The 142,925-nt window shown below is 41.5% G+C and overlaps 6 protein-coding genes and 1 non-coding gene across 15 annotated transcripts in view; 4 read left to right on the top strand and 3 right to left on the bottom strand.

Moving 5' to 3' along the window:
* The window catches only part of LOC134393777 (prolactin-releasing peptide receptor-like), a 1,259-nt gene extending 174 nt beyond the window's left edge, over positions 1 to 1,085 (bottom strand). Inside the window, exon 1 of the mRNA XM_063118872.1 lies at positions 1 to 1,085. This exon is cut by the window's left edge and continues 174 nt beyond it. Coding sequence (XP_062974942.1) covers positions 1 to 1,085 — 1,085 coding nt within the window.
* Positions 1,086 to 34,657: 33,572 nt separating this feature from the next.
* On the bottom strand, positions 34,658 to 41,651 carry CCDC32 (coiled-coil domain containing 32). 2 transcript variants are annotated; one of them, XM_063117717.1, is made up of 4 exons: positions 41,468 to 41,651; positions 39,408 to 39,663; positions 38,248 to 38,404; positions 34,658 to 36,013 (listed from the first exon to the last, which is right to left on the bottom strand). In XM_063117717.1, exons 2-4 carry the CDS (start codon positions 39,649 to 39,651, stop codon positions 35,875 to 35,877), a joined length of 540 nt encoding a protein of 179 aa, XP_062973787.1. In that variant the 5' UTR covers positions 39,652 to 39,663; positions 41,468 to 41,651; the 3' UTR covers positions 34,658 to 35,874. The 2 variants fall into 2 exon arrangements, with proteins under 2 accessions (XP_062973787.1, XP_062973788.1); XM_063117718.1 differs by lacking the exon at positions 34,658 to 36,013 and having other exon boundaries at positions 38,244 to 38,404.
* Positions 41,652 to 42,235: 584 nt separating this feature from the next.
* LOC134392960 (protein-L-isoaspartate(D-aspartate) O-methyltransferase-like) lies at positions 42,236 to 53,730 on the top strand. Of its 5 annotated transcripts, none has more exons than XM_063117736.1 (11): positions 42,250 to 42,306; positions 43,646 to 43,731; positions 44,167 to 44,308; positions 45,472 to 45,576; positions 45,857 to 45,888; positions 46,539 to 46,643; positions 47,349 to 47,469; positions 50,166 to 50,251; positions 51,078 to 51,247; positions 52,608 to 52,727; positions 53,240 to 53,730. In XM_063117736.1, exons 3-10 carry the CDS (start codon positions 44,197 to 44,199, stop codon positions 52,711 to 52,713), a joined length of 837 nt encoding a protein of 278 aa, XP_062973806.1. In that variant the 5' UTR covers positions 42,250 to 42,306; positions 43,646 to 43,731; positions 44,167 to 44,196; the 3' UTR covers positions 52,714 to 52,727; positions 53,240 to 53,730. The 5 variants fall into 5 exon arrangements, with proteins under 5 accessions (XP_062973809.1, XP_062973806.1, XP_062973807.1 ...); XM_063117737.1 differs by having other exon boundaries at positions 43,646 to 43,751; XM_063117739.1 differs by lacking the exon at positions 43,646 to 43,731 and having other exon boundaries at positions 42,236 to 42,306.
* A 1,092-nt stretch (positions 53,731 to 54,822) lies between these two features.
* RPUSD2 (RNA pseudouridine synthase domain containing 2) lies at positions 54,823 to 59,809 on the top strand. Of its 3 annotated transcripts, none has more exons than XM_063118871.1 (3): positions 54,823 to 55,138; positions 56,511 to 56,807; positions 58,580 to 59,809. In XM_063118871.1, the coding sequence occupies exons 1-3, from the start codon at positions 54,905 to 54,907 to the stop codon at positions 59,339 to 59,341; spliced, it is 1,293 nt and encodes a 430-aa protein (XP_062974941.1). In that variant the 5' UTR covers positions 54,823 to 54,904; the 3' UTR covers positions 59,342 to 59,809. The 3 variants fall into 3 exon arrangements, with proteins under 3 accessions (XP_062974941.1, XP_062974940.1, XP_062974938.1); XM_063118870.1 differs by having other exon boundaries at positions 54,823 to 55,294; XM_063118868.1 differs by having other exon boundaries at positions 54,823 to 55,321.
* A 14,785-nt stretch (positions 59,810 to 74,594) lies between these two features.
* Positions 74,595 to 74,676, bottom strand: TRNAS-GCU (transfer RNA serine (anticodon GCU)). The gene has a single exon. It is a non-coding gene; the product is annotated as a tRNA-Ser (tRNA).
* A 1,805-nt stretch (positions 74,677 to 76,481) lies between these two features.
* KNL1 (kinetochore scaffold 1) lies at positions 76,482 to 111,938 on the top strand. Its single transcript, XM_063118462.1, has 25 exons — positions 76,482 to 76,516; positions 76,991 to 77,030; positions 78,492 to 78,551; positions 79,107 to 79,168; positions 83,019 to 83,065; positions 83,206 to 83,236; positions 83,828 to 83,865; positions 86,017 to 86,069; positions 87,392 to 92,053; positions 92,881 to 93,028; positions 94,896 to 94,963; positions 95,339 to 95,437; positions 96,001 to 96,116; positions 97,812 to 97,902; positions 98,472 to 98,588; positions 99,711 to 99,798; positions 100,256 to 100,339; positions 100,949 to 100,988; positions 101,098 to 101,199; positions 101,690 to 101,790; positions 104,076 to 104,144; positions 107,272 to 107,378; positions 108,138 to 108,256; positions 111,425 to 111,547; positions 111,680 to 111,938. Exons 1-25 carry the CDS (start codon positions 76,482 to 76,484, stop codon positions 111,816 to 111,818), a joined length of 6,639 nt encoding a protein of 2,212 aa, XP_062974532.1. The 3' UTR covers positions 111,819 to 111,938.
* Positions 111,939 to 117,022: 5,084 nt separating this feature from the next.
* On the top strand, positions 117,023 to 133,845 carry RAD51 (RAD51 recombinase). 2 transcript variants are annotated; one of them, XM_063118867.1, is made up of 10 exons: positions 117,023 to 117,056; positions 119,495 to 119,602; positions 120,350 to 120,487; positions 120,717 to 120,834; positions 121,977 to 122,068; positions 123,141 to 123,235; positions 125,706 to 125,819; positions 126,693 to 126,822; positions 126,978 to 127,099; positions 133,073 to 133,845. In XM_063118867.1, exons 2-10 carry the CDS (start codon positions 119,516 to 119,518, stop codon positions 133,194 to 133,196), a joined length of 1,020 nt encoding a protein of 339 aa, XP_062974937.1. In that variant the 5' UTR covers positions 117,023 to 117,056; positions 119,495 to 119,515; the 3' UTR covers positions 133,197 to 133,845. The 2 variants fall into 2 exon arrangements, with proteins under 2 accessions (XP_062974937.1, XP_062974936.1); XM_063118866.1 differs by lacking the exon at positions 117,023 to 117,056 and having other exon boundaries at positions 119,480 to 119,602.
* Positions 133,846 to 142,925: the final 9,080 nt, after the last annotated feature.

The raw sequence follows: 142,925 nt of genomic DNA, 5'->3' as shown, positions 1-142,925 counted from the left end.
GGCCCTGCTTGCATTGCTATTTTTTCTGGAAGGCCCACAGGGTTATCTGCCAAGGTGGAGCAGGTATTAAACCGGGAGGCCTTGCAGGACATAATGCTCGACCTCTTCCTGTGATAAAAATAGTGCCTAATGTGGAGTCGAAACTTGTCATGGAGGGAGGCATAGATGAACGGATTGAAGCATGCAGAACTCATGGCAATCACATGGCAGGTCACTTGAATAACATTCACATATCTCTTGTCTAGGATAGCAAACTCCTCATCGATATCTCTGATCAGATTAACCACCTGCAGAGGCAGCCAGCAAAGGGCAAAACACATGACTGAGATCACGAGGATCCGGAAGGTCTTTTGCTTTTTCTTAGTCCATCTCTCTTGGTTGTGGCATGCCGCTCCTGGGACATTCCTCTTCCGGAGGTGATAAGAAATGGCACAGTAGGCGACAGACACGGCAGAAAGCGGGAGCATATAGGACAAGAGGAGCATCAAACAAGAGTACAGCCGCCTCTCTGTCTCACGGTGTTTCCAGAATTCTTCACAGATGATCATGTTGTGGCCAATGCTGTTGAGATCCAGGTAATGGGTGTGGATGGATGTGGGTACCGAGACCACAATGGACAGCAACCAAATGAAGGCCACGATATAGATGCAGGACTTGCACCGTATCCTTTTGCGAATGGGGTAAGCGACTACAATGTACCGGTCCACCGCAATAGCGGTCAGGGACAGGACGGAGACAAATACAGTGGCCACTTGCATGAGAGTGACAAAGTAGCACATGAACATCCCAAAGAGCCACCCACGAATTTCAAACGCATACGAGGCTGTCAGCGGGACACAGAAAATGCACATGATCAGATCAGCTGCTGCCAGGTTTCCAATGAGGAAATTCGTGGTGCTATGCAACTTTTTGGTGAAACCGATAAGGAGGAGGAGAAGGAAATTCCCTGTGCAGGCCACAGTCACCAGGATGGCATAGAGAGGAATGAAGAGGGGCTTCAATTCAAAGAGGAGGTCCAGGCCTGTGAAAACGGCAGCTGAGCTATTTGAGCAGGAGTCATTTGGTAGCTGGTGGTATGCCGCCATCTTGGCTTTAGGCCGTGCTGATGCTTATGTAACCTTGTCGGGGGTTTTAAGCATACAAAAGAAAAAGGAACGTTAGTTAGACAGGAAAACACAAATTGCTGTGCAGCCAATTCAGAGCCAATCTACCTGGGAAGTCCTTATTCTCCTGGTTGAACCAGTTAACATCACCAGAAGATTGGGAGAAGTGACCTAAATACAGAGAGGAGAGTTTGGTGTGGAAATGCCAACTCTGTGTCTTGCTGTGCTGAGTATAACAAAATATTTTGTTCTTACATATGAAGCTCCTGCAACCTTCAACCTCATTTTCTATCACCCTAACAATCTCCTGCTCTTTACAAAGAGCCTTCCCTAACATGGTCCCCTTCAAATGATTTGTATTTCAGCAACCATCAGCCCCAGCCAGCAGGAGTTGTAGTCCAAAACATCTCAAGGGCACCAGATTGAAGAAAGCTGCTTTATAATGTGTCCCGTGGAGCGCCATTATCAGGTCACATGTCATTCAACTTCTTCTAATTCCATTCACCCCTCCCCCATTTCTAATTCTATTTTTTCCATAAGACCTTTTTCTCCTGTCTAGCCCTTCAGGAGTTTATGAGCTCCTTCAAACGAGAGTTTTATTGTACGCTCACAATTGACAACTCACAGTTATTCACAGGACATTTTGATGATGCAGTGATCCTCCAGAGCTTCTCCTGCTCTTTTTCCTGTCACAAAATAAGGCCCAGAAAATCCGGGGTTTGGGGCTATAACGAAACTTGCTGCCATTTCCTGCTATGTGTAGGAGAAGCAGCACAATAAAAACACCCACTGAATGGGCCACGTTGTCATTGCTTGCTTCCTCTTTCTTCCCCGTGTGAAGAAAGAGGAAGCTGTTCATCCCTATTGTGGGACAGCAGCAGGAGGCAAAGCAAAGATAGGGAAATGCAATTTCCCCCCTCCCTCCTATCTGATGATCTTCCATATCTGCAACTCTATATATGTTCTTAATTTCTGTTTCTCGCTGTGCTTCCTTTCTGCTTGGCTAATTCTAGATTGGAAATCAGTTTTAGGTTGAGAATGGTTTTATACTTTATGTTTGAACAATGTTGGGTGCCACAACAGCATATATGGATTATTCTCTTGATTGCAAATCTTAATACAAGATCATTCCCCATTTTATTCTTAAGATCATATGTCATTTTATCCTCACAAATACCTGGAGAAATGTAGTGCTTTAATGGTAGTAATATCCATTTCTTCCTTCATTAAACATTCTCAGCACAGATCTTTATATCATCCCAAGTCTACTCACATGATTTTAATTTCTCTTTTGCCATTCAGGCCATGAAGCTGGTTTTCTATTTGCTGTGAACTTAGTATGGATGTTTAACAGTCTTGCATCTTTTGTAATTAGGAGCAGGAAAAATTAGTACAAGCTAACTCAGTACCAATTACATTTGTCAGTGTCTTAAATCTATTGACGATGCAGACCAGAGGTGATGAACATGTGGCATTCCAGGGGGTCATTTATACAACAACACTTTGGTAGTTGATTCCTTAAACCCCCGCAGCCTCATTGCTGCGAGGCGGAATCAATAAAGTTACACGGCAGGAGGGAACATGGGCTATCCGGCTAGGAAAAACCACAGTGCCAGCGGCCATTCGGCTTGCCAAGTCTGCTCTATTTTCTTGCGCTTACCCTGCACTTGAATCTGCCCCTAGCAACTCCCGCTTGCTTAACCCAGAGGCCACCCCTGACAGACGAAGAAACGACATGATGACCTCGGAGCAACTGAAAAAGTCGCAGTAAAACGACACCGTGAATAAGCGCAATTTCAGGGGGAGAAGCCCAATGTGGCTGCGAGTTGGTGGCTGCATCATATAAACAACGCAACACCACTGCGCAGCCACAACAGGGCATACAGGGCATGTAGACAAGCCCCCATTGTTATAGGGCTACAATTCCCTTCATACCTGACCACTGACCATGCTAGCTAGTTGTAATGCTACAGGAGCTGGAGGCCACATGTTCCCCACCCCTGATGTTGATGATCAACAGAGGGCCTCCTCAAGATGCCCCAAGACTTCTGAGGTATGGCAGGTTGTTTTGACTGGAGAGAACTTTTCAGTGGTGGCCCCCTGCCTTTGGAATGTTCTCGCCAGGGAAACTCCCCTGACACCTACACTGATGTAATTTAGGCACCAGTCAAATATGTTTTTCTTTTCCTAGACTTTTAAATGAATGTCATTTCCTCCTGTTTTTTCCCCCTTAACGTTTATAAACAGTTGAGTAGAGCTGTCATTACTTTGTGCTGTTTTATTTTTGTACATTTCTGTATTATTGTATGGTTTATATTTCTATTACTGCATCTGTGGCTCTTTGACACCCTGAGAACTCAGGAGTTGATAGCACAGGATACAAATGTATTAAATAAAGAAAACAAAACAAACAAACAAACAAACACAGGATTCAGGATGTTGGTGAAGCACTAGCTGACCTGTACTTCCAGCTTGTGATATTTTTTGTGTCATGTTCAGATGATCCATGATCGCCTCTCAAATTCCTGCAACTAAACCTCCTCATTGACTTTACTTTCTTCTATTCCATCTCTCTCTTGTTCCATGTCCTGAATGTCTCCTGCTCTCTAAAACTACTCTACCTGTTTCCACTTGCTACTTTTTCCGTATGCCTTCTCAGCAAAACACCTACATGGTGCCACCTCCCTCTCTCAAGTCAAACCCTTCCTTAAAACTCACCTGTACAATGAAGCCTTTGGCTTCAGCCCTTAGTTGTCATATAAGTTTGTGTTTGTCCATGCTGACCTGTGTAGACACAAACAAATGCAGTAGACATCAATCATTCCGAGAGCATTATTTGAAGGGATTTAATGAGAATTAGATTGAATTTACAAAGGCTGCTTCTCCCAAAATACTATCTTCCAATTCCAGTTAATGTTCTATTGTTTTGCGTCCCTCCACTATAAAATGAATCTTACAATATCTAAAATAAGCGCATGGACATTATCTTCATGCCATTTAAACTTTTCATTGAGCATTTATCATCTGTCCCACTTACACATGCAGTGGCCAATTTTATAATTTTACAGCTGGAAAAGGAACTTTGAAGTTATCTGGTCCAGTGTGGTGTAGTGGCTAAAGTGTTGGACTGGGAGTCGGGAGATCCGGGTTCTAGTTCCCACTCAGCCATGGAAACCCACTGGGTGACTTTGGGCCAGTCACAGACTCTCAACCCAACCTACCTCACAGGGTGGTTGATGTGAGGATAAAATGGAGAGGAGGATTATGTACGCCACCTTGGGTTCCTTGAAGGAAAAAAGGTGGGATATAAATGCAATAAATAAATAAATAAATAAATAAATAAATAAATAAATAAAATAAAATAGTTCCCAGACAGAGTTCTGAAATTTCAGTACCATGATGGAAAAGGTCCCAACAAAAAACACCCCAGTAAGTCCAACTCATTTTTAAAGACAGAAGTTGCCACTATTTCCTGCTGTGTGCAGGAGAAGCAGTATGATCAAAATGGCCCACTGAATGGGCCACATGCACATTGTTTGCTTCCTCTTTCAAAAGAGGAAGTAATGAGGGACAAACGCGCAGGCGGAGAAGCAACAGTAAGCAAATGTGATTTCCCCGTGTGATGATGCCCAAGGTGCATGTGGCTGTTTTTATCGCACTGCTTCTCCTGCACACAGCATGGGATAGCGAGCTCCATCACACCAATGATTTATCACACTATCACCATTCCTTGTATGTGGTTTTGCAGCTTGGTACTCACATGACGGCATCCCTGTCCTGCACTCATCTTGCCCCTTCCCCCCCTTGTTGCGTTATATTTTGGTGTGGGGAAAGTCTGGATTATTTCCCCCTCTTTTTCCTTTGTTGGGGCGTGTGCTAATGGAGTCTTGATGATGAAAGGGGAGGGCAGTCGGTGCTCCTCTTCCAGCATGTAGTGGTAGGAACTACATGATAGGTGTGATAGAGGCCAGCGGCAAGTTCAGTCTCAAAAAATACGTTGGATTTACTGGGATGTGGATTTTTTTGTCGTGCAAAAAAGGCCAAAAGGGGCAGGGGGCGTCATGATAGAGACCCGCAAAAATCCATGAATGCCCAGTAATGAGCGTGCAATAAATCGCTCGTCTGATAGAACTCAAAGACGCAGATCTTTCAGCAAGCAGATAATCTAGGGTATTCCCTCTCTTACCACAAGGGGGAGCAAAATGTCTGCTAAAAGGAAAGCAATGGAGTAGACAAACCTTTTTGCAAGGAATAGTGAGGGGCATTCACTCCAAACTTCGCAAGATGTTTTGGACTGCAATTGCCATCGACCCCAGCCAGCATGGGCAATGGTCAGGAGTGCTGGGAGTTGTCATCCAAAAACATCTTGGAAGTCCCAGGTTGGGGAACGCTCATGGTGAGGACGAAGATTATGCATTACATGTGAGGATTTACTTATGAGGTTTTTCTACTTTGGAAAGGTGTGTGTGTGTAGTGGGAGAGGGTGACATATGCATTTTAAAAAATGAATGGACACCTCAACACAGTGGCTTTCATTAGAGAGGTAGAAATAGCATGAATCCCATGATGGACGTACTTGCCGGCATCTGTTACATAAGCCGAATTCCCAGTTCGGCTGCCACCACACTTCTCCATATATTGTGGCTGCCACACCAGAAGTGGGATAAACCAGTCTGCATGGTGCTGCTGGCTGAGAGAATGTAAAGAGGCTATACACAGTGGAGGCTGGTGGCTCTGATGTCAGTGGGGCAGTGAATCCTCACACCTAAGTTAGCTCCTTTAGAGTTCTGACTGGTCCTGACTGAAACCTGGAGTGGATTTACCTTCCCGCTGACATTGGAGCCACCAGCCTCCACTGAGTTACAAATGGAAGCAGTTCCAGAAAGGGGATTGATTGAGGAGGATCCGGGGGTGGGGGTGGGTGGGGGAACTCGTGGCAAAGTCTAGTGAAAGGCAGAGATTTCATCCACCTGAGCAAGCCACTTGAACCACCTGCTTTCTTCACAGCCATGCATTTTCTTCCACTTGTGGCTTTCTTTCCTGTTCCCTACATCCAGACTGGTCCAGTTCAATAGCAGATCTGGAGCAGTCAGCTTGAATACATAAATTAGGACTATAAGAGTGCAATCCGACTGTGGAATGATCTCCCCGATGAGGCTCGCCTGGCGCCAACATTGTTATCTTTTCGGCGCCAGGTCAAGACTTTTCTCTTCTCCCAGGCATTTTTAACAGCATTTTAACAGCATTTAACAACGTTAAGTTTGTTTTTAATGGACCCCACAATTGTTGTTTTTAAATGGATACTGTTGTTTTTATACTGTTTTTATGTGTGTGTGTGTGTGTGTGTTTTAAATTGTATACTTTTAATGTTTACTATTTTTAAATGTTGTAAACCGCCCAGAGAGCTTCGGCTGTGGGGCGGTATATAAATGTAATTAAATAAAATAAATAAATAAATAAATCCAAAAGCATGTTTACATGGGCGGAACTCCTGTGGAACTTAATAGGGCTTATTCACTACTAAGTCTGCTTAGGCTTGAAGCCTTAGGGTATTTCCTCTCATGTGAGACTTAAATTTGCTTTTCTTTAAAACAGTCTGTACCACAATTTTTATTTTATTTTATTTATTTATTTAATTACATTTATATACCGCCCCATAGCCGAAGCTCTCTGGGCGGTTTACAACAATTAAAAATAGTAAACATTAGTAAACATTTTAACAAAAGGTTAAAAATCAATGCAGGCTACAATGTGTGTTCAATTTCTCTCCTATCCTACATCAGCAACTTTCTTTCCCATATCAGCACCAAGAAGTAGAATATATATATATATATATATATATATATATATATATATATATATCTTGTGCGAAAATGCTAAAAAGCGCATGACTAGTCCTCTGACAGTGAGCTGCTACGCATGCCTTGGAAGGGAATCATCCTCACATCTGCACCCCTGGGATGAATATAATGTGTGCTCTTGCTACTTCTCGTTGTCTTGTCTTGTTTGCTCCAAAATGTTCAAAGGATCATAGAAGCACCAGATCTCCACATATTCCTCAAAGCTCACGTGACTTCACCCATTACTGCATTTTGCCCAATGCTGCTTGAGAATGATGGGAGTTGCAGTCCAATACATCTGGAGCGCAGCAGGTTGGAGAAGGCTGAGTTACTGTATATACTGTAGATACCTGCTAGGACTGGCTGTGGCTTCCAGCATGTTGGCATTTAGCACACACAGCCATGTGTAGAACCACCACATATTACCAGGTTTATTTCCTTTTGATTTTGATCCCTATGTGGGATGTTTCGCATATATGAGCTTTCAGTAATTTGTGGTGGCATCTATGATCCTTTGCACATTTTGGGGAACAAAACAAAGCATATATTATATTCACCCCAGGCAGTGGAGGCTTGTAGCTCTGATTTCAGTGGGGCTGTGAATCTGCTCTGGGAGTCAGTCAGAACTCTAAAGAAGCTATCCAAGGTACCAAACCCATTTGTGGGTTGGATTCAGCACTTCATATAGCTCTGTTAGAGATCTAGCTGAAACCCAGAGTGGATTCACAGCCCCATTGACATCGGAGCCACCAGCCTCCACTAGCAGGGATGCAGATAAGAGAACTTTTCCCTGCAAAACCGTATCTACAGCCTTCCCCAACCTGGTGCCTTCCAGATGTTTTGAACTACAACTCCCAGAATTCCTGACTATTGGCCATGCAGGCTGTGGCTGATGGGAGTTACATTTCAATGAATCTGAAGGCACCAGGTTGGGGAAAGCCTATATAACCCAATTTAAGAGTGACACATGTTAAGTTCTACACCTACATTTCATAATCGATGGAATTGCTTTTTTTTTTTTTGGTGGTGGTGGTGGTAACTTGGCCCTGAGTTGAAATTGGTCACATTGATATAAATGTAGAAATCATCTACAGAAATACCTACCTACTGAAAATCTACCCTAGCCTATGCACACACTTAAGGCAGGAATGGGCAGAAGGTCGTTCAGAACCTACTGATATCTCTCTGGGTGATTTGCAGTAGAATCTGCAAGGATTTCTGCCTCTCAATATTTTAACAGCAACAACAACAATTGTTGTTGTCATCGTCATCATTATTTCACTTCTGTACCATCCTGTAGTTGAAACTCTCTGTGTGGTTTACAACAATTCATAAAAATACAACAGCATTACAAAATATAATGTAACAAAAACAATCGAAACTAAAAAGCAATTTAAGTAAACAATGTATTCCCAAATAGACCTGTTCAAAGACAGCAGACATAGAAGCCCCAGTAGGGGGTGGTTTTCTCACCTGTTGCTAAAAAGATGCCTTAAACAAACCACCTAAATTAGAGCGCTGACATGAAGAATGCTTGGGGTGCTCAAGAGTGGCATTAGGTGTGGAAGGATGATATGGTCAGTTCCGTTCAGGTACTGAGAACTAATCGCTCAGCTCTGTGCATGCTCAGGGGGACCCTGTTCTTCCACTCTAGGTGTATGCCTTTTGCACCTGGTTGGGGGATCTTGAGGTTTTTATAAAAAAAATTAAACTAGATCCAACAAGCCTGAAGTCTTCCTCCCCCTGTCTTAAGGCACTGAAGGCTGCAGTCTTTGAAGCAATGTTTTATCATGATCTTAACCCCACTCGAATTGTATGTCAGTGTCATTGCAGGATTAATTGGTTTTTTTTGCATCATGTTTTGACAACAAAAAGTTTCTACAATTTATTTATTTATTTGTTACATTTATATCCCACCTTTCCTCCAAAGAGCCATACACGATTCTATTCCTCTCCATTTTATCTTCACAATACTCCTGCGAGGTAGGTTAGACTGAAAATCAGTGAATGGTCCAAAGTCACCCTGTGAGCTTCATAGCCAAGTGGGAACTAGAACCCGGATCACCCAAGTCTCAGTCCAACACTCTAACCACTGCACCACACTGTCTCTCTACCTGAAATGGTTCACTGGGAATCTTGGTCAGGTAGGCAGCAACCTACGGATGTTTTACCACCACCACCCTTTTAAACACAATGACCGAGAGTGAGTTCACTCAGCCCTCCATTAGTAAAAGCAAATCTTTTATTCTTCCCATATTGTTGCTGGACATTCAAATGTGCTCAAAGACATTTGCAAGAGAGACTGTGCTGCTGTCCCTGTTCCTGGGGAAGCCAAAGGGCTGCCTCTTGCCAACCACCCTCCTTGTGACCAGGCTACAGAAGCCTGCTCAACACTTGCCATTCCCATATCCAAAGGCAACCTGCGGCTAACAGCATGACAAAGGAGGGCACCAAACTTATTCGGCTCAGCTGAATATTACCTAAACACACCCAGTACTTCAGTTATAGCAGGAAACTGACATATAGATTGGTCAGTTTCAACTTGCTAGCATGTGTAATGCTACCAGGATGCTTTGGTGCAGTCCCTGCACAAGAGGACAAGATTTGCAAGTTTTCCCCTACTCAGAAGTGCTGTGGAGGGAAAAGGAAAGGCAGCCCCTCCCCAACTTGGTGTTCTCCAGATGGCTTGCACTGAAAGTGTGGGGTAGCAGCTAAAGTGTCAGACTGGGAGTCCAGAGATCCGGGTTCTAGTCCCCACTCAGCCATGGAAACCCACTGGGTGACTTTGGGCCAGACACAGTTTCTCAGCCCAACCAAATAACAAGATTAAAAACATAAATTAATCAAATAACAAAACAGAAACAGGGCTAATAATAGCACATACAGACCTGCAGCAGAAGAAAACAAACCTCAAAATAACTGCTCAGAGGATCCCAAATGCCCTATGAAATAATTATTTTTTTAAAAAATCATTACTTCCTGCCAGAAGATTAGCAGCGAGGGAACCAGTGTGGTGTAGTGGCTAAAGTTTTGGATTGGGAGCCAGAAGATCTTGGGTTCTAGTCCCCACTTGGCCATGGAAATCCACTGGGTGACTTTGGGCCAGTCACAGACTCTCAGCCCAACCTACCTTACAGGGTTGCTGTTGTGAGGATAAAATGGAGAGGAGGAAGATTATGTATGCTGCCTTGGGTTCCTTGGAGGAAAAAAAGCAAGATATAAATGTAATAAATAAATAAATAAATCACATCATCCCCAGCCATCATGGGCCATGCAGGCTGGGAATGATGGGTTTTGTGGTCTAACACACCTACTGTGTGCCACGTTGGAGAAGGTTGGTGTAAGGTGTGATGCTGCTCAAAAGTCTGGGAGATTCCCCACTAGTGTATGTTGTGTGTAGCTGCATAGTGGCTTGTACAGGAGGTGGTTTGGCATAGTAGGAATACTGGCCAAGCTAGGAATTAGGAAGTCCCCCGTTCGAATCCAGCTTCTGCCATGAACTCACTAGGCGCAATAATCAGACTCAGTCTCACTCCCGCCCCCGCCCCTTATGCAATATCAGTGATAATAATCCTAGCTCACCTTACAGGGTTGTTGTAACAATTAGGATGCAAGTAAAGTGTTCTGAATACTTGAAAAACCATGCAAGTGTCAAGTGTTGTTATTTTTGCTAGGAGGCCTCGGGAGATTGACTGTATGATCTTCCAGGTATCCACCCCGTCCCTCCCAAAAATACACGAGGAAGCTGAAAGCCACAGCAAGAGGAGCTGCTAAATCCTTCGGAGAGCCCCGGGAGAATCCACAGCACTCAATTTTGCGCTCGCTCGCTCTCGCTCTCCTTGAGCGATCCACAGCCACCTCCCTCCTAGCGCTGCTCAGCCTTTACTTACCACACGCGTGAATCTCCCGCGCTCGAGCTGGGATTTCTCCCGGCGGGTGAACAGGGTTTCCTGCAGCCCGAGCCTCCGAGAGGATCGGAGAAAAGAAAGAAGAACTCTGCCACGCGCCTTTTCTCCTGCCCCAGGCTGTGGCTCTTGCTTCCCGCGAGCGGCCGTGGTTCGTTTCTCTGCAGGGGGAAAAAAATCCTAGCAAAATTCACTCGCTGCTCCGGGAAAAGCTTGAGGCGGGATGAAAGCCACGAGCTGCTTTGGGCAGGGGAAGCTGTCTTCTGCCTCTGGATCGGTTTTGTTCGGTGGAGTGACCCCACTCTGGCGCTTCTAGGAAGGCGCCTGCCTTGACAGGGTCACGTTTCTGGTCCCCTTCGCCGGCTGCCTTCTGGCTATTTCAGAGAAAGAAGAGCTGTCCTCTCTTTGTGGTGCTGAAGAGACGCGCCTTGGCTCTACCCTGTGAAGTGAGCCACAGGAACGAACCAGTCTCCTCCCCCGGCCATCTCCTTGGCTTGAATCCAAATTACCTCCCGGCTGATCTCTTCATTCTCCGCCCACTTCATCCCTTTGCCTCAACATTCATTCTGCCCGTCTTGAAGAAGATGTGTGTGTGTGTGTGTTTGCATGTGTGTCAGAATGATGTTTCAAAGAGGGAGGGAGAGAGAGTTTAGTACTGATGAACATACTGTGGTGTGACCTTTTCCTCCTGTTGTTTTCCCAAGCAGCCAGCTGCACATATACCCAGAGGTGGTCTCAAGGGGACGCATGGGGGACTTGAAGAGAGCCCCTACCCCAGCAGGAATGCACAAGAGCCCTTAGGCATGCTCCTTCTCTTTACCACTGCAACCTGCTTGTTCGCCTGCCTCTTGCTATGGCCCAGACAAGGGTGGTGGAGAAGAAGGAGGAGGAGGAGGAGGAGGAGGAGGAGGAGGTGGTGGTGGTGAAGGAGGAGGAGGAGGAGGAGGAGGAGGAGAAGAAGAAGAAGAAGAAGAAGAAGAAGAAGAAGAAGAAGAAGAAGAAGAAGAAGAAGAAGAAGAAGAAGAAGAAGAAGAAGAACCCATAGTCTACTTACTCACTGGCTGTCAAGCAAGCAAGTGGTAGCAATGATGAGAAAGAGGAGGAGGATCAAAAACTGCTGGTGACCATGGCAGTGAGAAGGTAGACCCACTGTCATGGTCCATGAGGGTAAAGGCCCATTGGGGGTGTCTTGCCCAAGGGTCCTCAAACCCCTGGCACTGGCACTGCATACAATGCCAATGTCCAATAGGTGTCCGTTTCATTCACGTTAAACAACCTCAGTGGATGTCCACCTTTGCTGCAATCCAAAACAAACCTCTAGAAATAGTATTCATGTCTAAAACCACCAGATTTTTTCATCCCAACTGATTTCTGGTCAAGTTAAAATCCCACTGTCTACCTTCCAACATCATATTGTCAAAGTAATCTATCAGGGTCTTGCTATTTACTGTTTTACTCTGTACAGCACCATGTACTTTGATGGTGCTATATAAATAAATATAATAATAATAATAATAATAATAATAATAATAATAATAATAATAATAATAATAATAATAATAATAGTAAGGAGAAGACACCTACAGCCCTTTCGCAATGAAGGAGAGATGATTGCGAGGGTTCCCAGGTTCCATGATCTGCGCTCACGGGGCACATGCCATCAATGTTTCCACAAGTAAAGGAGAGCCATTGCGGGAGCACGTGTGCCCCATTACAGGAGTTCTGAATGTGTATCGGCAGAAGTGGGCAGGACTAGGCAGTGGCTATGGGGCATGGAACTTTTTTTTAATAACTCCTGAGAGATGTGCACCAGCACAGACATGCAGCAACACAAGGGGGGGGGGATAGGTACTGTGTTGAAAATGCACTCCTGCACAAAGATATGTTTGTTTGTTTTAAAAAAAACCACTTGGTGGTGAAACACACCGTCGCCCATGCACATGCCCCTGACAGCGGGTCGGCTGTTCGCTGAGCCAGGAGGTCATGCTGAACAGCAACAGCTTCGCGAAGGGGCGACACACAAGTCGCGGACTTCAGGATTGTAGTGAGAGAGCCAAAAAAAAGTGACAAAAGCAGTCAGCAATATTCCTGAATAACTGAGAGGTCAACACAAGATCAGCTGTGCATCTTGCGGCCCAGTAGGGACGATTTTGATATTATCCTGGAATAAACGGCTGGTGAAGACATGGCCAAAGAATGCCTTTCTGTGTAGCCACATTGTCTAGATATGATGGACAGACAGAATAAATTCCTCAATGTTTGCTGAATGACAACCTCCAGCGTCCCCAGCCAGACTAGGGATGAAGGAGTTTGTAGTACACACATCTGGTTGGAGCTAGGGTGGGGAAGGGTGGAATGGGATAGACAGGTGGGTCTTAGAGATCCACATTAGCGGACCACAGAGGTCATGATGAGGCATACAAAGCTAGACTGTCTTTGGAGTGGGTCCCCTCCAAGCATTTAGCACTCTGTAGGCTCTCTGAAAGATTTCCTTCACCTGAATGATCCTCCCCATACCTTAAATATGGGTGGACAAATTGGTAAGTTTGGCTTTCTGCAGCACTTAAATTTTTAATTCTGAAGTTCTTTCCATTGTGCGAATTTTCATACATTCTTATCAAAAACTGGTTAGGTCGGCCAACCCGGTCATCTGAATGTGCAAAGAGAAGCCAATTGCCAGGTTTCTTGGGCTAAAGAATGCCACAATCTTGGCACTGCTACTGAGAAGGCCCCATCTTACATCCCTATTTTCCACACTTCACAGGGCAGAGGATGACTTTACAGGGCCTCTCCTGAAGACCTGAGCATGCAAGAGGATATGTGGGGGTTTTCAGATACCCTGGTCACAAACAGCTTTAAAGATGAACCGCAACTTAAACTGGGCCTGGAAGCATATGGCCAATGTAAGTGCCACAGATTTCATGTCAAAAGAGTGGGCTCCCATCAGCAACCGTGCTGTTTGCATTTTGCTCCAAATCAGCCTTCTAGCCTCCTTTCAAGGACAGCCCCACATCAAGTGCATTAGAACAATCCAATCTAGAAGTAACCAGGACATGTGTTTATATGGCATGGGTTTATTGGGGGGAAGTTGGATAGGATGAAGCAAAAATGAACCGCCCAGATTGCTTCGGCTATTGGGCGGTATAAAAATGTAATAAATAAATAAATAAAAATAGTTGCACACTAAAATGAAATAGAAATAGGTCTAGTCTACACTTTTTTCCTACAGATACAAACTTTTCCCCCCCTGGTGTACCAGCCAGTAGGTAAAGGGAGGTCCCTCTTTCCCTGGGCCTATGTAGCCCCTTCACTGGAGAGCCCCTGAGCATTCCGTTTAATCCATCCCTTTAATCCCAGGCTCCTAGTTCTGCTCATCCAAGTGATCCTTTTATCTCTTACCTGGAAATTTCCATGGCCCAAACCAATTCAGGAAACCCTTTTTATCGCCTTCACATCCCAGACCACTGCTAGATGTAGGCTGCTATCCTATATGTATCTACCTGGGAGTAAGCCCTATTAAACACAGTGGGGCATACTTCAGAGTAGACCTGTCTAGGATTGTACTGGTAGTTACCCTTTTGATAAGCAAAATCTCTCTGGCATAGATTGAGACACAATGGTAGATTCACCTAGCCACAGGAAACATGGCTGATTGCTTCAACTTGGCTTTGCATTTCTGAAGGATTCCCTGTTTTCTCTGGTCAGAATAAATACTAGCTCAACTTTTTGTCATTTTTTAAAAAATTCAGAAATGGTGTCAGTGCCTGAGAAATACCTGGTGTTTTATGGTACTTGTTTCCATTTTCCCCACAGATGACTTATTCCCTGAGAAGCACTTCACAGAGGAGCACAAAGCTAAGCCTACCTTTTGATCATTCCTGAATATGAATGCAGGAAGATGCAACTGCCCAGTTCTTTAGATTGGGGGATTTTATTATGATTTTATTAGAATGTAAGCCTATGTGGCAGGGTGTTGCTGTTTTATTCTTTTACTATGTACAGCACATTGATGGTGCAACAACAACAACAACAACAACAACAACAACAATAATAATAATAATAATAATAATAATAATAATATTCTTTTTAAGCCAAGGCAGCCTGAAGCTGTCACGGAAACAAATCCTTCCCAGGAAAATCAATATGCTTTCAATGTACTGTGTTGATATGTTTCTGTTCTTTCCTGAGGCTAGGCTCTGGATTGACTTTGTACACCAGTTGTACAGGAGCAACAATGCCAAAAACTGAGCACGAGAGCCCATGCTTCCTGGTTCAGCCACTAGATTTACAGCTGTGAATTTATTGGGAAGTCCTCCACTCTGTGTATCACACATGAGGATGGTTAATGGATAACACTGCATCTGTGAATAGCTGTCATCCAAGAACAAGTACTCTGGGATTACAGCAAGCAAGCTAAAATGAAAACAGCCTGATGCATGTAGAGTTACAAGAAGAAGAAAATGTCCTCAATGGTTGGCATATCATCTTCTTATCTTTTGGAAAGGGAAGCTGAAAGGAGGAGGGGTTCTCAGCTGACTTTGATCCAAATGCACACACAATGTTTTGAATCCAGAGCTTGGCACTAAGAGGAATGATCTTATTTTAAGCACACACAAAAAATGTTTGCTGATAATCTGAGCCTAACTCTGCCAAGCTCTGAGCCTTCTCTGAAAATCTCTGAGGGCACAGGGGTGAAGAACCTCTGTCAGCCCAAAGAGCAAATTCCATTTTGCAGGAGCTCTTGGGTGCCACATTCCAGTGGTGGGCAGGGCCAAACGGGGAGGAGCCAAAATCCTCACAAGGCAGCGTATTTTAGTTTATAGCTCTTCCTGCCAATCACTAAGCCTTAGGAGAGAGGAGAGCCTTAGGAGAGACCTTTTAGAATGGGGGGAAACTGCCCCGAAGCCAGAAAATCACTAAGCAATTGGTGGCTGAAGGAACAGGAGTGGGGCCAGGGTAAAGGGGGTGCATGGTGATCTGGGAAACCTCAGAGGGCCAGACTGGGACCCCAGGCATGAGGTTGTGCACTGCTGCTATAGGGTAACTGCTGGCAAGTAACAACAACCTCAATATTGCCATTCTGCCAGGACTAGATCTGGAAGGCATACTACTGTTCTAGCTGCATAACAGCCCCACCGATTTTTTATTACATTTATATCCTGCCTTTTTTCCTCCAAGGAACCCAAGGCAGCTGGGGCTGAATTTGGTGGGAGTCCCCAACCCTATCTAAATGCTCCATAATTTGCAGCAGGTCAACAGATTATGAATGGATCTCTCAGAATCTCTCGCACAATCCAAAGGTAGGCTTTCTCTGTTGTGGCACCCTGCTTGTGGAATACTGTCCCCTTGGAGGCCCAACACTGGCTTCTTTTCAACACCAAGTTAAGACATGGCTTTTAATCAAAGCCTTCGAGGGCTAAATTCTCCATGGTTACACATAGTCTTCATTGTTTTTAATTGTTTTATCACTTTTTTAAAAATTCTACCAGTTTAATTTGTTAATCATTTAATACATTTTTAGCTGTATAAATTATTTATGTTTATATTGTTCTGATTTCATCTGTATGCCTGTCGTAAATCACCATCATTAAATTCGATAAGCAGGAGGGAAATGTCAACAAACAGGCCATAGTCAAAAGCCGAAGTATCTGTACGAAGCTGGGTGAAACAAAGCTGGATTCAGGAAAGCATCAAAGAGTAGTCAGGGTCCAGGCCAAGGTCAGGATAAGTCCAGGCAAGTGACAAAGACAAGGCATCAAGAACTATAGTTGCTTCCAGTGTTGCTTCTGAGTTCTGGCAAGTCTTTTATGGGGATTTATTTATTTATTTATTTATTTAAAACATTTATATCACGCCCTATATCATTAAGATCTCAGAGCGGCGTACAGATAAAAATATACAGTATAAAACAATAAATATGCAGTTAAAAACAAATTAAACCATGATCCAAGTTAAAACAATATATAATTTAAAAGCAGTAAAAGCAGTTAAAACAGTTAAAACAATGTGCCAGTGAGTTTAACCATCAAAGGCTTTGTTAAAAAGCCATATTTTTACTTGGCGTCGAAATGCAATCAATGTTGTCGTCAATCAGGCTTCCAAGTGGAGGGCATTCCACAGTCGGGGTGCCACCACAGATTGTGGTGATTGGGAAATGTTGTCAGCTGCATGGGCCTTCAGCTAGCTTCTGCCTGTTCCCGTGAAGGGCCACTTCCCAAACAGTCCCAGGCTCAACTATTATTATTATTATTATTATTTATTTATATAGCACCATCAATGTACATGGTGCTGTACAGAGTAAAACAGTAAATAGCAAGACCCTGCCGCATAGGCTTACAATCTAATAAAATCATAGTAAAACAATAAGGAGGGGAAGAGAATGCAAACAGGTACAGGGTAGGGTAAGCAGGCACAGGGTAGGGAAAAACTAACAGTAGAAAGTAACAGTAGAAGTCTGCACAACATCAAGTTTTAAAAGCTTTAGGAAAAAGAAAAGTTTTTAGTTGAGCTTTAAAAGCTGTGGTTGAACTTGTAGTTCTCAAATGTTCTGGAAGAGCGTTCCAGGCGTAAGGGGCAGCAGACGAAAATGGACGAAGCCGAGCAAGGGAAGTAGAGGCCCTTGGGCAGGCGAGAAACATGGCATCAGAGGAGCGAAGAGCACGAGCGGGGCAATAGTGTGAGATGAGAGAGGAGAGATAGGAAGGAGCTAGACCGTGAAAAGCTTTGAAGGTTAACAGGAGAAGTTTATATTGGATTCTGAAGTGAATTGGAAGCCAATGAAGAGATTTCAGAAGCGGAGTAACATGGTCGGAGCGGCGAGCCAAGAAGATGATCTTTGCGGCAGAGTGGTGAACAGAAACCAACGGACTGATGTGAGAAGAAGGAAGGCCAGAGAGAAGAAGGTTGCAGTAGTCCAACCGTGAAATAACCAGTGCATGAACAAGCGTCTTGGCAGAAGAGACAGACAAAAATGATCGAATCCTGGCAATATTATACAGGAAAAATCGACAAGATTTAGCTACTGCCTCAATATGAGGAATAAAGGAGAGCGAGGAGTCGAAGATAAAGCCAAGGCTACGAGCTTCCTTGACCGGAGTAAGCGTAACATCATTGACAGTAAGAGAGAATGAGAGATGAGGAGAAGGTTTAGGAGGAAAAACAAGCAATTCAGTCTTTGCCATGTTAAGCTTCAAGCGACGATGAAGCAGCCAAGCTGAGATATCTGAAAGACATGCCGAGATACGATCGTGAACATCAGGAGAAAGTTCCGGAGATGACAGATATAGTTGTGTATCATCGGCGTACAGATGATATTGGAGTACAGATTGAATAAGCTTGCCCAAGGGCAACATGTATAAGGAAAACAACAACGGGCCAAGCACCGAGCCTTGCGGAACCCCTACTGAAAGGGGAAAGGAGGAAGACGAGCTGCCATTAGTCAACACGCTGAAAGAGCGACCCGCTAGATAGGAGGCAAACCAGTTATAGACAGAGCCACAAAATCCAAGGTCATGAAGGGAATCTAAGAGAAGATCATGATCAACCGTGTCAAAGGCTGCAGTTAGATCAAGGAGAATAAGAACGGAATAATGGCCTTTAGACTTGGCAATAAGGAGATCATTGGTGATCTTAGTAAGGGCTGTTTCGGTGGAATGCAGAGGACGGAATCCAGATTGAAATGGATCCAAAGCAGAGTTACTAGAAAGAAAGTCAAGACAACGAGAGTAGGCCGCACGCTCCAGGATCTTTGAAACAAACGGCAACAAAGAGACAGGTCGGTAGTTAGACAGAGATAGCCTATCAAGAGTAGGTTTCTTGAGAATGGGAGAGACTGTAGCATGTTTAAAAGCAGAAGGAAATGAACCAGAGGACAGAGAAAGATTAATAATATGTAGCAAGGAAGGGAGGATAGCAGGAATAAGATTAATAAAGACGCGAGAAGGAATCGGATCACGAGAACAAGTGGAAGGCTTCGAAGAGCGCAGTATTGTAGACAGTTCATCCGCAGAGACCGAAGGAAACGCAGAGAAATTTGCGGGAGGAGCTGACAGATGAGGAACAGGAACTGGAAGAGGAGCAGAGCTGGCCAGATCAGAGCGGATAGTTTGGATTTTAGCATTGAAAAAAGAGGCAAAGTTATTAGCAGACAGAGAGGCGGGGAGAGATGGCGGATTAGGCTTCAGAAGAGAATTGAAGGACGCAAAGAGCCGCTGAGGATGCCTAGCATTTGACTGGATCAGCGTTGAGTAGTACTGCTGTTTGGCCAGTGAGATGGCAGAAGAGAAAGAGGAGAGTACAAATTTGTAATGGACAAAGTCTGTTTAACTGTTTAATCCTTCAAACTGAAGCACCACAATGCCGCCCTGAGATCCCAGTGATAATAAGGCAGGATACAAATGTTTTAATAAATAAATTATAATAATACTTCTATTGATTGCAACAGAAAATAAGTATGTGCTGTGCAGAAATCAAACATGACTCTCTGATTCACACAGGGCCTATTTTATTCCCCATATATACGTAGTCATGGACCATCACTTACTGGGAAATGAGGTGAGGTCTTTACAAAACCTTTAGCTTTTATTGATAGCAGAAACCAGTAAAACTGGGACTTATTACCATATTAAGAATATTAGTTGAGAAACAATGTAAATACCTCTTTTCCGTGTGAACTGGCTAAAATACATTTTGAATTTAACCTTCAGGATTAGAAGCTGTTACGTCTAGATAACAAGTTGCTGATCATGCCTGTCTTTTTCTTTCAAGTATACAGTGTTTCTAGGGTGACCATATAACTGGATTTGCCTGGATTTGTCCGGGTTCTTGATGACAAATCTGGGAGGGGGAGGAGAAATCCGAATTTTTTTTCTCAATCTTCCCCAGCCAAAGAACAGCTCTCATTGGAATTAACAAAAATTAATTCCAATGCATTGGAATTAACAAAAAAACTCTGTAATTTTTAAAGATAAAGACATGAAACTTGGTACTATGGTAGCTCTTAGGGAGGGCTTTAGTCTTACCAAATTTGAAACAGATCCGTTCATCCATTGATTTTTTAGGAATTTTTTTAAAATTGAGGTTTTAAAATTATTATTTTTAAAATTGTCATTTTTAAATATAAAGAGATGAAACTTCGCACCATGATAGGTTTTAGGTAGAGCTTTAGCCTTACAAAATTTGAAACAGATCTGTTCATCCATTGAGTTTTAGGAATTTTTTAAAATTTAAGGGTTTAAAATTATTTTTTAATGTTATTTTTAAAGATAAAGAGATGAAACTTGGCACCATGACTGCTCTTAACAAGGACTTTAGCTATGCCAAGTTTGAAACAGATCTGATCATCCATTGAGTTTTAGGATTTTTTAAAAAAGTTTGAGGTTTTAAAATTATTATTTTTTAAAAAATGACATTTTTAAAGATAAAGGGCTGAAAGTTGGCACCATGATAGCTCTTAAGGAAAGATTTAGCCATGCCAAGTTTGAATCAGATCTGTTCATCCATTGTTTTTTTAGGATTTTTTTAAAAGTTCAAAGTTTTAAAATTATTGTTTTTAAAAAACTGCTGGAGCCATATCCTTCAAACTCAGGTTGTCAAACCTCCTCTTTGGGGTGTTGCACATTGAGCAGTTTCAGCCCTTGGCATTAAGGGGATCTCCAGTCTTTAGGTAAGAAGTCCTGGACAAGCAGGGCACCTTTCCTGTTGCAGATTTGGTGTACTGTTGGGTATCTGGAGCTCAGCAGAGGCAAGGCATCCACAAATCAAAATGTGGGAAAGGAGAGGTCAGTCAAAGCAGCCCACAGGGCAAAACAGAATGGGCCAGAGGCCTTTTTCTCAAATTTCCAAATCATGGGCAATGAAGGGTCATCTTTAGAGAAAAACTCTCATGACCAACAGTAAGGTGCCAGTCGAGAGAGAGGCTCTCTTCTTTGCGATACCCTGTTGCTGCAAATGTTGGAACCTGGCATATCATTGCTTTGCTTCGCTACCACTTCCCTTCCATTTCACTTTGTACACTTGTGAGCTAGGCTCTGACTGCACCGCTGGGATGCAATGCAGAACATTTGAAATGCATACCAGAGAATAACAGATAGATTTGTGGCTTTGGCTGGCTGGCATATCTCTTAGAGACAGAGTTAGACTGAAGACACAACTCATTGATGGCTGTAGCTGAGCCCTGAGAGGCTGCTGTACCACACAGAGCCTTTTTAAGAGTGTCTCAGAGTCCAGTTTTGGTGCAGGCAGAGGCGGCTGGCGGTGGAGTTTTTTTAAAAAAACAAGAGTCACCAGATGCAACCAAGCTATAAGCTGTTGCCCTACCCCCAGCCACAGGGTACAAGTGCACAGCCTGGCTGGACCATTGGGGGACTTTGGCAGAGAGAGAGGGGGGGGGGATTATTTGAGGCTGGAAACGTTGGCAGGCTGGCATAAGGCAGAGAGAGGCTGAAGGCAACCCAGATGCACCTGTAGCTTGGCCCTGAGGCTGGCTTGCCACGCAGAGTGTTTTAAGAGTGCATCAAAGTTGTGCAGGAGGAGATGAGGTGGAGGCGGCTGGTGGCAGAGGTTTTTAAAGTATTGGGCAAAAGGCAGGATATAATAATAATAATAATAATGTAAGAGTCACCAGACATGACCAAACAATAACGTGCAATAAGCAATATCCCAAGCCACAAGTGTGCAGCCTAGCTGGACCATTGGGAGACTTTGGGGGGGGGAGAGAGAGAGAGAGAGAGAGAGAGAGAGAGAGAGAGAGAGAGAGATTGTTTGAGGCTGGAGGCTTTGGTTTGTCTGCATTGACTTAGAGTGAGAGACAACAGAGGCTGCACAGACAACCCAGAGACGTCTATTGTAACTTAGCCCCATGGTGCTGGCATGAAACGCAGGGCATTAGGAAGAGGGTCTCAGAGTCGCATGTTTGTGCAGGAAGTAGACAGGAGTTCAAAGTCTGGTTGTGCGAAGTGGTGCCAACACACAAGCCTTGAGAAGCTAATGTATATAAGGGAGAAGTGAGAAGTATATAAGTGAGAAGTGTGAATGGGCAAAGTAGTGTTCACTGCCACAACACCCACCCTAATGTTAGAGTAGAGAAACTTGTGACAATCATACCCAAGCTTTTTAAAAAAATTGAAATTAAAAAAAGCCAGCCATCCGGCCGGACAGTAGCAAACCCTGTTAACAACAACAGCAGCTTGCAATGAGTGAAGATACAGTCAGAAAAGATATTTGAGGGAAGGGGAGAATGTAACACACAGAGTATAGCAAAAGCTTCAAAGTACAGCAAAACCTACAAAAGTAGGAGTGAGTGAAGTTAATTTCAGATACATTGAATCTCTCACTTGTTATTTATTTCAGTGATTTTAACATTAAGTTGTTATGTAGAACAGATTTGTCTTAAATGTGTGCTGTAAAATCAGACATGTGTAGGGTGAACATATTTGGGAAACCAAAAAAGAGGACACCTAGTGGGGGGGGGGGAAGCAGCTTTCTGAGTCCTGCAGAAAGTACGTTATTCTCCCGCCACCTTAAAGAACCCGATTGGAGTGGAGGAGGGGAAAGGATTTCATTCTGCACCACCACCATCCACTCCAATTGGGGCCTTTTCTATAATGTCCACGAATGACCCACTTTCCCCTTTAAGACCTCAATTGGAGCTCGGGGTGGGGGAATGATGTGCCTCAAGAAAGCATGTCACTCCCTCCTGCCATGCTAATGGCAGCCTTAAAGAGGAAGGTGTGTCATTCCAGGACATTATTGAAAATTATAGAAAATCCCCCGACACCATGGAAAGAACAAAAACCAGGACAAATCCGGGGAAATCCTGACAGTTGGTCACCCTAGACATGTGACCTATGTTTGGGTGGGCACGCCCCCTTGGTGCTGGACACGCCCCCTTGGGGGCCGACCATGTTGTCCTCCTTTTTGGTTTCCAAAATATGGTCACTCTATCTACAAAGAGATAATAATCTACTCAATTATTATTCCCGATATACAGTAAAACACAAACTCCATTTTGAAATTCTCTTACAATGCAGTACCGACTCCATCTTAGCTTTCTTCTAAGTATGACAGACTCTATTTTTAAGCTTTCACTCACACTGCTTAATGCTCCCGTTGAACTAAACTGTAAACCGCCCAGAGAGCTTCGGCTATGGGGCGGTATATAAATGTAATAAATAAATGGGGCCTTATTGTGCCCAGCCTGCATTTGAATTATTTTCTTGACTGTTCCTTGTTTATAATACATTTAAAGCTGATATTTGATTAGAGAAGGTCAAGGAATGGGAGATTGTATAATATATTGGAAAATGTCAAGTTCTTCTTCTTCAAAACAAATATAAGAAGTGGCAGGGGGTAAAACAATAGGCATGTGGAAATCCATGCCTGTGCTTACTGCTCAATTCTGTCTTCTCATCAAAATATGAAAATAAAAAGAGTCAATTATTTAGGTAATTTGCAAGGCCTTTAGAAGTGAATGGTTACTATGACAATCTATATGCTTTAAAAGCCCTGGCCATTTCAAATCTCATTTCCTACAGTTACACTGTAGGCAGAAATGTTGGCTTTGTAGCTATGCTGCCTTGAAAAATATCAATTACTATCACTCATGTTTTCTTTTGTTTAAAATAGAAGTGTTTCTGTGCAGGCTTCATTCATAAGCAAGGCTTATTATTATTATTATTATTATTATTATTATTATTATTATTATTATTATTAAGATGACATATTCATCAGAATCTGTCCGCTAGGAATATTTATTCTGAAGTAGGATGCTTCCCTTTAAGGCTATTTCCTGCTGAAGTCTTTCAACCCAAATTAAAGATTTCATCTCTTCTAATAAAATATATTTGGAAATGTGTGTCTGTGTTTTTATTTGTAATCAGGAGAAATTTCTTTCGAAGAGAAACTGGTTTTGCAAATACCAGAGAAAAGAACCGATAAAAAGATTAGCCACAAGTTACCAGGACACATCTGTTTGAAAGACAGTCAGGGTTACTTACACAGTAGCAGGGCAATCCTCATTAATTAACTGTTATTTGCTGGCAAGAACCTTCTGCTAATCTTTAACATCATTGAATACCCACCTGTTGTTTGAAATGACAGATAGAAAATGTATTCTTACTTATAATGGGCCATCATTGTTACCATACTCCCTGCTGTTCCCTCCCTCACTATATGCAATCTATTAACATTTGTATTATGGCTAGGGAAGCATTTTTGTGGCACTCATAAGAACATTTCATTGCCATAATCCAGCTGCTCCTTGCAGGTGTGTGAGCTTCCTGCACAGAACAATGGGAGGAAAAACCATCTCCACATGCACAAAGAGATCCAAATAAATAGTTGTCTCATCCACTGAAGCTATAGGAAGCACCTGGCTTACACTGGAGCTTCAGGTGCACATGAGACCATGCATGGAGCTCTGAACTCAGGGTAAGGACGTGAGAAGAACCATGCTGGATCAGACCAAGGGTCCATCTAGCCCAGTACTCTGTTCACACAGTGGCCAACCAGCTGTTCACCAGAAACCCACAAGCAGGAAATGAGTGCAACAGCACCCTCATACCCATCTTACCCAGTAACTGGGGTACCTAGGCATTCTGCCTCTGATACTGGGGGTAGAACACAGCTATCAGGACCAGTAGCCATTGATAGCCTTCTCCTCCAGGAATTTATCCAACCCCCCATTTAAAGCCATCCAAAGTGGTGGCCATCACTAGACTTTTTTCTGTTGAAACATTCACAGGATTATGCCTTAAATCGCTTTTGAAAACTACCTTGAGGAAAAAATATTGACAAGGCAGGACAAACATATGAACTTGTCTACATTTTTTTAAAAATCCTGCTGCTGTATTGGAGCTTTCTGCTTCCACCTTCTTTCTGGGATTACGATGGGTGCCATTACACAGGTGGCCACGTGGTTTGAATTGAATACTTCCTCTCTCTGCATACTCCATTCACTTCCATTCACTTTAATGAGAGAGCACCCTAGTGGCAGAATTATAGCACAATGCCAAGTTTACACACTGGGAGATCCCACTATTTCCCAAATATTACCACATTGTCTCTGGTTCTCTTAAAAGTGAGATTTCCAGGGGACAGCACAGGAGATGTCCTGGGCATTGACAAGGTCATGGAATGGACCCACAAACTTCCCTGAGTGGCTAATCACGAGCATGCAATAAATCGCTCATTTAGAGAAGCTCACATTATAGTTAGTTAGTAGGGCTGTGATCCGCTTCTCAGTTCAGAGAAGCAGAAGCGGATCAGGGTGCTTCGTCTCCGTTACAGGTGGAGAAGCGGATCAGGTGGCTAGCGAAGCAAAGCGAAGAGAAGCGACCGAAAGCAAATAATTTGCTTTTACATGGAGCACTCCGCCCGCCATTTTGGATATTTTCCCCATAGGATTGCATTGCGGAAAAGATTAGCGAATAACTTTTTTGTTTTTCAAGCTACCTCCTTGAAACTGAATGTGCTTAGAGAGTCGTGGGTGGGGATCATTTGTGCCTATTTTCAGCACTTTGCGTGCTGCGGTTTGCTTGCTATAATTTTTAAAAAAATAGGGTAGAAAAAGCAGGAGGGGGTACCTTTTTTGAAGCACTGAGAGGCAGATTCAACTCCCAATCGTGATCACCTGATGAAGCATCCTCCAATCCCAAAGTTGGAGGGGGGGGATAAGCAAAACGGGATACTTAGTAACTTGGGATACTGGGAAACATTTCTTTCTTAGTGTCTGAACGGACTTTTCCCAGTGTTTTTTGAAACAGCAGCCCCACCAAACGCACAAACACAACTATGCAAATAAATAACACATAGGAAACACAGCACTGGTACCCACCCTAACCTTGGTGAACAACTGAATAGATGAGGTCCCCTAGGGCATGTGGACGTGCCCAGTGCACTCCTGTCCTTGGAGGGTAATCAGAACCCTCCAAAGGTTAACCAGTGACAGCTACCTAATGCCTGTCATGAGCTGAAGTGTAAGGTAGCTTCTGAAAGACTGGTTCCTAGACAGGGCCAGTCAAATGGGCACAGTTCCCCCTCCCCCTGGGCACGTCCACTTTCCTCTTACTGGTAAAAGATAGACATAGCCTTTTTTAAAAAAAAATCTTGTTGTTGTGATTCAGCAACACTGCTACTTTTAATTCCATCCTCCTTTGTTTATTTATTTATTTATTTATTACATTTATTATACACCCCATAGCCCAAGTTCTCTTGGCTTTCCCTCTTCAGTGAAGTCAGGCAGGCTTTCATTGTGGTTCAACTCCTTATTGTTGTGGTTGTTATTATTATTATTACTATTACTATTAATATTAGTACTGCTATTATTAATGTTATTAAAGGCTGTGATCACAGTGCAGTCAGTCAACTCTGAAGCAAGGATCACAAAGCTTTACTCTTATCCTCCTAGTCCCCTAGTTATGGGATGAAAAAGAAAAGGTATCTCTCTGTGCTGTTCCCGCCTCACAGGGATGGTTTGCATTACTGGCTTTGAAACAATCCTTGGCTCACTTCCTTGTGCCCCCAGAAATGTCTGCTGCATGCCTGCCTTCCCTCCTCCGCCTGGGTGCTGTTGTGGTGGGGTATCTGCTGGGACTTACTTCCCCATAGATCTATGGCATAGTCGTACATCTCTGCCTGCCTCTCTGCCCTCCTGGTGCCTGGGAGATGTACTAGATGATGGGCTTTGTGGTTCAACCCCACAAGCCTCTGGCATGCTTGCTCCCAGTGCTGCCTGTCCTCCTCTGTGCCCGCCTCGCAGGGATGGTTTGTGTGTGTCTTGCTTTGACTCAGAGAGGGTATCCTTCCATGTGATAAAAGGTGTGTGGGTGGGTGTGTTTGTGCGTGTGTGTGTGTGTGCATTTTTGGAAGTGTTTCACCTGAGATGAAGATCTTTATTTAGAAAAAAAATCTTGATTCCCCCAAATCATCTGTGCTATTGATTGCTATGGGCAAGCACTTTGCAATGGATCCCTATGGGCAGGTATGGTTTCCTTATGGGCATACTGTCCTTTGTGGGGGATTTTTCATATATTCCCCAAAAATCAGTGGAGGCTCGGATTGACTTCCAACTGGGCATGAAGGTGGATACACAGATAAGCTCTCGTGGTACCAATTTTGAGGTTTCTAAAATGAAAACTGATGGAGTTCTAGAAAGGGGTGTGAAATGGGGTGAGTTAAAAGGAAAAAAACCCGCCAAAAATCAGGGAATTATGGGATTTGCTTGAAATTTGCCATGAATGTGGATCTAGATGGCATCTGTGAGGGTGCCCATGTCCACATTTGTATCTATAAAAATGTCAGAGTAAATCCCATTTCTGAAAATGGGGTGTCGGATTTTCACAAATTCCCCAAAAATCAGGGGATGCTCGGATTTCCTTCCAACTGGTCATGAAGGTGGATACATGGATAAGCTCTCATGGTGCTGATTTTGAGGTTTCGAACACTAACAGAAAAAAAGTTATAGGCATTTGGATTTCAATGTAAGTCTGTGGAGGAAAAAACGGAGCTCTGATTTGGATCCGGAGCTCCACAGTGAAGCGGAGCAGACTACTGGTGGATCGGCGCAGAGTGGACCCGATCCGGAAGTTGCGGATCGGGGGGGTCCATGCACAGCCCTATTAGTTAGTTATAGTGTGTCTGTTTGTATGTGTGCAGAATAAATTTTTTAAAATAACTAAGGACATGATTCAACGATGGTCAAACTATAAATAAATAAAATGTTTATAAAATTAAGGCCATCATTACATCTTTTGGTGGTGAATTTTAAGGTGGATTCCTGTATTGTGCAGGGGGTTGGACTCGATGGCCTTATAAAGGGTGGCCATATTTTGGAAACCAAAAAGGAGGACAATATGGCTGCCCTCAAGGAGGCATGCCCACCTCAACATGCCCAACCCCCAAGACAGGACCATCTTGACATGACCGGACACAAGGGGGTATGGTCTTGGTCACATGACAATATGGCCACCCTCAAGAAGGCATGCCCACCCCAACATGCCCAGCCTTAGAAATTCCTTAGAAACAGAATACAATCTCTTAGTGCAATTGGCCTACCTTAAAGGGCTCTTGTGTTGCTAAAACAGTTTGACTAAATGCTCATCATCATCATCTAGTAACCACTTTCCACAGATAAACATGCACAATTTAGGGAGGATGGCGAGAAGAGAGGAAAGACCAACCTTATAGGCCCCTTCCAACTCTACTATTCTATGGTTCTATGAATTCCATAGTTTAATTGTGCCATGTGTGAAGAAGTACTTTTTTTTATCTGTCTGGAATTTCCCACCAATCAGCTTCATGGGATGACCCTGGGTTCTAATATTATAGGAGAGGGAGAAAAAATAAGCTAAATTTCATAGTCCCATTGACTGAGATAGGGGAGCCAAGTGTTTTAGGCTGCAATCCCTTGAGCAAGCCTTGTTCTCCTCAATGGGGCTGGCATCTGAGTGCCCATGTAAAGCAGCCTTCCTGCTTTACATGGGCACCAGAGCCTGATGGAGTTATGGGGCAAATTTGCAGGAAGGCTTGGAAGGAAGCAGAGATAACACTGATCCAGGACTGAACCAGGTGTGCAGTCCCCCCGGGGCAAAGTCATGCTGATTTAGAATTTGTGATGAATTTATTAGGTTACTTAGAATGACAGATGCTGCTAACTGGAAGAGCATGACTGCACTATCCTTGGTTGTATTAAGAGAACTTGGCATATGGAAGTGGCCAATTTTGACTAAGACTAAGAAGGAGAGGTTGCCAGCCAACTGATACTTTCATTGGAAAACTGACTCATGTTGTAAAATAGTGGGATGGCAAAAGGAAGAACTCATCTTTTATTTTGCTTTTTTCTGTGATATAAAGAAAATTGAATTTTGTTATAGTCCTTAAAATATCTGTCATTTATGCAAAAGTAGCATATGTTCAGCAACCCTGATAATGTATTTGAAAGGACGGGTATACATTTTAACAAGAAAGAATGAAAGAAAGAAAGTTTTTTCTTTTAAAAAAAACCTCAATAGAAAGAAACCACTTGGCTTTATTAAATAAAATGTTTGGGGCTTTTTAGTTCCTTACAAAGGGTAAACTAAATGGGGATACAGGGTTACATCCATTGTTAATTCTATTTAGAGTAGACCCATTAAAATAAATGGGATTTCAGTTAGACTAACATTGCATACAAGCCATAATCATAGAGAAACATGCAATTATGTATGGAGTAAGTGGACAGAGGGCAATTTTGCTCCCTGCCTCTTAATATAATGAAACTGTTTGGCAGTAGATTCAGGACAGACAAAAGGGAGTAGTCCTTCACATAATGGACAATTAACACATGGAATTTACTGTCATTAGACACTGGCTAAAATAGGCCTTTGAAGGGGAATTAGAAGAATTCATGGATATATTTGTCCTAAATCTAAAATAAGACCTATCAATGGAGTTTAACCACAATTGCTAATTTTTTAAAAAAGGAGTCTGCAGATCAAATATGCCTTTGAAAAGTTATTGCCAACAACACAAGTGGTCCATTGCCTTTGTCCCATTTCTGCCCCTCCCTGAAGCATCTGGCTGAACCCGGGTGACATTCAAGGTACAGAACCTCCATCAACACTGGGCCCACAGGGAACTGAACATCGCTTTAATGGACGTCTCTCTGGTCTACCACAATTGCTGTCATTAGTTCTAACCTTACATTTTGAAATGGCACTAAAACATCATCCCAAATGAGTCCCATTTGACCTGTGAACAAAGAAAGCCGTTCCTGCATGAATTTGGAAAATTACTTAATGGCGCTTCCATTTGAATTTAGCAGAAAATACTGTCATAACTGTGCAATGAAATTATAGTTTGCAACCAGGCACTGCACATCCATATACAATACCAGGAGGACACGTGGATCTGCTTGTGTGCTTCTTTTGTCTTCGGCTAAATAGGACATACTCAGAAGAACAAAACAAAATCAAAGTCCCACCTTTTTCTAGGCAAGGCACGAAGCTAGTTCGATTTTAGACTATCACAATTTTCTGGGGATGTGAAGCTTTTTCCATGTCTTTGCCTTTGTTTCGCCCTGTCTGATTTATGTTACAGGGCCACAACGCTTAGCTTGGGGGCACACATGGCCTCATGCAGCTCCTGAGATTGCTGCAATGAAAACGTCAGCCCAGTATGCGGCTGCTGTGAAAAAGACAAATCCCATGTTAGTAGGCATAATTAGGAAAGGAATTGAAAATAAAACTGCACGTTCGTACTCCACTTAATACAAATCTATCACGTGAATCACACTTAGAATTCTGTGTACAGTTCTGGTCACCACCCCATTCAGAAGACACCTTAAACCATGGCTTTTATTTATTTATTTATTTATTTATTTATTTATTTATTTATTACATTTTTATACCGCCCAATAGCTGAAGCTCTCTGGGTGGTTCACAAAAATTAAAACCATCATAAAACACCCAACAGGTTAAAAACACAAATACAAAATACAGTATAAAAAGCACAACCAGGATAAAACCACACAGCAAAATTGATATAAGGTTAAAATACAGAGTTAAAACAGTATAATTTAAATGCAAGTTAAAATTAAGTGTTAAAATACTGAGTGAATAAAAAGGTCTTCAGCTGGCGACGAAAGGAGTACAGTGTAGGCGCCAGGCGGACCTCTCTGGGGAACTCATTCCACAACCGGGGTGCCACAGCGGAGAAAGCCCTCCTCCTACTAGCCACCTGCCTCACTTCCTTTGGTTAACCACGGTGAATAACACTTTCTGGCTTAACCACCATGGTTAAAGCCGTGGTTTAAGGTGTCTTCTGAATGGGGCCAATGTAGAGTTGGGAAAAGGGCAACTAAAATGATCGAGCTGCTAGAGCAACTGCCCTATGGGAAAATATTATAGCAGTTGAGATTTTTTTAGCTTAGAAAAAAAAAGTAAGGAAGGAAGGACATGGTAGAGGTGAACAAAATTATTCAGTGCTGAGGAAGTGCATAGAGAGACATCCCCCCCCCTCGTACTAGTAGCTGACTGGTGGGAGATTTAGGACAGATAAAAGGAGGTACTTCTTCACGCAACACATAGTCAAACTATGGAATTCACAACCACAAGATGTAGCGATGGCCACCAAATTGGATGGCTTTAAAAGGGAGTTAGACAAATTCATGGAGAAGGCTATCAATGGCTACTAGTCCTGGTGGCTGTATGCTACCTCTGGTATCACAGGCAGTATGCCTATGTACCCCAGTTGCTGGGGAACATGGGCAGGAGGGTGCTGTTCCATGCATGTCCTGCTTGTGGGTTTCCCGGGGGCAACTGGTTTATTTATTTATTTATTTATTACATTTCTATACCGCCCAATAGCCGGAGCTCTCTGGGCGGTTCACTATATGAACAGAATGCTGGACTAGATGGACCCTTGGTCTGATCCAGCATGATTCTACTTATGTTCTTAACCCACAGATGTCAGGGTTTCCACGTGACTAACAAAAGTGACTGAAAGACCAAGATGAGAGATATACAGTAAGAAAAAGTCTGTGAACCATAACGATAATTATGGAAATTTCAGTTTTACCATGATAGCCTTCGTGACTCAAAACCAGTCCTTTTCTAAATAGGTTTATATCAACCAATTCCATGTCTTGTGAAATAAAATGATGTATAAAATAATTTGTTTTTAACTGTGCATATTTATTGTTTTATACTGTGTTTTTATCTGTACGCTGCTCTGAGATCTTAATGATATAGAGCGGGATATAAATGTTTTAAATTAATTAAATAAATAAATAAATAAAATAGGCAAACAAGTACTTAAAAGTTAGTGTATGTGCAAAATTTAGTCAATCTCTGGTTGCATTAGCTCAATTAAATAATTAGAATCATAATTAGGTAGTTATGTTGATCTTCAATGTGAGTTTGGGAGACGCCACCCTATAAAAGCTGCAGAAACTTTGCGAGTTTGGTCTTCACCATAGGGTTGTGTAGAAACACGTCATACCACCATCAAAAGACATCTCTGAGGATCTTAGAGATCAGTTATTGCTGCTGATCAGTCTAGAAATGGTTAGAAAATCACTTCTAAGGCTTTGAGGCTCTACCAATCCACTGTCAGACAAATGGAGAAGGTTCAAGACCGCAACCACACTACTCAGGTCTTACTAAAATCTCTCCAAGAACAAATCGGCACATCATCCAGGAAGTCAAAAAGAACCCCAGAGTAACAGTCAATGACAGCAACTCTTGAGTTCCTCCGAGTTCATTCAAAGTCGTCTATCCTTACCATTAAGTGGATAGGTGAAACCTGGAGAGCTCTCCCCATTCACTTCATTTTGCACAATGGCTTCTCCTGCTGCCTAGCATAAACTTGCCTGTTCTGAACCTTTTCCACTTAACCAGGACCAGAAGGTCTGAGCACATAACATCAATTCTGGCCCACTTGCATTGGCAGCTTGTATGTTTCTGGGCCTGATTCAAGGTGCTGCTTTTACCCTATAAAACCTTACACGGCTCGTGGACCACAATACCTGACAAAGCACCTCTCCTGACGTGAACCTACCTGGACACTGTGTTAAACATCCAAAGCCTTTTTCCGAGTGCTGCCTCCAAGAGAGGCTCACAAGGTGGCAACCTGGGAGAAGGCCTTGTCCAGTGGTGTCCCCCTGATTATGGAACCATCTCCCCAGTGAGGCCCACCTGGCACCAACAATGGGGCCAGGTTGACTGCTTTCTACTCCCAGGCATTTAATGCCATATGATCGGGCATTTATATCAGCTGCCCTGAACAGGTCTTGTATCTTACTGAAATTATTTTTAGCTGTTTAAATTGTTTTAAATTTACATTTTATTAGAATGCTGTGGTTTGTAATTTTTGTGGTTTGTTGTGAACCACCCAAAGAGCTTCAGTTATTGGGCTACAAAGTTTTGGGGAAACTCTCAGGGTCTGCATTCCAGTGATGGATTGGGTCCCCAAGATGGCTGGATTTGACCTCTGGGCTGACATTCCCAACCCCTGTGCTAGCACAATGTCAATAGCACCATATCCTATAATAATGTTACTTCTTTTTATTATGGAAGCTGAGCTTCAAAGGAGTGGAAAGCTTTTGCTTGAGATTGCTCTGCCTGACATACATATTCACAATCCATATATCACTAGCTTCCTTTAAAAGGACAGAAATAGGGAAAGTACTTCATCATCAAAATATAAATTAGTTCTGAAATTATAAGATATTCTATCGTAATACAGAATACTGTATTACTGTACACAAAATCAAAGTACATATTACTGCACAGGCATCTATTATTTTTTCTTTTGCTGGATTGAGATAGACATCATTGAAAGCAATTTTTAAAAGTTCGTTCTACAAATCAATAATACCGAAACTACAACCTCCCTGCCCCCAGCAAAATATGCCATTCACCATCCTCAATGCAATTTCCAAGCAGAAAACATCCAGAGTTGGGCTAAACCTTAAATCAAGTATAATAAAATGTAAACTTCCCCCAAGTTTTGATACGTATTGTCTAACAAATTTTATTGGATTCTTATTTTCAGATAATGTCAGTAAAACACCTCTCTACAATTTTGGAGAGAAAGTAAGCATGGCATGCATTAAAAAAAAAAACACCTTCAGAATTGCATATTCCTATCTGCATACTTTTAAGGGTACTATGCCAATTTTTCTCCAGACTCAAATTTCAGTGCTAAAAACGGTGATGCACTGCATTGCACCAAAGCGAAGCTTTGCAATCATCAATAAAGCCCTTCTTCCATTTTCATGCTGATTTGCTGGTGATCATCATCCCAATCGGCTGTTGCTTTATCACTTTTTATAAAATCACTCTTCGACTTTCAGGGACCAATGAGGTGGTCCTAGAGCCTTTCAAATTTGGGCACATAACAACACCGATCACAAAATAAGGGCGTAACCCTGTACATGTTGTTCAGAGGGAGAAAAGTCCTACAACTCCCAGTATGGTCAGAGCATGCTTGGAGTTGTAGGACTTTCTCTCTCTCTAAACATGCAGAGGATCACACCCTAAGTTATTCAGGCTGAGTTTGCCCTCAACGATGTCACCATGTAGTCAAATCGGATTGGCTACTTGACAGTTTTATTTAAGACACAGAAGGTCAATGGAATAAAATGGCAAGGGATTGGGGTTGCTGACTGATTAAGGGTAAAATCCTATGGGTGGCACCCATGATAAGCGTAAACCCCAGAACTCAGAGGCTTACAGTCATCCTATGCAGAGCGGAGGATGGCTTCCCAGTGCTCACACCCTGCATTTTTCACCAGACAGGCTTTTTTGCCCTTCAGAAGGGAAGGGAAAGAGGCTGGAGCCGCTTCAGCACAGCCTTACCCTGGCCTCTCTGGTCTCCCCGCCCCCTCCCGCCCACAGAAACAACCCATTTCCCCCTCTCAGAGGTGCTTTTCTTGGAGGACTGTGAGGGGTCAGGGGAGAGGGGTTGATTCTCAGATTCCTCGCTCTGAGGTTGGAGACAGCAGATAAGGGAATCTGAACTATCCTATGATCCCCTCAGATGCTGTTTAGGGGCCGCGGTATCGCTTCCTCCAGGGACAATCCTATGCAGAACGCCCTACAATTCCCAGCATTCTCCAGCCAGCCGTGGTGAGAGGTGTAGGACTTTTTTCTGTCTCAGCATCCATAGGATTGCTGCCTGAAAATGGTATCAAAGAAGGAAGCAGGGAAAGAGGATGGGTGGCCGTGGAGTAGGGGAGGTAGAGAGACACTGAAGTCAAGGTATGCGGCTGGAGGACAAACGTCTTCACCCCCTTTTGCCTGCACCCCCAGAAAAACAGTACAATGACATATCACTGAGGAGGGAGAAAATCCTCCTATTTCAGCTCAGTGCTCATTTTAATAAGTCGTCTTATTTATTCCAAGAAATTGCTACAGTTTTGGTTCCAGATTGTTTCAGAATACAATCAGCAGCAAGAAGGTGAAGAAGAAAACATGCATACAGATACAGATCTATTTGCTGGAAACTTAAAAGATTCTTGGAAAGATCATAACATCGGTCCATAACTAATGTGAATGATAAAGCAAAGCAAATAAATTCAAAAACAGTTTTAAGGTGATAAGCATCACAATGTCAGCTTCAAAGCCTGTTCCTTTCGGAGGACAAAAATAACAATGTTCACACAAACAAGATTCCCCCACCCACAAAGCTGAAAATACAGAAACCAGGCAGTGGTGAGCATCTTCCCCAAACACTTTTGTGTTTATGTTTTTTTAAAAAATTAAAAGCAATGGTGGTGGTGTTGCTGACTATGTAAGTGCCCCACCAGTTGCTTTTCACTTCACAGGGGAGAAGATACAGGCACCCTCTGAGTTAAAAGGAGTTGAGGAAAAGATAGGCACAACTACATGGCACACGTCGTTTCAGCTTTAGGAGGGATACATTAGCAGCCTTTCCCAACCTGGTGCCCTCTAGATGTTTGGGACTACAACTCCCAGCATTCCAAGGGCTGATGGGAGTTGAAATCCAAAACATCTGGAGGGCACCCGCTTGGGAAAGGCTACATTAGGGAATTTAACTGTAAGGAAAGGAATGTTAAAATACGTTTTCGTATACTGGAATTGGAAAGTCCAGCCTTCCACACATTTCAAGGCAGGATGGGAGCCAGTTGACACATTCGGCCAAAGAGTGTGGCATACAGGATCAGTGCCCTTCAAATGCAATACAACAAAATGCTCTGGGAATGACACAGAGAGGCAATAAAAGGTAGAAAAACGAAGCGAGCAAACAGACATTTCACTGGCGTATCCTACTCCAGTCCATCACATCATCCAAAGTGTGCATCCACTGACTTTGTGTTCTGTCCTCTTAGCAGATTGCATATGTCTAACTTTACAGCTGTAACAATCTATAAACTGGACTACCCACTGTAAGACAGAAAGTACAGTGATGGGCGGGACAGGGTGCAAAGAATCTGAAGTCTACTTCGACCAAATATTGGCACTTCCCTCTTCTTGCTGTTCTAAAACTCCATCAGGCCCCAGATAGGAGGAAAGGTCCGGACCCCTTTCACTGTTCTACGGCCATAGACTCCTCTTCGGTCTCTTGCTTCTCTACATGAGCTTCAAGGGGAATCAGAAACTGTATTTCCTCTGTGCTGACGGCCACTTTGTCAGGTTGCAGCCAGCGCTTCAAGTGTTCCAGAGTGCTGAGAGAAAGAAGGTAGCAGAAAAGAGCAGCTTAAAATTGAAGGTAGCAGTAAAAAAAACAAATGGTGCAATCCTATGCAGGTATAGACAGAAAAAAAGTCCTACAACTCCCAGCAAGCTCTAGTCAGCCATGTAGGTAACTAAGCAAGCCAATCCAGGCCCTCACCATGTATATGCATCAAACTTCTATCTAGAACAGCCTCCCACAACCTAGTGCCCTCAAGATGGGTTGGACTACATCTCCCAGATTCCCCCAGCCAGCATAGTTGAGGAAGTTGGAGAAGGCTGATCTATAGGTAATAGAACGACCTTTTCACTGTCAAGACTAGGACTGGGGGAGCCCAGCTTCAAATGCCCTATTTAGCCATGATGCTCACTGGGAGATCTTGGGCCAGTCTTTTTCTCTCTCAGCCTAACCTACCTCACAGGGTTGTTGTGAGGATTTCATGGGAAAGAGAACTGTGTACACTGCTTTGAGCTCCTTGGAAGAAAGGTGGGATATAAATGTAATGAATAACGAAATAATGTGTGTGCTAGAAAAGGGTCATCATCCTCAGAAGGACAGGTGAGGTTGCAAATCTGGGAGAAAGTCCCTTTGAATTCAATGTGGCTTAATTCCAAGTAGACACATTTAGGATTGCACTGGCAGTCTTTCTGTTGACCACAAGCAATTACCACAAGGAAGCAGGACTGCCAACAGTTAGTGAGAGTGCAGCCAAGATTAAAAGACAGCTAAATGATTTTAGCACCCTCCTCTCATGACACATTCAAAGGGCCGTGCAAAATGTCAAATCCCAAGCCAGGACATCTACCCTAAAACGAAGGTGGCCAAAAAAGTAGATCTGGATCTACTGGTGGATCTTTGCATGGTTTGCTGACTCCAAACGGTTTAGCGATAGCAGCAACAAAATCCCTCCCCGCACTCCAAATTATATTGCTGAAATGAAGAAAGCTTGGTGTAAACAGGATTGGATTTTTTTTATGGAAGGACTATCAGCTCCATTCAGTTCTGGTACTCAAAAGAAATTCCTGGGCTCAGAATTCTTTTAACTCCAAGTGTATGTCTTTTACATCAGGTGATGTTTGGTGGACCTTGGGATTCTAGCATAAAAATGCCCACTCCCTCCCTAAAGGAACACAGTTCAACGTCTTCCGTGAAAGAGAACCAGGAAAGGAAAGAAGATACGCTGCTCTCGTTAGACAAGTTCTTCATTAAACTTTCCCAGCAAGAGGCATGCAGAGTCAGCCAGAAATTACAGAACTGGGCTATGCAGTACAGAAGCTGCTGGGCTGTTCAGTATTTCTGCTCTCTTGAACAAAAGCCTTCAAGGTACGAAAAGGAGTTTGAAAATGGGCAAGCCAATTTTGCTCAATGCATGTGTGTTCACTTGTCCTTCACAGCCTCACGGGCGTGTGCCAGGGTGAAAGCCGGCGAGAAAACAAAAGAGGTTAACATAATGAGCAATATATAGTCAATTAAAATAACCCTTGGCCAGCCCAAAACTGGAAAGTCTTATGCTAGTTTCAGAAAACTTTCAGGCTTTGGCTAATCTCCAAGGACAATGGAATTCAACGACAGAGCAGCTACTGAAGAATTCATTTATTTATTGCATTTCTAATCTGCCCAGTAACCCAAACTGTCAAGAATGCACAATGGTGATTCTACTTACACGTTGGGAAACTGAGCATAAATGTCTATCAGTAAAATACACTTTAGATCAATAATTTTAATGAGTGATGAAAGAAATAACTTTGCTCAGAATCTTACAGAGAAGATTTAAAAAAAAAACTTTCCCCCCTCCCATGGTTTCATTATTTCCAGACATTTTACATCTCTAGTCTTTCTATGAAAGAATTCTTATTACATAGTTTTTAGTGGAGTAAAGGCTGGGAAGCATTATATAAATAGTTAGTATCTTAAATTCTAAAAGAAAATATTTCATTATCCAAAGCTGTTCATTTTTTCCAATGGGGGGGGACCCCAAACGATCCTTCCTTTCCCCTTCCCCCCCCCCACGCCCCTCAGGCCTTCACCTCCCTACCTAGAGTATCCCATGATACAGGGGTAGGCAACTTGGGGCTAGCATAGCCAATGGTGATAGATCATGGAAGCTGAAGGCTGAAACGTCTGGAGGGCCATAAGTTGTTCACCCCAGCCATAATGCCTGACACTTCCGCAAGACATATGCACTGCAGGTACTGTAAGGAGAAGACCCTCACGGCATATTATTACCTCTCATCGGATTCCGTTCCCTCCATATAGAAGTCGGACTCAGATTTCTCCTGCAGAAACCGGTCCCAGCATTCTTTCTTAGCCTGAGAAAGCGTATGCAGCATATCTTTGGAGGTCACCTCCTGAGACAAACCCTTTATCCTCATTAATCTTCTCTCTAGGGAAAGAATCAAACAAAGGAAGAACGTTGCCCTGGGTCAAAATGAAAACAGGTGGCCAAGTTAAATTTAGGAACTTCACATTCAACCTTTTCCATGGGTTTTCATATAAATTGTAATCACCATTTAATTAGGGGTGGGGAATGTGTGACCCTCCAAATATTGGAGGATTGTAACTCCTGTCAGGCCCAGCCAGCACAATCAATGGGGATGGATGATGGCACTTGCGGTCCAACATCATCTGCCCCCCACCCCCCGACATATTCCCCACCCCTGATTTAAAGCTTTTTATCACAGTGTGACATCCAGAGATTTCTCCTTTATAGCCTGACTTCTCCAATTTTGTCGGAGGATAACAGCAGTATGCAACGGCTCAGTGAACCATCTCCCGCCACCCACCCCCACTGCTTTCTTCTGTTCCCATTCCAAAACCCACGTTAAGAATGTAATCCACAATGCTAGGGAATCAAAGCCACATTTATACTTAAATAAGCATCAGGAGTGCATTTTATTTTATTTTATTTTAGGAACCACGGATTATCCTGATGCCTACTAATATTTGAAAGAAGAGTATCAACTGATATTATTGGGTGTAGGGCAGACAAGCAAGAGCATGTCTGCTTATTTGTGGATCAGGTCCATTGGCTTTAAACAGACTACTTTGGAGTAAATGCATTTTACAATACATCCTTGTTTCTTTGGTCCATCACAAAACAAATAGCTGTCTGTAACGATCAAGTACATTTAGCTGGAATCATTTTCTTTCTTTACAGTAGTAAATGACAGTTACAGTAATAATTACATACAGTATACTTTTCTCAAAGGTAAGGGCACCCTTCCTCAACTTGGACTAAAGTCCCCATCATCCTCAGTCAGCATTTTGGCTGGAGATGATGGAGGGTTGTAGTCCAACTCGTCCGGTGGGTCCCAGGTTGGGGAACACTTGGTTAGGGTATCGACTTGCCACAACTCCCTTAAATCAGGAGTTCCCAATATACTGACCTAAAGATGCCAAATAGACCTCTGAATCTTTTAGTGGCGCCCAGGGCTTAAAGTCTGCATGAAAAGAGTTGTCCAGTACTTCATTCTGCCCCTCTTCGTGAACATAAGAATCTGCAAAGGAATCAGCAAATGCATTGCTTGACTCTTCATTCGGGTCTGGATGTGGCAGGGATGAACAGATTTCAGCCCAGAGGTCCTGGCTGGAAATAGCAACTATAGAGTCAACACTTTCAGTCATGATCATGATGGAGAAATCCTGAAAAAAAAGGTAGTTGGCTTACAAGCTGCATAATACAGTGCACGCATTTAGATATTTCCTTCCCCTTTTAGCCCGCAAAGGTGAGAAGTCTGTGGATTTTGAGTTCTTGGGGGAAAGGTGGTTAATAAGAATTTTAAGTTCTCAAGTGGCTACTGAGCACCTGCAAAAATCCAGACATCTGCAAACATTGGCCTAACTGCAGAACATAACATAAGAAGACCCATATTGGATCAGACCAAGAGTGCATCTAGTCCAGCATCCTGTTCACACAGTGGTCAACCAGCTGTTGGTGGGGAACCCACAAGCAGGACATGAGTGCAATAGCAGCCTCCCAACCATGTTCCTCAGCAACTGGTGTATATAGGCTTACTGCCTCTGATACTGGTAGCATATACTCATCAGGACTAGTAGCCATTAATAGCCATATCCTCCAAGAATCTGTCAAATCCCCTTTTAAAGACATCCAAATTGGTGACCATCGCTATATCTTGTGGAAGTGAATTCCATAGTTTAACTATGGGCTGTGTGAAGAAGTACTTCCTTTCATCTATCCTGAATCTCCCACCAATCAGCTTGATGGGATGGCCCCAGGTTCTAGTATTATAAGAGGGAGACAAATGACTCCCTATCCACTTTCTCCACACTGCACATAAATCTGCACACCTCTATCATGTCCCCCACCCCTTACTTGCTTTTTTTCTAAGCTAATTCTGAGGGTGGCCAAAATGGATCATTCCATGCACAAAAGGGAGGCACCAGCAGGCTTGGGGAAACCCCAAGTCTTGCAGAAGTACCAAAGACCTTTACAGGGGGTAAATAAATTAAGCCTAAAGGGGTTTTACACCCCACCTCCAAAGCGCCAATGGGAATTGAGCATGCTTAGTAGGCATAGAATGTTAACTGTTGGAAAACCAGAGGGTAAGGGGAGCGGAATGGGGCATCATGGAAACAGGTGTGGCTGGCTCCACACTGCAACATTTTGTTGCAGGTCCCACTTGTATTGTGTGAACTGGGAAGCCATAACTAAAGGCAGGATATCTGCTATTTCAGAAGGTCTGAGAGAAATCTACCTACACACTAATGTCACAGGACATTTTAAGGATATGAATGTCTTCATTATCCATGTTCTAAATATATGTTTATTCTCATATGGCCTAGAGTCAAGATAGTAAACTATAGTGATCTCTCTTTCAAATGGTGAGAAGTATCCCCAACAAGTTGGCTTTGGGGAAAAGACACAACCAAATCTACTTCTCTGGACAGTGGTGACGACAAGGCTCCCAATCCTACGCACACTTCCCTTTGGGGTAAGCCTGACTGAAATCAGTGAGATAGGATGGATGTCTTTCCAATCCAAGCAAAGCAGATGAAGGATCAGGCTTGTACGCCACATAAATAAAGAAGAATACGAGGCCTGCTGCCCTCTGGAGAAGATGGACTACAAGCCTCATCATGCCTGAGGATGATGGGGGCTGTAGTCCAACGTAACGCGAAGACACCAGGCTGGGAAAGACTAGATGATAAGATAGCAAAAGTATTTCAAAGAAAAAGTGGCTTTGGAAACTACGGACTGTGAGACAAGAGAGACTCCTCGCATCCTCGGGGAGCGGTGCTGGTGCCGCTGGTGTTCTCCTGGGCCAGCCGAGGAACAGCGCTTTGCATGAAGCTCGAGGGACGGGGACGGGTGGGCGGCCTTTAATGGGGGCCTTCCCGGGCGGCCGCCAGTGGCAATTCCTCTGCACCTGGACGGGTGGTTTCCCCATCCAGCCCCCCAACACGCCCCGACGCCCCCTCCCCCTACCTGCAACAGCAAACGCTGCTTTGCCCCCTCCTTCGACTTTAAGAAGCCACAAAGGGCAGAAGACTCAGGCAGCCGGGCAGTGGGAGCCCGATTGTTGATCCAAAACTGGCCAATCAGCGAACGGGGCGGGGGTTCGGCCCCAGCTTTCCGCTACTATAGGCAGGAGAGTGACATCAATCACCATCAAACCCGTTGGGCGAGAAGGGGGGGTCACAGTCCTACTGGTTCTCTAGCTAGACTTCCGGTTCCCAATCACCCTGGTTAAGACTCATCCATGTGAGGGGCAAGGTCGGTGGAAATAAAAGAATGTAATAAAAAAAACCAAATAAAGTAGGGAGGATTAGAGAGAAAGCAAAAACCCAACCCGCATGCTGTTCTCATGAGCAATGAAGGAGCAGGCTCATTCAATGAGGAAAAATAACCTTGCTCGTTGGAGAGGGAAGATAGAGGGCGGGCGGGATTATTTCAGAGCACAGGAACGAAAAGAAGCCTGTAACTTCGCCTCAACTTCACCTAGCTTCTTCCCGGACATACTTTCATCACCCTGTCCTCATATATGGAGGTTCCTAATCGGAACCGGAAGTGAAACATCCCTTGATTTTGTTTTATGCTTGCCTCTTTAGATAAAAAGAGGCCGCTCCTGAAGTTAAATACGACATCTTGAAACCGGGCGGAAGTTGCCTGCCCGCCCGCCTCTTTATTTTTTCCTTTTACGTAACAACACCAGAAGGAGCGGTTTCTGCCGCCCCGCCTCCTTACGTTCAAAGCACTAATAGGAAACAAGAGCTGCAAGGGCGTGTTAGAATATGAGTCCAGAAGGACTTGGTCCAACTGCGCACGTAAGTCCGCCCTGCCACTCTTCGCTCGGGTATGCCAGGGACCGTGCTTGGGGAAAGGGGTGGCGGTTGACCTGGCCAGAGTCACCTTCTTGGAGCCAGTGCGCCTGTTCAGACAACACGCTAAGCCATGGTTAGTTCACTATCCCTTTTACAACAAATGGTTAGCAAGCATGGTTAAACTGTGGTTATGTAGCAGCCATGCTAAGCCATGGTTCACATGGCATGCTAAACCATAAGGTTTGTTTTAAAATGCTTAAACACTGTGGCTTAGCGTGTTGTCTGAACAGGGTCAGTGTTTAAATGCAGCTGTTGGACTACAACTCCCATCACCCCCAGCCAGCATAACATTGGCCATGCTGGCTTGGAATTGCTGTCCAGCACATCTGGAGGTCACCAGGTTGGGGAGGGATAGTCTACAGCTAGATCTCTGGAAGAGGCAGTGTTACACTTGGGAGTTATGTGCTTCATGACATGAGACAAGAGAAGGATGAACAACCTGGCTAACAACACTCCTCTCACCTTAGTTATGCATATGGCCAAGGGCTGAAGAACCTCCAGCATATGGGCCAAATTTGGTCCACGGGGCACCCCAATCAAGCCTGTGCAGCCAGCCTTCCTCCATCCTGGTGCCCTTGTAGGCCAACACATCTGGAGGGTGCCAGGTTGCGGGAGCCTGATATAGGCTAATAAAAGGACACATCATTCCTGCCTTGAGAGGAAGAGGGCTGCTCCCCCTCTGAGCCTGAAGTAGCCTCAACTGTGTTCTTTTCACCTCTCCACCCCCTCTCTCCACACCATAGATATCCAGAATACTGTGGCTGCTAAGGTCAGCTGAAACAGTGCCCGCTCTCCTTGAAAATAAGAATTTTTTAGCATACCAGCTTCACCCCAAATTTCTAGCCCTCGTCTATTTTTTTCTGGTATTTTATTCTAATTTTGTTTGTTATTGTTATTGTTTTATACTTGTCACCTTGGTCATTTTATGGAAAGGAGAGGCATAAATGTTTGTATACTTACTTACATAACTTATATCCCACACTTCAGCATAGACGTATGTTCCCAGGCTGACTACTTAAGAAGTAGTAAGATACAATGAATGTACAATTAAAAAAATAGAAATACTAAAAGAAAGCCTACAAGCACCAGACTGAAACAGCAACAGTTGTTCAAATAGACGTTCTGATTGTATTGCTAAAAATATCAAATGTTAGCAGTTTATATGTCCAGGCAAACATTTAGGCCTGATGTCTATATAACATTAAGAAGGGCTCCTGGTGTGCCTCCCTGGAGAAGGCATGCTAAATGCCAGGAGCCACAACCGAAAATACTCTCTTTCCAGTCACCCACACCTGCTACATTTCAGATGGCAAGGGCACCTGGAGAAAGGCCTCAGGCAAATTGATGTGGGAGATGGCGGTCCAACAGGTACTTCGATCCTGAGAAAGGTAGAGCTTTAAAGGCTAAGATCAGTTCTTTGAAATGAGCTTGGAAACTTAAGGAGCAGTGGAGTTGTTTCAACACAGGGAAGATATGATCTCTTCTGGTCCTTGTTAACAGACTTGCTGCAGTTTCTGGGTTGTCTTCATCGGCACCCTTATGTAAAATGTGTTGCTGTAATCCAACTGTACTTCTATTGCAAAAATAACACGTGCTAAAATTATGGAGCACAAATAGCACTTTTATTCATGTGAATCTTTATTATGGACACAAATGTTTCTATGATTTCCTTTTTTTACGTCTGTGCATCTATTCTTAATCTTGGCTGATTCTGCTAGTAGAGGATTTGGTTTCTGTAGCATGATACATGATCTTGCCCTCCAAAATCTTTTTCTCTCTGCTTCACCATGACTGGCTGGTTAGGCCTAGGAATCCCCTGTACATTTTTATGAGATGAGCTGGACGCTGCCTTTGGCTCCTTTGCTCGTGGGATTGCTGCTGACAAGAACCATGGCTTGGACCTCAACTGGAAAGACATATGGTGAACTGCTCAACAATCTTTTCAGTAAGTACAGACAGTAGGGTTCATCTAGGGTTCATTTCTAAAACAACTGCTGAAATATCTGAATACGGTGCATGATTAATCATATGCCTCTCTTTTAAAAAACTAAAACAAATCCGGAGTTATACCAAAGAAAATTATATAGCTGCACAATCCTAAACGACAGGGAGTTACGTAACAGATGTCCACCACTTCCAAAGGCCTGCCAATTCACTGAAGCCAAGACTATTGGTGGGGTGGGGTTCTTCTAAAGGATACAAGAGCCATGCTGGATCAGTCGGAAGGCCCATGTAGTCCAGCATGCTGTTTCCACAGTGGCCAACCACTGCCTATGCAAAGCCCACAAACAGGACGTGAGTGCAATAGCACGCTCCTGCTCATGTTCTGTAGCAAGGGGTATTGAGAGGAGAACTGCGTCTGATACAGGAGGTAATATGTAGCCATCTTGAGTAATAGCCGGTAGCATATCCTCGATGAATTCATCTGATCTCCTTTTAAAGCTATACAAGTTGGTAGCCACCACCACCACGTCTTATAGTAGTGAATTCCATAGCTTGACTATGTGTTGTGTGAGGAATTATTTCCTTTTGTCTATCCTGAATCTCCATTGGATGACCCCAGGTTATTTATTATTTATTTAGAGTATTTTTTATCATGCACCTCAGCCAAAAAGGCTCCTAGAGCAGCTTACAATAAATCAGTAAAGAAGACAGTCCCTGCCCTCAGGCTTACATTCTACAAAAAAAAAACATGACACACGAGGAAAAGGGGACAGGGAGGGCAGAGGGAAAAAAGAAATTAAGGAGACTGTTTAGCAAGACTGATAGGAAGGCCCTGCTCCCCCACCCCAATCTCTCAGTGGTCCTAATATTATGAGGGAGGGAGGAAATACTAGAACCTGGGGTCACCAATGAGAGATTCAGCACATTGCATTTAGTAAGCTGTCACAGAGTTGGTGAAGGACTTCTTCCTTGGGACAAGACTGACCTCCGTTTAATTTTACACAAAACTTTGGAAAGCCATTTTTCTTACTGAGCAGAAGCCCAGCCACTGACCTGAATACCAGCCTGTTGCCAATTTGTCCAAATAAGCTGGTGTCCATTTCAGAGTGGACATGATCTTATACATCTACTGTCTGTCTTGTTGTCCTCTTTCTTTTTCTGTAGAAAATGGTGTGATTAAATCTCGGCGTGTCTATGATGTCTTGTCGGCCACAGATAGAGCCCACTATATCAAGTATTTTCCATATATGGACTCTCCTCAGTCAATTGGTAAGAAATGTCATAGGTTAATGCCAGTTAATAAAGAAGATACTACACTGTGTGTGGCTTTACCCTCTTGAAATCCCAGATTGGTGCCTTGGCATTGATCCAACTGAAATGGCCTGCAGTCAGTGAAGTAGACTTAAAGCAGGAAATCTTAAATCTTTGGATTGCTGAGGAAGACAGAGGGAATGGGATTTGTGATGGGGGAAAAGTAGGTCCATAGTAAATGCTCAAATTACTGTAGATCTTAATATGTAAAGCAGATTTATCAATGGATTTCTTTCAGGGTACAAGGCTACAATCAGTGCACCTCACATGGTAAGACATAACTTTCACATCTGTTTTTGTCCACATCTTTTAAACAGTACATGAGGACAGATATGCATTGCTAAAGTTCAGTAGAGGAAGCACAAAGGCCAAAAATGTATGAATTTCTCTCATACTGAGTCCGGCCATTGGTTCAGCTATCCCATTACTGCCACAGGATTGAACCTGGAACTTTATTTATTTATTTATTTATTTATGCAAACTATGTGCACTGCCATTATGGGTCTTCCCACTTCCTTAGAAGCATTATAAGTTTATTGGTCTTTTGGGGCTAAAGCACTAGCTGGATAACCCCGACTCCCACATAAGTGGCCTAAGTCAACAAGAAGCCTTGTTTGTGCCTGTTGTGAAATTAAAATGCCCTGGATTTGTGCTGGAGGAATTTTTCAGCTGAAACATCGGCTGGGTTCAAGTTGCCAGAAACAGCCTTGTTTACCCCTTTACTTGTACTCTGAGAATAAGCATAAGAGCACATGGACTAGGGATTTTGTAAATCTGGAGTGTAACCAAGGACCTGGCACCTCTGAATCTTGAGTAGAACTGCAGATCTAAATGTGCCGCTCTGTCACTTTTGGACAAAGAGGATCATGAAAAAATGGCTGTAAGTGAAAGCGGGAAACACTGTCCCTTTGTTTCTGTAGCATGCTCATGCCCTTGAGTTACTGAAGGACCAGCTAGTGGAAGGAGCCAAGGCACTGGATGTAGGGTCAGGAAGTGGATACCTCACGGCTTGCTTTGCTAGGATGGTAAGCAGAATGCCGCTCGGATTTCTTTGGGCATCCTTAGGGAGAAGAAATAGTCTATTTTCCCTTTTAAAAACACATTTGTGAGGCTTTTCTCTTTGGAACAGATATCCTGTAAATATGATCTGGTATATTTGGTACTATTTCAATTTCAATAACCTTTTGGCTACTGTAAAATATTAAATTCGGTAAATGAAAAGGGATCCACTATAGTGCATTTCAGTTTTGGTACAGACTTTTAAAAGAATGAACTAAAGAAACCCCTCTCTAGAAAATTCTGAAACTATTCCACCAGCCTACCAAATAAATTGCCTAGCACTGCAAAAAGGTAGGCTGGGACTGCAAATCCTGGAAGTAAGTCCCATTGGACATGGGGAGACTTAATTTTGGGTAGGCATGCCTAAGGATTGCACTGTAAGATGCACTTTTATTGGAATGTGGTGATGAGCACATTCCATAACCACGAAGAATGCATGATGGGTACAGTTATAGCAACAAATGCCAATGAGCTGTTCATTTTCTAAGCAACCAGTTTTACTAGGCCTATTCTTCAGGCATTCTTGAACTGGCTGTACATGTAAGTGGATGGAAATTGTACAAGCATTGTACAAGAATTCTCCTAAGGGAAATTCTCTGTTCTCGTTAAAAATATATATGATGCATTTGTAGTAGTAACACAGGTTGAAGGGCATGTCGCTACTCCTACAGGTGGGTCCCACAGGGAAGGCAGTGGGCATTGAACACATTGAAGAGCTTGTTCACGAATCCATAAAAAATGTCAGAGAAGATGATCCAACTTTGCTGAGCTCTGGCCGAATAAAACTTCTAGGTGAGTGGTCTGGTCTGAAACCTTGGAGCAAATTCCTGTACTGGTAAACTGGAACTCTTCATTTTCTTTAGCCAGGACAGTGCGATGTAGCAAAAACACTAAAATATATATTTTTAAAAAAGATACATGAGCAAATGATTGCTCTATATTGTCTCAATGACACCATTTGTGGGGTTCTGCTCAGTTTACCTTCTTAATTGGAGAATAGACTGATGATGACAAAGGAACAGAGCCTTCTAGGTAATGCAGGGCTGGGCAGCTTTTTTTTTATTATTATTATTATTCCTGTTGAGGACCACGTTCTTCCATGGGTAACTTGTTGAGAGCTGCACGTTGGCAGTATGCCGTCCTGAAAACAGCATTGGGCACGGACAGAGGCAAAAGAGGGTGGCTCACCCCTTTTCTTTCTGCTGCCGCCTCCTCTCGCTCCCCCTCCGATTTCCTTCCCATGCATTGGGCTGCCGGGGACATATCACACTTTCCAGAGGTCTGAATTGATTGCATGTTGGGGCGGGGGGGGGGGAGCTTGTGAAACTAGGGCAGGAGCCACAGGTTTTCCATCCCCGATGTCATGGTACCCTTATTGTGGACCTCCTGCCCCAAAGAGGCCTGTCAAGCCAGCTCAGTTCTTTTTTTAGAAATTTAGTAAGGACCGCTTTTCCCTCTTTTTGTTTGTAAAACAAAAAAGGCTAGTGCAGGTGCATAGGAAGCTGCCTTATACTGAATCAGGGAGTGAAAAAAAGCCAAGGGCAAGGGGTGGAAACAGAGATATGCCTGGGAAAATATTTATTTGTTATTGCCGACACGTTTCGGACTTATGAAGTCCTTCTTCAGGGCAATTCAAGTAAGGGTATAATTTCAATTTTCTCCAGAGCAAAATGATGTGTGCATCACACATAGGAGATCATCTTTTTAGTTATTTATTTATTTTTTAAAAAAAATTATTTCAAATGATACCACTTAACATAACATACAGACTAAACAACGAATACAACCAATTACATAACAAAGTACTTGAGTATATAAGTATTAACTGCTTGTTAGCCATAAACAATCAACATAATCCAACCAGTGCACCCCCTTCCCTTCGGGATCACTCCTGTTTCCAGAATCTTAGCACCTCTTCTGGTGGCGGATTTCCACTTCCCTTAGAAAACACAAAAATTAGGAACTGTTTCCATATCACATCAAATTCGTTCGTCTTTGCTATACCTCTTCTTACCTTAATATTACATGTCAATTTATCATTAATAGCAATATCCCAAACTTCTTTGTACCATTCTTCAATATGATAATCCCCCTTCCAGTTCCTAGATATAATTAACCTTGCAGCAGTCAGCAAATTTGTTATCAACTCTTTTGTTTCATTTTTACACTTTAAATTTTCAAATAGTGAGAGTAATGCCACTCTTGGTGTCGCTTCAATCTTCATTCCAACTATTTCTTCAATCTCATTAAACACCATCTTCCACAATTTCTGCACAAATTTACATTCCCACCACATATGTAAATACGTTCCCTTTCCCCCACAACCTCTCCAACAATTTGCTGAGTGCTGGTTACTCATCTTATTTAACCTAACTGGAGTTAAATACCACCTCCAAATAATTTTATAATAATTCTCTTTTATTCTCACTGACATATTTTTCAACACTCTTTGTCTCCATAATCCTTCCCAACTCTGTTGCCCTATCTGTTCCTTCAGAACTATCTCCCACACCATCTTTCCTGGACTTCCCACCTCCCCTTCCTCAAGCATTATTCTATATATTTCACTCATTAATCCTTTTATTGGTTTATTTTCTCCCTTCTCAATTTCTTTTTTGATAATTAATTCCTCAAACTTCGTTAACTCCCTACAATCCCCATTATCTCTTAACCAATTTTTCGTCCATTGTTAGGAGATCATCTTGCTACTTGGGGTTTCCTTTTGTTTTTGGCGACTTTTATACTGAATCAGGCCATTGGTCCATCTAGCTCAGTATTGTCAACACTGACTGGCAGCGGCGGCTCTCCAGGGTTTCAGGCAGGCATTTTTCCTGTCCTACCTGGAGATGTTGGGGATCGAACTTGGGGCCTTCTGCATGCAAAGCAGGTGCTCTACCACTGAGCTACAGCCCCTTCCCCTTAACCAACTGGCCGACATCTTCGTTTTCTGACTTGCCAGAGAAGTATTTTGCTCAGCTACTGTTGATTTTGGACTTTGCATGAATATGTGTATTTTAAATTGATAATATTTTAACATTGTTAGCCATCCTGAGGGTTCCATAAAGCCATGTTTGGTGGGGTAAAATTTTAAAATCAAATAATAATTTTGTTTCTTTTAAATTGCATACAAATAGAACTATAAAACCAGTTGTGTTCCTGAAAATATATGTGGAAATGGCATTAACTGGGAAAGCTAAGTTGAGAGTTTGGAAACAAGAGATAAATATGTGGCCTCTTCCACCATTTCTGCATTTGTTTCCCCCCCCCCCAGTTACGTTTAGTTTGGCTGGTATTATCGGGGAGCAATGTTTCTCTTAGGCTTCTCTCTGTGGCTGCCATACACAGTTTTAGGACCCCCAAAGCTAACATACTCTGCATACAAGTTTCTCCTGCATATAGGTTTCAACTGAAAGGAGAGTTAGGGGAGAAATATTTAGAAGAAGCTGCCATCTGAACAACAACCTTCACTGCACATTCTCTCTCCACAGTTGGGGATGGCAGGAAGGGGTACCCCGAAGAAGCCCCTTATGATGCTATCCATGTTGGAGCAGCTGCCCCCACAGTTCCAAAGGCGGTAAGACAGAAACGTGGCCCATTTCTCTTGACTCTGGCTAGGGCCTTTTTCAAATCATTAACTACAACATCTCTTAAGTTTAGAAAACTGCTGTGAAAATGTGTGACATTGTATTAGTCATTATAATAAGAAAAGAGAACTAAAATGGAATAAAAAGGGTAAGGTGCTTTACTTACTGAGTCTTCTCATAAACAGTGATTCTTTGTCTAGCAATCTTTACTTACTGAGTCTTCTCATAAACAGTGATTCTTTGTCTAGCAATCTGATTTTATACGCTCTCGATATGAGATGTAAAGAGAATGTTTCACTGTTGGCATCTTTCACTGAAATCTTCAGCAAACAGAAACCTTGTATAGAATAAGCTGGGTTACAATAGCAAGTCTTTTTTTCCTCCTTGCACTTCCTAAGGAACTGGATACTAGAGTTTAGTTTGTCTTCACTTTTACGTTGAAACTTTTTAAATGGATACCATTGTTTTTATACTGTTTATGTTTTTGATGGTTTTAAATTTTGTATACTTTTTAAATGTTCACTGTTTTTAACTTTTGTAAACTGCCCAGAGAGCTTCGGCTATGGGGCGGTATATAAATGTAATAAATCAAATCAATCAAATCAAACTATTTCACTTTTTCCAATGGATTAGATATGAATTTAGTCATACTTTGAGTAAACCATTAAAATCAGTGGGACTTAAGTTAGTTGTGATTAACTTAAGCCCTCGATCTCACTAGGCCTACATGAAGTATGACCAAACATGGATCCAATCCATTATTTTAGTTTACTTTATTGAACTTGCTGATCCTTTTTTTCCCTTGTGTGTTACCAGTTGCTGAATGAGTTGAAACTAGGCGGACGACTAATTCTGCCAGTTGGACCAGAGGGTGGAAACCAGGTTATGATGCAGTATGACAAAACAAAAGATGGTCAGATTGTGGAAAAGCAGCTGATGGGGGTGATATATGTTCCCCTGACAGACAAGGAGAAGCAGTGGCCTCGGTAAAATGTTAATAAGCTCCCCCCTTCCTGTGTTTGGAAGACCTAAAGACGGTAGTGCATGTGCTGGTAACTTCAAGGCTCGACTTCTGCAATGCACTCTACATTGGGCTACCTTTGTGCCCAGTCCAGAAACTTCAACCAGTTCAAAATATGGCAGCCAGGTTGGTCACCGGTCTACCTAGGGGGGACCACATTACACCAGTTGTAAAATCTCTTCACTGGCTGCCAGTTAGTTTCCGGGCGAAGTATAAAGTGTTGGTTATTACCTTTAAAGCCCTACATGGTTGGGGTCCAGGCTACCTGCGGGATCGCCTTCTCCCATACAATCCACCTCACACACTCAGGTCCTCTGGGAAGAATCTACTTCAGTCTGCCAAAATTAGGCTGACAAGTATTATCCAGAGGACCTTCTCTTCTGCTGCTCCCTGACTGTGGAATGGCCTGCCGGAGGGGATTTGTCAACAACAGTCTTTTAGCATTTAAGAAAGCTATAAAGACTGATCTATTCCAGCAGGCCTATCCAGTGGAATTTTAGGATATTTTAATAATGTATACTATGTTTTTAAGTCAATTTTATGTATTTTATATTTAAAGTTGTTCCCCGCCTCGATCCAAATGGAGAGGTGGGTAAGAAATTATTATTATTATTATTATTATTATTATTATTATTATTATTATTATTATTATTAGGCTTTGTTAGATAAAAGCGTACTTTTTGTGAGGTTATAAAACACCAATGAAAAAAATCCCACCCTTTCTCTGTTGTCGGCATTGCTTGTAATGAAATTTATTAAAAACTGTAATTAGCTTTTCTTAAAGAAGAGATAGGGAAGGTCTTGGGAACCACAGAGGACAAACTCAAAGAAAGCATGTGTTCTTTATAAGGCTACATTGCCAATATCGTACCTTCTTAAAATTTAGCAAAAATTATGAACATAAGAACTATGCTAGATCAGACCAAGCATCCATCTAGTCCAGCATTTTGCTCACACAATGGCTGACCAGCTGCCAACAGAAAACCCACAAGCAAGACATAAGTGCAACAGCACCCTCCCACCCATGTTCCCCAGCAACTGGTGTACATAAGCATACTGCCTCTGATATTGGAGCTAACATATAGCCTTCAGGACCAGTAGTCGTTGATAACCTTCTCCTCCATGAATTTATCTAGCCCCCTTTTAAAGCCATCCAAATTGGTGGCCATCACTACATATGGCGGTAGTGAATTCCATAATTTAGGTGCAGTGTGAAGAAGTACTTCCTTTTATTTGTCCTGAATGTCCCACTAATCAGCTTCATGGGATGAACCCGTTGCCCTTTTCTGCACCTTTTTTCCAACTCTACAATATCCTTTTTTTAGGTGCAGTGACCAGAACTGCACACAGTATTCTAACTGTGGTTGCAAGTCTAGCAAAATGATTTCATCATCTTGGTGCATCATTTGTTTTATTCATTTTATGCTGTGATCCCAGGCTCATTGGCAAGTATGCCCTATTAAACATAGCAGAACTTACTTTCCAGTAAGAATGAATGAGATTAGACTGTATGCATATCTTCATGTGTACACATTCTGCAAGGATGCTCCTTATCTTCATCTTGGGGTTTTCATGCTTTAAATCCCACCCCCACCCACCGCGGGACTGTAAATGACAAGGCTTGTCAGCTATTTCTGTACCTTTAAACTGTAACTAACAATTGTTTGGTTTGAATGCTCAATTCCTAGCTTACTAAACCATAATTTAACAGCCAGGAATGTGCAACAAGACTGTTTGTTCCCTCTTTGCCCTTCCCCTATCTTTCTTGCTGCTTACATCCTGGTTTAATTAAACTAATGTTAGTTGTTATGTCCAAAATAAGGAACCATCATTTAATATTGGTTTACTAACTGAACTCTTCATGACAAGGAATGCCACTTAATCTTCAGGAATATTTTTTACCTTTTGGAGGGAAATGTGAATGTATGGTTAGTAACAGTCAATTCTCTCTCTCTAGGGGTGAACTTTAAAAAGACTTAAATCACTTGTAAAGGATCTTTGGAAAGCCTGTGAACTACGTTTGGAAGGAATAGGCATTCATATGCTGTATATACAAACACATATGGCTCTGCTTTTTGAATGGACCTTTTTGATGCTATCTCAAATACAGATTTAGGAGACGCCTTTCTGCCAGCCCAGCAATTTACTCATTACCGCCAACCCCAAGCACTCTTGAAGTTGGGAGACAAAGAAGCTTGATAGTTTCAAGACTAACAAGTAGTATTAGTCCCGCTGTCCTGTTTCATAGATTTGCATACACAGGATTTTATTTCTAAAGAGGAAGAAATAATTGAGCTATGTATCTGTGCACTCTATGAAATAAGGAACCAATTCTTATTTGGTCATCTGAAACTTGGGAAACGTTTTCCATAGTCTACTACAACAGAAAAAATACTGGAAATAAACTGCATTTGTAACTACTTAACCTAATAAAATAATGAACTTTGATTTTGCTTTCCTTCTTTGTATCTACTGTTACATTCATAAGACAGATTTGCCTTGCTGGACCAGTCCGGGGTTTATCCACTGCAGCATCTGTCTTCATCAGTAGGTCATGATTGTGATATCCCTCCCCTCTTGTTTGCCTTAGACACAACTGACTTGTGATAGCATCTTGCCATAGTGCTTTCCTTCAGCTACCCTGACTGTAGAGAGACTATTGATGGCCCATTCCCCTGCAACCCATACGTAGTCAGGTGTAAGCCTACACTTCGCTGCTTCCTAATACTGCACAACTGAGGGCAGATTTGGCCTTGTACTATTTCACAAAGTGAAAGTGTGAAGTAATTCTCCTTGAGAGGCATATGACTTTCAATAGGACTTGCTTATATGTAAGTGCACTTTAGGACAGGAGTTGGGAGAAAGAAGATCTGTCAAGTTGTACTGGTAGATCTCTGGGTAATTTGCAGTGGAACTGTTTCTGATTGAATTGGTTAAGACAGCAAAAAGAAGGCTCCACCACCCCTTCTAAATCAACCTACTGAAATGAAGAAACCTGGGGGGGGGGGGAAGAGGGAGAAAACCAGGAGCAAATTTAAGCAAGCTCAATTCTGTTGTTGGTCTGAGAGAGGCATTCTGTTCTTTAATTCTAGATTTACATCTGACATGGGCCATTATTTCACATGTGACTCCAGTTGGTAGACCTTGATGTTTCCATTTTAAAAAAGTAGGTGTGTAATGAGTAGGGTGCTTGGGTTGTTGTTTTTATTTGTTTTTTATTACGTTTTTGTTTTAATCTTGGTCTTACTATTGTTAGCTGCCTCTGAGCACTGTTTTTTGGTGGAAAGGCGGGATATAAACCAAATGAATATCTATCTTCCCCTCACAAGCCTGAACTATGCCCACCAAATACCACCACCCCTTAGGAAGAAAAGCGGGCCAGGTCTTCCCTGTCGCTTGGCTTTTTCGTCACGGAAGCCGTGCGAATACGATTGGTTCAGGTGCTTGCCGTCACGAAAGGGCCGGACAGTCCCGACGCCACGTGGGGGGAAGTTGGCAGATCATGCTGCTGCTGCTGCTACAGCCCCAGGAGCCGCGGTGGTGGGTGTTGCTACTGGTCGGGCCGGGGTCCTGGTGGCGCGGCTCCTCGGCCGCCCTGGCCTCGCTTTTGCCTGGCCGAAGCATGGAGGAGAAGCCGGTCTCTGAGCCCAGCGAGCAGGGGAGCTCTCCTCCGCCGGCCAAGAGGCAGCGGCGGCGGCTGCTGCTGGCGGCCAAGAGGCAGGCGAGGCGGCCCGGGCCGCTCGAGGAGGGCGAGAAGCGCTACGTGCCGCCTCCGCAGAAGCGGAACCCCGGCGTCAGCTTCGGCGAGGCTCACTTCGCGGAGACCAGCTACTACTTCGAGGGCGGCCTTCGCAAGGTGCGGCCCTACTACTTCGACTTCCAGAACTACTGCAAGGGCCGCTGGGTGGGCAAGAGCCTCCAGCACGTCTTCAGCACCGAGTTCCGCGCCCAGCCCCTCGAGTGCTACCAAGCCGCGGCCCGAGCCGGCCGCCTGCGGCTCAACGAGCAGCCGGTGCGGGACCTCAGCGTCATCCTCAAGGTGAGGGGAGGGCGCGAGCTCTCCCGAGGCTCCTGGGTCTAGTGCATCAGCCTTCCCCAACCTAGCGCCCTCCAAGTGGGTTGCTCCCAGCAACCTCTACCAGGATGGTCATTGGCTCTGCGGGCGGGGATGCTGGGAGTAGTAGTCCAAGACAACTGGAAGGCGCCAGGTTGGGGAAGGCAGCAGGTGAAGGGCTAACCGCTTTTCCTGCTCTGTACTGCTTCATTCTGTGTGTGTTGTATCTTTGAATATGCCCATTTAAGTTTTCCCTTGCCTGTGCAAATATTGCCAAAACTACACCACCTGGCAGAAGAAAGAAGTATCAGCATGGAGGTTTGCAAGGATATGAGATCTTGGGGGCGGGGGGGGGAGGGGGCTTAGCACCCACCCACCCCCAAACAGCACAGTTACAGCACAGTGACATGGAATGCTGGCAGACTGGGGGGAGACCCAGAAGACTGTGGAAAGAGAAATCATACGGAGTAGCTGGTCAAGGAGGAGAAGAAAAGGAAGAGAAATGGAGAGATCAAAAGGGTAGATAGAATCATCTTACTATCTGGATAGATCATTTTCTGCTTTACGCAGAGATACTATTTTGCAGTGCCCCCTGAAATGAAAAGCAGAGCTGCCCATAGAGATCAGTGGAAAAATCACATATTTTTCCACCCAGAAACTCCACCCCTTCAAAATAGAAATAGAAACCCAAAATGGAGGAAAAAACTAGAGTGGCTTGAACCATGAACAGAAGCACTCCACATTGCAGAGTCCAACATCTGTCATACAAATACCAGTTGAAATCACGATTTCAGGATACAGTAAAGTTGTTGTTTTAAATTTGAAAACTCTAGATGGCTTTTAATTTCAGTCCCTTCGAAAGCTTCTGTTATGTTTTAGAACTAACTTTGAAGTAACTGACTTCAAAAGTGAAGATGCAAATTGCAAAGCCTTTCTTGTCTATAGAGATCATAGAAGTGGTGTGATATGTAAAGGCTCTACCTGATAGAGGATAATGGATTTGTAAATACTACACCAGAATCCTCTCAGTGTGTTCCTAATTTCCCCACCCCAGTCTTAATATTGAAGTTCTCTTTTTTTATGTTAAGTGGGGTTATTTGGCATAATTCTTCACAAACAAGCTACTTGAGAATTCCCTGCGCCTACTAATGTACTGTAATTGCTTTGCTTGCAGAATAATGACTTTCTGAAGAATACAGTACATCGCCACGAACCTCCAGTCACAGCACAGACTATTGAGTTTCTGGAAGAAAATGATGAGGTTGTGGTTGTAAACAAACCTTCATCTTTACCAGTCCATCCTTGTGGCAGATTTCGGCACAACACTGTCATCTTTATTTTGGGTAAAGAACATAACCTGAAGGAGCTTCACACTATTCATCGGCTTGATCGGTTGACATCAGGTGTCCTCATGTTTGCCAAGTCAGTAGAGGTGTCCAAGAGGATTGATGAGCAAGTTCGACAGCGGCAGGTGAAGATCAAAGGATTTTGTTGTTGCTCACATTGATAGCCCACCCTTCCTCCAAGGAATTCATAGGCCCTGTTCAGACAACACGCTAAACCATGTTGGTTAAACTTTTTGAGTTAAACATTATGGCTTAGTGTGTCATGTGAATCATTCCTGTTAGCATAGGCAACTCCATTTTCAAAAGGAAACTATGAAGTAGCCATTAAGCAGCAAGCGAGGAGTCACGTACCCGAGGGTGTCTCCTTGTGTCTGTCTTATCTAACAAAAACAAGAGCCTTGGCTCCAGTGCAAAGTTAGCTTACAGTAGAGCAAAGGGATTGTTTAACAAAGATTAGCTATGTTCCAGTGTTACTTTCTGATTGGTTCATGCTGCTACTGGGCACTGCCCTTTGCAGGCTTCAAATGCTGTACTGAATTCCTTGCTTCTCTGTCTTACTGCTCGCCTTTGAAGAGACCCAGACCTTGATTATAATCAATAAAGCGCTTTTGAACCCTCTGTCGCTGGAAGAGTGGAGTCGTGCTTAGGGGCTGATTGGATCTCGTCCCTAGGCCAAAGAACATTGATCTAACATTCCTAACCATGGAGGCTACATAACCATGGTTTAAACATGCTCACTAACCACTTGCTGCAAAAGGGTTAGTACACTAACCATGGATTAACATGTCTGAACAGGCCCAGAGTGGCATACATTAGATGGAGTTGCCTCCCTCCCCTTTATCTTTACAACAGTCTTGTAAGATAGGCTAGGCAGAGAGAGTGACTGCTTGCCCAGTGGGCTTCATAGTCCATGCAGGGATTCAAAGAGGTCTCCCCAGTCCAAACCCAACATACTAACCACTATACCTCACTTTACTTTTGTTTACTTTTTCCTCATTGTAGAAAGTATAAAATAAAATAGATGGATGCAATAAAAATTATCCTTGAATAAGGCACTCAAAATCTAGGATGGTGCTGGTTTAGACTCCTGGCAGACCCCATGTGCAATGTCCTTTGTGAATATATGGGGCTGCCTGTAGGCTCACAACTTTGCATAACTGAGCTGTGTATTACAGGAGTAAGCAACCTAGTGGAATCCAGATGTTTTGGTCTACAGTTCCCATAAATGCCAGCCAGTATGGTTAATAATCAGAGGTTCTGGATGTTGGAATCCAAAACTTCTGGAAGGCATATGTTGCTTACCTTTGGTGTATTACAGCTTTCTACGCAAAATTTAAAAACCTATCTTTTTATGGTTTTTTTGTCAATCTTTTTACATGTTACGTAATCAGTGCTTCATGTTTGGTGCAGTATGAACATGACTTTGAGTAATCTGAGTTTTTATTAAATGTGAAATATTTTTTAGACTTTTGGGGATTGCAAGGCAGAAACTGTTTGCATGTGGCTTGGAACCAGAGCACAAATGTTAACCCCTATCCTCAAATTAGCAAAAGCTTTCTCCAGCCTGCTCTTGTGCAAGCAACCTGTATGCAGCCTTTATCTCTGCTGCTGTGTAGATTATGGAATTTTTTAAAAAAAAGTAAGCTGAGGTCTTCAAGAAGTTCCTTTATGCATGAGGAAGCTAAGCAGGTCATGCTAAAGGTCAGCCTTCCCCAGCCTGGGGCCCTCTAGATGTGTTGGACTGCAACACATACAGTGTAGTCCAATGTATCTAGAGGGCTTAAGGTTGGGAAAGGCTGAGTGAGGAGATAATTTTCTGATGTTCTCACACACTCAGCTCTTCCACATTCTAGAACTGATGTTGATTTTTTTATTTTCTTCTCCCCGGCCCAAATAGCTGGAGAAGGAATACGTGTGCCGTGTGCTTGGAGAGTTTCCCGAAAATGAGGTGACCTGTGAAGAGCCCATCCTGGTTGTATCTTACAAAGTGGGTGTGTGTCGTGTGGACCCCAAGGGTAAAGTGTGTAAAACGGTCTTCCGGAGGCTCAATTACAATGGCAACACGAGTGTGGTGAAGTGTTATCCTTACACTGGCCGCACCCATCAGATCCGCGTCCATCTACAGTTTTTGGGACACCCGATTGTGAACGACCCCATCTACAACACTGATGCCTGGGGGCCAGCAAAGGGCAAAGGTGGCAAACTCAGTAAAACGGATGAGGAGCTGCTTCGAGCATTGGTGGAGGGACACCTTTCGAAGCAGAGTCTGGATGTCTTGGACGTTGCTGAAGAAGACCTGAAACCACTTGTAGGAGATAATGTGCAGGAGACTCCAGGGAATTGTGTTAAGCCTGGGCAGGCCGCCCTTGCAAATGTCAATTCTGGCAGTACTGAAGCGTCTAACGATGAAGGTCAGAGTGAAATACTGGGGTGTTCTCAGGATTTCGCCCAGATGCACAAGGCAGAGAGTGGAAAAATGTGTCCAAGTGAGCACCTGGAAGAAAAAGATCCTCTGTGTGAAGAATGCAAAATAGTGAGGCCTGATCCATCACCCAAAGACCTGGTCATGTATCTCCATGCCTTGCGCTACAAGGGAGCAGATTTTGAATACTGCTCCAGGATGCCTGCCTGGGCACAGGATGATTGGGAAGAGACCTGAGACTTTAAAAATGTTTTGTAAAGGGTGTGTGGGTGTGGGTGTAAGTAAGAGAGACATGTTTTCCCACTAATGTTTTTATCATCAAGGGCAATTGAGTGGAGGAAGACTTCCTTTTTAGTTAGTGTGAAGAAGTCATTAAAACAAGAATGTTTTCACGAGGTAGCTTTTCCGTGGTTTGTTTTATGTATTTCAGGTCTCTTTTTATAGCAGAGAAACTAGATAGAATTATTTGAAGATGCAAAGCTTCTTACCAGACAAGAATGTTCTTAATTTGAAATATCATTTGTAAAGTACCTATATACAGGTCACACCATGCAGTCTTTCAGTGTAAATGGTTTGTAAATAATGAATGTGGTTCGTTTGCTTAACGTTGGCAATCGGCATGTTAACTTTTCATTTACATTTCCCTTTTGTATCTGTACAAGAGCTGTTAGGATGTAAAGGTCTCTGTAAATAACTTATTTCTGATGCTATTGTGGTACTTTATTTATTTATTTATTTTTATTTCTGTTACTTTATTTCTGCCCCCATCAGTTTATTGAACTCTCCTCAGTCCTATTCACAAATGAATACTTATACTTATAACGGATTGGTCATAGTGTTCAAGGCAGGGATTAAAACATGGAAGAGGCATCGTTCCTGCCCAAATAGTTTATAATCTACTCTCATTCAGAAAAAAGACAGCTACACTGCTTATAGTCCAAATACTGACCTTTTAAAATGTTTTAAAACCTATTTTATATTGTAGGGCTTTTAAAATTCAAGTGTGTCTCACTGCTGGTATCTCCCTAGTCAACTGCTTTCTCTCCTCATTGGTTCCTTGGATTAGGGCATCTAATGTGTGATGAATGTGCATGCTGTATGCAATGAAAAGATCACACTAATACTTAAGGGACAAACTAATTTCAGGACTATAAGGTGTGGGGCCAATGGCTTCACTTAGAATAGTGAGTTCTCCCATCTGGTCCAAAACTCTGGGGTGTCCCATATATTCCATAGTAGCAAACCCATTTTTGTCACTAAGTGTATCCTCAGTAGGAAGTCACAGGCCGTCTTGGGTGTTGATAAATAGACTTTTGTTGCAATCACATTCTGTGAGATTAGGTGTGCACTTAATTGGTTGGTTCTTCTGTACCAACCCTGTCTTAATGATTTATTAAGCTGTGAACAAATGTGGGGACTGTGCGCTCTCCGCATCTCTCTCTTGTGTGTTGGCTTTGGTGCTTTGAGCATGGTTTCTTTAAACTCAATGGCCAGGTTTGCACAATCAGGGAAGGAAAATAGCTTATTTTCCAAACCCCCATCCTGCATAATTACCCTCACCGGGCATGATTGGTTGCGCTGCCCGAACCCTAAAACAAGCCATATCTTCCAGGGTGGTTTATAAACTCACCCATCCTCCACCCTCGCTGGGTTTGGACGACATGATAAACCATGCCTGGTGAGGGTAATTATGACTAACTATGCAGGACACGGGGCAGGAAAACAAACTATGATGGCTTGTTTTCCTTCCCTGATCATGCAAACCCGGTCATTATGTCTGAAATTGTGCTTTGCTGACCAGGATCTGAAATCCTGATTAGTAAACTGGCATTAAACCAATTCCCTGTTTCAGATATAAGGGACAACTATGAGAAACAGTGCCCAATGCACCAAAGCTAGTGCGCTAGAGAAGAGCAAAGGCTTGACTATAATTCCTCTCACTAAACCAGCCAGGATTGATGTCTGCAAATTGGTCCAATAGTTTAGATATACATCTAAAAACAGAAATATGGGAAGAAGCCGTTCATCCTTGTTGAGAATGTAGCGGCAGCTTCCTCTTTAAGATTTCTACCTTGTCCTAAGAAACTTCAGAAAGGCAGGTGTGCATGCTTGGTTCTTTTTATGGGAAAGAATATTCTAGGCAGAGACCAAGGGAGACCAGAGAGGGAGAAGGATCTGAAGGTACAGTGCGGTGCTTGAAGTGATTGCCTTTATATGAATGTGTTAGATCAATGTTCTTTTCACCCAAGGACGAGATCCAAACAGCCCTTAAGCACGACTCCACCATTCCAGCGACAGAGGGTTCAAAAGCGCTTTATTGATTAGTAATCAAGGCCTGGTCTCTTCAAAGGGAGCAATCAGACAAAAGACATAGGGAATATGGTACAGTATTAAAGCTTTCAAGGGGCAGGGCCCAGTAGCAGCATTAACCAATCAGAACATAACACTGAGGCATAGCTAATTATGCTAAACAGTCCTGTAAACAATACCTTTGGCCTGACAGTAAGTTACAGAGAGTTAACTTCGACACAGACAGCTGGAGCCAGGACTCTTGTTTATATTAGTAATCAAGGATGCAAGGACGCACACAAGGAGACATTCTCATACAGGGCATTATGACATTTTGCTTGGTGTGCAATGGAGATTTTACAGTTTCCTGTTAAAAATGGAGGTGGTTCTGCTAACAATTTCCCCCCTTTTAAAGCAATTCAAAACTTAAGCTTGCTAGCTTCTTTTAGATCATCTGTGGCTTAGGCTTCACAATAAAATACATTTGCTGGTGGATTACAGACTTTGCAAGACTTTTCACAAAAGACAAAATACAGGGAAGGCAAAAAGCAAGGATAAACAAAAATCATTACAATGGAACAAAATACAATGCAAGAAATCCCTCTTTTAACTACTCCATATTGGATAACTAATACTCTGGAAGACAGAAACAAACTTCAAAGTGATCTTGAGAGGCTGGAGTGCTGGGCTGAAAACAACAGAATGAAACTTAATAGGAATAAATGCCAAGTTCTACACCTAGGGAATAGAAACTAAATGCACAGTTACAAGATGGGGGACACTTGGCTCAGCAATACTACAAATGAGAATTGTTGTAGATCACAAGCTGAATATGAGCCAATAGCGCAATATGGCTGCAAGAAAGGCAAATGCTATTTTGGGCTGCATTAAGAGAAGTATAGCTTCCAAATCACGTGAGGTACTGGTTCCTCTCTATTTGGCCCTGGTTAGGCCTCACCTAGAGTACTGCGTCCAGTTCTGGGCTCCACAATTCAAGAAGGACACAGACAAGCTGGAGCGTGTTCAGAAGAGGGCAACCAGGATGATCAGAGGTCTAGAAACAAAGTCCTATGAAGAGAGACTGAAAGAACTGGGCATGTTTAGCCTGGAGAAGAGAAGATTGAGGGGAGACATGATAGCACTCTCCAAATACTTAAAAGGTTGTCACACAGAGGAGGGCCAGGATCTCTTCTCAGAATGCAAGACACGGAATAACGGGCTCAAGTTAAAAGAAGCCAGATTCCGGCTGGACATCAGGAAAAACTTCCTAACTGTTAGAGCAGTGCAACAGTGGAATCAGTTACCTAGGGAGGTTGTGGGCTCTCCTACACTAGAGGCATTCAAGAGGCAGCTGGACAACTAACCGTCAGAGATGCTTCAGGGTGGATTCCTGCATTAAGCAGGGGGTTGGACTCGATGGTCTTGTAGGCCCCTTCCACCTCTGCTATTCTATGATTCTTTGTTAACTTTCTTTTACAACTAACGTAGGGCTCTAAAAGTCCTTGGGTAGAATCATAATATGTGTACACAATTCTGAACCTTTAATTATCTTATATTTTGGCTTGTGTGGTGATCACAAGCTTTTGCAGGGCAGGAAGATAAGCGTTTGCAAAGAACATTTGGCAATTGTGGAACGAAGCCAAGTCACTTATGAGTGGTAAAAGGCACAAATCCTTTCTTAAAAACATTTGCTATGGCAATTAAAGAAACACTTGGAACTACTAAAGTAACAATTATCAAAATTACAGCTACATAATCTTCACACACATGTAAGATAACTTTAGTGTCTTTTAAATGTTGGGTTGAGTACCTAGGTTGCTCCGTGCTGGTTTCTTCGCCTATGTTGCTGGTGGCTTCCGGTGCACCAGAAGGCAGATGATCATTGCCTGTGTCCTCTGAGCTCCGGCTACTCAGAGGAGGCAGAGGTTGATGAAAATGTTTTATTCTAGAACAATGTGTCCATTTATGTGTCTATAATAATTTCACTTACAAGTACAAAGCAGCAAGGGCTTTCTCAATCCTGGGGTCCTACTTTTAAGCAGGTAGGCTGGAACAAGCAGGGTTCTTCTAACGACAATCTCTGGAAAGGTGCAGGTAACGATGGAGCTGGAAAAGAGAAAACTGCAGGGCAATTACATATTCTTGGAATAAAACATTTCCCAATTCCTATTTAATTCTTTCTTGTTCCCCCACTAAAAACTGAGAGGAAAAGCCAAACATTAGTTCAAAAGAAAACAATTTAAGACTTTTTCTGACTTTAACAATGCAATTGGAAATACATCCACCCATTTCAAGGAAATTTCTAATTTAATTTTTGCTAGGGTCTCTTTTCAGGGTCCTATTAACTCTATCTGCCTTCCAGACTGGAATCTTCATGAGATGCCAGCCTATTTTTAGGACAAAAGTGCCATATTCTACACTACCTAAGAAGTAAAATAGCTTTCTAGATCTGATTTTATGGTTTCAGGCAAGAAAACCTGAACAAAAACAAGTAGGTGTTCAAAAAAACTTTTACATTTCAACAAAGTCAATCTGGATTCTTAAAAAAAGATAACAAGTCCATGTCTGCAGGGGCTTTTCTTTTGATGCATTTACAAATGAAGCCAGTAAAAACAATTCACTGAGCATTTATATTCCTTGGCTGATCATGGTTCTCAAAAAAGTCTTTCAGTCATTGAAGAGTCTGATCAATGTCCATCTTGTGAGGTCTTTAAACACTTGGTCTTTAAACAGGGAGGTCATGATGATTCTTGGCACATCAGGGGTAACAAATCCCATCTTTCTGGGTTCTTGAAAACTTTAGTTATTGTGCTAATTCCAAGTCTTTTTCATAAGGTGGATTCAAATACTGAGAAATGGGCTAGCTCCAATTATGGCAGCTCGCTTGTAGACAAATTAGCCAATTCTTTTGGCAACATCAGGGCTTTTAACAGATCAACTGTTAATTCTCCATGGGTCACTGCTCCATGGGCAGTCACAAATCTTCTTTCTTCCCAAATCTGTCCATGTGATATTTTGAATCAGTAAATATAGTCTTTTGCCTGAAACAAGCATCAGGGCTTCTGTGCATACTACGAGTTCAGCTGCTTGTTGTACAATTGTAGCTGGATCCATCAGTAAACAACTCGAGGTCATCTTATAGGTCTGGGCGAGGTTTGGTGCCAAGTTGCAAGACTTCAAGGCATTCATGCTCTGGAACTTCTTTTCTTTGTAGTTCAGGTATCAACGTGGCAGGATTCAATGAGGCAAGCCTTGGGTCCACGAGGAGGTTGATCTCACATCTGGACTGGCAGGCAGGGTTCAGGTGTTAGCTTCTTCCACTGTACTCCACTGGTCTGTGCCACGTTTTTGGCACAGCACACTTGAGACTGGTAGTGCAAACACAGTAATGCAAGCTGGAGTTTTTAATTGCTTTAATCATTTCACAAGTCCATTTTTAAAAAGCAATAGCTGTATTCTTCTTCTGGCTTCTAATTTCAAAGGATACTGATGCAAGAACACAGGGGTGCTTTTAGGCTTCAGTTGTAGCTGCATTTAGGGCTCAGGCTCAGGGCTCAAAGCATTTCAAAAGTTCTATTAGGCCAAAGTTAGAATATCTCTGCCCCCCAAAAAAAGAACCACTGGGCAATTTTCAGAACACAACGTTCAAAACACACACAAAAATATAGCAATTCAGTATTTCCAATCTTCATCAGCAGAGGATGCAAGATTGTCCATTCACTAACCTTTTCAAGGCAGGGCTTCTTCACCCCCCTTTTCCTTCTGGTCAAAAACCATGCCACGTACACTAACCTTCAAACACTTTCCTTTTTCACTACGTTTCAACTTCTCATCTTCTTCACCTCTGCTATTCACATACTTTACTCTTCTTCAAATCAACTTCACTTCAAATCAACATCTTTTCAAAACAACCAAAACAACCTTTTTAAAAGTCTTTCAAACTATCTCTTCTGCACAGCCTTCTCTCTCTCTCTCTCTCTCTCTCTCTCTCTCTCTCCCCACTTTCAGCAACATACTTTTCTTTCTCCCATCTTGGCAAAACTGTTGGCAAAACTATTTGTACAAGGACTTGAGCTTTTCAACTCAGGCAGTGAATCTTCAAAGCTATGGAAGACATTTCTTCCGTGAAAATGGGGTTCTACATTTTCTAATTATCTGAGGTTTGTGAAAGACAAAATACACAAAGTCTTCAAAATCTAAAACAAAAACTTTCACTGAAAATAAAACTGCTTATCTCTAGCTGCTAAGCATAGGAGAAGCAAAAAAACACTAGGGAGGAGAAGGAAAACAAAAACTTCAAATTTCTTTCACTTGGGCCGGGTGGAAAACACAAACTGACAATTTTTTCCTTTCACTTTAACACAACACCAACTTTTCTGTAATTCACATTCCAACACTAAAGGGCGATCCTTTGAGAGGTACATTTACTCAATTACATTTCTATGTTTGCAAATTGATTCCAATGACACAGCTGAAATTAACTTTGGATCAAGTTCAAAAAAATCCACAAGGGGCAATCTAACATAAAAAAGACATCCATTCACAATCACAAACATTTTTAACTCATTGTTACACTGTTACAGTTTCAAAATCCCTTTTTCAATTTCACTGAAAGCTTTTCCAAAGACAACAACTTTAACCAAAGGGCTCGGGGACTCTTTTCCAATACGAACTATAAGCTTCCCATTTCTGAGGTCAATTGTGAACACCCACTCCCTCCATTTCCCGTCAGGGTCCATGGGATTAAAGGTTTCACTCACCAAATAGCCGTCTCCCGTCTTCGCCCTTTCTAATCACGTCTGATTGCAAATTGTTGTTGCCTGTTCCCTTCCATCTGTCGGGTGGAGTCGATTTTGTAACCTTGGCTCGAATGGTCCCGTCAATTCGGTCTCCATGTCTGCACAGTGCATGTTAACCTACTTGAGGCAAGAGAAATCTCTCTTGGCGATCGCTTCTCAATCTAGGCTCCACTGGCAGGCATGAATCCGTCTCGGGGTAGATCCGAATCAGGCGCCATTTGTTAGATCAATGTTCTTTTCACCCAAGGACGAGATCCAAACAGCCCTTAAGCACGACTCCACCATTCCAGCGACAGAGGGTTCAAAAGCGCTTTATTGATTAGTAATCAAGGCCTGGTCTCTTCAAAGGGAGCAATCAGACAAAAGACATAGGGAATATGGTACAGTATTAAAGCTTTCAAGGGGCAGGGCCCAGTAGCAGCATTAACCAATCAGAACATAACACTGAGGCATAGCTAATTATGCTAAACAGTCCTGTAAACAATACCTTTGGCCTGACAGTAAGTTACAGAGAGTTAACTTCGACACAGACAGCTGGAGCCAGGACTCTTGTTTATATTAGTAATCAAGGATGCAAGGACGCACACAAGGAGACATTCTCATACAGGGCATTATGACATTTTGCTTGGTGTGCAATGGAGATTTTACAGTTTCCTGTTAAAAATGGAGGTGGTTCTGCTAACAAATGAACATAACAGGGCCTTTTAGGTAGGTAAAATGTGCATATGTGTAGGGTGCTATCAGTATGCCAATGACACCCAAATATGTGTGCAAAAGAAAATAAATATATTTGGGTTTTATCCTTAAAATGGACCTAGAAATAATTATAAATATATTTCATTTTGTGGAACTTTAAGGCTATCACTCCTCCCTTGAGTTTGAAAAGAGGTGGGAAGGCTCTTCCATTTGTGTGAGAAACTGTGTTGCTTCAACTTGTCCGGATCCAGATGCCCTCCTCCTTAGGGCAGCGGACCTTTTACCTGGTTTTGCTGAGTTGTCTGTTTCTAATTCATCAGCAAGAGCTGCAGCCACAATTATCCACTAAAGAGCAATCATCTTTTTATTAAATAATATATTTGTTACCCTCCTCTCCCTCGATCGAGGTAGGGAACAACATTGAATACAAAAATATATAAAACTGATTTAAAACATATAAAATGAGTACATTATTAAAATAACAGTCAACCTTCATAAAATTCAACTGGGTGGGCCAGCCGGAAGTCTTTATAGCTTTTTTAAAAATTTAGAAAGATGGTTAAGTTGGCGAATCTCTCCCAGCAGGCCATTCCACAGTCTGGGAGCAGCAGAAGAGAAGGTCCTCTGGGTAATGGTTGTCAGCCTAGTTTTCGCTGGCTGAAGTAAATTCTTCCCAGAGGACCTGAGTGTGCGGGGCGGATTGTACGAGAGAAGGCGATCCCGCAGGTAACCTGGACCTAAACCGTGTAGGGCTTTAAAGGTAATAACCAACACTTTATACTTCGCCCAGAAACTAATTGGCAGCCAGTGAAGTGATTTTAAAATTGGTGTAATATGGTCACCCCTAGGTGTACTGGTGGCCAACCTGGCTGCTATGTTTTGAAGTAGTTGAAGTTTCCGCACTAGGTACAAAGGTAGCCCTATGTAGAGCGCATTGCAGAAGTCGAGCCTCAAAGTTACCAGCACATGCACTACTGTCTTTAGGTCTTCCGACTCTAGGAAGGGGCGCAGCTGGCATATCAGCTGAAGCTGATAGTAGGCACTCCTGGCCATCGCATCTATCTGGGCTGTCATTTGTAGTGATGGATCCAGGAGCATCCCCCAAGCTACGAATGCAGTCTTTCAGGGGGAATGTAACCCCATCCAGAACTGGTTGACACACCTCCAAACCCAGGTTGGGGCCTTTGACAGTAAGCATCTCTTGTCTGGATTCAGCTTCAGTTTGTTTTTCCTCATCTAGCCCATTACCGCCTCCAAACATTCATTCAGAGGAGACACACTATCCTTAGCTGACGCTGTTGTCGAACACATAGAGAAATATATTTGGTTGTCATCTGCATACTGATAGCACCCCACCCCATGCTTCCGGATGGTCTCTCCCAGCAGTTTCATGTAGATGTTGAACAGCATTGGGGGATAAGATGGCGCCTTGTCTTACACTATACAACAGCTCCTTCTTTGAGGAGCAGCTATCCCCAAGCATCACCATCTGGAACCTGCCTGAGAGATAGGACCAGAACCACTGAAGCATAGTGCCTTCGATTCCCAAACCTTCCTTAGCATTCCAGAAGGATACCATGGTCGATGATATCAAAAGCCACTGAAAGATCCAGAAGTACCAGCAGGAACACACTCCCCCTGTCAATACAAAAGCCTAGATCATCCACTAAGGCAACCATAGCTGTCTCAACTCCGTATCCTGCCCTGAAGCCGCTTAAAAATAATTGCCTTTTCTTAAAAGTTCAGAGCAAATAACATTATAAAAATATAGAGAAGATGTATGTCTTAATTGGAAGGCTTTTGATCCCAAGTTCTCCAGTTTACCAGAAGACAGGGATCATTGGCGTGCGGACAACAGATTCAAAGAGTTCAGTTGAACACTCTAATCTGCCGCCGCCACCATGTTGCAGTAGCAGGGCCAGTGCTAGCTGTAGGAAAGAGCAACAAATACAGCTGCTCCCCACCCTGCTCCTCCAGAAGGCTTTTTTCACCGGTGCAGCCGCTGCCCCCCCACCCCAGCTCGCTCGTTCACTCACTCACTCAGCCGCTCCCTGCTCCCAGCTGCTCTGCCTGACCTCTCATGACAGTTGCTGAACAAGGTGGGAGCAGCAACCGCACTGGGGCCAGGAAGCAGCACGTGGTGGAGCCGAGGAGGGGAGGCAGGCTGGCCCACCGGGTGAGGAGCAGGGCTGTTTCTGTAAGTAGTAAGATTGCCCAGAGCTGCAGATTGGGGCCCTCCCCCCTTCGGAGCTGCTGTCCTCCTCTTGTCATCAGCCCTGCAGGTACTGTAATGTTTGGGAGAGAGAGAGAGAGAGAAGCTGTATGTTTACATGCCTTCTCTCCTCATCGCTGCCTCACCGCCCACCCCAGTCTGGACTCCAGCAAGAGAAAAGAAATGGGGAAGGGGGGAGAACTGCAATGCCCCCCAGGACCTCCTGGCTAAGGAGGGTTCATTCAGCAGCACCTTTTTCAGAATGCTTGCTAAAACAATTCCTATCTGCCCTTGCTTATTTTAGGGTGTCCAACCCCCATTTTTCAAGCCGTTCTTTTGGTAAACATGGTATGTGTGTATCTTGTGTCACTTTAAAACAGAGCTGCAGCACAATCCTATGTATGTCTACTCAGAAGTAAGCCCCAGTGAGATCAATCAAACTTACTCTGGGGTAAATGTGCATAGGATGCAGCCTGAAAACGAAGAGAGGATGAAAAAAAGACAGGAGAAAAAGAATTGTAGAAATAGAATAGCAAGGTAACTGGGATATTTAACCATATTTAAAGACAATAAGTACAATAAAATTAGTGCTCTTCTACTTCAGTCCCAATCAAATAATTACAACAGTGCAGTACAGATTATTTATTAATTAAAAAATACAGTTTACTTCAGTTTTCATTTATTTCGTTTGTTTGATGAATGAAAAAAAGTCCTTTATTACTGTATATTCAATCAATGTTTACCTTAAAAAAAAATATCCCTGGCTGAACCACCTAATGAAATGTGCTGCGCACGCCTATGACAGGGATGTTTGCTCTCCAATAGCATTGCCACATGGATGTTTACCTTCGAATTCCCCAGTACAACAGAAAATGAGGCAGCTTAAACTCCATCCACTGGTTCCCTCTGCTTTCCTGTAGAACAAAGCAGAGGCACCAGGAACATGTAGGAAAAGATATAAAGGTATGCACTCACTTTGGGTGCTCTGGTAGTTGAGTCCTTACAACAGGTGGGGAGCCTCAAGCCTGGGGTACAAATCTGGCCTTCAGTAGAACCTAGGGGAGCTGGTAGCTCTGATGTCAGTGGGGTAACGAATCCAAGGTGTGAAGCTCCTTTAGTGTTCTGACTGAAACTGAAGCGGATTCACCCTCTTTCCTCGCTTGAATTGTGCAAGCATGTGGTGCATGGCAAAGCGGTGGCAAAGGAGGAGGCAAACTCCGGCGCTCAGGAAAGAAGTAAATATCTCCTCCATTGCCATCTGTCTACAGTGCCTTTCCCTCCACCTTTCTACCATAGAAAGTGGTACAGACTATTTGCTCAGGGTGGCCAAAAATATGTAGAGCAGATCTCATCCATGCTGCATATTTAGAGGCTTCCTTAATAGCCAGTTTTCGTGTGGTTGGCTGCTGGTTCAGTGGCGCTGATCCTTAATGGCTCTGTATAACTATCCCAATAAATTAACTGTACAAAGAGGGTCATTAAACAGTTGTAATGATAGTTAACCTGTGGAGCAGAATTGCCTTGTGGGAGCCTTTCATTGCCTACTTAACTGCTTTTTAAAAAATCTATGTAATGTTAAGACCTATTCTGGCCATTTGGAAGTTTAACATCAAATGGAACTCTACCATTTCCAAAATGCACACTCATTAAAATCTCTCTTTATAATTATTTGGGCAAAGTTAGTATGCTTGAAAGTGCCTGAAATGTGGACTCTGCAAATGCATAATGTATTTGGATTTCTTTGCCAGAGGAAACCGCAAAACCCAGATACAAAGTGGGGAAGGTTTGAGTATTGCGATTTGAGTGCTTAACCTTACAAAAAGCCAACAACAGAAGTGTTAAATGTTTAAACAAAAAATAAATTTAAACAGTTGTATAGATTCTACAACGGTGCAATTATTGTGCAAAATGGTCAGAAAAAGCTCTTTGCAGACATGGTCTGAAACCAAAGAATGCCCTTGGAACTGGAGGGGGGACAAAATAGAAGATTTCTCACGACAAGAGAGACATTTTAGAAATTTCTGTTAGGGTCAATGCTTTTTAATGCTTCCATAAATAAGTGGGAATGGAACTGACTGAGTTGATCGAGGACATTTTGTTCAGGACAATAAAATCCGAAGCAGACTGAAGATCTCCAGAAGTTTCTGCCTAGTCTGGGTGACTGGAAAAGGGAATGGGAGATGGCATTTAATGACTTGATTCGGTCATGGCAGTTTTTTAATATTCAAAAATTCAAATAAAAATGCATCATATCAATAATTACAATCTTGCAATGGTAGTGATGTGAACATAAGGACAAATTTTACTGAAGAAAAATGAGCATGAATTTCTGCAATAGGAAATCTTGCTCACCAAATGGGAGGATTTAACCCTGGGGGCCCCAGTTGCTGATCCCTTTCCTAATACTACAGCTTGTGCACTTGAGCATGCCAACAGGAACTTGAGAAGCAAGCTATTTTAAATCAAGTCAGGTGAAGTGTTCATCTAGTTCAGAGTTGTCTACAATGATTGGAAGTGGCTCTCCAATGTTTCAGACAGGAATCTTAATCCAACCCTATCTGGAGAAACCAGGGGATTAAAGCATGGGCCTTTTGCATATAGAGCATGTACTCTAGTACTGAGCTACAGCCTTTCTCTAGCTTAAGTTCAAACTGTAAGACCATAGAAGCAGGTTGCTGGGATGTGCTGCTGAGGTTTTATAACCCCCAACCTTCTGTATTTTTTTCCTGAACGCTGTACTATATAGTACATAAAATGTTCTTGCACCAATACATATAGAGTGTAGTCATGTTTGAAGATGGGTGGGGAGAAGGAACAGCATGGTGACAAACTGCATCAAGTAAGTATAAACTAGAGCAGAGCTTTCCAAACTGTGTGTCGCAACACGTTAGTGTGTCAGCTGCAGTGTGTCACACGAATGTAACGAGAAACTTCTGAGTCTATGTGAAATAAGCAATACCAACTTGCATGCATTTTTATGCAGTAAAGGTGCTGATTAGTATGGTGCACTAGTATATTCCCCTTCCGTCGTATCCGTGTATGCACACCACGGTCGAGGGATCATACAGGTACTGCGCATGTGCAGTATGCATAATCGGGTCGAAACAGATGATTCCGCGTCACTTCCAGTGAAGCGGCTGCACCTGAAGTGACGCATTCGAGAAATTCCATGGGTCCAGTTTTTTGATAGAACACCGTCTCAACCGCTGCTCGATCGCAGCTCAACAAAATTGGTTCAATGTGAAAAGTCTTGGAAATGTATGTTATTATCTTGCAAATCATATATTTTTAAAAATATAAATGAAAGGTTTTCATGAGATATATTATGTCCCCATACATTCCGTTATTACAATTTATGTATGTGTCCGTATCTCTTATAAGGGGTTAGTTTAACCTTCGGTTTACTAGTAAAACTGAATTACTGTGTTGCGAAATGATGCATGTTTAAAAAGTGTGTCACCAACATGAAAAGTTTGGAAAGCTCTGGACTAGAGCATATCCACTTATTGAATCCACTCATGGAAGAAAATGCATCATGATCACTGGTAACAGAAAGAGTATGGATACATCATCCATAAGAATTCTTTTGAGTGATTGTATACATGAGTGCTCAGATGAACGCTAGTCATCGGAAAGTTTTCTCAGACACAAAATACTGTTCCTAAATTTCCTGTCAAAGAATGCCCTCTTTCCTGTAATTTCCAGAGCGGCAGCTTTGCTAATCTATTGGAACAAAACAAAACAGCCTTGTTGAAGACTTAACAAATTTATTATGCTATAAAGCTGCCCTAGACTGGACTCTAGTTAGTCAGGGACCATATGTTCAAAAATTAGGTCCCGTGTGCAAAGAGCTCACCTTCAAGCCATGGAATGGTATCAGTGTGACCAAACGCATCCCGTCCTACCAGATCCTACTCATTTTGGGTGGCTGCGTGAAAATAGCCACTTAATACCTGTTGCCTGCTGTACGCTTCCAGCACCCCAGGTGTACTTGAACTCATTAGGTGCAATTGTGCAAAAACAAGATGTAGTAGTAATCGTTGCAAGTTTACAGCTAATTCACTTCCATGTACAGAAATGTGTAATTTTTTTGGTGATGAAGAGTTGTGTGAAAATAATGTCAATACTTATGAACCAGTTTTTGACACTTATGAAAGTGAAGATAGTGAAATAGATGAACCATGTTTAAACCTTGGTTAAACCTTGTTTAACCATGATGTTTTTTATTTTAATTATATGTGGATAAATGTTAAGATTACATACTATTCCTATTGTATTCATTGATTACTAATAAATTATTATTACTTTTTGGATTAATATGACCATTCTTTTTTTCATAAAAAACAACCTTTAACTTGTATGCTAACAAAAAAAAAATGAAATTGGATGAAATCGAACAAAGATAAAGGGCCAAAAATTCACTAATATTTTAATTTTTCAATTTTTAACAAAAAAAAGGTTAGGTGTACATGGAAAATGGTTAGATAACAAAATAAAGAAGTTAAAAACCCTGTAATCTGTAATAAATAAATAAATTTAAAATTGGTTGATAATTAACAGAGTTATGAGTAAATACAGGATACAGGATACAAAAGGCTGCCATTTTGAAACAACGCCATTTTGAAAGTGGCACCAAAGAATTTCAGTATCTCCACGTATATAGAAACAAGGGGGGGAAAGGTGCCATGCTGTCTTCACAAAGTTGCACAGGGGACCTCATTTTTGAACATATGGTCCCTGACTAACTAGAGGCCAGTCCGCTTCATCAGATTCCATAATAAATGCTAGGGTGCAATCTTATGCATGCTGGTGGGGCATGCTGAATTGTAGGCTGCTTTTTTCTGTAAACATGCATAGGATTGAGCCCTTATCTTTAAAGCTCTGCAGTCCTATAGCTATTTCCCTGAGAGTGAGCCTCGTTTAACTCAATGGGACTTCCTCCTGAACAACGTTTATAGGATTACGCTCTTTGCTGCAGTTTCCTACGACACAAAGTTACCCTCATTGTAAGGATAATTCTGTGTGTGTGTCGTGTATGAGAGTGGGTGTATGAATATGGTTTTCTATGTGAATGTAGATATGAAAGGGGGTGTGGGTGTGACGTGTTTTCCCCAAAATGAAGAGGCTTGTAATCCGATTTCCACCACTACAACCTTCAGTTGTATTATTACATTACTGCTATTGGTTGAAGGTTCTACTACGAGAAAATTGTGCCACTTTTTGATTCCAAATTTTTCGCATTTGAGAAAGAACAACTGTGCAAAGAGCAAATCTAATTTCCCAAGTCTGATCTAGGAAAAACCTTCCATTGTTTTTTGTTTACAAAATTAACTCTTTGGACTCTAGGATTTAAAGCGAACTGTCTGTAATCTTTTAATTAACCTCAGCATACGATGGAGAGCAAGAAGAGGCACGTGCATATTAAATAATTTGTCCACTTGGCAAAGAAATATTAATTCAGCGAAATAATTATGGATTTAAGAAAAATAAATTACGACGAGGATGGGATTCGAACCCACGCGTGCAGAGCACAATGGATTAGCAGTCCATCGCCTTAACCACTCGGCCACCTCGTCACAGAAAACTTCGTTCTCTCCAAGCCTACAAGGAACTGTTCCAACCAAATTACTTTAATTTATTTATGTGAATACGTAATCGCCTCTAAGTACTAACTGCCCAGTGTGCGCTACAACCAATGTACTGATAAACAATAACCGTTCTGAGATCCCTCGGATCATTTTCATTCGTCTTTGCTATCCCTCTCCCTGTGACTTTCGGTGGTGGTGCAGGCCTAGCCGCTGGAAGCCGCCATGTTGTACGGAAAGTGGACGCTGCCATGATGTACTGTTCAGGCGCTTCTGTGCCGTAGTTGGCGGGAGAAGCGCATGCGCGCGGCCTGGCGGTTAGTTTGAATCCTGTGGCAGTGGCGGCCGCCTTAGTGGACCAGTGACGACAGAGAAGGGCGGGTGGGGTTGTTGGTCCCCCCCTCCTCCTCCTCCTTAGCTGGGGGCCGCGGAGGGAACTTCTGACAGAGAGCGGGAACCGGGGCCGTTCCTCGGTGACGGGTGTTTGGTCGGGTCTGCGGCGCCCTTCCCGACGACCAGGTGAGGCGGAGCGGCCGCGGATGGTACAGGCGGGGAGGGGCGGAGGCTGGTCTCCTCCGAGAGCCTTTCTCTCGCGGTTCCGACTTCCACGCTTGGGGCCCTGAAAGGATTCCTGCCCCGACGGCTGCACCCTCCTGCCCCGGTCCCCTTCTCGCCTCCTGGCTATCGGCCCCGCCGCGTTCGCCCTTCTTGTGCTTCCGCTCTCGCTTTGCGGCCCCGTCCTGTGCAGGGTTACTCGGGAGTAGCTGCCCCATGTTCAGCGGGGCTGACTGCCAAGTAGGCGAGCGCAGCGCTGCTCGTGAGGGCTCCGCTCTCGCTCGGCGTCTCCTTCGCTTCCCCTGCCTTTTCTCTGCGTTGTCGCTCTTTGCCCGGAGGCCAGTCTTTCAGCTAAAGTTGTGGGGTTGGAGAGCGACGCCGGGCAGCTGCAGTTTCTCCTCATCTCCCGCCCGACACTGGCTGAGTTCGGACGACAGGCTAATCAACGGTTGTTTCCCATTCTGTTCCTATTACACACACACACACACAGTTGATTAGCGTGTAGTCCGAACTCAGCCAACGTCGTGAACTCTCGCCTTGACCGCTTTGTCTTTTGCATGTTTCCTCGTCGGTAATTCAGTAACTTTAGTCTGTAACTTTACTCCTTTGTAAAGTTCTGCTGCTATCTTGTTGAAAATACAGTTACTGGGTTTGGAGATCTAATTCCTCTGATTGTGGTGTTTGGGTTGTCGCCAACGTTAATCCTACTTAGAGTAGAGCCATTGAAATGAATGGAATTTAAGTAAAACCAGTCTTCCCCAATTTGTAATCCAGATGTGTTGGATTACAGCTCCCATTCTCCTCCAGCTGGCATGATTAATGGCCATGTACATTGATGGTGCTATATAAATAAATAAAATAATAATAATAATAATCATAATGGCCATGCTTGATGGGGGTGATAGGAATCTGACACATCTGGGGGGCACCAGGTTGGGGAAAACTGAGTTAAACATTATGCAAACCCATTGGGTGAAAAATTATAAATTACATTATGGTTTATAGAGAGATAAAGAAGACTTTCAAACTAATGCTAGCTTTGCATTTTGGGGGGGGGATTCCAAAGAAACTGTGTGAAGTGATGCTTTGGGGCAGTCTACAGGTGGAAAAAGAGCAAACAGTGAAGCTAGTAATGCTTTATTTCTGTCCCAAAGAACCCCAAGGTACTAGATGTACTGTGGCTTCACAGACTTTTGAAAGCATAATGTCACTATTTTTGCAGGAAACCACAGTCTTCCAAAATGAACAGGATTAATTCTGAAACAAGTGAGGAAAAGTAAGTTGAGCTTCCAACACAGACTTTTCTACGTTGGCAATTGAATTTTGTTTTTCATTATGTGGTTTTACATTCTGATTGCTACCTCTATATCACCTAGTGTGTCAGAAAACTTGAAGCAGGTTTAAGCAAATTGTATGTTCTCTGACGTTACCAAATGTAATTCAGTATTATTACTGCTTAGTTTCAGAAAGAACAAGCCATGAATTAACTTGGAGTCATTTAACTCATGAACAACCCCAAGTCCCCTTGTTCGGATGTCACAAACAACCATCAAATGCAGTATTTGAGGGTTGATAGAGTGTCTTGTGTGTGTCTCTGGAGTGGCACACATCCCCACAATTCATGGGTTAATTAAACTACAGTTGGCCACCAGATACCACTGTGATGTCTGAACAGGACCCGTGTGTAAGTAGTGTTGAAGAGGAATGGGATTTTGGCTTTTACTATGAGTTCTCATTTTTGCTTTTTTAGAGACCTCACAGATATCACAATTAAAAGAAGAATTTCTTCAGTAAGTATAAACTATGAATAAGATCTACATAATTATTCCTTGTAAAAACAAGCAATGGTAGTCATCTTGACTGTGTTTACTCATATAAAGAGAAAATGTAGTGTAAAACTAAGTTTCTGAAGGAGATATTGCAACTTCTGTTTGACAAATTCCTGGAGAATAAGGCTAGTAATGGTTGCTAGTCACAAATAGTGATCATGCTACCTCTTGTATCAGAGGCAGGATTGCTCTGTATACCAGTTGCTAATAAACACAAATGGGAGGATGCTACTGCACTCATGTCCTGCTTGTTGGTTTCCCAGAGGCAGCTGGTTGAAAGGCAGACTAGATGGAACTTGATCTGATCCAGCATACCTCTTCTTATGTCCTTTAGTCTAGCTCGTATGAAAATAATAGACATACTGCATTTGTGTTGTGCCAGAAATAGAAGACCTTGATCATTATATGTGAATTTTCTGCTTTTTCCCCATCCTGGGATTTTGTTTGCCTGACTTGCCTACTAGGAAAATATTTCAGAGTAAAATAGTCAGAATATTCCATTGAACAATCAAGACATTATATATAAATTGGTTATCTTTGCAATGGTAGCCAGAAAAATCTGAGAATTTGTGAAGCTGAATGCATTCAGTTATCATGGAGAATCTTGATCTATAACTTTGTATTGTTTGACAGCTCTATCAATAATTTGCTTTTTTATTCTGAATTCCAAGCTGTTGTGTTGAACTATATTGAACACATATGCCAAGCTTCCTGCTTTTTGAGCAGTTGTTTAAATCAAAAATATACTTCAACGATCTGTAGAATTAACATGGGCTATTATCTAGTGGGAGCATGGTGCAAAGGCAATGCTTAGCCTCAACCAAATTTTTCTCTGGAGTTCCTGTTACTGCAGCTCTACAGCTAACATTGTTTACTTTTAAGTGTTTTGTTATGTTGTGGAAAAGAATGCAACATCAGGGTATCAAGTTCATTTCCATACATACGTTTGATTTCTTTGGATCACAAACATAGCAAATGTTTTTGCTTAGCACTGTTCATTCTGCTTTTTAACTAAAGTGTGTTCATCTGTATTGGACTTGTGACTTTCCAACTGTCATTCTTAGTTATTAATTATAGTGACAGGATATGACTGATTATCTTGGGCCAGAAATCCAGAGAGCTGTTTTAAGTGTATGCCTACACAATTCTTTTGGTAATGTTCTGAACAGCAGAATTTATGCTACAAATGTCTTTTTGAAATTAGCTTACCATGTAGTCTGAAGTGATGCTTTGGGGCAGTCTACAAGTGGGAAAAGAGCAAACAGTGAAACTAGTGACGTGGTTGTCTGGATGGTGATTTTCATTTGTAGGGTAAAAGTATCTACTATGCATGATTATTAAAATATAAGGTTTTTTTAAAGTTGCTTTTTTTTGTTGGTGCTATGGAAATTATTTTCTCTACTGTGCCTATTTCCTGTTTAGATTTTAAAAGTTCCCCGGACTCCCCTTCGTGACATAGGGAGTGGAAATGAATTAAATCAGGTAAACATTAAGTCTAGGTGTTTTACAAATGAAGCCTGTTTCCAATGTGTCTCAATGCTCACAACCTCCCACTAATATAAGAAGACAAATAACTTCTTGGCATATTTGCAAAGAAGCAATCCCAACTGAAATCAGTGGAACATACTCACATGTTTGGGAATGGCTTACAGCATTTCAGGAAGATCTCTACAAGGTTTATTTCATATTAGAAATTGGATTTCATTTTCAATGTCAGACAATGTTCCTTAAGCTGTATTTTACATCTTGATTGTATCAGAAGATGTCATCTTTTTCATGAAGAAACAGACTGATGAACTTAAAAATTATTCTTCTATTTCGCTTGGGAACCAACCCCATCAGTTGGTTGTATGTTACATCTAGCATGGATCATACATATAGAATTTTTGCAATTCATATATGTTCAGGTAGCATAGATACGTAACTCTAATGAGTTGTTTTCCAGTATTATACATGATAACAGACATCCTAGTTGGAAACTTTTGTATAAAAGAGAATTTGCTGCCTATGAATTTTATTTCTGTGTTATATATTCAGGACTGCAATATTGAGAAACGTCAGAAAAACTCTAGGCGTGTTAGTTTTGCAGATACCATAAGGTGAGTTTGTTCTTGAAGATGCTACATCATCTATAAATTCAGTGCTGAATGCAAAGAAATAATCTAGTATGTGGTAAACAAGCTAACAAAAAGATTCTTGACTGGTTATTTATTATTTATTTATTACACTTATATACTGCCCCCATAGCCAGGGCTCTCTGGGCGGTTCACAGAAATTCTAAAATTAAGATAAAAACGAGTATACAAAATTTAAAATTCTAAAACACAGAACATACACACATAAAGCATTAAAAACCGTTAAAAAAAACCCTAAATGTGGGTGATTAAGATGTGCCACCATATGCCTGGGCAAAGAGGAAAGTCTTAACCTGGCGCCGGAAAGATAGCAGTGTTGGTGCCAGGCGAGTCTCGTCAGGGAGATCGTTCCACAGTCTGGGGGACACCACCGAAAAGGCCCTGTCCCTTGTTGCCACACTCTGAGCCTCTCTCGGATTAGGCACCCGGAGGAGGACCTTAGATGTTGAATGTAGTGACCGGGTATATTCACATTGGGAGAGGCGTTCCGTCAGGTATTGTGGTCCCAAGCCGTGTAAGGCTTATAGGTCAAAAACAGTACCTTGAATTAGGCTCGGAAACATACAGACAGCCAGTGCAAGCGGACCAGAGCAGGTGTTATATGGTCGAACCTTCTGGCCGCTGCATTTTGCACGAGCTGCAGCTTCCGAACCGTCTTCAAAGGCAGCCCTACGTAGAGTGCATTGCAGTAATCTAACTTGAAGGTTACCAGAGCATGGACAACTGAAGCCAGGTTATCCCTGTCCAGATAGGGGCGTAGCTGGGCCACCAACCAGAGTTTATAAAAGGCACTCCATGCCACTGAAGTCACCTGAGCCTCAAGTGACAATGATGGATCTAAAAGAACCCCCCAAGCTACGAACCTGCTTCTTCAGGGTGAGTGCAATCCCATCCAGAACTGGTAGAACACCCCCCATCCTGTTAGCGGAATCACCTACTAACAGCATCTCAGTCTTGTCTGGATTGAGTTTGAATTTATTAGCCCTCATCCAGTCCATTGTCGCAGCCAGGCACCAGTTCAACACATCCACAGCCTCTCCTGCTGAAGATGAAAAAGAGAAATAGAGCTGCGTGTCATCAGCATACTGATGACAGCATTCTCCAAAGCTCCGGATGACCGCACCCAGCGGCTTCATGTAAATGTTAAACAACATGGGGGACAAAACAGACCCCTGCGGGACCCCATACTTGAGAGTCCACGGGGCCGAGTAATGTTCCCCAAGCACCATCTTCTGTATCAGACCCGCCAAATAGGAGCGGAACCACTGCAAAGCAGTACCTCCCACTCCCAGCTCAGCGAGTCGTCCCAGAAGGATATCAATGGTATCGAAAACCGCTGAGAGGTCAAGGAGAATCAACAGAGTCACACTCCCTCTCCTGTCTTTCTCCTGACAGGGCAACCAAGGCAACCAGGGCAACCTCATACAGGGCAACCAAGGCTGTTTCCATGCCAAAACCAGGCCTGAAGCCTGACTGAAATAGATCCAGATAATTAGTCTCATCCAATTGTGTCTGGAGCTGGCCCGCAACCACCCGCTCAAGGACCTTGCCCAGGAATGGAACATTTGCTCCTGGCCTGTTATTACTAAGATTTTCCGGGTCCAAGGAAATTTTCTTCAGGAGTGGTCTCACTACCACCTCTTTCAGACGGTCTGGGACCACACCCTCTCGTAGAGAGGCATTAATCACTTCCTTGGCCCAGCTGGCTGTTCCATCCCTGCTAGCTTTTATTAGCCAAGAGGGGCAAGGATCCAGTACAGAGGTGGTTGCGCGGACCTGTCCAAGCACCTTGTCCACGTCCTCGAGCTGTACCAACTGCAACTAATCCAAGAAAACAGGACAAGCCTGCGCTCTGGATACCTCACTAGATTCAGCTGCTATAACATTGGAGTCTAAGTCCTGACGGATGTCAAAGATTTTGTCCTGGAAGTGCCTGGCAAATTCATTACAGTTACCTGTAATTAGATTCTTTTTCAAGCAACTAAGGGCTTATTGGCTGTGATTTCTCTTGCAGAGAAAGATGAATCTATTACACTTGGTCTCTTCAATGTTGCTATTGGAGGCTATATCCAGGGTTGGGGTGGGGAGATTACATCTCCCTCCCTCCTAGAGGCAATCATCCTGCCTCATTCATGGAATTTTATGGGGATTCTAGACTACAATGGCTTCCATTTGCAACCCTCCTATATTTTTCTATCTCTGCTTCTTTTGTTCTTACCACAAAAATCAGTTAAGGAGGGAAAGACAGAATAGCACAATGCCTTTTAACTAGTAGTGTTAGGAGCCATCTCTGCAAGCAGACTTAGAATGCCTAGCTCTAAGTTTGTGTGCTTCATCTTGTAATGATGACTTTTCTACAAAAGTTCCAGCACAGTTACAGTTTGATTAACAGTTTTGTTTAGCAAAACATATAGGCAGACATTTTGTTAGAGATATAAAGAAGTAGGGGGAAAGTCCTATTTTAGAGGGGAGGAGACCATTTTCTTTGGATATTCCCCCCCTGAGACTTTTTTTTTCCATTTTCAAGTGAGAAAATTAGGAGCAGATTGGAAAAGACTTGTATGAACTATTTTCTTTTCTAGAATAATGAATGAAATGCTTTTAAGGCATGGTTTTAAAAAGTTTTACCTACACTTTACTCCCTCAAAGTGGTTTCTAATAACAATGTAAGACAATCTATAGTATCTGATCATTGCAATCTTTCTATATTGTTCACTGATAGTCCTTAACAGTATAATCTGACAGGCTCCACTTTTTTAAGAGTTGGAAACCATTTAAAAGGGGATCATCCCTTGTGTGTACAGTTATCCCTCTGTTGCCTCATGATATTGCAAATTTTATTTATTGCTTCATCTGTTTCTAGATAGTGCTGACTGGAGAGGCGACTGTTTCTAAGCCCAAATAATAGAAACTTCTTTTTTATTATTTCATGCTAGTGTGATGTAATGGTTAGAATGTCAGGCTAGGACTGGGGATACCCAGGTTCAAATCCCCACTCAGCCATGCAACTCATTTGGTGATCCTGGACCAGTTTCTATCTCAAGGTGACCTACTTCATAGGGTTGTTTATAGAATAAAATTGGGGAATACAAATTATCGTAAGGCCTCTTAGATGCTGTTTAGAGGCCATAAGATTGCTCCCTTCATGGGAGTGATTATTGTATTACATACAATGTAGGAGTCCTTGTGTAGTTGGCTTCATAGCAAAACTAGATCGTTGAGAACATATGCTGTTCCTTGATAACATAAGAGTTAAGGTTACTTTACATCCATCAAATTAACGAGGTTTATATAACTGTTTCATCACTGTTGTTTTACTTTTGTTCTGCTATAAAAGCTAACCCCCATAACCACAATAAACTTGAAACTAAAATATCGTAGCAAATCTTTCCTATTTGTAGCACCTTGCTCCATTGTAAAATTAGGAAATTCCATAATTAGATTCTTCCAAGAAAATTCTGGATTAAAATATGAAATTCTTCCAAGAAAATTCTGGATTAAAATATGAAATTCAAAAATCACCAGTACATTCCAAATTCTGTACATTCCATTATTCTGTAAATAATGTAATCTTACTTTAAGATGGCTTCTGATTTTCTGAGGAATTGAAATATGTTTAGTTAAACAGGTAATCCAATTTTCCTACGTACTGGTAACATAATAGGAAATTGGAAGAACATGTGCAGATGTATAGGAGAGCCAAGCAATGTGTATGAGGCTCTTTGGGTCCTGATCTATGACAAAATGAAAAAAATATTTTGCTACGTAACAGATTTCAAAAGGGTAAAGTTGTCATTGTGTGTATGTATTTTAGGGTGTTCCCACCAGATCCTCAAATCACTGTGGAATTAAACCATGCAGGTGAGAACCTCTGTTTGTATTTATGTTCTTAGTTGACCAGGGATGATGAAAGAAATCTTATTATATTCACCACCATTGCTACAGATGTTCATCAAAATGCTGATGTTTCTTTCACAATGTTTGTTATTATTTAATTCTAGAAACAGCAAGGGATCAAGACCCATTTAATGAGTAAGTTTGAAATGAATTACCTAATTTAACAAAATATTCATTTTAAAATGCCCCAAGCCTGTTTTTCAGCTATGTAATAGTATTACCAATATTGACTGCTTAATGAAGTACTTCTTGAAGTTCTGATAAATAAAGCATCTTTTTTATGAATTGAAAGTTGGAACTCACTTCACTGTTGCACCCAAAAGGGATTTTTTTTCTAGGATGTGTAAGCTGGCAGTAGGCAGCCTCCTTTAAGAGCATATGATTCTGCTGCATCTGGATTGATTGGATTGTTGTATCTATTTCTTTTTCTCATGGCATTTTATTGTCCCTCCCAGTACACTGTTTATAAATTATTGGTGTATTGAAGGGATCTATGCATAAAAAGCTTCATTACAAACCTTTAGAGTTAGAAGGCTGTTTTTAATGATAGGACATTTCTGAATGTATTGACCTTCTTAATGGTATATCTTTATTTGTTATTGAGACTCCAGGTTTCATAGATATACGGGTCTAATTCCAGCACTTGCAACTTTCTATTAATGATTTTTGCTCATTTTGCTAAGCTAATCTTTGACATAAATTAAGTGGTGATTTTTCTTTTAAAAGAAATGAAGAGCCAGAAGTTGTGCAGTGTGCGATCACAGGTAAGTGTGAAAATAAGAAATCCTTAAATATTCAAAGCTACATTTATAACTGTAAGTTGGCTTAGAAGAGTCTGCTAACAAATTACGCAGAAATTATTTTGGTTTTATGAGAAGATCATTGCTACTAAGTAGTAATATAGATTGTATTGAGCTTGTGGCAGTGAAGCCTCTGATCCTAATTAGCTTAGACTGTATGGTGATATAGAGAGTTTAACTGCACAGAGAACTAAACCGTTTGCAGTCCAGATTCTGTGAATTGTTGGTTGGGGTTAGGATTTAAATTTACATAGGCAGGCTGGGATGAGGAATAGATGCTGAGATAAAGAGCCCAGAGGAAAGGAGGCTGAAGGAAGAGGGCAGAGTAGGCAATGAATTGAGAGATAATAGTCTCTATTATGCATAAATCAAAAATAAGGCTTGAGGAAAAAGGCAGACAAGACTGGGGTTTGAAGCCAGAAAGAGCTGTAAAATCTGTAAGGGCAAATTTGTTGAAGTGAGGACAGGGTTTGATCAAGAAGCAGGGTATCGAAAGGAAGTGGGACTAAGTAGGCAGAGGAATCTGAAGAAACAACGGGCAGTGTTGACATGGCTCCTCTTCAACTCCAAGGAGAAAGTAGGACTAAGGGCAAAACCACACATGGAGCTTTTGGATGTGAGCGGCGATGCACTGTTGGCAGAAAGGAAATAATCAGGAAAGAAGAATCTATGGGACTGAAGGTTATTAGATCTAGAGCCTGACAAAAGAATTCTGTGGTTTGTGGCTCCTACTGTCATGACCTAACAACCCTTTTAAGTTGCTACAAAGAAGAAGGGCAGGTTTGCAAGTTACTTTAAGCCATGGTGGTTTATAAGCTACTCACAGTAGCTTATTTTGAAAATAAGCTACTGTGATCCCTCACATGACCAGACAATTAAGCTACATAGCATGGTTTATTCCCCCCTTCTGTAGTCCTCCTTCTCGGCTGGGATGGTATCCTAGTTTCCTTTGCACAGGATGCAATATACCGCCAACCCTTGCGCTGAAGCTATGTCACATTCCTCTCCCCTGTTGATTATTTGCGCACTAAAGGGCATCTTCTTGTGTCCTCTGTCTTCTCACTGCCGATCTCACCCCAACTTCGCTTTTTCATGGAAAAGTGAGAGGTACAAACTGTTTGCTTCCCTTCCCCCTTCCTCTTTTCTTATTCCTGCAGCCCCGATGTCCAAGCTTTCCCCTCTTGCCAGCAGCAAACAAACAACACAGAAATAAAAGGAAGCTGTTTATTGGCATATAAAATAACTTATTTGGCTTGCTTAAAATTGGGCTTCCTTAATACTGCTTTGAATCTTCTAAGGCACTTTGCACCCAAAAGGGGATGGCGGCTCTATACCCTTGAAAGTTTGCAGGATTGGAGCCAAATTTCATACAGAGGTGCCCCTCATGGGGATGCACCCAATGTACAACAAAACCCCTTGTGTTGATATGCCTCCACACCAAAAAGGGGGTGGCAGCTCTAAACTCTGGAAAGTTAGCAGGACTGGCACAAAATTTCACACACAGTTACCCATCGTGATGAGGCATCCAATTTAGAACTAAACCCCTGCATGGCTATGCCACTTTGTGGGAAATGTGGGTGTTTGACATTTTGAAAGTTTGCAGAACACACTGCTAAGGGAGGGGTCAGGGTGGGATGGGCAGAGAGCGCACTCTGTGGCTAGGCAGATCTCAGAAACAGAGATCACTCAAAAGAGGCACAGTAGCAGCAGCAGTTTAGACCTCTCTTACCTGGTGACTCTGTAGGCAATGTGCTTAAACCACTTTGGAGCACCAGACGAGACAATAAGCTATGATGGCTTAAATAAACCTTATCTCAGACTGTGGCTTACCAGGGTGGCTTATTTTAGCTAAATAAACCACTGTGGTTGGGACAAACAATGTGCAGATGACACGTTAAGTCATCATGGTTAATTTTAAAAAAAACACGCCATCATGCCTTAATGTGTCAACCGAATCCAGTCATAACGTCATGGTGGTTCTAGAAGTCATGTATTGATTTGAACTAGCTAGCCAATCCTTTGGTTGTAGACTTCTAGTTTCACTTTGATTCTGTTAAAAGCTCCATGCTATGCTGATCAGAAATACAAATTTATCTTTTCTACCTTTCTTAAAAGGAATGAATACATTACTTCATGCACCCATCCAGACACCTTCGCAACAAATGGAGGTAATAATACAAAACTTTATTCTATTGACATAATGTAGGATATCAGTTTATGTACTATGTAATAGTATAGTAAAGAAAATAAGACTACCTGAAAAAGTCCTCCAAAAGAAGTTACTACATCTTCCAGATACATGCCAGCTGGAGAACAAGAACTTTGTGAAACTAATAGCATATTCTTTTTAGAGTTGTTCATTGGCTTCTGCAGTACTCAAGTAATGCTGTAGGATCTTATTTAAATAGGCCATGGACGAATTGACCTGCTTTGCATGGTCACTGTGGCTTAAACCCATGGGTTGTTGTTGCGATATTTGAGGGTTGTTTAAACAAACCATGCCTCCCCGGTTCTGACAACATGACAAGCTGCACCTGGGAAGTGATTATTCAAATCATTCCCAGCATGTACCACAGCTTAAACAAGCCACCGTGGCTTGTTTAAGCTGAGGTGATTGTGCAAACCAGCCCAGAAAGGAGTTTCTAACTCGTATGTCTTTTATCCTAACAACTTGAATAGATTATTCAGTTGGTGAGCTCAGACTTGCAAATTAGATTTCCTGTAGATATGCTAAAGAGTGACAGAAACTTAAGGATGTTAAAAGAAATCTTAAAATGATCCAATTTATTTTCAGTACACATTATTTCACTTTACGTTTTAAATGTATACTGTTTCTTTTTGAGTTGCAGTCCTCAAAACACTCCCCCTTATAGCTGTGCCCTCAAATCTTGCTATAGCCCTGCCTATAAACTTCCTACTTCCAGTTCCATCATCCTTAGTTTTGAAGGTCTTCAGCTCCTTTAAACAATTTTGCCCTTTCTCTGCTGCACTCTTTGAGTTACAACTTCCATTCTAATTCTTCCTCAAACCTTCCTTTTCTGTGAAGGCTTTGGGACAGCCCCTTAATACTTAATCTCCTCCTGAAACTAGGACTAAGTCTGTGTAAATTATTTTAACTCTTTCCATGTAGATGCCTTCATTTTGCTCTCATCTCCCTATGTTGCTTCCTCTGTGGCACATTTTAATCTGCAAGCTCCTTTGTTGATGGTCCTCTCTTTTTGTTAATATGCATGACACTTTATAACTTAATGATACTATATACAGTAAGTAATCCCCTTTTATCCTAGTACTACTGTACCAATACTAGGATCAAATACTCAATGCTATGGAACCCGGAAGTTAGGTGAAAAATAAGGTCTATGTTGTTTGTTTAATTTGTCAGTAGGTTAAACTGGCCTTATAGTTTCAGTATCTGTGAAACCAAAAGAGTTTGATTTAATTAGTAGTTTAGTACTTAAAAGTGTCACTAACTTCATTGTTATTTTTATAGTGTCTTGATTCAAACACTGGTCGAGAATGGAACAAAATGGATAGGACACTCATATTTTCAGAGCAAAATGAAATGGATATGACATCTGGTCACACTGTAATGATTACCCATGACACTGGAATCTGTCAAGAAACTGACGAGCCCAGGAAAATAGACTTCAAATCATTTTCAACTGAGTTAAAATCAAAAAAAGAAGTTTCACAAGTGAATGAATTCAGCTTCTTCAGCTGCCCTACAAAGGCGAATGAGACCTGTTTATCTCAACAGAAGACTAACACTGAAAACACAAAGAAAATTAACCTTGATGACTTTTTGAAAAGCTTGAAGACCACTAAACCATTTCCCACTCCTACGGCTGGCATTGTTCTTTCAGAGGCTCCAGAAAGAAACATGAGTTCTTCAAAAGATAATGCATATTCTTGCTTGCAAGGGGAAAACTGCAACATTACTGCTGTCTTGGGGGAACTTGATAATAGGAAAAGCTCTGTAACTTCTATTCTATCTAATGAAAAGGCCATTGCACCTGCCTCAGAGCAGTTAAGATATGATGAAGTAACTCTGTCTTGTAGAGGGGAAAGTATGGACAGGATTACTTTCAATACAGAAAGAATTTTGCAACCTAGTACTAGCTCGCTTAGCGTCGTGAATCAACAAGAGAACCTCAGAAGTGGTCACTCAGTCAATTATAACATGGATAACTGTAGGCTAAAGCCTTCTAGTTATCAACTTGATGTTCAGCAGGACCCAAGTATGTGTATTAATGAAATAACTGTAAGCAATATAGAAGATGGCGGCAAAAAACATGTCAAGATAACTAGTAGGGCTGCCTCACAGGATTGTACTCATGGAACAAGTACAATACCTGTGTTCACTGGATCTGTTGCTTCTATGCCTGTTCTCCATAGTGATAAAACTACCACTTTCTCTAGCTTCTATGCAGATATGGAAATAAGTAGGAACTGCACAGGTTTAATCTGGCAAGAAAATTTCAAGGGAATGGGCAATCCTGTTCACGGAGCTTCTGAAAAACAGAGTAATGATGTCTCCAGGCTAATGGAAGGAACTTCGTTTAGAGAGGACTACATGGACATTACAAAACACCAAGATTCTACAAATTGTTATATAAATAGTATGCGAAATTCTGGAATAGCTGCTCCAAATCAAGAGGCTACTTATGGTAATATGGGACTGCTAAATCCAAGAATAAATCCTGTTTCTTGGACATCCAGCCTTCCTGAGAGGAAAGAAAATGCTCTGCTTGGTTCATTGCCAAGTGAACACTCAGCTGTCTTCTCTGCAAGTCAAGTTGCCAAGAGTTATGGAAAGCAAGCAGACAGTCAATTTAGTACCCTTTGTGAGGACATCACCCAATGGGCTTGTACAACAGCAGTAGGCAGTAAAATTAATAGAAAAAGTGGGCTTTCAAATAATACAGTAATCCCTGAAGATAAGACTGGTGTATTTGGTGATAACATGGAAATAACTAAACCCGAAACATATGCAATGGAAAATTCTCTGAACACGGCTGTATTCCAGGGTATGCCACAGCAAGAAATAAGGACTGTTAAGAAAAGTGATAAGACTGTTGTATTTGCCCTGAATGAAGACAATGAAATGGAGATTACCAAGAGCTGTACAGAACCAATAAACTACAATATGCAGCAAGTGCTGTCCCTACAACCTGTAGATAAAACTGTTTATACATATTATAATGATATGGATGAGACTAAACCCATAACAAGTGTAATAAATCAGTCTGTAGGAAATGCTGGTGGCCAGACTGTTGAAAAGCAAAGTAATGAGTGTTGTAAAAGGACTCTTACTTTAAATAAAACTGCGATGTTTACATTTAGTGAAGATATGGAGATAACTAAGTCTGTTGCATGTGTAATTGATAAATCCTTCAGAAACGTAGCCGACTACCCTATTGTGCCAGAGGAAAATACAAGAACTGGTAAGAAAAGAGTTACTGAATCCACTAGTGACAAGACTGTAGTATTTTCCTTGAGCAAAGACAATGAAATGGAGCTTACAAGGAGCCTTACAGTGGCAGTAGAGGGAGCTCTCCATATTCCTGCAGAGAAAACAAACATGTATTTAGGTAACAGTAATATGACAGCAACTAAAACCACATCTTTTGTTCCAGCAGATAAAACTCTGATGTTTCTGCATAATAATGACATGGAAATAACTAAACCCATAACACATATAAGCAATACATCTCTGGAAGATACTGGTTTCAAATCTTTGGACCTGGAAAAAAAGGAAATTGGCAAGATTCTGTCGGGATCGGCCAATGAACAGACAACTGTGCCTTTGCTGCATGAAGACAATGAGATGGAGGTTACAAGGAGCCATACAGTGGCACTAAACCATGATATTCTCCAGCAAGTCAAGGTAGCTACTCAAGGACTGTTCTCAGAGCCTGCAGATAAAACCAGTATGTCTGTGCACAACAGTAATGCAACAATAACTAAATCCACAGCATTTGTTCCTGCAGATAAAACTATGATGTTTATGTGCAATAACGACATGGAAATAACAAAGCCCATATCAGATTCAATCCTGAAAAACAGCTGTTGCAAATCTTTGCCACAGAAAGGGAAAGAGACTAGGAGGATCACATTACCAGGATCAATTAAAGCCAATACTACTGTTCTTGCACTACATGATGATGAAATGGAGATTACAAAGTGCCAGACTGTGGCAGTTAACCATGATATTGTTTCCCAGTGTGAGAGAATTCCCCAAGCACTATTTAGTCAGGATAATATGGACATTACAAGATCTCATACTGTTACTAAAAATACTAAAGACTCTTTGCACAGGAGTGTGATGAAACTGGGGGGAAATGCTGAATGGGAACTCTCTTCAAATGAAATGGTAGCATTAGCTGTAGCTGAAGATCCAGAGATTGTGAAAAGACATAGAGTGGCAATTGATAGCCAAACAGACCTGCATTGCCCACCAGCAAGTCAAATTAAGCACATTTTCCCTCTCAACGAGACCACTGCATTCACATCTTACCAGACTGGCACAGAAGTCACTAACTTGCCAACTAATGCTATTGATAATGGGAACCTGGAGGAATCTGAGAAACGAGAAATGCTGAATAAAACCATACATCAGAATTTGGGTAGTGTATTTACCTCTGCATTTGTGGGGGGAATGCAAGATGCAGAAGTTATAAGAAATCATACAGATACCATTTATGACCCTAATAATCACATACCTGATGCTGAGAAACAGATATTAGACTCTTTCACAAACTCAAGAAAAAAGACATCTGAAAATACAATTGGTGAGAAGATGGATATTAGAAACTACACAATAGGAATTGAGTTTATGGATATGAATGATAAGAATGAAAGCAGCTTGCATTCCCAGGCCAAATCTAGCTCTGAATTTCCTACTTCAGTAGGTGCTTATGAAAACAAATTGGATACTGCCAAAGTTGATAAAGGAACACCTGAAAAGTCAATTGGTTCTGCCAGTGTGATGCTATCTATTCCTCTGGATATCGTTCAAGAGCAACAGAATTTTTTAAAAATTCAAGCGAACCAGCTAGGATCCCGTACATCTAAAATTAATAATTTTGCAAAAGAAACTACGACAAAAGTAGTTGCAAATGAAGAAAATGATTTTATGTTTCCAGTTAAAATGCCAGACCCGGATCCAAAGTTAACTGAGGAAACTGCGCTTGACTTAAACACAGAGGCAATGTGCACATTAGTTAGTGAAAGTAGGAGCCTGAAAGATGATCCTTTGAAGTTATCTCAGCCAACACAGGATGAATACCTTGCTATAGAAACAGATGCTCTTCCCATTGATGACAAAGTAACTAACGTATATGAGACTTTGTCATGTGAATGGAGTAGCATTGCAAAAAATTGGCAAAATAACACAGAATTCCCTCCCATCAATACCTTTCCTTCAGAGGAAGAGCCAATCGTTTTGCCTAAACTAACCGTTATCAACCATTGTCCAAATCTAAAAGACATCGGGAAGAAGCCAGAACTTGTCCTACTCTCTCAAGAAGTTGGGTCCAGTCTTGGGGAAGAATTACCCAAACTGATAATGAAGCCAGATAACCCTTTATGTTCGAGAGAAGATGTCAAAAAGGAATCCAGTACTGTTGCCTGTAAAGAATGGACACATACTTGTTTAAGTGAGGATGCCCCTCTCAGTGTACCCTTAACTACCATATGTACGGATAGTTGTAAAATAAAAAAAATGCCCCTGAGTATCTTCCCGCCTAAACTGCCAAATAAAAGAAAATCTGCTCTTTCTAATGTAGAAGATATTGGTGCCAAATCAGAAGAGAGAACAGAAATTCAAGATTCAGACATCTCTCTACTTGTTAAGAGACTTTCAGACAAAATTACACAAAACTTGAGTCCATCCTATTATATAGATGAAGAGTTGCTACCTGCATGTGTAGAGGAAATGGATTCTAATGAGTCTCTAAGTTGTGAATCGCCAGAAAAGCTTTGTGATGTGATGAATGAAAAAGGGATTGTTGATAATGAAGGCCATCCATTTGAAGAACTGAAAACTAGTAAGAGGCAGAAGAGAGCCTGGGATCAAGAGGATGAGGAACTTCAGAAAGAAAAGAAGTTCAAAGTTGATGAGGGCTGGAATGATGCTGCTGAGTTAAAGCAGGTGGGTGTGAGTCTAGTATTTTGGCATATGTTTATTTTTTGCAGTTTGTAAAATCAGATTATAGAATGAATTACATATTTAACAGTGGGTTTTATTCTGGAAAAGCTGATGTGGTATAATAGCTACACATTCTTTAAGTGGCCTGGGGCAAGTAAGCACTTAAAAAACAATCACAAAGAACCTGTTTTTTAAAAGTGACTTTGTCTGAGATTTTTCTTTCACTCGATTTCTGTTATGCTTAGTACAATTAATTACTGAGTATATCGTTTATTAATCCACTAGGATCATAAAAAGTGATTCATAGCTTCAAATTAGCTGTGTCTGTATTTTGGAGGCCTACTATATGCTAGACCACAGACAGCTCAGTTTGACGTTTGTTAAGCAGTATTTTATTGTATTTTAGCCTTAAGCATTTTTTTCAAAGTTAAATTGGCTTTGAAACAACTTACAGATGTTGAATTTAAGCTTAGCTTCTATTGATGGTTTAATGATACTTTGGATCAGGCATTATCATTTGAATGTCTAATGTGCTTAAGCTTTCATCAAAAATCCCATGTGTAAACTTCCATTGTAAACAAGATGTATAGTGAAATCCTATATGCTTTGACTCAGAAGTAAGCCCCATTGAATTCAATAGGGCTTACTCCTAGGTAAGTGAATAAACCATTGCGCCCTAACAAGACATTCTGTGTATCTGACAACCTATAGTAGAAAATCTGGAATTTACTCCATATGATAATCCACAGAAAATAGTAAGAAATGTTTTTGTATATTTACAATGATATCTTGCTAATATATGTATTGAATAATTGCTATTTTAATTTTAGCCCCTCTCCAGTGTAATGGTAGCTCATAACCATGCTGAAATCTATGAAGGTAAAAATGTTCCAGAAGCGATAGCTCCAAATCTGGAAAAGACACAAAGCAGCAACAGCAGCTCTTTGGACTCGGTTAAGGCAGATACAGATTTTATTAGTAAGAATCCTTTCTAAACTCATTACTCTGGTTTCAGCTAATCCAGTAGATAAAGGAACTCTGTTATTCTGTATGTGACTGATGTTTCTCCTGCCTGTGATGAAGGGTATCCAAGAATAGCTTGCTTGGATACCCTTGTGCAAATGAGATGGGCGTGCTTTCACACGAGTCACTCTCCCTTTCTTCCTTGTTTTGATGTATTGTCTTCCAAGGGCTTTAATATTTAGAAAAGTCATATGGGATTTCTCAAAATAACTTGCCAAAATATTGTATCCTGACCTGGACCAATATTGCCTCTTTAGGTAAACGTGCAACAGCCCATCCAAGTGTGTAGCATCTCAAAGTAATAATCATAATTGTATTTTAATAAGATCTTAACGCAAGAGGCTGCTGGAGGAAGGAGGTGGAATTGCCCCAAACCAGACAGAGGTCCACCCAATTTTGGACACTCTGTCCTTCCCCCAGCAGCCCCCATGCCTTATCCCACATTGTTCAGAAGCTCTCTGTGATCCTCTAGAGTGGCTTTCAGGAGCTGATACATGGTTAACTGAGGAAAGGGGATGGGAGGCTTTCTTTTTGCGAGCTTGTTACCTTTATGATCCAAAATACTGTCTCTAATAGTAATCCGGGAAACTTCTCTATAGTTGGAAGGTATGTTCAACAAAATACCCAGTTCCCTGACCCCATACACTTTGTAGTCGTGCTGTTAGCATAGTCTACCCTCTCTCCTTTCCTTCTTGATACAGAGTATAAACTATTTCTGAAGTGCAAGGGGTGAGATTAATATCATAATTGCCTTGCTCACTAAGACTAGATGTCCATCTACCTTAACACTTTGTCCTTCAACAGTGGCCAGCAAGCTCACCTATAGCACACAACGGATATAGACATGTGGAACTATACTGTTTCTAATGATAAGTGTATGTTCTTAGCTATTATGGTTCCTGCTAAAAGCTGTCTAAGCCAATGGCATCACCATGTATTGTTGCAATAAATTCCATAAGTTACTTGTGTATGAAAAAATAATGCCTTTTGTTTGTATTGAACTGACCGCTCATCAGTTTTGTTAGAACAAAGGCCACTGGGAGGTTGAACTCCCTCCTTTCCTCCCAGGATAATTATGATAGCAAGAGGAATACTTGACCCCAATCATTGGGCAGAAAATGAGTAGCTCCCACCGCAGAAAGAACTCTGCTGCAACTGCCAGTTGCCCTGAGACTCTGAAGGGAAAGGCATTCTGTCCTCTAACACTGTCCTCTGTTGTAATCTGCCTTGGAATTCATTTGAATCATATAAATATTTGTTGACTTTAGGTTCAAGAATTTTTAGAGAACAATTGCTTCATTCCCTCCATCATTAATAACTTTATAACTCTCTGTGTTATAGATTGAGGTGTAGCAGGATTAGGAACCTTTTTCAGCCTAAGGCCAAATTGCCTTCAGGAAAATATGTCAGGGGGCATTTTTTAAAAGCCTAAATGCAGCATGGTGGTGGGGAACAAGGAAATTTACCTCAGAGCAGAGAACGGAAATGAAAGATTTTTCAGCTGGGAAAATCTCTTTCTCTCTCATCAGCTGCTGATAGGTGAGGTGGCGGTGCCTGAGGGAGAAGATGATTGGATGTATCAGGACCTCTCACAAGCCAGAGGTTCCCTGTGTCTAGGGTATAGCCATTTCTCATTGTGAAGATCTCAGAGATCACCAGGGCTTCCTCTTAGGGACCAGAATCCTAAGTAAACTAAAATAAAAAGTCTTTTTGCTCCATTAGGCCTAACTGATTCTGACTGAAATTGTATTTTCTTAGGCATTGATCTGTTGTTGAGTACACAATTTCACCTTTGTTCATCACATATACTTTTTCGTCATAGTTCAACGAAATAGTGAAATGGAGACACAGCTTCTCATGGAGAGTATTTGTGAACCAAATTTGCAGGAGGTATGTTAGAAGCTTAATTTCCTTCTTTGTCAAGAAGTGTATTGCTACATTATGGAATATCCTCTTGGGTGAGATCCATGTCATAGATGGGTAATTAAACCATTTTTATTCACACAAGCTTTTGGTGTTTAATTTTGCTGCTGTTTTGATTTTGTGCTGCTTTTCTTGAGGTTGCTTTTTAGTGCTTGCTTTTCTTGATTCAATCTTTGTATTTTATGGATTGTTTTTATACACTCCAAAGAATGGCTTTTTATGCAAAAAAGTTGGTTATAAATGACATGAAATTAAAAAATAAATATGGTGGATTTTGATTTACCCTCTCAAGTAATAAAAAGTATATTTTAAGTAGATAATTCTTGGATTCTTCATTTTCAGAAATTGCAGGAAGGTACTATTACAGTCCGTGAATTTTTTACACTTCTCCAAGTTCATGCTCTGATACAGAAGCCTCGCCAGAGTCAACTCCCACCCAAAGTAGGTATAATCAGAAATTGCAGGAAGGTACTTTTAAGGTCCATGAATTATTTACACTTCTCCAAGTTCATGCCAAGTCTGATACAGAAGACTTACCAGAATTAACTCCCATATATAAATGTAAAGATTTACATTTAATTATATGTGTAAAGTATAAATTTGTAGGTTGTCTCAAGACTTATATAGTGATAATGATCAAATCTATTCCATTTTCCAACCTATTTTTCTGACAAAATCTAAAATTGCTGCCACTTCTGTTTCTAAATAAACACAATGATTTATACCCGATACTAACTGAGATCCATTGGTACCTATATGGGACTTCATAGCTCTTCATGCAGCCATTATAGTCCTCCTGCATTTTCATTAACCCTGGGCTCAGCCAAAGTTTAGTTTTATCTTTCTTCCTGTAGCAATTATGAAGCCACTGCATTTTAAGAAACAGCTGGTCTCTTTGGAACTGCTGCAGCAAGAAATATACACTTATACTCTGGCTGTGATTCTTCCCTGTGCATATATAATGCCTTTTGGATTCTTAAATGTTGGGCTTTTCTTCTCTGTAGCATGCAGTCACCACACCTCCTACTCTAGAAGATGAAATTCTCAGTCAGTACGTTTATCGTCCCAAGTTAGAGGCTTATGATGAAGATTGTCAAGCTTTCTACAAGATAATAGAAGAGTAAGATGCTTGCCATTTTTGTTCATATAGTGTTGTTGTTTTGTTAACATGTAACTGAAACCTAACATGAGTTGCAGTATCATTTGGCAGTCAGTTGATCTCTTCAATAGAGTTTGCATGGCAATACCTGGAATTTTGTAAGCACTTGCAAAAACAAGTTTTTGAGGGTTGTTTTTTGCCGTCTTTAGAGTATGTCCAGAGAATTCAAGTGATCCTAATTGCTTCTCTATATTTAGTTTTTCCTTCTATACTTAATTGTGCTTCTATCGTATTCTGACATTCCAGAATACGATAGAAACACCTGGCCATATCCATTTATCAGGGCACCTTTTATTTTATTCAAAAAAATTGTATTCTGCCCTTCATTAACTAGATTCAAGTGCAGTGAATATCAACCATTAAATACTAAATTATATAATAAAGCCGTAAAATTAATAATAATAGGAGGCAGCTACTAAAACATACAGCAAATTAAACCGTTAGACAAATAAAAATGCATAGAAAAATAGAAATGTTTTAATCTGGGGCTGAAAAGACTGAAATATATCTTTTTAGAGGGCCCATCTTTTTAGATGGCATTCCATAACTAGTGCATGACCACTGAAAAAGCCCTCTCATTTGTTACATAGTACATATCTCATAAGGAAGGCATTTGAAGTAAAGCTTCAGCAGAAGATATTGCTTTGGTATGTAAAAAAAGAGCAGAAATGAGTGAAGCCAGATTCGACTAGGTTTACATGATTGACACAGCTCATTGTGGCTCATAAGCCACGATGAGCTACGGTGCCTGCAGGTGCGATCCTGAAAATTCAAGCCTTGTCAGCTTGTTGTGTTGTCCCAACCTGGTGAGGGTGGGTTGTGCAGAACCCACGACCTGTTTTAGGATTATGTAAGGGTTGTTTAACCCTTGCACAACCCATCCTTGCCAGGTTCAGAAGACACAGCAAGCCATGGTTGCGGCTTGAATATTCAAAATGGCTGGTGGCACGCACCACTACCCTCCTGTGTGTAGGTGTCTCTCATCATGATGAAAGTGCCCAACAAATATGTGTGGCTGAAGTTCAAGAGATCCAAGTAAATTGTAGGCAAAATATGCTGTTAGATAATAGATCTTCATAGGGCAGAATAACTGAGCTGAACCTCTTAAAGGCAATTTTTATCTTTAAGAGTTGAGAAGACTTTATGCAGATAGCTTATAATCCTTAAGCAGAGAAAATACAGCATGTGAGATCCAAGGTCCTATCTTAGGTAAATAATTAAAAAAAAAACAGGGCATCTGAGGCCCTTCTTTCACACAGTCAGAAAGCTGCTCTCAAAAGTTAGAGAAATCCTGTGAAGTGGCCTTTGAGCAGAAAAAAGCTGTTATCAGATAAAGACATTGGGGACATCCAAGTGCCACACTTGGAGCCTTCGAGATCCCAGCCGATATGTTCTTACTTATTTCTGAGTTTTGGAGCTGGTTCTATTAATACTGTCAAATTAATAACAGCATTAATGCTTCCTATAGTCAAATTCAAATGTACAGATTATAAAATTCTTGGCTTTCAGAACTGCTACAACAATTTTAACTTTAAAAAAAACAGTGAGGAATAGAATATATTTCAGGATAGGATTGATTCAAAGATACTACTACGCCTCTTAAAGGGGAAGCACAGTCTTCATGATAACATAGATACCTTTTTATTAATATTTCAGATTAAAGTTGCATGCAGTTGACCAAGATAAACTTCTGGTGAATGTGCATAAAAGTCTATGGGAAGTAATGAGAACCTGTTCTGATGAGGAGGTATGAGCAACTATCTTATTTTGCATAATTGTAGCTATTAGGATAAGTCTACAGCAGTGTTCCAGTGTTGCAGTACTTCATAAGTTGCTTTGCTTGAACTTGGCTGTCCCTCTACTGCTCTTTGCATTGTCCACACGTGTGTGTTTACACCTTTTAGGACAGTGGACTGTTCTTCTGGGTTGGGTAGTATAACAACAAAAAGATATGTCAACACAGTTGAAGATCCTTATACCAATAATTTTGCTGGACATTGAGAACCTGTATACTGTTAAACTCCTGGAATGTGCCTCTGCCTGATTTCTGAGGATCTTCGCTTCCTGCTCAGCCCACCACCGCCACAACATAGTTCATTCAGCAGATCCCTGTAATCCTCTTTGTAGCATGGGGGAGTGGGGTGGGGGATAAAGGGGCTGCCATGGGAAGGATAAAGGGGAGTCTGCTTCCACCAACTCCACTGCATGGCCTACATTTGAATTCAACCTGTTGTGATTGCAGTGCGTCTGCTCCTATGCTATTAACTTTGTCCCTTTCTCTTTTTTATCCTGTTAATATCTTAAATTCCACCACAGCTGAAAAGCTTTGGAGTAGAGCTGAACAAACAGAAATCCTGTTTCACCAAGATGAGTAAAGTTCTTGCTCACAGAAGGAAAGCAACATTATATACAAAGTTGGTGCAGAGTGCACAGGTAAATCATTTAAACCAGCCAGTGTGTGGTAATTCTTTGGGGTCTTTTTCATGGATAGAAATTATACATGTCCTTTATGTACCCCGTCATTCTTCCAGTGAGCTCAGGGTAGCATATATGGGGTTTTCCGGTTTTCCTCAAAAGAACCCTCTGAGATAGGTTAGGCTGAGAGATGATGACTGGCCCAAAATTAACTTCATAGCTTCTCAGGGATTTGAATTCAAGTTTACTTTGTCCAAGTCCAATATTGTAACTGCTGCGTATTTGGGGCTATAAAAAATATACAAAACTACCTGGCAGACTCTCTGAAAGATGATTCCCCTCCCCTCCCTCATGTACTTAAACACATTTTGGACATGGGATATTCCTTCACATTTTGTAATAAAAAATAAAATGGAGAAATGGAAGTTTATATGTATGTAGGATATTGTTTCCATCTACTCTGAACTTTACTCTGAAATGGCATAGTACCATTACAAAACACCTAAGATTGCCCTACCATTAGTTTAGTACTAGTGATTGTAGTAGATCCTACTCCAGTCATTAGTATTAGGGCATCTCAAGTTTTTTTGGGGGTAGAATAGTTTGAAGGTAACATTTAGCACTATGGTTTTATATAATTTGCATGTGATATAGGTTAGGTTTAGAAATAATGACTTGTTCAAGGCTACAACTGAGTTCATTTGAACCAGAGTCTCCTACATCGTAACCCAGCAGTGCAGCCAGTACATCAAACTGAGTCTATGTTAGTTTTAACCCTCATACAAATAATTTAGTGAAAAGGCATGTTGGTGTGTTCTTAATCTTTAATGTATGTTAGTCTGGTACTGTGTTGTTTTCTGATTTACAGAACTGGTTCATTTAGGCCACAGTGAATGATCTAGGAGCACCTTATGCTGCCAGGTTGCTGAAATTAATCATATGTGGGCAGATCTGCCCTCTGTATGGGTGACCATTAGCTCAACATAATAGAGGAATGTTTTTTGAAACTGGTTTTATTTGGGAGTTAGCATCAAGTATTACTAAAGGACATTGCCAAGATCAAATCTAGCCATACAGTAATGTACACATTACATTACAACTAAAAATTATGTTCTAAATATCCGACTTCTTCCATTTAAGTCCCAGTGGGAAAAACTACAATCAAGACTAGCTAAAGTGGATGAACTTCTGAAAGAAATGGATAGATGTATTGCTGCTCTGGAGACAGGTACAACCTCAAAAGCTTCTAGACAATTCTACTTTTATGATTGATTGATTGAATGAATGAATGAATGAATGAATGAATTTGTGGACTGCCTTTCTGCCAAGAAAATGGCACTCAAGGCAAAATAAAACAAATTCATTAAAAACACAACAATAACAGAATGGAAACTGCACTGACCCAACAGACCAGCTTACACGCCAAAGGCCTGCTTAAATAAAAATGTATTTGCCTGGCAGCTTAGCCTCCCTCAGCAAGGAGTTCCACAGCTTGGGAGCTCTTTTTTTCAGTTACTTGTTTCTTTGAACTTAGAGGGGTAGCTGTGTTAGTCTGTTGTAGCAAAAACAACAGTGCCTTGTGGTTAAACACTTATAAGCTTTCATGGACTAGACTAACACTTATAAGCTTTTGTGGACTAAGCCATTTCATCGTATGTTCTTGTAAAGCATGATTTGATTTTTAGAAACTGCTACATTAGAAGCGTCGGAGCCAAATGTCAATGATGCCATTGCTGAATATGAGGCCAAGCTAAGAGAAACTGAGAGAGGTAATGGGACTTTTTTGAGGTACATGATGTAGAGGTTTGTGAATTAATGTTGGGGTGGTGATAGTAGTACTTGTATAGTGTCAAATTTCCTTTTACTACTTCAGAAATACAAGAGGAACTCCTGGTGTCCTAACATTGCTTTAAAATTGACATAATATTTTCCTATACTTATAACTGCTTTGACTAATGAAATTCCTCATGGAGATCCGTATGTGTAATATTTGATGTACATTGGGTGAAATCCAACATTTTCTGTCCGTTGGAACAGACACTGTCGACAAAATGAGTTCTCTCTCTCTACATTTCCCCAAAAGCTGCTTTGGAGGGTTGGAGAGCTCCCCAGAGCAGATTTTTTTGGGGGGGGGGGCAGGGTGGGGTAGGGAGTAAAGGCAAGTTCCATTACATAATTGGAAGTCTTCTTGTGCAATGGATGGCGGCCATTTATTTAATATTACACAAATTATTTCCATGTAGGAATTTCACTGAGTATGATTTTACCTTTAGAGAGAAAACGTAGCTTGTTGAGAATTAGGGCTACTTAATCAGATAGAAGAGACAACTGTGCTTGTCATCCCCTTGATTCTTAATGTATGTTTTTCCTATTCTTAGAGTTGGAAAACCACAGAGCCCAAGAGGAAGCTCTTCAAAGGTAATTAGCCTGAGATTTTTACCTTCTTTTACATCCTGTTGTATCTTGGTTTAGCACTATTCACGGAATTTTGCTCACATGTTTCACTTCTTTGGTTGGACTCTTGCAGAGATCAATTAGATCTGAGAGATAAAAAGCAACAGATGGTTTCTGGGATAAGCCGTCTCCAGGAAGATGTAAAAAGCTGTCAGGAACTCATGGAGAAATACAAGTAAGTAAATTCAATTAAAGACTGTCTTACTGTGATTGCCACTCAAGGTCCAATTATTTCCATACCAGCATATCTTGTCCCTATTTACTTAAGATGAATGGTATTCTTAAGTTTCATCCTATCAGTAGTGAATCTAGAGTGTGGTTGTGTTTCATGATTCCCCTTCACCGTCAAACAGGGATGACATGGACTTTATAGAGATAATTTTTACTCCTTGGGAAACTTATTTTTTATTTAATTGTGTTTTCATTAGATGCTGAAACGATAGCTATGTAAGATAAAAGAGTGAGATTTAATTTAAAGTAAACCTCTTCAGTTTGCAGAGAGGAAAGCTGTTTTCGAGGAAGTAGTTCATGTCTACCAAACCCACTTTTTTAAAATAGAGGTAGAATTGCTAGCCTGTACCAATATGTGTACGTGTCTTATCCCTCATAATGTCTTCTGATGAGTTAATTTTAGATTGTATATGTGTTTTTCTTTCTTTTTGTAGCTTCTCTGAATGGGTGCTGAAAGAATGGAGTGATCACCAGGCAGTTTTCACCTTCCTTTATGATTCTATTGAGCTGACTGTTGGGCTTGAGTTTCCTGTAGGTAAGTTGCAAAAATAGCAAGAACTCTGTTTGGTATAAACAGCAAAAGGGACACACATAAAAGAACTACTATGCTGATGTATGTTTAAGGCTTTTTTGTTTAGGTTGTGAACAATTTATTTTAACCCTCAGGGCTGCTACAAAATATCATTATTTTTTAAAGACATGTAAACACCCTCTCATATTCAATAGTTAAAACTGATTAGGAGGCAAAACTGTTCCCATTCATAAATCTGAGAGTTTTGATCAAAGCATCAGATCTGTAAAAATGGCATGTTGCTTTCTTTGTCTTCAGTTTTATTGATTGTCATGGTTATAATGGATACATTTCCGTTTGTACAGCCTGAGGATGTAGGCAATGTCCTTGATATTGTAATATTAACCACTTATGAGCTTGATCCTTGTCTGTCCTGGCTAAAGAGAAGGCTCGATCACAGAGTAAAGAGAGTGATGAATGCTTCCTTTTGAGGAAGACATAAATTCATCCATTCTTAAATTGGCTATTGTGAGACCTTTGTTGAAAAAAGCTCTCTCTGGATTCCACCATTTTGGATAATATCTGGTCAGTCTTAAATTTGCCTTTCCTGGGCAAGATAAGTTTGTAGTGGTATCTCAGCTCCAGGGGTTCTGAGATTATATGGATTATTTAGATCTATTTCAATCTTGCTTTAGGCCCAGATTTGGAAGTGAAACAGTTTTAGTTACCTTAATAAACAATTTGTGCTGGCAACTGGATAGGGGGAGTATGTGGCTGATGTTTCTGATGTACCTCTCAACTGTGTTCAGTGTGATTGAACCCGGCATTCTTTTGGATCACTTTGTGGGGGGTGAGATTAGTAAGAATCATTTTGCAATAGTTTCAGGCCTTTCTTGAGGGTTGGTTCCAGAAGGTGTTTTTTTAGGGTGGGGTGGAGTCCTGCTTGGTCCCTTAGCCATTGGCATCCTGCAGGGATCAGTTTTGTCCTCCAAGTTATTGAACAGCTAGTTAGAATCATTGAGAGAGATCATCCAGTATTTGGAGTGTGTTGTCACCAATATGCAGATAAGACACAACATTATTTCTCTTTTTCATGTAATACCAAGGAAGCTGTTGATATTCTTAATCAGTGTCTGGACGTAATAATGGGCTTGATGAAGGCTAACACACTGAGGCTTAATCCAGACAAGATATGTGGTTCTGGTCAGGAAGAAGATGGACTCTGGAACAGGGGTTCAACTCTTTTGGGAAGGGGTAGTCCTTCCTTGAAGAATCAAGTTCTCAGTCTGAGGGTGCTCCTGGATTCGGCTTTCCACTCAATGACCAGGTGGCAGCTGTAGCCAAGAGTGTCTTCTGCCAGCTTAGACTACTGTGCCTGTTCCTGAGGAGGTCAGACCTTACCACAGTAACACATGCCTTGGTTACATTCAGGCTGGATTATTGCAATGTACTCGACATGGGGGCTACCTTTTGCAGTGTCTTCAGAAGTTCCACTTGGTCCAGAATGCAGCTGCAAGAACGGTGATGGGTGTTTGCCCATGGGACCCTGTTTCATTGATCCTCCCACAGCTCCTCTGGTTACCATTTTGTTTCCAGGCACAATTCACCAGTATTGGTGATTACCTTTAAAGCCCTAAATGGCTTAGGTCCAGATAATCCTTGGGGACTATATAATCCTTCTCTCTTCCTAAAATCTGATAGATCTTTATGTTCTGCCTGTTGTGGAAGCAACTGTCAGGGACACGAGAAGGAGCCTTCCCAGTAGCTGCACCCAGATTAGGGAACACCTTACCATGAAGTATAGTTGGCCCTCTTCCTATCTCTTTTTTGCTGGTTGTTGAGGACCTTTTTTTCTGGCAAGTTTTTGTACTTTGAGGCATACAGTGTTTTTATTATTTGGTTTTAACTACTGGCTTTAGCTCTTTTATTGGCAATTTTATATTGTTGTATGAAATTGCAATTTGTAACTTTTATAAGCTGTCCTAAGTGGTGCATTTGCGTTAGAAGCATGGGACAGAAATACATGAATGAATGAATGTGAATGAAATGGTCAATCTGTGTTTGGGATGTCCCACTTCAGATTACAGGAAGATCACCAGGCTTGCATGATTGAATAACCCTCTGTACCAGCAGTGAAAATAAATCAATTTGCACAGAAACGTAGAGTCTAATCTTCTTGCAGGGTTCTCTCTCAGTCATGCAAGCCCTGTGATACAGTCTGAAGTGGACCCAAGATATAGACTGACCACTTCAGTGAAAACTAGGTCTCATTCAGAAGTGCTTCTCATGCTATGTTTGTTTTCTCATAGATGGCACTATTTCCAGCAACAAGGTCTGCCAGAAGATTGTCAGTTTGAACTTTGAATCACTATTGGATGGTAAGCATTTGAAATGTGTTTGTAGTCCTGTTACTGGAAGGAGATCTACATTTTCCAATATGATTGTCAGACTTTAAGAAAATATCAAAAGCAGCCTGTTGTAAAGTGCTTTTGCTTTTCTAGGTTTTTTTTTCTATATTTGAATAACCCTTGTAAACATTTTTATATGGAGTAACATTCAATAGTGAAATTATCAGCTTGAGGCAAACAACTTTTCAAGCAGTAGTGAAGAGCATCCTGAAATGGGCAGCTCCTCCACTTATACAGTAACAAATTTAAATCAACAAACTGAAAGACTGACATGCCTGGGAAAACAAGAAGGTCTTTGTTTAGCACTGGAAAGAGCACAACATAGGCGGCAGGCAAGCCTCTCTGTGAAGCTCATTCTGCAACCCAGGGTGCCACAACAGAAAAGGCCCTCTTCTTAGTAGCCACCCATTTCACAAGGAGATTGGCTGCTGAGGATGATTCTAGGGTCTGGGCAGGTATAAATGGGAGGAGATGATCCTTCAGGTAACCTTGCCCAAAGCCATTTAGGACTTTGAATGTTAATATCAGCACTTTATACTGGGCCCAGACATGGCTTGGCAGCCAGGGCAGATGGAAAAGTACTAGCATAACATGATCATGTTGGCCAATCTCCATTAACAATCTTGCTGCCCTGTTTGGACGAGCTGTAGTTTCCAGACCGTTTCAAAGGCAGTCGCACGTATAAAGCATTACAGTAAACTAGATTAGAGCATCAGAGCATGGATAACTGTAACTAGGCTATCTCTGTTGAGGTAAGAATTTAATTGGTATATCACCCTAAGCTGATAAAAGGGGCTCCTTGCCATTGAGTCCACCTGTGCCTTTAGTCACAATGCTGAATCCAATGCTATGATCCTTTAGGGAGAGTGCAACCCCCTCCAGAACATGTTGAACATCACTTAGCCAGGCAGTCTTGTTTGGATTCTGTCTCAGTTTAGATGTAATAAACCATGCAGGGCAAGGGTCAAACACACAGGTGGTCAATCGCACTTGACCAAGCATCTTGTCCTCATCCTTGGGCCTCAATAACTGAAACTCATCCAATAAAAATGAACCAGATTGTGTCCAGTTCATGATGGATTTGAGCGACTTTATCTTCAAAATGCCACACAAACTTGATAAAGCATGCTACTGAGGGTTCTACCATTTCTCTCCCTGGCCCAGATTGTAGCAGAGTGAGTAAAAAGAAGCCAAAGGCAAAGGTAGAACCAGGCAATCTTCAAAACGGAATATTTACAAAAGTTTATTTACAGTGCCTAGGTGCCGCCTACGCGTTTCAAAAGCAAACTGCGCTCTTCCTCAGGGCTGTTATAGAGTTCGTTAAGTTGTCTGCAGAACGCGTAGGCGGCACCTTGGCACTGTAAATAAACTTTTGTAAATATTCCGTTTTGAAGATTGCCTGGTTCTACCTTTGCCTTTGGCTTCTTTTTACTCCCCCACGGGGTTTTCCTTGCTTTTGCACCAGATTGTAGCAGGCCATAAACCACTTGGGAAAAACTCCATTGCATGGTACTGAAAAGGTGCGGTGGTGGCGGAAAAGACCTCTCTTTTTTGCTGCCATCACTGCTAGAGAGTAGACTCGATAATTCTGGTTAAATCTCGGGGAGGCTTGTTAGGATTAGGCCTAGCCATGAGCAGCAGTGCTTCTGATTCTCCAGAGTGGACAGGTCACAGATCCAGTGGGAGGGAACCCCTCTCCCCAACCTAGACATACAAGCAATGTCTGCTGCAACTGAAGCCAGACTTGGCACCAAAGATTCAGAAGGTGCAGGAGCCAGGAGATAAGTAAATTTACATGGGTGGTTCATGGAGTTTGCATTCTTACTTGGACAATCACCTGCTTAGATCAACATCACAACAGACAGTCACAAAAGACTGAGATAACCAGATGGGTTAGCTCGCTACCTGGGATGATATTAGCATTCAGCGTCTCATCTCAGGTCACCCTTCTTCTCCTCGGAGTGAAAAAGAGATATTGGACTTATCATGAAGGTTTTTTCTGCTTACATTGAAGGTGGAGATCATGGCCTGGGCTGGCCAGCTCTGATCCTGCTTATTGGAAGGATGGAGTGTCCTTCCTTCCCTTCTCCACCCACCCAGATAGTGGGAGTGTACTCAGTGTGCTGAGCACTGTTGTTCAGTTTATGCTCTATTTTCCCCTTAAGGTTTAGCTGCTATTTTGAAAGTACATTTCTTGCTCAGCTTGAGTACATTCTTAAACTGGGGGGGGGGACTCCTCCCAGGACAAGCAGAAGGAATGCGTTTGAAGTCCTGCCTGTTATCTCAGGATGCCTTTGAATAGTACAAGCTGAAATAACCTTCATGGATAGTTCAATGTATTTTTTTCTGTTCCTGCTAGTAATATTGGGGCAGTGAGTTGATGGTAAGGTGACCCTTCTACATATTCATAGTGCTTTCTAAGTGTGGTTATTTCTTTACTGCTGATGCGATTCCACGATGTGAAGCCTAGGTATGATCCTAGGGAGAAGTAGTAGAACCATCAAGAAAGCAGTGAGACGAACCCGAGGTGGGTAATACACAAGTAGTATTATTAATCTAGATGCCTCGTGTTGATATGAAAGCACTAGTTGTACTAGGTAGCAGCTTTGGATAAAGAGCATTTCAATTGGCCTGGGGCTAAATCAGGCCTATGTAGCTGAACTCTAAATACTGCTTGGCTCTTCATTTGAACCACTTTTGCTGCTGACTTGCTACAAAAGGAGATAAACCTCTTTTGGGGCCATGTCACTTTCAGAGTGCAGGTGGAGGCTTGTGTGATTGAATGTTCCTCCATACAAAAATAAATAAATCCCTGGATATGGAAAATTAGCATGCCAGGAAGAACGCTTGAACATTTCCTCCTTGCATCTGGTTTTATACATGCAGGGAATTTTTGTATAGAGGAGCATTCAATCACAAGAGCCCCCACCTGCAGTCTGAAAGTGACACAGCCCAGAAACAGGCTTACTACTTCAGTGAAGCTTATATTTTTTAAGCTGACCAGCTTGTTAAGGGGTTTATAGCCCAAATGAAATTGTTTGACTATAACGACATGTACCACAATGTGTTCTTGTTTGTTGCTTTTTTGTTCTTATAGAAGCTAAAGCGTTGCCTTCTTCAAAACTAGTGCACAGGCTCATTTTCCAGTTTATTGACAGTCAAATGTGGCAGGAGAAATGCTCAACAGTGCATCACCTTTCTCAGGTAACTAATGGGAAACTCAGTTTTCAAAGGAAGCATAAAATCTGGTTTGTACAGGGGATCAACGTAGAGATCATGGCAAATCCCTGCAAATTCTGTCCTGAATTATTTTAATTGGTTATCTTCAGCACTTGTTACCTGTTTTATTGTCATTTGGCAGTTAAAGGAGTCTACAAAGAATGCATTTTGTTGAAACCTGCTTTATTCTTTTGTATGCCACTTTGAGGGGCCTTTTAAAGAAAAATTATATTGTTTTCATTTTACACCTAAAATAATCACAAATAACATATCAAAATCAACATGAAATCACAATTCATACCGAGGAGATTAAAAGAACTCCATTAATCTGTTTACTTGTCTGTTACGTTTCTCTGTCCGTGTGCCCTTAGCATTGCTGGAATGCACCCTGCCAACCCACCCAGAATTAGAATTCAGGCCCCATGCCGAAAAAAATTTAACCACTCATGACTAGTGGTTTGGATCAGCTCATCAAGTGGGAGAGGGGTTGGGATGTTTTTTGTACCCACAGCTCTTCTAGAAATAACCACAGAAGATTCCAAAAATATAGCATACATGTCTTCCCCCAGCCTTCCTTTTTTGTTCAACCACTATTTCTTGCAAATGTGTCTGCTTTTACATGTTACCTCAGTCATAACAGTTTGAAAGTCTGGTTTGGACTTCACAGTTAAGATATGATGTCATAGCTCTACCCTTAAAATGTCGTCAAGATGTCATGATTGCTTGTTCTGATTGTCCAACCAGATGCTGCATGACATCTCTCTTGTGGTGAGTCGCTGTCAACTTCTAGGAGAAGAGATAGAGTTTCTGAACCGATGGGGTGGAAAATTTTATCTGCTCAAGACTGAAGTGACTGATACAAAGTAAGTGCTTAAGAAAAACTAGTTTAGTCCTATAAAATATATTGATCTGCTTATTGTATAACTGAAAAAGCCTCACACTTTGTGAAAGCTGACATTGCCTGACTAGTTATAATTCAGAAGGATTGTATCTGCTTAGCACAATATTCTGGCACATTTCACCTCTGCAAATGTTGTGTTTTTAAATATTGTTCACCATTTTTTTCTAAGTAGTACTCTGCATAGCTAACAAGGAACACAAAATAATAAAAAATATAATACAAACATTACGAAATGCATAACAGCAGCCCAACTAAAAGACATCAAATAAAAGAACAGAGCCAATTCTGTCATTGTACCTGCAGAGCCAAAACCAAATCAAATTAAAGCAACTGGCAAACAAAGGAAAGACCCTTGTCAATATAGGATGGACTTTACCTGGCGTCTCAAAGAGAGCAAGGAAGGCCACTAGTCAGATCTCCCCAAGAGGGAGTTCTACAGGCTGTGTGCAATCACAAAAAGTCCCTCTACCCAGTAGTCACCCACCTCTGTAGGAAGGGGCTTCTAATGAATGTCTTAGCTGCCAAGTAGGTTCATTAAGGAAGTAAGCAGTCTTCTAGGTTAGCCTTCTCCATCCTGGTATCCTCTTAAATGTGTTGGTCTAGAACTCCCAGAATCCCCAACCAGCTATGATGCTTGTGGATTATGGGAGTTGTACTCCCAACTTATCTGGAGGGCACCAGCTTGGGGAAGGCTGCTCTAGGTACCTTTAATCTCCAACCATTTAAGGCTTTACAAGTCAAAACCAACACCTTGAAGTGTCCCTGGACACAAACAGAGCTAGTGAGAAGCTATAAAAACTGGTGTAATGTTCACAAAGGAGGGCCTCTTTCTGGACCAGTTGAAAGTTTCCAAAGCCTTTTCAAGGATAGCCCTGTGAACAGGACATTACCCTAATCAAACCTGGATGTTATTAAAGTGTTAATATGATAGGCAGGTCATTTGAAGCTAGAAAAAGATGCTTGGAGCCATGGATACCAATTGGGCATCCAGGAGCAAAAGTGTATTGAGAAGTATTTCCATGCTAGAAACCTGAACTTAAGGAGAGTGCAACCCAAATTGAATACTACTTCCATGGCCCATTCCACCTAACCTCAGTAATAACATAAGTGACATGCTGGATCAGACCAAAGGTCCATCTAGTCCAGCACTCTGTTCACACAGTGGCCAACCAACCATCAGCCAGGGATGAACAAGCAGGACATGGTGCAACAGCACCCTCCCACCCATGTTCCCCAGCAACTGGTGCACACAGGCTTACTGCCTTGAATACTGGAGATAGCACACAACCATCAGGGCTAGTAGCCATTGATAGCCTTCGCCTCCATCCAACCCCCTTTTAAAGCCATCCAAATTGGTGTCCATCACTACATCTTGTGGTAGTGAGTTCCATCATTTAACTATGCGCTGTGTGAAGAAGTACTTCCTTTTATTTGTCCTGGATCTCCCACCAATCAGCTTCATGGGATGACCCCAGGTTCTAGTATTTTGAGAGAGGGAGAAAAATGTCTCCCTATCCACATTCTCCATACCATACGTAATTTTGTACAGCTTTTTCCAAGCTAAACAATCCCAGTTTATGTAACCTTACCTATTAGGAGAGATGCTCCAGCCCCTTAATCATTTTAGGTGCCCTTTTCTGCACTTTTTCCAGCTCTTAATATCCTTTTTTAGGTGTGGTGACCAGAACTGTACACAGTATTCTAAGTGTGGCCTCACCATAGATTTGTATAAGGGCAGTATGATACTGGCTGTTTTATTCTCAATTCTTTTTCTTATAATGCTTAACATGGAGTTTGCCTTCTTTACAACAGCTGCACACTGGGTGGACATTTTCATCGAGCTGTCTACCACAGTCCCAAGATCTCTTTCTTATTTCGTCACCGCCTGCTCAGATCCCATTAGGTTATACTTGAAGTTGTTTTTTTCCCCCCAGCGTGTATCACCTTACACTTGCTTACACTGAAACGCATCTGCCATTTGGATGCCTGCTCTCCCAGCTTGGAGAGATCCTTTTGGAGTTCTTCACAATCCCTTTGTGTTTTAACCACCTTAAATAATTTGGTGTCGTCAGCAAACTTGGCCACTTCACTGCTCACTCCTAATTCCAGATCATTTATAAACAAGTTGAAAAGAATTGGTCCCAATACCGATCCCTTTGGGACCCTCCTATTTACTTCCCTTCATCGGGAGAATTGACCATTTATTCCTACTCTATGCTTTCTTTTCTATAACTAGTTACTGATCCATAAGAGGACCTCTCCTCTTACTCCATGACTACTAAGTTTATTCAGGAGTCTTTGGTGGGGGACTTTATCAAAAGCCTTTTGAAAGTCCAAGTAAACAATGTCCACTGGATCACCCCTGTCTACATGTTTGTTGATATTCTCAAAGAATTCTAGTAGATTAGTGAGACAGGACTTGCCTTTGCACAAGCCATGTTGATTCTTCTTCAGCAGGACCTGCCCTTCTATATGTTACTAATTTTGTCTTTAATAATGCCTTCAACCAATTTACCTGGAACAGATGTCAAGCTAACTGGTCTGTCATTTCATGGATCCCCACCTCCCCCCGGATCCCTTTTTGAAAATTGGTGTTACATTGGCCATCTTCCAGTCCTGAGCTGAGCTTAGGGACATGTTGGATATTTTTGTGAGGAGGTCTGCAATTTCATATTTGAGTTCTTTGAGAACTCTAGGATGGATACCATCTGGGCCTGGTGATTTATTTGCTTTCAATTTGTCAGTAAGGTTGAGAACTTCATCTTTTGTCACTACTATTTGCCTCAGTTCCTCAGACTTCCTTCCTGAAAACATCAGTTCAGAAACAGACATCTGTCCTGTATCCTCTGCAGTGAATTCACTCAGTACTTCTGTCATGTCTGACTTCAGTTTCAGCTCATTAGCCCTCATCCAGCCCATTAATGATTCTCGATCCCTGTTCTGATATCACTGATTTACCTGGGTTAGATGAAAGGGAGAAGTATTGCTGGGTATCATGTGCATGTTGACAAGTGACTCCAAATCTCCTGACTATCTTTCCCAGTCATTTCATGTAGATGCTAAGCAGTTATGTTCAGATAATGAATCACCTCACTAGTAATTCTATGTATGTCTATTTTTTCATATGCAGAGTGAAGCTGTTATTCTCCAGTTCTATAGCTCTTGCAAAGTTTGAAGTGGAACTTTCTTTATCCGCCAGCTATCCTGCATCTCCAGTAGCTTTCACCGTCCAAAAATGTACAGGCAATATTTGGTGAGTAAAACTAAGCCAGGAGATCTGTGGACTAAACAGTTTTTACTACATTTCATGGAAGAGTTTGATTAAAATATAATTTGATCCTCACCACCTCATTCTCATATATATGTATACATTTTCTGTTCTCAGCCAAGAAGAAATTTCTGTGGTTTTGTCCAGTGTTCCCGTGGGACCCAGCTACTTGAAGAGAATGGTCAATCAGATTAGTCATAATCTGCTCCAGTGTCCTTCAGTGATCAACAAACAGCACAGACGAGCTGTCTTATAGTATACTCTGCCTATGGAACACTGAAAACATGTTTTTCGTCAATGGCTACATGAGCAGTGGTCAGATCGTTGCTTCAACTTGGCAGAAGTACATAGCTATTTTTTCCAGCAAAACCTCAAAGATCAAGTACTGCAGTGAAGGGGTGTCTTACAAGATGTATATGTGTATGGATTGCTAGCAATAACTTTTGACCCCTATATACTTAATGAAGTTTCATTTTTATAAACTTCCTCCCAATGTTGCATGTAGAAACCTAGATGTGCCTTCCAATGTTATTTAAGAAAAGGAGCCTCTTGATTCTAGGATGAACTCAAGTTTGGTTGCATTCATGCATGTAGTCTTTAATTCCAGAGAAAGGCATCAGTCATAATTGCTAGTATATTCTTAGTGGGACATTTTAAAATTATGCAGGCTGATGTAGCTGCATATTGGATCTGTACAGTTTGTATTACCATAGTGAAGTATTCAAAAATTTGTAATTTGGTATGTAATTTCTTGACAGTTATATGTAAAGCGTAGCATTTTGCCTTTTGAAGTGGCAGTGTTGGTATTTTAAGTTTTTTGTTTTATTTGAAGAGGGAAATATAATAAACAAGCTTATAATAATAATAAAATTGTTTTGGCAGTGAGTTAGAAAGTGAAGAATGCTGCCAACACTTCCTCTAAAGCCACTATTTACTTCCTACTTTTAGTGGGGCAGGGTGGGGGCAGTTCCGTGTTATTTAAATTTTAGGAATATTTGCTTTAAATTGTTTTGAGTGTTGTTTTTACTCTTTGCCTAGGGTTTTTGTTGTTAAGATTGTATCAAAAGACTTTTTTATTGGATATAAAATAGCAACACCACCCTCCACTGTCACCTTCATTTGGTTCATGTCAAGTAACTGAAACAGAAAAAAAAAATCCATTAGAAACCTATTCGTAAGTAGAATGAAGCTATGCAAAACATGACACACGGGTTTAAAAGTACAACATATGTAACAGGATTTGTCATGATTCCCTACTCAAAACTAGCCTAGAGTCCCTACCACCCCCCACAATTCCCATGTTATAGAAAAGGAGGACTGAGTTAAAGAGTGCACACTGTGAACTGCAGATAAAATATACAGAGGCAATCTTTTCTGCTTTTCCTTTCAATTTAATAAATATTTTTTCTTCTGCATACGCTGCTATGCACACGTTTCCTCACTTTGTTTCTTTCCTTTTGTCTTTTCTTTGATAGCTTATGCTTTTGTCTATTTTTTTCTTGTAACTTATTTGTTTCTGATAGCAGTTCATGTATTTCCTCTGTCTCACTGTGCCTTTCTTGGAGGTTTTTCTAATTTAGCCAGTAATCTTATACACATGTAATCTGATGAGTAAGCACCATTGAACTCAGTGTGACACTTCTGAGTAAATATATATAGGATTGTACTGTTAGGCTGCAGCTATGCATACTTGCATGAGTGTAAATACCATTGAACACAGTGGAAATTAATTCTGAGTAAACATGCATAAAAATGTACTGTTAGGAAGCAATTCTGTGGCCCCTGGACAGTGTCTGGGGGCGCATAGGATTGTTCAGTTTACTGGCTTCAAGGTTGGTGACAGAGTTCCAACTCCACTCCCTGCCCCCTTCGCCTTGTAGTGTGGATAGAACTGTGCCAGCTCTCTCTCCACACTCAGAAAACTGAGTATGGAGATGGGGAAAACAGGGTGGTTCAAGGGGGAGAGTGGGGAAGCTGCCTTATGCAGTTTCTTATGCCCCCCCACCCAGCCTCCTGCTCCAAAGCACTGCAGCTAGAAGGGCAAAATTGCCTGTCTAGCAACAATGCAGACCAGCCATACTCTGGCCACCCTGCACTGAGATACTTGGCAGTGAAGGCTGACAACTCTCAGTGTAGGATTGTACATTCAGTCATCTTTATTATTATTTTCACATTTTCTCTTTCTAGCCTTTTGGTTCTTCCTGTCTTCAGAATCTTTTAATTATTTAGACAACTTTACTCTTAATACTAATACTTGTATCATATTTTATATTCTGCTTCCTATCTCCTTTTTGGTGGCGTGCTAAATAAAAATGTATTTTCCCACCAGTAACTCCTTGTGCACGTTAATTTATCATTAATTTTTCAATACAAATAAAAGTACGTCAATACACACCTTACTCTCTCATTTTATTTTAAAAATATGTTGATCAATTAATAATGTCCTCAAGTTACATCAAATTTCTCAGAAATTTCAAAAATATTCAGGATGTTTTGATAGTTCCCAAAATTCTAGAGGGAAGACACACTGTTTTCTGATGCTTAGATTTCTTTTTTGCTGTACCACGAAGGAAAACTATATAACGCTAACTGCAATATTACTTTTCATAGAAGAATCATGGGGGGAAATCACATATTTTTTCTAATTGAAGATTTAATGTTATGGCTGTGCTAGCTCAGCAGAGGGGTTTCCTGCTGCAATATTTCATAAAGGTTTCAGCTCTAGGATATCAAATTACAAGTTGTTTTGCTGGCTAATAAACAAAAAAGCAGAAGTTTTTGGATCATAATGTATACTTGTTCTTCAAAATAGCCATTGCATCTGCTTGCTTGTCCACATTAGATGATAGATCCCTCCCATCCCCCCCCCCCAAAATCGAATGTGAACATAGCAAGAGCAAAGGAGCTCTAATAAGCCTTTCTTTAGCCTTTCTCTAACATGCAGCCTTGGATTACTCTTGTTGCTTCTTTTAAATTTTGTTTTAACTTTTTATTCTGTTTTTATTTTCATTTTATCTTGTACACCGCTCCAAAAATTTTCAATGGGGAGCGGTATATAAATATTCTAAATAAATAAATAATAAGTTATAAGTAAAGCTTTCCTGTAAGTTATATATAGAGTTATTAGATTTCTTCGTGGATTTTTCGGAGTTTAGTCATACCACAATCTCTCAAATGTTTCCTTAGATTTCAGTATTTTAATCATTGTTTTTACAATTTTCCAAAATGATACCCCCTAAGATCTGAGACTTTATTTACAACTCTGTTCTCTCAAACAATAGTATTATTTCAAAGCTTAACCAACTAAACATTTAAAATGTATACAATTGTATGTTATGCTCATTGCTCACCCAAAACACAATACTCATATGTGCATTGCATTTTTACCCTGCCTTTTTTTCCAAGGAGCTCTGGGCAGCAAACCTGGTTGTCCCTTTGTCCTCCTGCCCATTAATCCTTACAATAACCCTGTAAGGTGGAGAGTCTTAAGCGATTTTGTGTTTGAGAATGAATGTAAACCCAAGTTTCCTCTGTCCTAATTTGACAGTAACTGCTAACTATGGCAGCCTAACTTAACCTCCTAAAGTAGGCCCATGGCTCACCCATGTCCATAACTTGCAGTACATGCATGCAAGCTAGGCATATTTTGGGGACAAAGTGGAGAGTTGGGTAATGCCCTATTTTTTGACAAGCTTTGAAGTGTGGTAATAAAGCATATAAACAACTCCCTGCATCTAATTACGATTTTTAGATTGATGTCTAGGATTGGTTTCATCAGGGTTTTCTGTTGCCTCAAGCTGGACCACCACCTCACATAGACTTGTAGGGCTTCGTCCATTTCCAAGCTAAAAAGAATTAATCCCTTACCCAAACAGTTTTATGTGATGCAGTTAGACTGACAGTGCTTGCCAGTTAACTCCAGCATTCACAAACATACATTGTTTAGATTAAATGGACATGCTTTCTGGGATTATTCCCTGCATTATTGTATCTCCCTTTAGCTGCCCTAATTATTTCCTAGGAAGATGGGACACAATTTCAACAGATAAAAATATATATTCACAAGAGACAACAGGGCTGCAGAGCATGAAGAACTTTTCCTTTTTTTAGTTTGCATAATAAATCAGGCCTTCCAAAAGTAGAGTGTGCCCACCTGACATCCTTAGGAGGGGGGATGCTTATCAGTTCTACTAACAGGGCTGTAAACTGAGTGACCCGGAGCACTTCAAATTGGTAATCTGAAGTTTGGTACTCAAATACTTGAGTTAGGTTACTAGAAAAACCTGAACGTTGGATATTTTAACTTCCTTCAAACGCGTTGACAAAAAGCCTGAGTCACTGGGCAGCATAGAGCAAACTAAGATAGAGCTCGGACACAATGTTGGGCTTTCCCACTTCACCTGCTGTTGTTTATTCGTTCAGTCGTTTCCGACTCTTCATGACTTCATGGACCAGCCCACGCCAGAGCTTTCTGTCGGCTGTCGCCACCCCTAGCTCCTCCAAGGTCAAGTCTGTCTCCTCCAGAATATCATCCATCCATCTTGCCCTTGGTCGGACCCTCTTCCTTTTGCCTTCCACTTTCCCTAGCATCAGCCTCTTCTCCAGGGTATCCTGTCTTCTCATTATGTGGCCAAAGTACTTCAGTTTTGCCTTTAATACCCTTCCCTCAAGTGAGCAGTCTGGCTTTATTTCCTGGAGTATGGACTGGTTTGATCTTCTTGCAGTCCACGGCACTCTCAGAATTTTCCTCCAACACCACAGTTCAAAAGCATCTCTTCCTTCGCTCAGCCTTCCTTATGGTCCAGCTCTCGCAGCCATAGGTTACTACGGGGAATACCATTGCTTTAACTATGCGGACCTTGTAGTCTCCCAAAAAGGCAGAGAAGTTCTTCATGATCTACGGTCCATGACCCCTGTTGTCTCCTATCTATACCGATTTGAGGCACAAGACCTCAACCTCGCATGAAGCTAGCATACATTTTGAAACCCCGAAAATGCTTTTAACATTTCAGGAGTAAGATGTGTGAGAATAAATACTTTGGGAAATGTTCGGCTTCAAGTGAATATTTCTCTACAAAACGCTGCGGCCCCGAGCCCTTCGGTCGCCTGAAATAAAATTGCTGTGCATCATTTCTGCATAAAGAGCCCTAAGGCATTTCTCTCCAGCAGAGATGCCTTCTTAGCCGATGCGTCAAGGCTCTGAAAGAGAAAGCTGACGTTCCACGCCCCCCACCCCACCCCACATGCGTGAGAGGGAAAGCGCCGCCCCTCCCGAAGCCCCTGAAGAGCCCCAAGCGGTAAGGGGCGGAGAGGGAAAACAAACAACACCACGACTGGGAAAGCGCGCGTGCGCATAGGGCAGCGCGTTTTTGAGCCAGTCAGGCGCCGCCATGCCCGAGCGCGAGGGTCATGTGACGCAGTGGCGGGCTGCTCTGAATTTGGGGGCGGAGAGAAGAAGGCGGACGGAAGGCCGAGCAGGCTGGGCGCCTTCGAGGTGAGTTGGTGCCCCTCTTCTGGGGCCCGGGGTGGTGGTGCGAAAAGAGCTTTTCCCCCCTCCCCACGTTCTCTGGACAGGGTGGGCCGTTGCTGAGGTGTCACCGGCAGTTGTTGGGAAGGAGGGAGCGTTGGAAATTGCGCTGGTCGTCCTTGGCCTACCTGTCAGGGCCGGGGCGGATTCGGGGAAGGGGCTGGTAAATAAAGGGGGCTGCTCACCGGGTTGGGGGCGTTTAGGTGACAAAGTGAACAAGGCTGCTTACTTGGGTCTCTATCCTGCATCGTAAACTGGGTGCTTCTCCCTTGAATCCTGCTTAAGTTAAACGTCGCTTATATTTTTAAGAGAAAACTATTCTTATTTGACAGTATATGAAAGTTTATTTGTTGTTTCAACCATTATGGTCATATCAACTTTACAGAAGTATTTTTATTTATTGGAATTTATTTATGGTCAGCTTTACAGCATCACGCCCTTGCCGAGAGACGTACACAAGAAGATACGTGGCAGTTTCTTTATAAAATATGTAAAACAGACTTTTTAGAAACTAGAGTGTTTACTTATTTGTTTTTACAATAGTAGAAATATAGCCTATAGTATAGCAATAAAATAACATTTTTTTAAAAAAAAAGTTATGTAAAATCTGCTGCTCTAGGTTATTACTTATTATTATTTATTAAGTTTATATACCGACCTATAGCCGAAGCTCTCTGGGTGGTGTATAAAAGTTAAAAACAGTGAACATTAAAAAGTATACAATATTTAAAACCATCAAAAACAAAAACAACAGTATAAAACAACAGTAGCCATTTAAACAATGGATCAAACTGGGTGTTAGCGGTGTCATGAAAATAGGTGGGAGTGATTACTTATTCCACCTGCCCCAGCTCTCCCAACATTGCCACAGCCCAGCAAGTGCTGGAAAAGTGAGCAGACAGCACCTCATCGTCCAGCAGGTGCTCTGCTGTTGCTCTGAGTATCCAGGGCCTCTTTGCTTTGCTGTATATTATTAACTGTTGATTAGTTGACAGATAGGGAGGGATGAGCTAGTATGGAGGTGAGTAAGGGGTATGGCATGGGGGTGGAGGTTATAAGCCAGTTTTTCTTCGTGGCTTCTGTGCATCACATATATGGACTCTGTGCCTGCATGGAGCCTCATTTCAAGAAATTTCTATAGTTAACAGCATTTTTAGGCAGGAACCATCTACTTCGCATGTTCCAGGTTGCTGTACCAACTTGCCCTCTGGTCTGTTGGTGGTGCTGCTTGCCAGGTCATGCCAGAATAAAATCTCATCGTTAATTGAGGGTGAGGGGGTCCTACCTGGCATAGTGGACAGAATCTGGATAACTGAAAAAAAATTATAGGGCAAGTTACCGATGTTATATAACAGATTTTTTGTTCCCATTTTATTATGAAAAAATATATCAACAACTAGATGTGGATTCTGTGTGAAGCTACTGTTTGTGTTTTCCTTTGTTAAATGAGATTATTTTAATATTGCATTAACCACAATGGGAGGTTACCAGAGCATTAATAACTGTCGCAAGGCTATCTCTGTCCAGATATGGTTGTAGTTTGTATCAGCCTAGTTGATAAAAGGTGCTCTGAGCCATTGAAGCCACCAGTGACAATGATGGGTCTAAGAATATGCCCAAACTATGAACCTGTTCCTTTAAGAAGAGTGCAACAGCTTGAATAGCACTTAACCGGAAAGATGAATGACCCACAAGTATCTCTGTCTTGTCTGGATTAAGTCTGTTTATTGGCCCTCATCCAGTCTATCACCCTACCTGATAACTGAATCAGAATATCAACTGCCTCACCTGTATTAGATGAAAAGAAGTGGTAGAGCTGGGTGTCATCTGCACATCCCAGTTATGGATGGGGGGTTAACTCCCCCTAAACACCTTGGGGCAAGTTACCTGAAGGAATGTATTCTCCTCTATATATATCTGCCTGGACATTATGATCATGAACTGAAGCCCTCCTTGAGATGCTGTTGCCTAATTAGTCAAGGTGAGTGGCTGCAAGAGAGAGAGGGTCTTTTGAGTAGTGGCATCCCGCCTTATGCAATGCTCTCCCCAGGAAGGTATGCCTGGTACCTACTTCATGCTCTTTTTAGTGCCAGGTTTAGACCTTTTTATTTTCCCAGGCATTTTAAGAATTGTTTTTAATATTTTCAGCACTTTATTCTGATGCTGCTTCTAATTTGGCTTTATGTGCTGTAATGGTTTTATCCTCTGCCACTGGTTTTATGTTGATTTTATTCTCTTCTTATTCTTTTGTTTTAATGTTTGAATTATATTTTTAATGTATTGTATACTGCCCAAAGAACTTTAGTTTTGGGTGGTTTAAAAGTATATACCACTCAATAGCCGACGCTCTGTCCAGTACAACAAATAAATAAATACAATAAATCAGGTGCTTCCTGTTTTGTTAGAAAACTTGACTACTTCATGCCATGGCCACTCAGATGCAGTGTGATGCAAGCATCAATATATCAACAGAAGATGAAAGCTTTGGTCCTCAACCCATTTCACGGCTAGAGGTATGTGATCAAGTGTATCTTATATAACCAGGAATAGAAACTAGAACACCTTTTAATAATAAAAAGCTTTATCAGAATTGCCATGGGTGGTAGGAAAGTCTGCAATGTAGAAGCTCAAACACTCTTTAACTCTAGTTTTCAAATCTTGTTGCAGTGCAAGTTTCATTGAAGTCACTGACTCTGTGCTTCTTATTCTTAGTAGAATAAAAACATCCTCTAACCTTGGAGACTGGCCTTCCGCCCATGGCAAATTTGATAAAACCTTTTATTCAAAGGTTTTAATGGTATCTGTTCCTGGTTTTGTTTTTTCTTGTTTTTTCAGTTTGTAAAGGAATTGAAAATGAAGAAATTTTAAAATTAAGGCTGCAATGTTATGCAGGTTTAGACACACAAAAAAGTCATACAACCAGCATGTTTGGTTGTTTATTGCTACTGGGAATGTTTATTGCTACAACACAGCATGGTACATGGTACATTTATGAACTAAAAGTAAAACTCTGTTTTGCCTCTTTTCATGCTAGTGAAAATAATTAAATGAGATAAAGGTTATCATTTTCAGCTGCTGTATTTCCAATGGAGTGAAGTAGTAATACTTACAGTGTAATCCTATGCATGTCTACTCAGAAGTAGTTACCATTGAGTTCAATGGGATTTATTCCTAGGAAAGTGTATATAGAATTGATTTGTATCATTTCAGATCCTGCACTAAATGTTTTATAGTGAATAATAATACTTGATTTTCTATAGCAATGTGGCATAAATGCAAATGATGTGAAGAAGTTAGAAGAAGCTGGATTTCACACAGTAGAAGCTGTTGCCTATGCACCAAAGAAGGAATTGCTCAATATTAAAGGCATCAGTGAAGCTAAAGCAGATAAAATTCTGGTAATTATACTTATACCTATTAAGAATAAGAAGATGTGCAATATTTACATGTTTTGTCCGTATGACCGTTATTTCTTAAAAATTATGCGCTCTTTGAAAGTTTTCAAGGAAGATGTAGTGGCATACTTTTCTGAAATTCTTTTATCAATAAAAGTGGGGATCTTAAAACAGGAATGTAGTTTTAATTTTATTTTAATACTCAGTCTTTTGATCTTGCTGTTTTTCTCAGGCAGAAGCAGCAAAATTGGTTCCAATGGGTTTTACTACAGCAACAGAGTTTCATCAACGGAGATCAGAGATCATTCAGATCACCACTGGATCCAAAGAACTTGATAAGCTCCTTCAAGGTGCATACCTTGGTTTACAGTTAGCCATTACTTTGTGTATCATTTTACTATACTATAAATCAAGGGTGTCAAACCTCTTTCCAATTCTAGGACCGAATTCAGTTTTAGAGACGCTCTTTGTGGCCACATTCCAGTGGTAGGTGGGGCCAAAGACAAAAAGGCCAAGGCCCAAAATACCAACATATTATAGCTTAAAATCTAAAAATGCATATACAATTTATGGCAGACATAGACAGCTTCAAAGCTCTAATATAAGGAGGGCAACTATTTTGATTCCTCACAGATATTGAACTTCACATTTAGGCTACAAACCTATACATACTTACCTAAGAATAAGTTCCAGTGAATGCCGTGGAGCTTACTTCTGAGTGGATGTATATAAAGACTAAGGAGCAAGGTCTTCTCAAAACTGAATATCTTTGTTTCACAAAAACATCTAATAGCTTGTTACTTAATTCATATTCATTACGTTCCATAGCAGGGGGATCAATGTAAAAATAATCTTATTTAACAAAGGAAAACACAAACAGTAGTTTCACACAGCAATCCGCATCTAGTTGTTGAATAATGTTTTTTTTAATATAATAAAATGGGAACAAAAATCTGTTATATAACATAGGTATTATTATTATTATTATTTATTTATATAGCACCATCAATGTACATGGTGCTGTACAGATAACACAGTAAATAGCAGGACCCTGCCGCGTAGGCTTACAATCTAATAAGTTGTAGTAAACAATAAAGAGGGAAGGAGAATGCGAACAGGCTCAGGGAAGTGTAAACAGGCACCGGGTAGGGTGAAGCTAAACAGTATAGAGTCAGAACAAACTCATATTATTATTATTATTTATTTATATAGCACCATCAATGTACAATGTAGAAGGTAACTTTCCCTATAAGAATTTTCAGTTATCCAGATTCTGTCCACTATGTACCTTTTGCCTGAGGGTTGCTAAATTACTTTAATTTGGATGCTATTCCAGAAGTAATCCCTTAGCATCACACACCTCAGTTTTAAAAAAAACACAAAGTGGTCTCCAGATCTCTGAGCTTGAATATATACATTTGCGATATATGCTTGTTGTATATGTAAAATGATTACTGAGATGAGTCTGAAATTCTTTGAATTTCTTGTCAAGGTGGAATAGAAACTGGATCTATAACAGAGATGTTTGGAGAATTCCGCACAGGAAAGACTCAGTTGTGTCATACGTTGGCAGTAACCTGTCAAGTAAGTAGATGAAACTCAAGTGAAGTATTGCGCAGAAAAAGCTTTGGAGTTCCTTCTATTCCATGTATTTTCAATAACACATATTGTTCTCATGACTGATGATGCAATAAAAATATAGAGTCGTGTGGACCATGTAACACTGGAGGCTGACCTTGATTGTTTGGTGGTACATCCCGCTCTTGAATACTTCGTACCACTGAGCAAATGTATAGAGGAGGCTGCAACTTGTTGAGAGAACCACTCAGGGTGGGAATAGATGTTTTAATAACAAATTTAAATAGTCTTATGCTGGAAGTTAAAAGCGGAACTAGACATTTGATTGAAAATTTAGATCTGGGAATCTGCATGGCTGGCAAGCTTGCAGTGAAGAAAATGCTTTGCACTCAAAGTAGTGGATGAGAGATGGTGCTTAATCCTTTCCAGACCCATCATTTTCCCTATAACCCCCTACCCACAACAGCAGCTCTTCCACCACACCACACCCAAGTTAAGGTTCTGCATAATTTTGCCACATCCTTGTCTCTAGACCCTGCAGATGATACCACTCACAGGGATTATGGAACAGTTCTCCCCAGCCAATTTTAATGGGCAGGAGGGCTTATCTAAGGAAACTATCCTATGCGGTCTGTCAAATAACCCAATATTGTCTATGTATGACATATAGGCTGTTTATTTACCAGAAGATCTGTAACAATTTTGCAGCTTAATCACTGTCATTTACAGCTGTTTACCTTAAATTTGCCTTTTGTGCTCTTACATCTTTAAATATCCCTTTCCTCATTTCCTCTATAACTGCGTCATTCTAAAAAACACACCCCTTTGTTCTAAGAATTACAGACAAAACCATCACTCCTTACCTTTCTTTTCCATGTGCTAGAACATACTTGTGGGTATGGAGGTGCTGGCTGAGGAATGCTGGGAGTTGTAGAACTTCTGTCTAAACATGCTGGGAATTGTAGGACTTTTTTCTGACTAAACATGTATAAGATTGCTCCCTAAATATATTACTTTATGGGTTAGGGTTAGCGATCAAAGCACTTTTGTAACAATCTGGCTTTTGTCTTTTTCTTAGCTCCCTATTGATCGAGGTGGTGGTGAAGGGAAGTCTATGTACATTGACACAGAGGGCACTTTCCGTCCAGAACGTTTGCTTGCTGTGGCTGAGAGGTCTGTACTTAATTTCAAGGAATTAATGATGTTGCAATCCAAGTGTTCTAGAAGTTGTACTGCCATCTACTGATAGTTCATAGAATAAATGCATGATACTCAATATCATGATACTCAATAAACTTGATTTATTTTTAATCAGTCGAGTATCACTGAAAGTGCCTTATTGTTTGCTTTAGCCAAATTAGATTTAAGTTTAGAATACTGCAGTTTTGTATGAGATCATTATAATGCTACTACTATATACAGCTACCATTTTGCTAGCACAGTTGCACGTTCCTGGCTGTTAGTGAAAATTCCCACCTCAAAGACTGATTCAAGGTCTATGTGTTCATTAGCTTTCTCTGGTCTGCAGTGCTGACCTGTATTATCATAGAATCATAGAATAGAGTTGGAAGGGGCCTATAAGGCCATCGAATCCAACCCCTTGATCAATGCAGGAACCCACATTAAAACTTACCTGACAGATGGCTGTCCTGCTGCATCTTGAAGGCCTCTAGTGTGGGAGAGCCCACCACCTCCCTAGGTAATTGGTTCCACTGTCATACTGCTCTAACAGGAAGTTTTTCCTGATGTCCAGCCGGAATTTGGCTTCCTGTAACTTCAGCCAATTATTCCGTGTCCTGCATTCTTGGATGATCGACAAGAGAATTATGAGTTAGTAAGTTGCAGTAGGTGAATGTAAAAATGTTCCATATTAGACTATTGTGTCAGTTATATTATTGTTTACTGGTTGTGTGGAAGAACCTAGACTATTTTGGAGTACACTTCAAAACAAGGGACATGAAGGACCATGTACAAATGTTCTACTTCCATATTTTTCTAGAAAATTAGGATGTACTGGGTTTATTTATTCAGTACATTTTTATTTACTTTTCAGTCAAAAGGCTCCCAGAGCAGCTTACAAGAATCATTAACTAGTCTGTCCCTGCCCTCAGGTTTATAAAGCTAAAAAGACACAAGAAAAAGAATTGGGAGGGAGGAGGAAAAAAACATGATGATAGCGCTTGGTTCAGTTGTCTAGATAGGTGGGAATATACCCGATCTGGAACCAAATGTACTCAGGTTTGCACTGTATCTGTTGATTTTCTGGGCTGATGTGTTCTTGGCTGGCCTGTTCCTCTTTTCTTTTCTGTAGTTTTTCTTCTTTTGAGTCAAGCTTAATCAGTTTGTTTTCCCGCTCCCTAAGGGTAAGATGTTTTCTCAGATGCCTGTCTGTTAGCAGTTAAGGGAAGGATGGTCCACCACTGAGAGCTAGATGGTGGCAGCTCACCAATCTGCATCTTTTTCTCCAATCCCATCAGGGCAAGTTGTTTCCTCAGAAGCCCTTCTGGTGGCAGCTGGGAGGAATATGTTTTAAAGATGAGATTTGGCATTGTGGAAGTTCCATACCAATTTTGAGATCGCCCTGAGTGAGACATTCCTGAACATTTAAATATATATGTGATGATGAAAAGGGAACTAAACGCATGGCTAGCCAATGATTATAACTGCAGTGTTGACTGTCTTTTTTGTAAAAGTAAAACAAAGCAAACCATGAAGTGGTTAGGCAGTAATCTCAAGTAATGCGTTACTGACTGTTACAGGAACCCTTAAGATGATTGTTGGAGTTTTTCAGTCATTCTAATTGGGACTGCTAACCAACGTCAGGAAGGGACAGTCTGCTGCACAATACGGGTGGCCTTGATTACATATTTCACTAAAACAGTATACCCAAAGTCGTTGAATTCTGACATGAGATCACCTTCTTTTGCCCAAACTACAGTCACATCATTCTTCTTTATTGCTTGGAAACCCTTGGGCACGAGCAAAGTTAAATACAAAGGATGATTTATAAGGACTTCTAACAACAAAACATACAATACAGATGTCAGTTTCCACCCCAGTTTATCAACTCAACAGGAAAAAAACCATCAATTTGCTGCATGGGGAGCCCTGAGAAGTTAGACTGGGGGAGACGTCAATAACATGGTCTGGGACCATTTTAAAAGTTACTTGGGGTATCAGACTTGACAGCACGTTTCTGCGAAGATGGAATAAGCCCTATGGGTATGTATTTCATACCTGTATCTGTCCATTGGACAGAAATGCAGAACTTGTGTTTTCTGTGGCAGGGAATGCATAAAAGCTATAAATTTAGAATCTGTATAAGAAAAGAAATCTTACAAAAATCCACCAGACTTCACTGGTATGGAGAACAGCAGGGGAGGAGTGAAAAAGAAGCACTTTAATACAGATGTTTGATAGCATGGAAACACCTTTAAACAACAGCTGTTCTGTTAAGAGTTCCTTTATGCAGAGTATAACATAATAAAAAAAGGGAGCAGCAGGGGAGAGGAGGAAATTGCTGTTCTTTTTCAAGTAAGCTGTGATCAAATTTATTGTAATCCTTCTGTGCCTGTCTTATTGGGTTCACCATTTTTCTTAAAAACAGAATCAGATTAGCTTTTATCCACCTTCATTTCCCTAGGTATGGCTTATCTGGTAGTGACGTGCTTGATAATGTGGCATACGCTCGAGGATTTAACACAGACCATCAGACTCAGCTCCTTTACCAAGCATCTGCTATGATGACTGAATCAAGGTAAAAAAAAAAAAAAACTTAGCACATGCAGAGAGAGATTTCATTTGTTAACAATTAAGATACTGGTATTTATAAGTTACACAACTTAGTACATCATTTTATACACTTTCTCTAAAGAAGACAAATTAATGGCATATAAAGCATCTTTGGTTTATTTCACTATAAAATTGCCTTTTGAAATATCCTGTCACATTGCTAAAAACTGACAAAACTAGCACGTGAACCAAAGGCCTGTCTAGTCCGGTGTTCTGTTAGCTAAGTGAAGATAATATAATATATATTTAAAATGTTACTTAGAAAGCTACCAATTGGTTTTGCCAGTAGGATGCATTCCTTTAAAGAGCAAAAGACATATGTCTCTTCCCCTACCACTGACAGGCTGAATTCCAAGCATCAGCACCCTGATCCTGTCTTACAAGGAAAAACAATGCCTGTTGTACAGGAGGGAATGTACTATTTTCTGTGCACATTTTGGGGGGGAAAAAACTTAACTTATTTTATCTCTGAACACATAAAGTAGTATTAGTGTGAGGAGAAATGATGGCAGTGGTCCAGTATAGGTTGCTTGTCATGATAAGGACTGTGTGTCTAACAGAAGAATTTAATGGATGTGGAACTGAGTGAATACAAAGATGGTTCTCGCTGGTTCAGCATTTGAGCTTGTTTGGTTTCCACCCAGATATGCCTTCCAGGTATGCAACATGGCTATATCATAGTTGAAAATAGCAACAGGATATATCCTACCTCTGATAAATAATAAGATGTTCAATTGAACTGTGCAAAAATCTGGGCATCTGCAAAGGCAAGAATAATCTCTTGCAGCCAAGAGCAGAAATTAATGCATAACAATGTTCATCTGTTCTGCTCTTTCAGATATGCTTTGCTGATAGTAGACAGTGCCACTGCCCTCTACAGGACAGATTACTCTGGCCGGGGTGAACTGTCAGCCAGGCAGATGCATTTGGCTAGATTTCTACGCATGTTGCTTCGACTTGCAGATGAGGTAAACTGTTGTTCTTCTTTATGTTCAATTTGCAATGTTCTGGATGTGTATGACTGTGAAGGCCATCATACTGGTGCAGTGTATCCGGGCCACATGATAATGTTTTGATTCCTGGCAAAGGAACTGAAATTGATCATATGCTTCTTCTATGACAGTTTGGTGTGGCTGTAGTGATCACGAACCAGGTGGTAGCACAAGTAGATGGAGCTGCAATGTTTGCTGCAGATCCCAAGAAACCTATTGGGGGAAATATTATTGCCCATGCTTCAACAACCAGGTAAGATACCAGATTCCTTCTTTCTGTTTACATTGTTTCCAAGTCATCATTTAACTAACTAGGACTTTTATATGATTTGAGGCTTCATTCATACAATCATAGAATAGCAGAGTTGGAAGGGGCCTACAAGGCCATCGAGTCCAACCCCCTGCTCAATGCAGGAATCCACCCTAAAGCTTTTGTGGAGTCTTAATAGTTTCTTGTGCAAATCAAAAATAGATTTTGTTTTTGAAACAGAAATTGGTGTTATAAATATTCAGTCATCCCCAACCTTGCATGGTCTAGATGTGTTGTATTGCACCCACTTGATGGGAGTTGCTGTCCATTATCTGGGGACACCAGGTTGGCATGGCTGTAATGATCACTTTTTCATTTCTAGCCTCTGCCCTGTCTCATGGCAGCTAACAACTTATAACAGAATGTAAAATACACAGAAATGATTGAATATCGGCTTAAATTTATAAATTCCCATGTGGTACAAGGGGACATCCATCAAGAGTTAACTTTTCCCCTGCCCAGGACAGGTACAGAACATGTGGTCAGGCTTTTAGCCTTGGTCCTGGCCTCTGTGGCTCCTCCCAGCCAGTTTGCTCCTGGCCTCCACCCAGGACAGAGCTTGTTCTAGTTTCTCTGTCACTCAACTCTCTGCTTAGGCTCTTATTTTCTTATTCTCTTTTCCAATTCTTTATATCTACAAACCTTGGAATTTGTCTTCTTTCCTTTTCCAGTTTTTCTGTCCTCCGCTTAAAAAACAAAAGGCCTTTATCCACCCCCACCCCATCCCCTTTCTCTTGGCTTTCTCTTCTTTTGCTACAAGATGACTCCAACAAACAAACAAAAAGCTCCAAATCTGGAAAGGAAAAAGAAAGGTCAGTAACTGATCCAGCTTCAGTGGAAGAACCTTCCAATGTAAGGTTGTTTAATAAGGGTGCTTAGAGTGATATTCTTCTTATTCTCTCCAAAGCTGTGGCCCCTTAAATACTCATTCCTTCACTCAAGGACCAGCGAAACCTCCTGGGAATGATGCCTTGATTCCAGAGCCAAAGCCAGCTAATCATGGGGTCCCTTTTCCTTCATCTTTTGAAAAACTAGTTAAAGTTGAATGGAATGCCCCCTTCAAAAGGGGGGGGCCAGGAAGGGCTCCAATCTGACCTTATGGTATTATTCTGACCACAGAAAATGTAAGGGGCTCTTGGTTGATGCTCTTGTGGCACTGGCAGACTTACTCTCAGGAGCCATGAATCCTAAGGACAGGAATGCTCCTCTTAAAGAATCTAGTGAAAAGTGCATTGAAGCAGCGTTAAGGCTGGTGAGGCCACTGCCTTGATACTTAGGGCTTCCTCTACAGTGTCTTTTTTTGTCTAGGACTACCTTTCTTTGGGTAAAGGGTATTACTGACAATAATGAGTTGGATAGTTTCACTCTACTTGGGAGTTTATTAAAACTGTATATACCTTTATCTTACCTGTCACACAGAGTTCCATGATTTATGCGGCACGTTATGCAGCTCCAACCATATTGGCAAGATGTTCACTCTAGTTAAAACACTGCAGCATGGACATTTATTCCAACAGAAACTTAGCCACCATTCCCTTTATAGGCCCCACCTCTTTGGAGAAGAGGCTCTTAAGAGAATACCTTAGCGGAAACTAAAAACAAGAAGACAGCTATGCCCACTTCTTCCAAGAAAAATGGAAGAAAACCTAATAAGGCCCCTTCTACCTTTTGTACCTTCAGGTCCCCATTCAGTGCTTCCTTTCAACCTTGTCACTAGCCTACCTGGTCTTCTACTCAGGGCAGAGGAGATCTCCCAGTCCTCTAAGATCCACAGCTAACCGTTCTGACTTTCTTCCTGCATGTGTGGGGAGAAAGGCAAAAACACTTCATTTACACATGGAAGCAGACAACACCAGACACTTGGACTCGCAACACAATTCAGCACAGATATTTTCTGGAGTTTCACTCCACTCCCTGAAGCAAGTTCCTTCCTTCCCCTCTTCCAGGTCTGTCCACAAGCAATAGCTAATTCCCACAGTGATTGCTCATCTCCAAGAGATACAGGCCATAGAACCTGTGTCCACCACCACTACCTCTGAGCAACCATCAAGGAGGCTCTACATGAGTGGGATTTCTTATCCTCATTAGAGCTCATGGAGGTGTATCTCCATGTCCCCATAGCTGTACAGCACAGGAGATTTCTTCACTTCGTTTACATGAGGTATCACTACCAATACAGGGTGATGCCCTTCAGCCTGCATCAACACCAAGCTCGCTCAATGCCATTTATTTCTACCCTTCTCTGGATGACCGTCTTCTGATGTCCTGATCACTGAAAAAGGCCTGTTCAGATCTACAGATCATGCTGTCCTGTCTCCGGAACCACAGGTTCTTAATAACATTCAAGAAGAGTCACCTCGAGCCTTCCCAATCCTTAATTCACTTGGGAGAGGTTCTAGACACCTTGAAATGCATAATATATTTAGCTCCAGACAGAATTTCCCAACTCAGCAAAGTAGCAAAGTCCCTCCTTCAGACATGCTTATTTCCTAGCACAAGCCTTCGATTCTCATGATTTCCTGCCTAGGGATCCTGCCATGGGCCAGATTAGATTCCAGACCCCTTCAGCAGCTCCTTCTCTCATTTCAAATTGAAATCATTCAGAGGCGCCAGATCAGAATCACCACATACCTCACTCAGTCACAATATCCCTGCTCTGGTAGAAAGCACCATGAAACATCTCAAAGGGTACACCCATTCAAGAACCATGTTACATAATTGTGACAACAGATGCCAGCCTTTAGGGTGGGAGGTTCATTGCTAGGGTTGTCTCATCCAGGATCTCTGGCCTCCTTAAGTCAAGCACCACAGTATAAACTGCTTGGAGCTCCGAGCAATTCACCTGTCCATCGAACACTTTGCTCACATGTAGGCCCTGCCCATTTTAGTCAGAACAGACAACGCTAGAGCCTTGGACCTTAAAACATCAGAGAGGAGCAAAATCAAATCCCTCCACAAGGATGCCTCCTTTCTCATCTGGGCAGAAGATCGCATCCTGTTCATCATTAAAGGGAATGCACTCTGGAGGCTAAGTCTTTCAGCAGCCATGCCATCATTTAGGCCCATTCAAAGTGTACCTCTTTGCCTCCTCTCAACAACCTGCTGCCACACTTCTTCACCAGATACCTGGGTCCATCAGTTGAGGCCATGGATGTGCTCCACTTCCCCTGGCCCAGGGTAGTCTGTGTGTTCCCTCCTCTTACACTTCAGGCCAGGGTCTTCAGAAAAAGCATGGAGAAACAGGCAACACTAGTGCTCAGAGCTTAATTCTGGCTGTAGTTCTTTAAAATTCCTCAACTGGTGCAAACGTAGTTCCTTCCCTCAAAGACTGACATCCTCACACAAGGACTGGTCTAGCCACTTGGCTCCTTCTTCTCACAAAGCTTCTTTGCTAATGTAGCTACCATTCTGCTGTCCCTCATGAGGCCATCAACATTTATGAAATAACTTGGAAGGGTTTTCTGTGTTGATGTAGAATGAAGCGTCTGGACTAAAAGACAGCAGGAATCAAGGAATTGATTCTGTTCCTCCAAACATGGCTAGATAGGGGACTCAGGGTGAACATGCTTTACCTACAAGCTATAGCTCTCTTCTGTTGTTTCTAGGCCATGCCACAAGCCATTCAGTTCTCACCTGCACCTTCAGCAATTCCTCAGAGGGACGACACTGTTATATCATCCATTTATACATTGCTTCCCAGCTGATGCTACCAGCTCTTACCAGTTCCCCCGCTGAGCTGCTGAGAACTGTCTCACTACGTGTTTCTCTCTCTCTCTCTCTCTGTGCTATTTTTCGTAGCTATAACATCAGCCAAAAGGGTCTTGGAACTGGCTGCAGTCTGCATGAGGAACCACCTCTGCTCATTCAACAAGGACTTTATCACTCTTTGGATGGATCCCTCCTTTGTTCCCAAAATTGTTTTTCACGGAACGCAAGAGCTGGTTCTCCCTTTCTTCAGTCCTAATTTGTTTCACCCCCCTGAGCAGATCTGGCAAACCCCGGATGTTAGGACAGCTGGCAAAATCTACCTTTAAATAACTGAGGAACCTTTATGTTTTGATTCCCTGTTCATTTGTTTCCATCTTCCTGCATTGGAAAATAAGCTGCCCAGTACCACCCTTGCTAGGTGGTTCAAAGCATATTGATTTGTGGCCTATGAAGGTAAAAGAACTCCTTAAACATACCCATGCCACAGTACACGCTATGAAGGCTGGATCTGCCTTAGCAGTTTTTCTCTACTATTTATTACTTCTTTCGTGGAGATCTGTAAAGCAGCTACTTGGTCCTCACATCACACATTCATTAGGTATTATAAACTGAACAAATATGCTTTGGCTGAAACAGCCTTCAGACATAGAGTATTACAACAGTTTCTCCCTGAAACTTGGGTTCAGCCTCCTTTGGGGCCCAACCTATGGGAATAGTAGCTTTTGCACATCCAATAATGGATGTCTTCTCACACTGGATGGGAATGGAAAGTTAGGTACTTGCCATGAAGTTCCATTCCGATTCGGTGCACTGGAGACATCCATACCACACCCTGCGGCAGGCTAGGCACTCTCATTATAATTACATTTTTCTGAAGGGAGTATGCTGATCTCTAAGATTTTTGTTGTTGTTGTTCTGTCTTGCCAGTTGCCTTTACATTTTCTTCCTTCTCTGTTTCTGGCTTCTCAGTCACTATCTCTAAAAGCTTGGCTAGAAAAGAACTGGTTGGGAGGAGCCACAGAGGTTAGGACCAAGGCAAAGAGCTTGGTCACATATTCCTTACCAGTCCTGGACAATGGGAGGAGTTAAGCCTTAATGGGTGTCTTTTACATACTGGATCAGAATGGAACTTTATGGTAAGTACCCTGTCTCATATTGCTTCCCCAAAATGCCCGAATTATGATCAGGTGTACCTCCAGAAGGAATGAGTTCCAGAGCTGGAGAGTAGCCAGAATCGGGTAATTGCCTTTGTGTATCAACTTTGTTAAGCTAGAGAACTGGTTGACTGTAATAATTGTGATAGGAAAATAGGAGAGAGGCACACGCTTAACATTGTTAGCTCTGTTAAAGGGATTTATGCTAAAAATCAATGATTTGAATTGTTTCCAGAGGTAGATGGTGCAGAAACAGTGCAAAACTTGGAGTATTGGTGTTAATGTATTTCTAGTAACCTATCCCCATCAATATATGGCCCATGGTGGTCTTCTGTAGCTGTAGTTTCTGAACAGCTTTCAGACAGCACTTCGTAGTATATAGCTTTGAGGTCAAATACATGAACAGTAGTCACAGAGTTTAAATGTGATAGAAAGGGATTGCAGTCTTCTTTCCAAGTGGAGCTGGTGATGCCAGTGATAAGAAATGAATCATGTGCATAAATACAGTCATAGACTCATAGAATAGCAGAGTCGGAAAGGGCCTACAAGGCCATCGAGTCCAACCCCCTGCTCAATGCAGGAATCCACCCTAAAGCATCCCTGACAGATGGTTGTCCAGCTGCCTCTTGACAAGGAACTTTCTACATCAAGCCATCTAAAGATTTGTGCCTAAAGGTTTGGAAGCAAACAGGGCCACCCAAAAGCATGTGGTTTCTGCATGCTTGGGGAAATACCCAAGTTATGCAGAAGTATATTTGTAAATTAAAAGAAGAATTTTTAAAAACAAAACAGCCTTTCAAGACGTACAGAATATTGAGCGTAGTTGAGCAATGGAATGTTGAGGTTGTCAGTTGAAAAATAAAGCAAGATATAAATGAAAAATGGGCCAGCTAGTCCACCACTTAATCTCATTCTAGCACAAGAGGAGAAGGTTCCAGAAAACCAGAGAAGGAAAAAAAGATCTTTTTTTCCATTTCTCATCTCCACAAATCTCTTCTTACTTGATAAATCAACAGTCATAATTTGAATAAATGCATACATTTGTTCCCATCAGGCTGTATTTGAGAAAAGGTCGAGGTGAAACTAGGATATGCAAAATCTATGATTCACCTTGCCTCCCTGAAGCAGAAGCCATGTTTGCTATTAATGCTGATGGAGTAGGAGATGCTAAAGACTGAAGAATCCCATCTGTTAAATTTACAACATGAGACTAGCCAGAAGAGGCTATCCTTTTCATATGATCCTCTTCCTTATGTCTGCCCTACTAAAGCTTCTGTGACTGCCAGAGGAAGCTGTAATAAGCTAAGCAAAACTTGAGGACTGTTTCTCCTGCTGACACAAATCTCCTGACATATTTTACTGAGTTAGTTCTTCCATTATTTAATGGAGTATTGTGGTGACAACTCTGAGAAACAACCTTCGAAAATGTATGCAAAGCTGATGGATATGTGTGAAACATTAAACACTTCCTGATTTTGTGATTGATGCCAAAATAAAATGGAACAAATCTGTTCAGTAAAGGAGTTACAACACTAGTTGATTATCCTAAAATTCAGACAGCTGCCAGTTCAGATTAGAGGCTTTTTCTGTTGAAATTGTAAGCAGAAAACATTTCTAGGAACAGAAACTAGGAGTTGAAACTCAATTTTTCTAAATCTATTTGCACAGCTGTAAATCACAATGTTTGCATCAACCAGAAAGTCTAGGCATTGTGCTGTGATAAGCAAAAGCTGTAGACGTTTTTATGACAGCATTGTTCAGATGTGTTCTGTATATTCTGCCTGTAAATATTTCTCAGACAATTTGATTTAATTAAAGTTAATCATATACCTATTGTTGAGTTTGCCTTTTGTGTTCTTACTCTTATATATATATATATATATATCTCACAGGCAAACAAAAATAAAGGAAAGCATACTTCATGGATTAAACTTGGACCTAGAGAAAGGCTAATGTAGGCAGCCTCTAGGCCAAAATAATCCAAATTCTGTACTTGTGGTGCAAATTACCGGTGTTTTATTTGCATGCTTTGAGGGATAGGCATTTGCAGTGTTTCACTTTACAAACTTAGGGAGCACTCATAAAAGCAGGGTGATAAAGAGCAAGCAATGGAAGAACAAGTACATGACCTCCAGGAACAAGTGATGCTAAATAGGACAAAAGGCCTCTTTATCATCACTTAGTAGAGCTTTAAACAAGCACTGCAAACTTTTCTCTGCAAGAATGACACTTCAAATGAGTGCCAAGGTTTTTGAGTCACTAAATAAACCTTGTCCATAAGAACTCTTTATATGATTGCTTGCCAGATTATTTTTCTTACTCTTGTTATTCAAATGCATAAGGGGAAAAACCACAGGTGGCCACTGATGTGTTAATGGTTGTGGCGCATGCCTTGCTCATACAGCTGCCAAAGCTCTTCCCATGTGCAGAATTGCAGCCTTGCTACTTCAGCCACCATTCTGCGCCTATTTTAAAGATGCAAGTATGTGAAAAGTAATGTTAAAGAGAGGCCATGGTGCGTTATAGCATTGACTGAGAGAATCCTCTTGAACCAGACTGTGACATAACAGTTTGGCCTTTTTTGCCTTAATTTGCGAGAATGTGTTGTGTCAATTGAATCAATAATTGACTGCATTTTTCTAAATGAATTTAGACATGTGTACAAAAACAACACTGTCTGCCCATTTCAGTTTGAGTTCATTATAAGCACCAGCAGAAATACTGCTGCAATATAGCAATCAAGTGGTTAATATGGGACCAAATTAAAGCACTGTGGTAAGTATATGCAATTTTTTAAGTACACAGAACAGGCAAAAATGGACAGGGACCTGTATATTTTTTTATCTCTTGAGATTGTGTGAAGCAAATCGTATGCCATGTGAGCCCATTTTGCATAATGGTTTCCAGTTGTCAAATTCCACAGGCCCTGTTCGAAACTGTTTATAGAAATCAAGAAATCCAATGAGAAGATCCTAAAATAATATGTGCTGAATGACTTCCTGTACCAAGCATTATGAGCATGCTCAATGTTGACCTAATGTTTACACTTTGACTATAAGTTGACTGGTGTACACTAACTTTGAATTTTCCAGTCTGAAGTCCTGCAGTCAGGAAAAAACCTCTGAAAAAGAACAACTTTGTGGAAGCAAACATTGCAGAGCAGAATAATGTGCTCATTGTATCAAATGAGTAGAGTATACTAACCCTGCTAGCTTTCCCATTGTGAATAGCCTTGCGCTGCGCATCAGATTGCCAGGAAGTATGGGCAAAATACGGCCATGGCTTGTGGGGATCAACTCTTTGATAACTTTTTTGAAATATGGCATGTGGAAATATACTCTAGGTTAGATGAAACTTGAGTGGACTTGAATGGACTTTTTTTCTAAGCAATCAAATATGTTTAAGTGTATAGGATCCGAACTAGATAAGTAGTGCCCACGTTTAATCTCTGCAGATCAGGGGACTGTACGACTGTCTGCACTGCAGATGGAGGAAATCATGGGGTCAATACAGGGAACATTGGTTCTGCACTGCATTAGCCCTGTCTTTCTGTAGTCTTATGACTTAGAATCATAGAATAGCAGAGTTGGAAGGGGCCTACAAGGCCATCGAGTCCAACCCCCTGCTCAATGCAGGAATCCACCCTAAAGCATCCCTGACAAATGCTTGTCCACCTGCCTCTTGAAGGCCTCTAGTGTGGGAGAGCCCACAACCTCTCTAGGTAACTGATTCCATTGTCGTACTGCTCTAACAGGAAGTTTTTTCTGATGTCCAGCTGGAATCTGATTTCCTTTAACTTCAGCCCGTTATTCCATGTCCTGCACTCTAAGAGGATCAAGAAGAGATCCTGGCCCTCCTCTGTGTGACAACCTTTTAAGTATTTGAAGAGTGCTATCATGTCTTCCCTTAATCTTCTCTTCTCCAGGCTAAACATGCCCAGTTCTTTCAGTCTCTCTTCATAGGGCTTTGTTTCCAGACCCCTGATCATCTTGGTTGCCCTCCTCTGAACACGCTCCAGCTTGTCTGCGTCCTTCTTGAATTGTGGAGCCCAGAACTGGATGCAATACTCTAAATGAGGCCTAACCAGGGCTGAATAGAGAGGAACCAGTACCTCACGTGATTTTTTGATTCTGCTTTAGTGCTAAAGCTTGTGCTGCTTGGCAGAAGTACTTAATAGTTGACTGGCTGACCCTCCTTTTTCTTTCAGAAGGTAGGTCTGCCTGGTTGTGAGTAGAGGTTACAAAATGTACAGGAAGTGCTTGTTTTTAAATGGCAACTCGTATTCAAGATTGGTGTGCTCAAGCCTAAATAGAAGTTTAGGTGTGGCTAATTTGGGAGGCTGATTGTTGAACAGCAAAAGTTAGTGAATATAAAAATAGGCTAAGATCCTAAATAAATTCTAGGAATTCTTAAGGACTGCAAGGGTTCTGAAGCAGTTTGTTGAATCAACATTGCATGTGTTGTTGAGCATAAGTTTCTGCTTTTGCTTCTTTCCCCTGAGGGTAGTGTGACAGCTGGAGGAGAAATTAGCCATCTTGCTGCCTAAACTGACCCAAACTGTTTCAGTACACCAGTTTAGTTACCAGTCACGAACATCCTGCTGCCACTCTTTGGAGGTCTAACACATCTGCTATACATATCCAGGAGAACTGGCAACATCATGGACTATACAATTAACATGTTGTACACAAATGTAACTGCTGCCTAATATGTGTGAGATGTGAAGGAACCACAGCGCCAGAGGAACTGAGCCAGATTCTCAGTTGGAGGAACAAATGGGTAGCCTTATGTTATTGAGAAATCTGTTCTCTTATTTCTGGAAAGAAAATCCACATCTTGTTACAAGTTTGTGGGTAGAGAGTTGGCTGAATTTGTCACTGTGTGTGGTCAGAGATGTCTAGTTTTCTGCCCAGCTTTCAGAAGCATATGCTAATTTTTTCCATCTGTGGACTTAATTGGTGTTAAAAAGGGGGAGATTAATAATTGATGCCATCTATCTTTTAATCTTGCCAATAATTTGATATAAGTTGCATATTGCTACAGTCATGGGTATTTATTGCCACCCATATCTTTGAAATTAGTGTGAGCTAGAGCTTTACAGTTAAATAACTGGCTATCCCACAAGGTACAAAATAGAGACAGTGTGGCATCTTTTATTGGGCTTTCTGAAAAAAATGCAGGTTACTGTATTAAATAATGTAGCCAATAGAGGATGATCAAGCTCTGCACCCCTATTTGCCCCTTCATGTGCATGTGGGAGGCAGCATCGATTGTCCCCATAATTTTTTGAACAAGAACTAGGCCTTCCAGTTTCAGCCTCCCATTTGTTTTCATGTATCAAAACCAAACAAGCTTTATAAAATACAATTATCAATTTGGGCCATTTTATCTTGTTCAGGTGTCTTGCTAATGAAATAGCTTGCACATTCTAAGCTGTGTCAAAACGGTCTGCTAAGCTTTATTTTTGGAAGCTAGGAAACTGCTTTATCCCGAGTCAGACTATTAGTCCATCTAGCTCAGTATTATCGACACTGACTGGCAGCGGTTCTCCAGGATTTCAGGCAGGAGTTTTTCTAACCCTACCTGGAGATGCTGTGGATTGAACTGGGGAACTTCTGCATGCAAAGCAGGTGCTCTACCACTGAGCTATGCCCTCTTTTCTTGTCTGCATAGGAAAGGAAAAGCATGATATGGTATAGGCACACGTCACTCTGCTGTTGGAGTCATGACACAAGTAACAAAATAGACCTCATTTCTTTCCCCCCTCTTTTTCTATTGCACTCATTTATTTAATAATAGCACATACTTTGTAGAATTGAATAAAATACAGCAATTGGTCAGGAATTATTATTATCTAAAAACTATAGAACTCATTATCTAGTTAAGGGAAAAGATAAGATGTCATGTATCTCAGCAAAAATTAGTTGGTTTCACACGTGAAATCTAGCCAATATGTATGATAGCACATATATAGAAAATACTATAGCATATTATACAGAAAATTCCTGTTTCTACAGTTTTATAAAATACAGTTACCAAAACTGAGACAAATATTAAATAGATGTTGAATATTGATGGTGATGGTGATTTCTTACCCACCTCTCCCTCTGGATCGAGGCAGGGAACAACATAGAATACAAAAGTATTATAAAATACATAAAACTGATTAAAACATATAAAACTAATACATTATTAAAATAACAGCCAGAGATTTTAAAATTTGGTTAGATAATAAATGGCTGTCAGACACCATGCAATGCCAAATGCGTGTCAAAGATGAAAGCCTGTCTACTATCGAATATGGCTGATGCAACCGTGTTGAACATTTGGCAGATTTAAACCAAAGATGGTGGTAGAGAATTTTGAAGAATATTTATTGAAGCAAATTTCTTTCGTCCCTCTACCTCTGTGCAGCAGGTAGCCTAATATACAAGTGATATACAGTTGCTGTTGTTGTTATTATTATTATTATTATTATTTATTGCATTTTTATACTGCCCAATAGCCGAAGCTCCCTGGGCGGTTCACAAAAACTAAAACAATTCAAAGTGTAAAACAAACAGTATAAAAACATGAGATAAAATACACATTAAAACGAATTAAAACATACCATACATGATTAAAACATCCTGAAAACATTCTGAAATTTCACTGGATAGGCCTGCTGGAATAGATCAGTCTTTATTGCTTTTTTAAATTCTAAAAGACTGTCAAGTTGACGAATCTCCTCCGGCAGGCCATTCCACAGTCTGGGAGCAGCAGAAGAGAAGGTCCTCTGGTAACAGTTGTTAATCTAGTTTTTGCTAGCTGAAGTGGATTCTTCCCAGAGGGCCTGAGTGTGCGGGGTGGATTGAACGGGAGAAGGCGATCCCGCAGGTAGCCTGGACCCAAACCATGTAGGGCTTTAAATAGAAGCACTTGAGAGCTTGAGCACAATCCCCACAGTTCTCTTATACAGTCCCCATTGAAAAGAATGGGAGCTATACGGAAGCAGCACACAGTTTCCATTCATTTGTTCAAGAGAACTTTCCTATGGATTGTATCCTTGTCTTCATTGTTGCATATATGTGTAGATGGATGGGTGTGTTTAGCTTTTGTACTCCATCCATCCCAAAACTTGGGGTAAGTAATTATAATTGACAGACATATTACATAACAAACTTTATGGCCTTACCCTCATGAATTTTAGTTCCAGCTACCAAAAGCCAGCCTGACATGTAAAACTTTGGGAAGACATTTAGAGTCAGGTTTCAGTTAGTAGAATAAGCATGGGAATTTCACAAGCATGGGAAAGCCCCTCTGATTCCTTCTGTGCATGTGTATGATGATCTAACTTCTCACATGGGTGGCATGTATATGCCTACAAGAGTAGGAGAATTCCAGAATGAACTATAGAGCAAAACTGGTATAGATTTAATTTTTATTATTATTATTTAAATTTGCAGATTTAAAAATCTGCATGCACACACTGATTTTATACAGTCCACCCTATTCATTGCATCAATTTTTTTTTATCTCTTTCTATTGCTGTACACGTTATAATTATATCATCTATATATAGGCAATACAAGGAAATGTCATGATCAGTACAAGAGTCTTTTAATTGAGATGCAATGGTCGATAATAATGCCAATCGATATCCCATTGCGAAGCCACCATTTTGTGAAAAATATTCAGCATTAAAGCGAAAGCTATTACATTTTCAATATGCAGCTGTCAATCCAATGTCTTCAATATGGAAGCCATAACAATCAAATGGTAATTTTCATTTTAAAAGTGTTATCAAACTGGATCTTGCTCTTTCGTTAGCCACATTGGTGTACGGTGTTTCGACATGAAAGCTCGTCATATGCATTGTGAATATGAATGGGGTGGGCTGTGTAAAATCAACATGGGAACGGGCAGCCACATGCAGATGGTTAGCTGCCTTTTTTTTACATGTGGAATTAAAGTTCTGTAATGGGCAGTTTGAAACAAGGTGGTATAGGAAACTTATGAAAAGGGATATATTATTGAATTGTAACTCTGCACACCTTGTGCTAGTGAAAAGGCAGGTGGTAAAGAAAGCTGTTGAGCTGTCTACAGTTAATTATGCTGAGGAATCAAAACAGCAGGCAGTAAAACTGGCAGAAGCTAAAGGTTTTAAGTTATCAGTTCTAGCTGTTAGGACTGTGAGGTATACCAGAAGACTGCTTATTTTGAAAATCGCATTTGTGACTTGACGGATTTGTATGGGAAGCCCCAAAGATCTTTAATTGTCATCATATCAAGGCTAATGTTGTTTGTACTATCCCATTAACACTGAAACAACATCTTGCAAAGTTTCAGCTGTATGACAACAAATGCTGGACATGAGAATATTCTATATTTGTGGACAGTAAGGGGAAGGGTAAAGCTATTTTTAAAACGGAACGTTTGCAATGTAATTCCTTTTGCTTTGGTGAAACTGGAAGGCCTCTCCTAAAATGGTATGAGGAGCACTTAGCTGATCTCCAGCATAATGAAACGTGTGCTAGACCTTGGTCCCATCATATGAGGGAGAAACACGCTGGCAGAGCAACTTTAGTGAAGACCTCTGCTAGCAGTAGAATGGGGCCTCCAAAGGAGAAAGATTAAGGAAGCAAAGTTTATTGATCAGCTGAATCCCAATATCACTGTAAAGGCTGTGAAGAAACAAGCCCTGATGTGTATTAATGCAGCTTGATTGGCTGTTGAATGCAGGTGCTAATTGTTAATCCATGGAGTGGTATCCAGTAATCGTTTTATGTAGAGTAGACCCACTGAAAGGATTGAGACTTTAGTCATGACTAACTTAGGTTTCATTCGTTTCAATGTGTCTACTCTATGTAGGATTAACACTGGATACTACCCCATGTTCTCTCACAGAGGTATGGCTTCTTCCTCCACTGCGACTGTCCAAATGCACCTGTAAAGTTTTGCCCAATGAAGTTCAAAGGTATGTATTTAAACATCCATACGCTAGCTCCTGCTCTATGCTGGCATTCCATCATAGTCAATATTTATAAACCTCCATGTTTATGAAAGAAAACATAAAGATACACCTACAGGTATGTTTAATTACTTTCAGAGCACATGACCTTGTGCAGAGAGCTCTCTACAGCTCAAATGCTTCAACCTTAGAGTTTATGGTGCTCTTGGGCGCTGTATTATATGGTCAAAGGACGAGTAATGAACTCTATCCATCATACAGACAGAACCACCAGTAGAGCAGCCCACTTTCCTGGCCCCACGTTCTTTTTGAGGCGTGGGGTGGCTTCCTTTCACTCTCCTGCTGCCTCCATTGTCTTGTGGGTGAGAAACAAAAGAGTTAAGGGGAGCCTGTCACAAGGTGAAAGCCGGCTGGAAGGGAGAAGGCAGGCAGTCACGCAATGAAAACAGCGCTCGCACCAAGGGGGCAGGGTTCTCACGCATTGCCGTGTAACCCTGTCATCTATCTTGTCACGGTCCAGGCCCTCCTGTCAGCATTAATCCACCCCGACAGTGGATTAATCTTCCCCTCACACACACTCGCCCCTCCTAAGGGTGAGAGAGGAATGGGGACGGGGGGGGGGGGGGCTCTGTTCTTCAGCCAAGAAGCCTCTATTCCTTTGGCTCGCACCCGTCCTGAAATAACAGCTAGTTATGGAGAGCAGTGATTATGTCTCGATTTTGCATGCCAGAAGGAACTTTTTCATTTCAGTTCCTCCTTTTCATTGGCAAGATATCCTGACAGCCCTCCCTCCCGCTCCCCACTAGCACAGCAGACAAACTGAAAATTCATTAGAGGAACGAAAGGCCCATTGTACTCCAGATGGTCACCTTATTCCATCAGATGTAAGAGCAGGTGTAGAGAACCATAGTAAAAACCCTTTGTGTAATCATTGTTTGTAATTTAAGATGAAAGGGGACTGGAGGGGAGGGGTGTTTAGGCAAAGCACTTAGGTAACCTTTCCTGATGGTTTAACTTAGGATATATGCAGGGCATCTCTGTACTTCTGAAATATTTGACAGGAGAAAGTAACAGTTTCCTTTGGGATCCTGGCTGGAGTAGGTTAGTTATCATTCTGTTACAACAGGAAAGGGCAACTCGTGGGCTTCCAGATGTTTTTGCCAGCAACTCCTATTAGCCCTAAACATAGGAGCAAATACGAATTCATAGAGTGAAAGGGTGTGTGCTGGTGGGCAGGGAGGGGAGGAGACTGGGGCTGCGGGGATACAAGCTATCCCCAAGTGTCCCCAGATTAAGAACATAAGACGAGCCATGCTGGATCAGACCAAGGGTCCATCTAGTCCAGTGCTATTCACACAGTGGCCAACCAGCTGTTGACCAGGAACCCACAAGCAGGACATGGTGCAACAGCACCGTCCCACCTGCTCCCTGTAGCCTTCGCTAGATGGGCGAAAATGATCATCTAGCTAGGATGCAGAGTGGGAGGCACAATATTCCTCCCACTCTGCATCAGGGTTCATTGGCTTATGAGTACCCAGTGCAGATCAAATAGGATTGCACCCTTCATTAGAAAATAGTTCTAAAACACTCTCATGGCACCTGGTACAAGTACTAAGTCTGCTTCAAGTCTGCTGTCCTAGTTGCTTGTTACGGGGGAATGAAATAAATTCCTCCCTCTTGTGTAGCCTCCTTAAAATCTTCTTATGGGAATAAATATTCATTGTTTGATATTCAACAGTATTTAATACCTGACATATAATATCAAATAGTATTTAGCAGATGACATCCAATGATAGTTAATGTTTGACAGTTTGTGATCCCTTTCATGCTGGCTATTGTCAGAACTCCCAACAATGATTAATAGTTAACAGCTTGGGCATTTGATATCCCACCAATCTTTTAATGTTGGTGTCAAATCTTAAAATCATTATGTGACATTTCGACTGAGGGGTCCTGG

Source organism: Elgaria multicarinata, chromosome 2 (assembly GCF_023053635.1).
Source record: "Elgaria multicarinata webbii isolate HBS135686 ecotype San Diego chromosome 2, rElgMul1.1.pri, whole genome shotgun sequence".
Lineage (NCBI taxonomy): Eukaryota > Metazoa > Chordata > Lepidosauria > Squamata > Anguidae > Elgaria > Elgaria multicarinata.
The sequence above is the reverse complement of the archived record's forward strand: the minus strand, read 5'-3'. Positions and strand labels throughout refer to the sequence as shown.

Bases quoted from the DNA above. Each gene is read 5' to 3' on its own strand.
- CCDC32 (XM_063117717.1), bottom strand. From the start codon at position 39,651: ATGATCATGACTGAAAGTGTTGACTCTATAGTTGCTATTTCCAGCCAG. The intron at 38,405-39,407 runs GTCAGTATATTG...TTCTTTCCCTAG, and splicing joins GGTCTATTTGGCATCTTTAG to AGAGAAGATTAATGAGGATA. The intron at 36,014-38,247 runs GTAATAATATGC...TCTTTCTCTCAG, and splicing joins GGAACGGAATCCGATGAGAG to CACTCTGGAACACTTGAAGC.
- LOC134392960 (XM_063117739.1), top strand. From the start codon at position 44,197: ATGAGCTGGACGCTGCCTTTGGCTCCTTTGCTCGTGGGATTGCTGCTG. The intron at 44,309-45,471 runs GTAAGTACAGAC...CTTTTTCTGTAG, and splicing joins ACTGCTCAACAATCTTTTCA to AAAATGGTGTGATTAAATCT. The intron at 50,252-51,077 runs GTAAGACAGAAA...GTGTGTTACCAG, and splicing joins CCCCCACAGTTCCAAAGGCG to TTGCTGAATGAGTTGAAACT.
- RPUSD2 (XM_063118868.1), top strand. From the start codon at position 54,905: ATGGAGGAGAAGCCGGTCTCTGAGCCCAGCGAGCAGGGGAGCTCTCCT. The intron at 55,322-56,510 runs GTGAGGGGAGGG...CTTTGCTTGCAG, and splicing joins ACCTCAGCGTCATCCTCAAG to AATAATGACTTTCTGAAGAA. The intron at 56,808-58,579 runs GTGAAGATCAAA...CGGCCCAAATAG, and splicing joins AGCAAGTTCGACAGCGGCAG to CTGGAGAAGGAATACGTGTG.
- KNL1 (XM_063118462.1), top strand. From the start codon at position 76,482: ATGAACAGGATTAATTCTGAAACAAGTGAGGAAAA. The intron at 76,517-76,990 runs GTAAGTTGAGCT...TTGCTTTTTTAG, and splicing joins TCTGAAACAAGTGAGGAAAA to AGACCTCACAGATATCACAA. The intron at 107,379-108,137 runs GTAACTAATGGG...TTGTCCAACCAG, and splicing joins CAGTGCATCACCTTTCTCAG to ATGCTGCATGACATCTCTCT.
- RAD51 (XM_063118867.1), top strand. From the start codon at position 119,516: ATGGCCACTCAGATGCAGTGTGATGCAAGCATCAATATATCAACAGAA. The intron at 119,603-120,349 runs GTATGTGATCAA...GATTTTCTATAG, and splicing joins AACCCATTTCACGGCTAGAG to CAATGTGGCATAAATGCAAA. The intron at 122,069-123,140 runs GTAAGTAGATGA...TCTTTTTCTTAG, and splicing joins CGTTGGCAGTAACCTGTCAA to CTCCCTATTGATCGAGGTGG.